Raw genomic sequence first — 141,060 nt, 5'->3', positions numbered from 1 at the left:
GGAGCTGCCACACAGAGAGATGTCGTCAGTTTCTGCGGGCGTCCGTTAAGGACACGCGGCACCTTTCCTAATGCGCCCCGTCGGTTAAGGCAGCCACGCAGGCCGGCCCAGGGGCAATCGGACGGGACGGTGACCCCACCACCTGATGGAGAGTGGTGGCCCCAGGAGTGGCATTGACGGCAGACCTGTGGCAGGCGCCATCTGCCACAGATCGTCACTCTTCTGTTTGTTACCAGTCACTCCTTAGGAACGGGTTGGTGGTTCATCCACCTGCCAAATAGCTTCTCTGGATAGACATTGTCCAGGGAGTCTCTCTCTTTTTCTTTTTTTAAAAGATTTATTATTCATTTATCTGCAAGGCAGAATTAGAGAGAGAGAGAGAGAGAGAGAGAGAGAGAGAGGTCCTCCATCTGCTGGTACTCCCCAAATAGCTGCAGTGGCTGGGCTGATCCAAAGCCAGGAGCCAGGAGCTTCTTCCAGGTCTCCCACGTGGGTGCAGGGGTCCAAGGACTTGGGCCATCTTCTACTGCTTTCCCAGGCCACAGCAGAGAGCTGGATGGGAAGTGGAGCAGCCGGGACTCGAACTGGCACCCATATGGGATGCTGGTACTGCAGGCGGCGGCTTTACCCGCTGCACCACAGCGCCTCTCTCTTCTCCTGTGCTCTCATCCTCATCCACGGTGCAACCACGTTCGTTCCCCATCTGTGGTTTGGTCTTCACTGCAGAGCTACATCTTTCTTACTCACCCCGAGCTCATCTCCTGCCTCAGCACGAGCGCGCAGCAAGTGCTAGGGGAATGCTCACTGCACGAATACGCTAACGAATGGGGAGCCAGTTCCGCCTCCCACCCCAAAACCCAAATAAATCATGCATGCAGAGGGTATTTGGTCAGAAGTCGATCACAAACTCACACATCAAACGGTTTCAAACGGACCGGAATGGCAGCTCAAACTGCAGTTCACGGCTTTGCATAAACAGAGCTGAAAGCTCCCGGGCTTCGACTCTGCTGCTGCTGGGGGTCTCAGCTCCGCGAGCAAGCGCGGACCCTGGCGGCCGTTTCTCCCAGAGCGGCTCCTCCCACACCGCAGGCTGCTGGCCTGAGCTTCCCGGGCACCACGTGCAGGCAGCTGCTGGGACGCCTTCCAGGAGAGGGGAGGCTGGCAGGGTGGCAGAAAGGAGAACGCAATCGGAGACTTCGCACATCGAAAACAAGAAGTATCCATGGTGCGTTCAAACTGAGGATCCAGCAAGGCCGCCTGGGGGGGCGGGCAGGACTGAGCGAGGACATCCTTGCCGGAGCTTCCCAGGCAGTCTCACCTGGGCCCTACCACGGGGCAGGGTGCCTTGCTCACGGGGAAGGGGCAGGAGGTCAAGTGTCTTGCCCAGGGGGACACAGCGCACAAGCAGAAGTGTCAGGACTCCTCTCTCAGAGGTCTGCACGTTTGCTGCTGCACCGAGCACACCAGGTCCATGAGCTTTGACTGCGGGCTCTCAGGGGACACCAAGCACCGGTCACACCCCTCCCTCCCTGTGCTGACCCGGATGTGCCCGTGGGTCTGAGCCCTTCGAATCTTGAAATTATAAGAAACTAGAGTGGCAAAAGCAGAATAAATCAGTGTGAGATTTCTGGGTGTCAATTTTCCAAAATCCAGCAGAAGCTTCAAAAATGCTCTCATCCAAGCATGCTGAAATTCACTAGGGAAGCACGGTGATTAGATGTATGCATGGGATGGCCATCATGTTGTTGTCTACATAAAAGAAAAGGGGTGGCCTTGTGGTGCCCTGGGCAAGCTGCTGCCTGTGACACTGCATCTTTTGTGAGCGCTGGTTCAAGTCCCAGCTGCTCCACTTCCGATCCAGCTCCTTGCTAATGGGCCCTGGAAAGCAGTGGAAGATGGCCCAAGTATTTGGGCATTAGCCACAAGTGTGGAGACCTGGACGGAGCTCCTGGCTCCTGGCTTTGTCCTGGCTCAGTCCCTGCCATTGTGACCATTTGGGGAGTGAACCTGGGGATGAAGATCTCTCTCTCTCTCTCTCTCTCTCTCTCTATCTCTCTCTTCTTTCTCTGTAACTGACTTTCAAATAAATAAATGTTCAAAAGAAAGTGTGCAAAAATAACCTGAAAGAATCAGCATGGCATGGACACGAAATGCTTCCACTTATGGTTTTCCTTTTTTTTTTTTTTTTTTAAGATTTACTTATTTGAAAGTCAGAGTTACAGAGAGAGAAGGAGAGGCAGAGGGAGAGAGAGAGAGAGAGGTCTTTCATCTGCTGGTTCAATCCTCAGTTGGCCACAGTGACCAGAGCTGAGCTGATCTGAAGCCAGGAGCCAGGAGCTTCTTCCAGGTCTCCCACATGGGTGCAGGGGCCCAAGCACTTGGGCCATCTTCTACTGCTTTCCCAGGCCACAGCAGAGAGCTGGATGGGAAGTAGAGCAGCCGGGTCTCGAACTGGTGCCCACATGGGTTGCTGGCACTGCAGGCAGCAGCTTTACTTGCTACGCCCCAGCGCTGGCCCCAAAGTTTTCCTTTTTTCTTTCTTTCTTTCTTTCTTTTTAGACAGGCGGAGTTAGACAGTGAGAGAGAGAGAGACAGAAAGGTCTTCCTTCCGTTGGTTCACCCCCCAAATGGCCGCCATGGCTGGTGCTGCACAGATTCAAAGCCAGGAGCCAGGTGCTTCTCCTGGTCTCCCATGGGGTGCAGGGCCCAAGCACCTGGGCCATCCTCCACTGCACTCCCGGGCCACAGCAGAGAGCTGGCCTGGAAGAGGGGCAACCGGGACAGAATCTGGTGCCCCGACCGGGACTAGAACCCGGTGTGCCGGCGCTGCAGGCGGAGGATTAGCCTAGTGAGCCGCGGTGCTGGCCAGTTTTCCTTTTTCAAAAATTTATTCTTATTGATTTGAAAGATAGAATGGCATAGAGGAACGGGGAGAGAGAGACAAACAGAGAGAGAGAGAGAGAGAGGTCTCCCAACCGCTGGTTCACTCATCAAATGCCCACAGCAGCAGGGCTGGGCCGGGCTGAAGCCAGGGGCCTGGAACTCCATGCGGGTCTCCCACACAGGGGTGCAGGGCCCAAGCACTCGGGCCATCTTCCACTGCCTTCTCAGGCGCACTAGCAGGGAGCCGCATCAGAGGCGGAGCAGCCAGGACTTGAACGGGCGCCCCTATGGGGTGCCGGCCCCAGTTCTGCTTATTTCTGATGTTACAAGGGAGGGGTGTGCGGCAGAGGCGGGCACCGAGGATGGCTGGAGCCACAGCCAGCTTTGTGAGTCAGATCACACGGCACCGTTTTCTCAAGCCTGTGATTAAAATGAAGAGCTCTGGGCTCCACGCGGGACAGCAAAGTAAGACGCACGTTCCCCCGGCTCCTGGATTAAGTCGCCTTTATTGCTCGCACTCTAAGTGAAACATGTCGCAGTTAAAGCCCTGGTGAGCCAGGGTTTTCTGTTTTGGCTTCTGATACGTTCATTGCGAGCATGCAACACCACCCGGAGAAGGGGCAGCCACCGCGATCCTCCCACGATTTGTTTGTTTGTTTCGAATCACGGCGATGGCCTCGCGCGCCAGCAGACACTCACGGAGATGCGCTCAGTAGCAGCATCTCAAGACGAAGATAAAACCGCTTATTTCGGGTACTTTGTGTGAATTAGGTAATGATAGTGGAGTCGCATGACTCTTCCTCAAGTGCAATTCTGAACTGCTTTTGTGTGTCTTGGCATTTGAATGTTTCATTGTCAGCCCCGAGGATTACCGAATGGAAAGACAAAGCGAGTTTCGCTGTTGTGCTCTGTGTGCGCTGTTGAAGATAAAGGCTCGTTAATCTTAGCTTTCCACTTATTTACATAGCTTCCCTTCTGCTGTGAGCCGGTGCAGCCCGGCGTTCAGGAACATTCGGGAAAGGGAGAACAACGCAGCCGTTTGAACTTTCCCGTTTGCCCGTTCCTGTGTTTCCGGCCGGGTTCTGTCTGTCCCCGGGCAGGGCCCACGTGGTGGCACTGGCAGTGTGCACACAGCTTTGAATAGGGGTTTTTGGAGCTGTAGAAGAATTGTCCACGTTTGATCTTGATCACGTTGGAAAAGAGCTGAGGTCGGCGGCCTTGGCAGCCACCTGGGGCACCTGAGGCCACTGTCATCTTGGGCCCCTACAGCCGCCTCTCTGGGCTCCAAAGCAGTGCCAGGCTCCGTGTGATGATCCTTGGAGACATGAGATATCAAGAGCATCCACGGGGTTGGGCGAAGCCCCCAGGAGGGGGTCAGATCTGATGTGGTGGCCGATGTCGTCTCGGGCTGCCCTTGATTAGCATGGCGAGTGTCTCCTGGCGTCTGTGTTGATGAGCGTCCTGGGCCTGACCTGTCTCGGGACAGCCACAACAGGGAGATGGCCTTCACCTTTGCCCTTGGGACTGTCAGGGCTATGGCGTTTCGAGCCTGCGCTGGGTTCACCGCAGACGGGGCCACCGTTTTCCAGCCCTTGTGTGTATCTGCCCTTCATTACATGACTCTGCACTATTGCCATCCATGCTCCTGGGACGAGGCGGCCGTGGCGAGGTGTCAGGGTGAAGCTAGGACTGCAGGGTGGTCACACAGCTGCCCGGGGTCCAGCCAGGGCCAGCCTGCTGGGAACGAGAGGCCGGGGGGCTCCGGCCAACCCAGCTGAGCCCCCGCCAGCCCCCCAGCTGGCCACAGATGCCTGGCAAGCCTGGTTGAGACGTCCTGCCCGGTAGCTGCTAAGGAGTGGGGTGATCCTTGGCACAGCGTCACCCCAAGCCCACCCGGCCTTCGTGCTCACGCCCTGGGAGGGGCTGTCGCTTCTGCTGCAGTTTATTTCCCTTCCACTTGTCGATGGCTTGCGCTGCGTGCATCCTCTCAGAGAAGGGCAGGGTGTGTGTGCCGCAGGCTCCTCCCGTGAACTGAGGGAGCCGCACGGACCTGGGAGTCCCCAGCCAGTGCGAGCAAGACCAGGCTTGGTCCCGGATGTGGCGCGCTGGGCCCTGGCTGCTGATGAGCCAGCTCCGATTGAGGCTGATTACGTTCTCCCAGGACGCGGGGGATGGACTGCAGCTGCACTTCCTCCGTTCTATGCATTCCTCTGTAAACACACACGCACGTAGTTGGTCCTAGAGATGTGCAGAACGCAGAAAAATAGAAGGGAGAAAGCCGTGTTTCTTGTGAGCCTGTCACTCCAAAACGGCCGCGACAATCGGTTGGGAGGGTTTCTTGCTAGAGTTTTAAGTATTTTTTTCTACACACAATTAGAAATGCAAGTAAATAAACAGAAGACACCCGTGGCAAGTGTGAATAAGGACAAGGACAATGTCAGAAACTCAGGCGGACTCAGAACGCACAGTGTCCCTTGTCCAGAGCCACAGACAAGCAGGCTTAGCTCAGGGCCTGGCAGAGGGCAAACCTCACCACCCATCCCGACACACGGGGTCAGCTCCAGTGTAGCCCTGACTCCGCTCCGGGGCCGTTCCAACTGCTTTCTAGACAGCAGCTCATCATATTGTCCCAGCAAACCCGCGAGTATGGCGCTGCTTGAATGCCCTCCAACACGAGAGGGGATGAGGCCCAGAACCACGCCGTGGGTCTGGGTTCAAGTCCATGCAGCAGGTGCACGGCGTGCTCATTCTACTACCTCCTGTATTGTAGTTACAGATCTGCACTGCCCAGGGGACTCGGATGGACGCCGGGCTTTCAGAAGGAGCCCCAGTGGCACAGCTGTGGGGGCTTCCTCCTTACCGTGGCAAGGATTTACTGACTTAGAAGCATGGTTCTTTGAAGCTGAAATCCCAGCATCATCCATCACGATTCATTTGTGTTATCACCGCTCACCGCTTTCCTTTCAGGACACAATAAATTACATTCAGAGGGCAGACCTGGAGGACGCTTCCCTCTCCGTCCTCATCAACAAGGCTGATGGATGAGCGCCACAGCCCCAGGGGAGGCCGCGCCTGCTGCAACTCCAGGATCCCGGCTCGTGCCAGGGACGCAGTGCACGGGCGCAGAGGGCTTCGCAGCTCCACGTTTGTTGAGGTCTGGCACACACACGCGTTGTTAGCAGCTGCACTGGAGTAGGAGGTGAGGGAGGGAGGGGCTGAGAGGACCTGAGGAAGGGGGTATTCAAGAGAGGGAAGTCGGGGCATCAAGGCTTCGTCACTGCAATGAATGAACTAAACAGTACAGCAAAGAGCCAGGCCGTGGGAGCGGCGTCGATGGACAGCCGCGGTCATTTTGCTTCTGCAACTTCCAAGACAAAAGTCATTCCACCCGCCAGATTCACAGAGTGGCTGCCTCTGACATTTCTCTCTGTGAGCTCTGTCCCCTCTTCTCCCGTGGAGCCTCCCAAAGGGCAGGGTTTCTGCTGTTTTGTTCACGGCTGCGACCGTGGTTCCTAGTAGATAAAACATTCATGGAATGACTTAATGAGCACTGGCTCAGTGTTTGCACTGACCCGAGCTAGGAGGTAGATAAGGCCTGAAATGTTGACCAGGAGTCGGAAGCAACGTGGGCGCAGGGGGCATGGCACCAGCGAAGTGCCCGGAGTCGGTGGTGAAGTCTCAGCCGCGTGCCTCCGTGGGCTTCACCACCGTGAGCAGCAGCGGAGTGGTGGCAGAAGCACGGTCAGGTGGGCAGCGACCAAGCGTGTGCCGAGGGTGTGCCACTGGCTGGGTCTGTCCTCAGCTCTCCGCTGGCCAGTTCAGTTCTACAGGAGAGGGAGGTACAAGAGAGAGCTCCCCCGCCTGACTTCGCGGCAACTGGTGCTAGGTACCTTCAGCTCCTGGTGCAGGCCCCTCCAGCGAGTACCGGCAGAGCTGGGATTCCACCTGCCAGGTTCTTTACTGTCAGTCTCTGCGGCCTTGGCCTTCCAGGAACTTGACCTTAACTTGAGGACACACAGGGACACGTGGGATGCCGAGAACAGGGACTTGTTAAACTCCACGGCCCTGCCCACAAACGGGAGAGCAGTGAGGGTAGCCTGGAGTGCCGAGAGAGACCAGGGATTTCCTTGTCAACCCATCTACGCACCTGTGCACCGGTTCACCGTGTCCTCCTCCCACACGATCCCCAACACTGCCTGAGCTGCCGGAGTGTGCCGGGCCCCGGCACTGCAGGGGTGGATCGGGAGCGGAAACCGCCATCCGTGCACCTCGGTCGTCTCGCTTCTCTGCCTGCAGGAGGCTGGCATTAAACTCCATGTGCGTGAGCTCACACGGGGGTCTCCCTTAGGAGGGATGAATCAAAACCAGGATGCAGCGATCCCACAGGGATCCCCCCAGGGCGAAACGCACGGGGTTGTGCTTTGAACAAAAAGGCTTGGACCGGCCCCCATGTTTCCCCACAGCGAGCTGTCGAACTGCCGCCGGACAGGGAGGGTCAGGGTGATGCTGCATCTACACCCTGGCTCTGGAAAGGCCTGGGGACACCGTTGACCTTGGTGGCTTTTGGTGGAGGGGGTGGAGGCTGCCTGGCCCGCAGGGATGGAGCCTCTCCCCCGAGCGTCCCTTAGCTGGTTTGCTGTTTTTTTTTTTTTTTTTTTTTTTGACAGGCAGAGTGGACAGTGAGAGAGAGAGACAGAGAGAAAGGTCTTCCTTTGCCATTGGTTCACCCTCCAATGGCCACCGCGGCCGGTGCGCTGCGGCCGGCGCACCGCGCCGATCCGATGGCAGGAGCCAGGAGCCAGGTGCTTTTCCTGGTCTCCCATGGGGTGCAGGGCCCAAGCACCTGGGCCATCCTCCACTGCACTCCCTGGCCACAGCAGAGAGCTGGCCTGGAAGAGGGGCAACCGGGACAGAATCCGGCGCCCCGACCGGGACTAGAACCCGGTGTGCCGGCGCCGCATGGCGGAGGATTAGCCTAGTGAGCCGTGGCGCCGGCCGGTTTGCTGTTTTGCAGGGATATTAACTGTCCCTGGTCCAGAGAGGCTGCCACACCTGTTTCTTCCTGGACACAGGGCGGCCACACGGCCATGGTGCCTGTGTTGCAGTCCCACCAGGGGCCCGTCGGCTTTCTCAGGCTCTAACCTGCTGCCGTCCGTCCCGGTCTTCATGGGCCTGGCCGATTGCACCCTCGCATCTGTCTGTGTGTCTGAGAACCAGTGTGGGAGCCCGTGCCTACGTGGACTCCGCATGTGGGGGCCCTCGGGGTGCTCCCCTGCCCTGTTGGGGAGCTGACGTGTCTTCTCCCCACACTGCAGGGGCAGTGAAAGCCAAGGCTGTTTTCCAGTGCCCGTCCCTGTGGGTGTCGTGCGCTGGTGAAAGTGCCGTGGCCTGGAAGTCAGCCTCCCGTGAGACAGAGACCTAGCGCCCTCTGTGGGCTTTGAGTTAGAACCTCAGTAAGGTATTGTCTACATCCAGAGAGAGAGAGAGAGAGAGGGAGAGAAAGGATGTTGTTCGGATCCCAAACCTTGCAGGCCATCAGCGGGGAGTGTTGGAGCCGGGATGGGTTGCGCTTTGGGAGCCTCAGCGGCCTGGCTCACACCTGATGGGCTGTGGTGCTTGGATTCTGCCCTTGGCTGCTCCAGGCCCTCTCCCAGGCCCCCTGCTTGATGCAGTTGAGGAACAGGCCCGAGGGCACCCAAGAGAAGGGACTTCCAGAACGAGGGAAAGCGGGGGTCGGGTGGCGTCGGGCCTGGGCAGGCAGCAGGTGCTGCGGGGTGGAGCCACACTCGGAGCGGAGCAGAGCAGAGCAGAGGCGGAGGGGAGGGTGGGGGCCGGCTGTGTGGGGGTGAGGGAGGAGGGTTCGCACAGGACTTCTCCAGGCATTGCACCTGCATACCCTCTGCTCCCCGTCCCCAGCTCCCGAGACCCCAGTCCGCAGCTGGCGCTCTGGGGGCGTGGTCTCGGTGTCCTGCCTCATTCCCCGTCATGGCCATGAGCTCCGTGATGCTGGTCCCGGGGGAGAGAGGGCAGCCCGTCCTGTCCCTGCGGGGCCATGGGCGGAGAGGCAGGAGCAGTAGAGCGTGCACCTCACCCTGGGGCTGCCCAGCCTCTGGGGGCTGCTCCCTCCCTCTCTGCCGGCCCCTCTCGGCACGCTCGCTCCATCCTCTGGCTGAGGCGAGGTGTCCTGACAGAGGCATTCTCTGTAGGGGTGGCCAGTCCCTCCCACAATATGTGTGCGTTGACTGCTTGCCTGTCTCTCCCTCTGGGACACAAGATTGAGGGCAGTGAGGACCCGGGCTAGAACCCCAGTGCTGGGTGGCCGTTCAGTGTCCTGCTCTTGCCTTGGTGACCAAGTCTGGCTCCAGACTTTTGCCCCATCCCACTGGAGAAGCAGGCTCTGCCCAGGATGGGGAGGGAGCGTCCAGGAGCTGGGATGAGGGGCGTGGTCTCAGCGGCTGATGTTGTGGGCGGGGAACACCATGCCCTGACCCTGACCCTGACCCCCAGCCGGAAGTGGAGGTGAGCAGGGCGAGGGGGGTGTATCCCCAGGAAAATGTGTGGGTCCTTCCACTGCTTTGGTGTCATCGGCACTCTGACATGAGTGGGCGGTGCTCCTGCTGCGTGGGCCAGCCCAGTGCTGTTCTCTGGATTTTTCTGCCTTAAGGAGCAGCATGGATACCAGCAGACTTGAGTTCTTTTTTTTTTTTCCTTTTTTAAAGATTGTATTTATTTACTTGAGAGATATAGTTACAGACAGAGAGAGGCAGACAGAGAGAGGTCTTCCATCTGCTGGTTCACTCTCCAAATGGCCACAATGGCCGGAGATCTGAAGCCGGGAGATAGGAGCCCCCTCGGGGTCTCCCACGCAGGTGCAGGGGCCCAAGCACTTGGGCCATCTTCTACTGCTTTCCCAGGCCACAGCAGAGAGCTGGATCGGAAGTGGAGCAGCTGGGACTGCTGGGGTACAGACTGGGGTTCTAATTCTGACCCTCGAACACTCACTCACTTCAGGCAAACCAAGCCTTTTGGAGCCTGTTTCCTGGTTCAGGCTGGGGTGGAGGTACCTTCGCCCTCCCTCCGTTCCAGGATGCAAGGTGCAGAGAGTCAGGCAGTCTGTGCTCGGGCAGTGCCGCCCCCTGCCCTCCTCCACGGCCTGCACAGTGAGAGGCCCTCCCCAGGGACCTGGAGGGCTGAGATTTGTGGAAACAGGCACCTGGTCTTTCAGTCCGTCACTACTCGTGGTGCCCATTGCTGCCCAGTGTCCTGGTCACAGATCTGTAAGAGCCAACGGAAGGGAGACATCTCGGTGTTGGAGTCGCTGTGCGCTTCTGCCGGCATTTGTACCAACAGAGCCCAGGCCCCACGGCCGCACGGAAAACACCCTGAACACACAGTAGCTGAGACACGGTGGTCTTTCATCATGCACTCCTGGAAATAGGTAGGAGGTTTGGGTTTGGGGCTCTGGGCTGAGAGGGCGTCTGGAGACTATGCGCCTTCTGTCTTGTGGCCCTGCTCTCTCACGGTGGCCTTTCTGTCCACGCAGTCAAAGCTACAGCAACAGCACCACACCCACCTCCTAATCCGAGACGGGGTGGGGGGGGTGCCTGGAGCTCAGCCCCGCGTTCTGGGCAAGCCACACCTACAGCAGCCCCTCCACTTCCTGTGCGGGGAGCGGGACTGGAAGTGGAGCAGCCGGGACCTGAACCGGCGCCTACGTGGGATGTCGGCGCCCTAGCCCCTGCGCCACAGCGCCAGCCCCACACAAACCTCTCCTGTGACTTCCTGAGCACTGTGAACACTGTGGCTTCCTGGACGGCTGTAGGCGCACCTGACGCTGACGTACACAGCCGAGAGCGCGCCACGCGGAACGTGGAGACTGGGCTAAAGGCGATTGCTCGGGGCTGCGCTGTGGCGCAGCAGGTCTAAGCTGCAGCCTGCGGCGCTGGCATCCCACATGAGGTTTGAGACCGGCAGCCTCACTTCCTATCCAGCTCCCTGCTAATGCACCTGGGAAGGCAGCCGAGACGGCCCGAGTGCTTGGGCCCTGCTCCCACGTGGGAGACCCAGACGGAGTTCCTGGCTCCTGGCTTTGGCCTGACCCGGGCCCAACCACTGTGGCCATCTGGGGAGTGAACCAAGCAGATGGAAGATCTTGTGAGAAGACGGAAGGCCAGCGTGCCACATTTGCTCTCCTCCTGGGTGCCATGGGCTCTGCACAGTCTTGGTGGCTGGAGGTGCCTGTTACGGAGGTGATATGGGGGATGGTCACCTCCCCGGTGCTCCTGATGGGAGGGGAACCAGACGAGAGAGTGGGCGGCTGGCTTGGGGCAAGCACACAACCCTGGAAGAGCCGCTGCTGCCTGGGCCTGGAGTCTCCTTCCCACCCTCTGCAGGGCCTTAAGTGAACTGAGTTGCCACCTTTCGCCCTTGCATTCAAAAATAGAACTAAACACTGTCCAGTGGAGCCAAGGCTCACCGCTTTCAAGCCAGACTGCACTGCTCACTGCCCCGGCGCTGTGGCCCTGCCGGGTCACTCAGAGGACCAAGGATTGCAGTGACCCGCGACCATCGCTGGGGTGGGAGCAGAGACTCAGGCCCGCGTGGCACTCGTGGCCGTCCTTGGTGGCTGTGGCGGTGCAGAGAGGCCCTGTCGCCGACGGAGCGGCTGCACACGGACAGCTGCCTTAGACTGGGACTCTCCCGCTGCGGCATCCGTGCCTCCGTTTCCATCTCCGTCACAAGGGCGAGGGGAAGCCGAAGGCCATGGCCCTCTGTGGGAAAGAGCTACCCTCACTGTGATTGCCAAGTTCTCCGCAAATGTCAGTTACGGCTGCCTGGGGCCGGGCTGGCCCGCAGGACCCCCAGGCCGAGCCGAAACAGACCCAGCAGAGCAACGCAGAGGTTAAGGAACCGCTCTCTCTTCTGCTCCTCGCTGGCGAGGTCCGGCTGGGGTGTCGCTGGCACCACGGCCCACTCCTCTGTGGGTCATTTCTCACACCGGCTGGCTGTGCTGTCAGCCGGCAGGTGCACAGCTCGAGGGCGGGTCTCACTCTCACTGCTCCTTGGCGGCTGCTTGTCCCTCTACTCGTCCAGGGAACGCATGCTCTTGGGTGGGGCTCAGGACCACTCAGGCAGCTGAGCAGGACAAGCAACACAAGGACAAGTGTCACAGAGGCAGGGACTGTGGCCTCCAGGTTTCCTCCTGCCTGTCTGGTCCCTGTGCTTCTCACACTGGCCCCGGCCGGCTCAGCCCCGCGCCTGCCTTAACTCTGATTCTAAGGCCTCGCTCAGGTGCCCTCCAGAGGCCCGCGGAGGTGGCCTCTTGTCCTGGATGCAGTCCAGGGGACGAGTCAGCACTTGAGATGGTGTTTCTGGCTCTGGCCCCCTTTCGGTCAATGGGGCGGTGCGTCCACTATAACACGTACTTCCTGCCCCCGGAAACACGAGTGCACCCTCTCCCCTGTGAGCAAATGAACAGCACCACAGAGCCTGCGTTCGGCGTGCCCGGCGCCTTCCCCATCCTCTGTCCCCAAAACTGCGGTCTCATTTCTGCCGTTGGACTGGGGCCAGGCTGGTGCGGAGCTCACCGCCGGCTCCCACCCCACGCTTCACCCCTCCAGCCTAGTCTTCTTGCTCTTCATCCTTGCAGTGTCACAGCTGCCGTCAACACAGTGGCCTTGAAACAACACACTGGGGGCCGGTGCTGTGGCACACCAGGCCAAGCCTCTGCCTGGGATGCTGAAATCCCATATGGACGCCGGTTCGAGTCCCGGCTGCTCCACTTCCCATCCAGCTCTCTCCTATGGCCTGGGAAAGCAGTAGAAGATGGCCCAAGTGCTTGGGCCCTTGCACCCACGTGGGAGACCCAGCAGGAGACTGGGGGCAGGGAGAGAGAGAGAGAGAGCCAACACACAACAACAATGAAGGTCTGAGACCTCCGGGGTCTCAGGAGGGCCACACACTTGTCCCTGGGCAGCCTCACACAGCCACTCTGTCCCTTCCTGTAAAGGGTCCCCTGCCATCGCCTGGGCCAGGGCCACGCTGAGTGTCATCCGGGGGCCGGCGTCAAGGTGGCCCCTCGCTCTCGTTTGACGGATTCTTGCGCTGGAGGTGAAGTGGAGAGGAGACCGCGGGACCAGAGACGGCCGAGCACGCGAAGTCCAGGGCAGCCTGAGGCTGAGCAGGGGCCCGGGATGCAGAGCCCCTCGTGTGTTGGCTCAGAGACCCGGAGATGGGAAGGCTACGCTGACCCCACTGTTCAGAATCAAAAGGCAGCTGGAGCGGCCGCTCTGGGCGAGTGTGCAGCCCGCTTCTGTTTAGCTCGGTTTATTAACGTGCCCAGGGAACGGCTCTGAAGGAGACGCCGGTAGCTCATCAGCAGCTTAAAGAGCATCCTTTTTATTTTTTTAAGTTACTTTAAAATGCAACAGTTGGGAGATTTTTTAAAGCCTTTTAAAGTGATGAGTGGCTGTTTCTTGCAACTTGCCTGAGGGTGGCCACATTTGTGGAGAGTCTCCTAATTCCCCAACACCTCCCCAAAGACACCCGAGGACTTTCATGTGCGTGTGGAAGGAACAGCAAGAAATGCAGCGGTCCGAGGAGGCGCTAAGAGGAAGGAATGCCCCCTCTTAGTCGTTAGGAGGGTGGACCGAGAGCCGAGAGCCAGCAGGCAGCGCTCGTGTCTTGGCGTCTGCTGTGGCTGGAGCAACGGCCCTGCCCCCCTGGGACCCCGCGCCCTGGGGCTCAGGACCTGTGATTGTAAAGGAGCTGGTTCATTGTTCTCCTGGGGAAAACTCCAGGTAGGGTGGGGCGCAGACCCGGTCGGGGATTGGGTTTGGGGACCAGGGCTCTGGGAGCCTGGGGGTTGACGTTCCATGGGAGAGACTGCCACCAGCGGGGCGGGGCATGAGCCCAGGCCCTCTGTCCCGCCCTGTCACTTCCAGTGCTGCGGCTCCACACTCTCTGATCTCGGCAGCACACCTTCGGAACTCATGCCATTTCACCCGCATTGTCATCAACATCTTAGGTGCACAGCAGGAGCCTTCGACACCTGACCCAGTATTTCTACCTCGAAGGTGACAATAGAAGGCTGGCATCGCGGTGTAGCACATAAAGCCGCCACCTGTGGCATCGGCATCCCATATAGGAGATGGTTTGAGTCCCGGCTGCTCCACTTCCCATCCAGCTCCCTGCTAGTGCACCTGGGAAAGCATCGGAAGACGCACCAAGTGCTTGGGGCCCTGCCCCCACATGGGAGACCTGGAAGACGCTCCTGGCTCCGGGCTTCAGACCGATCCAGTCCTGACCATTGCAGCCATCAGCGGAGTGAACCAGAGGGTGGAAGACCTCTCTTTGTGTGTCTCTCCTCTCTCCCTGTAACTCTTCCTTTCAAATAAATGAAATAAAGCTTTAAAAAATGGAATTAAAGATAGATTTTTAAAAAGATGGAAATCGGATCTGGGGAACAGTGACGAGCAGGACCCTTAGCTCAACACTGATGGAGAGACGCTCAGGGCCAACCTAGTGACCCATCAGGAGGGGCTGGCAAGCAGGGGCATCGCGGACCCGCTCGCGACGGGGGCTTGTACTTACGCACACGCAGTCATGTTCAGAAACCCCGAGCGCAGGCTGCAGAAGGCACACGCGGAAGCCACCACGCATCAGGCACCTGCTGTGCGCTCCTGCCTCGTCCCGGTAATCTTCACGACACCCCGAGGTGCTGGGAGGTGCATGTCTCATTCCAGAATGAGAAAACGGAGACTGGAGGAAACTAAATCACTCGCCCAAGGTCGTATGTAAATGATAGAATCGGAATTCCAGCTCTGTGAGTTCTGGCTGAAAGCGGCCACATTCTCAAAGAGACAGAGGGGCTGGCAGGAAGACTGACCCGATCTCCAGGGCAGGGGCAGGGGCAGGGGCACAGCAGGGGCAGCGGCGGCTGGGGACACGCACGTCCCATGCTGGGGTGCTGGCTCCAGTCCCAGCCACTCTGCTGCTGACCCAGCTCCCTGCTGATGCGCCTGCCAAGTAGCAGGTGATGGCTCCATGCCCGGTGTCCCTGCCACCTGCCATGGGAGACCCCGATGGAGTTCCCAGCCCCAGCTCTTACAGGCATTTGGGGAGTAAACCAGAAGATGGTCCAACTCTCTCTCTCTCTCCTCTCTCTCTCTCTCTCATCTGCCTTTCTAATAAATAAATCAATAAATCTTTTAAGAAATTGTTCCAAGTAGTTAACTCTGGTGTTGAGATTATTTTATTTTTTTCCTTTTTTCCTCCTCTTTGTATATTCTGATTCATCCATGGTGAACAGATTTTCTGCCCGCACTCATTCATCACTCAGCTGTGCGTGGAGAGCTGTGTGCCTGCGGTGCAGGCGCGGCTCCAGGCCAGCCCAGACTTGGGGTGGGCACAGCACAAAGCCGGGCCTTGTTCACGCTGTAACGGCAGAAGGCAGACTCTGCCCCATGCAAGCAGGAGGAACACAGAGTAAACCCACTTCGGCAAGTGTGATGGAGGCAGTCAGACGGGGAAGGGAGGCAGAGAGCACAGGGTGGGAGAACACGTGGCGGGGGCAGCCTCCCTGGGATGTGCCCCACGGAGAAGGTGGGGAAAGTGTCCCAGGCCCAGGGAACAGCAGCAGAGGCCTTGGGACAAGGAGTTACCCGAGGGATTCCAGGCACAGCCCGGAGTCCAGGGTGGCTGGGGTGGGGGGAGCAGGAGGCGGCCAGGTCAGAGGGGCGTCAGGGTGGTGACTGTGCAAGCACTCGTGGGCCACCGGAAAGACCTGGATTTTCTGAACAAGACAGGAGTTGGCTGAGAGGTGGCGTGAGCTGACTCATCCGAGTGGGAGAACTCAGACTGCCTTGTGGGGAATCGGAGGTGAGAGAAGACAGTGGGGAGGCAGCTGAGAGGATCCACGGGGCAGAGGGAGCTGTCACACCTGGGAGGGGGTGCTGCTGGCGTCTTACGTGGAATACCTCCTCTTGGCAGGGCTGCCCGTCACCGCAGGATGCCCAGCACGGCCCAGCCGTGACTGGCCGGTGTGATGCCCCCGTACCTCTGCCTGGTACCATATGTACACTGCCAGGCAAAATTGGCAAGCGGGGGTGAGAACCGCTGGGCTCCGGGCGAGAGCAGTGGGGCTGTAGGAAGGTCGGAGCCAGGGGTTTTCATGCTTCCTGTGGGGAAAGACTGAGAGAGAGAGACATCGAGGATGACCTCAAGGTTGTGGGGTCCAGTGACCCAAGGGCGGAGCCGACCTTGACTTAGGAGGGGGAAGTGCCAGGGCAAGGTGGTCTGCGCTGGACTGGGTGTCTAACCCGTCACTTACGCCAGTTTATAAAAGGCAGGCAGGAGTTCTAGGGTCACGGATGCATGCAGTGTTCCAACGACCACAGGGGAAGGGGGCAATGCCAAGGGCACGGAGGACCTCGGGTCATGCGCTCTGTCTTGAGCTGTTGGCCTACGCGTATCTTATCCCAGTGAGGTTCCAGCCCGGCACAGGGGATCCCACCGGGAGAGGTCACCAGCGTGTCTCTGGCTCTTTGGAACCAAAGCGATGGGTGCAAGCCAAGTGTCTGATGTTGGCAACCTTGGGTTTACTTGCGTCTGGAGTTATTTACGACAGCACCCCCGCCTCGATCCCCCATTGTTTGGCTTCACCCCACAGAAGAGGAGGGCTGGGTTTGGACAAGAAACCTGCATATCCGAGTTATCAAATGAAAAAGACGTTCTTTCCATTTGCAAAAAGTCCGCTGCACTTTACCTATAATTCTTGGGATAGATCTCGAGCTAAAAAGTGTCTCGATAAAGCGCAGCTATAGATAGAAACTTCTCATCTGTCTGCGGATATAAACAACCGCAGGAAGCTGAGGACACCTGTGGACACGGCTCTCTTGGTTTCTTCGTCACAAACTCTCTGCCACCCTGCAGAGGATTGCTGCTTTCTGTTTGCTGTGTGGTTTCCAGGGCTGGGGTAGGCGCTGAAGCCAGGAGCCAAGGATGCAACCTAGCGCCCCCTTGTGGGAGGCAGGAACCCTAGCACTGGAGCGGTCCCTGCTCCCTCAGGGTTTGCACGGGTGAGAAGCGGGAGACAGGAGTGAAGTCCGGTTTCGAGCAAGAAGTAACCCAACAAAAGTGAGCAGGAGAGAGGCTGGAACATGCCCGAGTAAGTGTAAAACACAGATAGTATCTAGAATGCGTGCACGTGACTGCCAAAGGCCTTTCCAAATGCAAAGCGCATTTCCTACAGCGTGCCTGTATCCTTAACTAAACTGGTGCATTTGGGAAGACACAATTTCACCCGGACTGTGTCAGCGGATTGATCTGTGAAGCAAAACCCTGCTGCCCCCGTGCTGATCGGGGCCTGCTAATTGCCTGTCTGATGTGAGCCCTGTGGCGGGGTCGGGGGAGTTCCAGCACCGATTAGGGCTGCCAGTAATAAAAGTCATTCATCAAGCGGGCTTTTTCAAGTTTGTGTTGTGGAGGTCCATGAAACTGTCAGATTAATTTACCACCTGAAATTCGGACAAACCAAGTATCTCTGTTTTTGCTTTGCTATCTGAGCTCGAAGAAATGTAAGTAGATCCGCCCGCATTATATGCAGGCTCTGAAACTTGGGGTCTTGGTTTTCTCACCACAACCTTAGCAAAGCCACTGCCAAACACCAGCACGCCCCCCCCCCCACCAACCCAGAACATTCACGGGCGTTTGGGAAGCTTCTAGGGACAGCCAATGGGACGTCCTGCCTGCTTTATCGTCTGTGGCTATCGAGCATTGGAAATATGACTAGCGCTGCCGGACTGAGGTCTTCATTTCAATTAATTTTCATTTTAATAGCCACGTATGGAGGAGGGCTGCCACATCGGACGGCTCGGCTTCTACAGGATGTCCTAAAGAGGCAGCATTCAGTGGGAATGTAAGACCATCTCTCTCTCTCTCTCTCTCTCTCTCTCTCTCTTTCTCTCTTTCTTAAATCTTTATTTATTTATTTGAAAGTCAGAGTTACAGAGAGAGAAGAGAGGCAGAGAGAGAGAGAGGTCTTCCTTCCACTAGTTCACTCCCCACTTGGCCACAACGGCTGGAGCTGGGCTGATCTGAAGCCAGGAGCCAGGAGCTTCTTCCAGGTCTCCCACATGGGTGCAGGGGCCCAAGCACTTGGGCCATCCTCTACTGCTTACCCAGGCCAGAGCAGAGAGCTGGATCAGAAGTGGAGCAGCCGGAACTTGAACCTGCGCCCCTATGGGATGCCGGCACTGCAGGCAGTGGCTTTACCCGCTAAGCCACAGTGCTGACCCTAAGACCATCTTTTCTCCCTCTTCAAATCTCCTGCTGCCTCTCTGATCCTTCCGTCCTTCCTGCAAATGCACACTGCCTGCCTGCCCCCGCAGGCTCCATGCCTGGTACTAGGGACTAGGGACTCCAGTCAGTCTCTGTCCCCGTGGCATTAGCCAAGGTTGCAATGACAGTGAGGGGCTGTGGGCAGGTGAGTGCCATCAGGGTGAGTGCCTGCTGCTCTGGGTGTCTTCCTCAGAGGTCTCTCTATGACATGTAGCCATTTTTTTTTTGAAAGGCAGAGTTACAGAGAAGCAGAGTTGAGAGAGAGAGAGAGAGAGAGAGAGGGAGGTCTTCCATCTGCTGGTTCACTTCCCAGATGGCCACAATGGCCAGAGCTGTGCTGATCCGAAGCCAGGAGCCAGCAGCCAGGAGCCAGGAGCTTCCTTCAGGTCTTCCACGCAGGTGCAGGGGCCCAAGGACTCAGTCCATCTTCTACTGCCTTCCCAGGCCATAGTGGAGATCTGGATCAGAAGTGGAGTAGCTGGGGCTGGAACCAGCGCCCATATGGGATGACCACAGGTGGTGACTTTACCCACTATGCCCCAGTGCCAGCCCCGACATGGAGCCATTTTTGCTAACCTAGCCTTTTTTTTTTTTTTTTTTTTTTTTCTGACTATTCATCAAAAGTGGACCAGTGAAGTGTATTGAGACAACTTAACTGAGAGAGGCGGGCGCTGTGGCAGAGTGGGCTAAACCTCTGTCTGTGGTGCCAGCATCCCATATGGGCCCCAGTTTGTGTCCTGGCTGCTCCTCTTCCAATCCAGCTCTCTCCTATGGCCTGGGAAAACAGTAGAAGATGGCCCAAATGCTTGGGCCCCTGCTACCCATGTGGTACCCTGGCTGGAGATCCTGGCTCCTGGCTTTGGCCTGGCCCAGCACCGGTTGTTGTAGTCATTTGGACATGAAGTAATGCCTTGACAGTAGGGACTCCATTTTGGAGCACCTGAGACTCCATCTTGAGAAAGCACCCTGCACCACCCCCCCCCGCCGCTGCCCCCGTGAGACTCTGGTCTGAAACTGTGACCTAAAACACTCAGACAGCAGCAGTCCCCTACATCACACTGGGCAAAGCATAGAAACCCCCCGGCATGATTGCTCAAGCTTAAAAACAGATAGGCTGCACCTGGGTTAATGATAAGATTGTAATTTGTCCATGTCCCACATATGATTTAGGCCAATACCTGGATAAATGTCAAGATTATAACTGAAATTGCTAAGATTGTAATTGACGTTAGTTTTGCATAGACTTTAGGCTAGCTTGACCCTAGTAACCATGTAGTCCCCTCCTGGTTTTGTGGTTTTTGGCTTTATAAACCTGTTGCTTTGGGCTTCGGGGTCAAGAGTTCTTTGGGGCATGAGCCCGCTCTCCACTGCTGGCAATAAAGGACCAGCAAATGTTATCAGCATGTGGCTCTCCTCCGTCCGCAGGTGCTCAGGCACAACATGGCGAAACCAGAGGATGGAAGATTCTCCCTCTCTCTCTCTCTCTCTCCATCTCTCTCTACCTCTCTCTCTCTCCCTCTCTCTCCCTCCCTCCCTCCCCCCCTCTCTCTCCCCTTCCTCCCTCCCTCCCCCACTCTGCATGCCACTCTGCCTTTCAAATAAATAAAATAATTTTTTTAAAAAAGAAAAGATGCTGAGATGCTGCCAGACGCCCGAGAGCACACACCATGCGCCTCCATTTCCGTGGAAGGTCGGAGTGGGCGATCCGTGGACGCAGGAGCCGACGGGTGGAAGGGCAGCCAGGAGGGAGAAAAGGACCTTGTCGGGGAGAGGCCAGGGAGTGGCTGGGCAAGCACGGACGCGCCCCTGGAGGGACGGGTCTGGAGGACTGGCAGGTGCATCTCCAGGACCCTGGCTGAGCGGCTCCCGTGTGGCTCCCGCTGGAGCCCAGGCGTGGGGAGGTCACCTCCATAGCTGCTGTGTGGCTGTTGCAGCCTCAGTCCAGCGAGGGAAGCGGTTCCCAGCTGTCCTGGAAGCACTAAGACAGGCCCTCTCCTCCGCCGTGGCCTTGGGGACCAGCGTGGCCGCCTCCGGATTGACTGAGGAGACTCTGATGTAGCATTTCTTAGCCGGCATGTGGTAGCGATGCCGGGCAGGGGCGCCAGCAGGGGCTGCGCAGAGCCAGCGAGTGGCCAGAGGAAGGGCAGCGGGACGCAGAGGCACGGCCAGGGCCCCTCGTGGGCAGCGGGAACGGCTTCACGGCGCGGCGGACGGCGAGGTTTCCACAGCTTAACTGTCTCGGGGCCAAGGATCAGAGGGCAGCGAGCCGCCTGCCACCGGCCGGCTTCAACGCGGCTGCCTCTCTCCGGGGCAGGTGCACCGTGACTGCCTCTCTCCGGGGCAGGTGCCCGGCGGCTGCCTCTCTCCGGGGGCGGGTGCCTCTCTCCGGGGCAGGTGCGCCGCGGATCCATTGCTCCATCTCCTCTTTGTCCCGAGGCCCTGGGGACTCTGTGATGGGAGAGAAGCCGTCGGGGAGGGGCGGGGGCTCCTGGGGCGGAGCAGCAGCGCAGAAGAGGGTGGGGCGGCCAGCTCCAGGTCGCAGGGGCGGGCGGGGAGTCCTGGGGAGGGAGGCTCTGTGCGGTTGGCCATCGAGGCTCCTGGAGTCGCCTGGCATAGAGGAAGACTGGAAGGCAGGACAGACCCGGGGACCACAGCGGCAGCGGCCTGTCCACTGCAGTCCCGTGTTCTTAAAGATCTCTCAGAAACCCTTGGGTTCAACCTGAGGTCCCCAGAGGTGCCACGCCCCAGGGCAGCTGTGCGGGCATCCTGGGCTGCAGACCCACCTCTGCTGGCCGTCTCTCCTGGGCGGGCCGAGATTGCAGGTGTCCAGTTCAGCCCAGGCCCGGGGACCTGGAGATTCTGTCATGGCCGCGGAGCAGGTGGGGAGCGAGGCTTCAGAAGCGCATGCGCTCTTGGGTGGTTTTGGGCCCAAGGCTCCCAAGTGCCAGGCCCCCCCCACCCCGGGGGGTGTCTAGGGGCGGGGCATGGAGGGAGGGCTGCCTCTGTCCCTGTGCGGCTCGGGTGGTCGGTCCCTGCGTGCTGGGCACTGCCTCTCGGCCTGGACCTGCCCAGGCACGGGCTCGTGGGTGACGCTGCTCGGACGTGGGATGGGCGGAGCAGCACCTGGGACTTCCTGTGCTCCGCAGCTGTGTCTGCAGGCACCGGAACGGAAGGGGACAGGGTCCCGTGTGCTACGGAACACTTCCGCATGAGGTTCCAACCCGGGGCCACGCGTGGCTGAAGACGCCCCCAGGGCCACACGTGGGAGCTGGAGACGGGACCTGGGACGGTCTCTGGCTCCTAACACGCGGCCTCCCGTCGGCCCTGTCAGCTCTGCTCCCAGCTTGAGAGAGTCACCCACACCAGGGGCGGGGTTTGTTGACAGACAACACAAGTCCAGCAAAGGATTCTTATAATCCTTGTATGAACAGAACGTGCCCTCTCCTGGAGGCAGGGTGGAGAACCAGTTTTTTTTTTTTTTTTTTTTTTTTTTTTTTTAGATTTATTTATTTGAAAGTCAGCATTACACAGAGAGAGGAGAGGCAGAGAGAGAGAGAGAGAGAAATCTTCCAGCTGCTGGTTCACTCCCCAGATGCCCACCATGGGCAGAGAGGGGCCAGGCAGAAGCCAGGAACTCCATCCAGGTCTCTCACATAAGTGGCAGGGCCCTAAACACTTGGGTTGTCTCCGCTGCTTTCCCAGGCACGTTAGCAGGCTGCGGGATCCGAAGTGGGGCAGCCAGGACTTGAACCAGCACCCACATGGTATGCCAGTGTCACAGGAGGCAGTTTTACCCACGATGCCACAACGCCAGTACCTGGAGACCCAAATAAACAGCACTATTTGCACTTGCAGCCCAAGAGGACGCACCCCCGGAGCCGACGCCCCGCCCCCCGGAGGGCACACTCCTGGAGCTGGAGCCCACGCCCCGCCTCCCGGAGGGCGCACACCTGGAGCTGGAGCTGATGCCCGTCCCCCAGAGGGAGCACTCCCGGAGCCGACGCCCCGCCCCCCGGAGGGCGCATCCCGGGAGCGCACCCCCAGAGCTGGAGCTGACGCCCCCTCCCCCCCGGAGAGCGCACTCCAGGAGCCGGAGCGACGCTCCGCCCCCGGAAGGCGCACCCCGGGAGCCGATGCCCCCTCCCCCCGGAGGGCGCACACCTGGAGCCCACGCCCCGCCTCCGGGGGGGGGCGCACACCTGGAGCCCACGCCCCGCCTCCCGGGGGGGGCGCACTCCTGGAGCCGACGCCCCGCCCCCGGAAGGCGCACCCCCTGAGCTGGAGCCGACGCCCCGCCTCCCGAAGCGAGACTGCTCTGGATATGAATGAACGAGGCGCTGGCAGGAGGCAGCAGGAGGAAAGTGACGTGGGAGAGCGGGCCACGCGTGGGGGGAGAGGAGAGAGCTCTCCTGGGGAGAGAGGTGGCCTCTTACGAGCCCCGCAGGAAGGGAATCCAGAAACCCGGCCTGGGGACGCGGGGATCGGAGGGGCCTCTGGGTCTGGAGAACCCTGACGGGCGAGGTGGGCAAGGCTGGGACGTTTCGGTGGCTGCACGGTCTGCAAGCAGGGAGGGAGGGACAGAGAAGTGGCCAGAATGGCTTCCCAGGGAGAAGGCTCTTGGGGCTGTTGGTGGGGACATCACACATGGATGGGACATCCACGTATGAGGAACACGAGACATTCACGTGGGAGGGACCAGGGACACCACGTGTGTGGGTACCCACATGCCAGGGCCTGGGACAGCCAGAGGGACCAGGCTCAGGGTGCACACAGTCACGGTGTGTTCCGCCCAGGACCTCCCGCGCTGAGTGTTCCCTGCAAGCCGACATGAAGGCAGTGCACCTGCCAGGAAGCCTCAGCCTGCCTGCAGCGGGCGGCCAGCGAGGTCCCGAAGCCCGGGACGAATGGCTGCGCCCCATCCTGCAAGAACAACGCCCCAGGGCCTGTGGTCTGCTCACAGTGGAGGTGCCGGGGACCCAGTGCCCAACGCGAAGCGCCGATCACAGCTCTGCAGCCTGGAAGGTCTGGGCCCGCACTGCTGTTTGCTGGGCAGGACTCCCCCCCGAGGGCTAAGACAGCTGCCCCCTTGCTGTCTCCATATGGGGAGATGGGAGAGAGAGAGAAGGAGGGAGAGGGAGAGGGAGAGGGGGGCAGCTTTCTGGGTCTCCCCTTATGACAGCACTGAGCCCATCAAAGGGGCTTTGCAGCCATGGCCTCACCTAAACCTGATTGTCTTCCCAAGCCATGCCTCGAATACCGCGTGCTGGGGTAGGGCAACACGCAGATCCAGTCCGTAGCAACCACCGGTGCTGATGGATTCCCTGTGGTTTCTGGGTCCAGGAAAGTCCGCCTCAGAGCAGTACAAAACCAGAATCCAGTAGGGGACAGGGCGCAGGTGACGGAAGGGGCTTGGTTGCACCTGAGTAGTGTGCCCGCTGCTGAGATTCAGGGTTGGGGCGGGACCGGGCAGCACGGGCGAGAATGCACCCTGTGCCCGTCTCCCCGCTGAGGGGCGGACATCTGGAGCCGGCACCTCCGGCGCAGTGTCTGCCTCCCAGACCCCAATCTTCTCAGCTCGCTCGGAATGGAAATCACCCAGGCCGCGGGGAGGCGTGTCCTGCAAGACAGCCCACGCTAGGAAGGAACATTCTTGGAATCAATTGTGCTGGGAGGAGGAGTGGAATTTGGCCTCCAACGCTGGACTTTGTAAGATTAGAAAATGAGGGATTCGGGTTTGTGCATGGGGCGGGGGGGGGGGTTGCATAAAAGTTGGGGGGAGAATGGCATGTGTTGCATCACGTTTTCCTGCAAACTTAGAATTTGGAAAGCCACCTCGAGCGCTCTGACCTCAGGCGGGACTTCCTAGGCAGCAGACGAGAAGGCTGGAGCAATCTTTTCTTTCCAGCGATTGAAGCCGGGAGCTGGCAGAGACGTGGCTGCGGGCCGCCATGTTTCTGCAAGTCTGCAGCTGGATGGAGCCTGGTGCGGAGGCAGGCGTGAGGGTGGAGGCTCAGAGGGGCTGAATCGTGTCCTCCAGGATTAACACGTGGGATCCTAACCCAGTGTGACTGCGTTTGCAGACAGTCTTTAAAGAGGTGATCGGGGCTGGCGCTGTGGCATAGCGGGTGAAGCTGCCGCCTGCAGTGCCAGCATCCCATGTGGGTGTTGGTTCGAGTCCTGGCTGCTCCACTTCCGATCCAGCTCTCTGCTATGGCCTGGGAAAGCAGTGGAAGATGGCCCAAGTCCTTGGGTCCCTGCACCCGCATGGGAGACCTGGAGGAGGCTCCTGGCCATTGCGGCCAACTGGGGAGTGAACCAGAGTATAGAAGAGTGTCTCTCTCTCTCTCTCTCTCTCTCTCTCTCTGTAACTCTTTCAAGTAACTAAATAAATCTTAAAAAAAAATAAAGTGGTTTTCAACATTCAATGAGGTCATTGTGTTTATCCCAGTCCAACATGACGGGTGTCCTCTTAAGAAGAGATTGGGACACAGACACGCACAGAGGGCGCCGCTACAGGTGCACAGGGAGAAGACAGTGTCTGGGAGCCCAGGAAAGAGGCTTCAGATGAGCCCGGCCCTGTTCACACCTTAACCTCAGACTCCTGTTGCCCAGAACTGGAAGAGAACGAACTGTGGTTTCAGCCACACAGGCAGGGCACTTGGCTAGGGCAGCCCTGGTGCACTGGTCCACTTCCTGGTCCAGGGCCTTCTTGAAGGTCATGTGCCTCCCTGGAGTCCATGAGACAGCCCGCTCGCTCTCTGGACCAGCAACTCCTGTTGATCACCAGGCTCCCCCGAGTCGCGTTCTCATCAAACTTGCAACCACAGGAGCCCTGGAGACACGGCACTGGTGACAGGAGTCCCCAGAGCCGGAGAGAGGGTGGTCACCACAGAGCAACGGCTGGACAGACTGGGGTTGTGGCAGGAGCCAGGTCTCCCAGGGCCTCCTAGGCTGCAGACGGGAGCTCTGGTCTGCGCAGGGCAATGAGATGATCATACGGGGTTTTTGCAAAGTAGCTGAGCGCAGCCCTTTCACCAAGATGGCACTGAAGGCATAGAAGGAAGCTCCTGCCCCTCGCCAGGGCAAAGGCTTCGAAGGCCAAGTAGGCGGTGCTCAACGGCGTCCACAGCCACAGAAAGAGGAGGAGCCACAGGGCGCCCACTTGACTGCTACCCAGGACAGCCTCGGGAGAGCGCCCCCAGGAGGAAGCAGCTGGACCTACACCGAGTTCCCCTGACCACGGAGGAAGACTTCAGCACACGCGAGCTCCCTGTGGACGTCCAGCCTGTGAAGCCCGGAGCAGACGGGCCGGGAAGAAAGCCCGGGCCACTCCCGCGGCCGGAGTCAGCCCCCTGGGCAGGCCTGAGCGATGGAAGAAGGCGCCCGACTGTGACGCTCTGATGTCGCCAACAAAATTGGGACCATCTCAGCTGAGTCCAGCTGGCTAATTCTAAGCATGCTGTTTTCCCCATTAAGAAAGAAAGAGAAAAATAACTGACCGCAGGAGGAAGTGAATTGGGAGGAGGGAAATTAGAACATGGGGCACTGTGATCTCTGATAGCATTACCTATCTATCCATCCATCCATCCATCCATCCTTCCATCCACCCACCCACCTATCTATCTTTGGTGTAGCTACATTCCCCTGTTTCCTGAGACCCATCTCCTAAAACCCGCAGAATGATGAGTGTCTTTCGTGTGTCTTCCAGATGGCTGGAAGCTGGCAGCCCTGTGGAGCTCAGGAGGGGGCTGGCCACCAGGACAAAGGCAGGAGCAGGCCAGCACTTGCAGCTCCCTCAGGCAACTTCTGGGGAGCAGAGAGGGACTGACGTTTGGATGGATCACCAGCGGCCAGTGATGGGATAGCCATGCTCGCGCGTCTCCATAGAAACCCAAGAGGACTGGTGTGCGGGCAGCTTCCGGGTGGCCCTGGGAGGTGGAGGGGGAGTCTCTGTCCACCTGCCTGCTCACCTGCCTCCGCTGTAGCCAACCAGCAAATGCAAGTGTTGCCCGGAGCTCCCTGAGCGCTTCCCGAGGGAGGGCTCACGCGCACCCTGATTCACAACTGGTCAGTGAGAAGTGCAGGTGACAAGGCAGGTGTCACTACTGGCAGCCTTGTGGGCGGAGCCTCAGCCCTGAGACCTGCCCTGTCTGTCCCCAGTAGACAGAATCAAGCTGGACTGTTACAGGACACCCAGCTGCTGTCTGCTGGAGAGTCGCTGGCCTGTGTGGGAAGCCCACACACCTGCTCCCAGAGTGCTCTGGGCTCTGGCGGGCGTGTGCACCCGCTCCCAGGGTGCTCTGGGCTCTGGCGGGCATATGCACCTGCTCCCAGGGTGCTCTGAGCTCTGGTCGGTGTGTGTACCTGCTCCCAGGGTGCTCTGGGCTCTGGTGGGCGTGTGCACCTGCTCCCAGGGTGCTCTGGGCTCTGGCGGGCGTGTGCACCCGCTCCCAGGGTGCTCTGGGCTCTGGTGGGCGTGTGCACCCGCTCCCAGGGTGCTCTGGGCTCTGGTGGGCGTGTGCACCTGCTCCCAGGGTGCTCTGGGCTCTGGTGGGCGTGTGCACCCGCTCCCAGGGTGCTCTGGGCTCTGGCGGGCATGTGCACCCGCTCCCAGGGTGCTCTTGGCTCTGGCGGGCGTGTGCACCCGCTCCCAGGGTGCTCTGGGCTCTGGTGGGCGTGTGCACCCGCTCCCAGGGTGCTCTGGGCTCTGGCTGGCGTGTGCACCTGCTCCCAGAGTGCTCTGGGCTCTGGCCAGCATGTGCACCTGCTCCCAGAATGCTCTGGGCTCTGGCGGGCGTGTGCACCTGCTCCCAGAGTGCTCTGGGCTCTGGCTGGCATGTGCACCTGCTCCCAGAGTGCTCTGGGCTCTGGTCAGTGTGTGCACCTGCTCCCAGAGTGCTCTGGGCTCTGGCGGATGTGTGCACCTGCTCCCAGAGTGCTCTGGGCTCTGGTCGGTGTCTGTACCTGCTCCCAGAGTGCTCTGGGCTCTGGCGGGCATGTGCACCTGCTCCCAGAGTGCTCTGGGCTCTGGCGGGCGTGTGCACCTGCTCCCAGAGTGCTCTGGGCTCTGGCGGGCGTGTGCACCTGCTTCCAGAGTGCTCTGGGCTCTGGCGGGCGTGTGCACCCACTCCCAGGGTGCTCTGGGCTCTGGCGGGCGTGTGCACCCACTCCCAGGGTGCTCTGGGCTCTGGCGGGCGTGTGCACCCACTCCCAGGGTGCTCTGGGCTCTGGCGGGCGTGTGCACCTGCTCCCAGAGTGCTCTGGGCTCTGGCCAACGTGTGAAGGCAAATGGTGCTCTGTCTTTTCCTGTATCTCAACCGAACACCAGTGCAGGGGACTCCGCGGGAGCAGCGCTGAAGCCTGGACTCAGATCCTGGCCGCGGGGACGTGGGCAGATTCTCGGGCATTTCTCAGGTGCTCAAAGGAGCGAGGAGGGAGGGATGGAGAGGGAGTCGAGGTGGTGGATGGCTGGCGCTGCCTGCCGCAGGGACGGAAGCTGTGGACAGAGGGAGGGGAGAGAGCTGAATAAGACGAGCCTGGCTTTGCACACGGACAGCCAGGAAGGCTTCGAGTCCATCTTCAAGGGTGTGGCTGCAGCTGTGGAAAGAGGGCGGGGCTGTGCAGAGGAGGAGTGGGGAGAGCAGGAAGGAGGCAGAGAATCTGACAAACAGCAAGGGAGGGGTCTATGGGGAGGGGTTGGGCCATGGCAGGGGGAGCCGGGAGGGGCGCAAGAGGGCGAGAACCTCCGGTGACCTTGGCCACAGATGCCTTCCCGGGAGCTCTGGCAAGTGTGGCGCTGGGGCCCGGCGTGGACGGCAGAAGATATGGGAGCCAAGCAGCGGCTTGGGCGTGGGGCGGGGTCCCCCGGTCACCGAGGCGGAAGGGGAGAAGGGCTTGAGGCCTGGGGTGACGGCAGCTTCATGGTGGCGAGAGTGGGAAGCTGGGGTGGGCCTGCCCGGGCCATCTGTGGAGGGAGGGGGAAGATGGGGTGCACAGAAGGCACCAGGCACCCCTGAGAATTCTTCGTGGGTGTGGGGTCAGAAGCCGCTCACAGAGACACAGCTGATTTCCAGGCAGCATCCGGGCCTGGGCGAGACCAGAGGCCAAGACTTTGAAGCCCCCCACCATGAGGTCATTTGGATCCCCTCCCTGCCCTGCACAGCCCAGGCGCCCAGTTCAGGCTGGGAGGAGACGGCCGCCGAGCTGCCGAGAGGTCGCGATCACTCACTTCCGTCACCACCCGGGATGGCCACCGGCAGCTGTGCAGAACTTGGCCTTGAGGACCTGGGGGTCTGGACTGGGCAGCTGGGGAGGGGCTGCCTCTGGGGGCGCTAGATTCTGAAGTGGAGGCACACTGGTCGTCTGAAGCCGACTCTGAGCCCAGGGCCCCATAGCTCCTCCAGGCTTGGAAAATGACGTCCCATCGTCTATTTATTTGAAAGGCAGACTGACACACAGAGGAGGAAGAGACAGAGGGAAGCTCTCTCACCTGTTGGTTCACTCCCCCAAAATGTCCGCGACAGCCTGGGCTGGGCCAAGCCGAGCCAGGAGTCTGGAACTCCATGCACGTGGGTGGCAGGGGCCCCAGCACTTGGGCCATCTTCTGCTACTTTCCCGCATACATTAGCAGGGAGCTGGACTGGAAGTGGAGCAGCCGGGCCTCGAACCAGCGCTCTGATAGGGATGCTGGCGTTGCGAGCGGCAGGTTCACTCGCGGTGCCCCAACGCTGGGAGGTATGGAGGTTGGAATCTGTGCTTTGGTTTTCTCCCTCGGCAGTGCCATTTTCTTTCTCCTGGACAGGCAGGCGGCAGACCTGCACTGCTCTCTCGCGATGAGCATGCTCCAGTCCAACATCGCCGGCTCCTGTGTAGGTTACCTGGTGTGCATGCCCTTCCTACTTGGGGATTGAGCAGTAAAGGATCAGATGTGGGGGCGGGGCGCCAGTGGGGTCCAAAGGAGAGGGTGCGTTAGGCCCAACTGTGTCCCCGATGTCCATAGGTTGAAGTCCTTCCCCCCCGAGTGGTTGTGTTTGGAGCAGAGAAGCAATCAGGTTAAAAACCAGGTTAAATCCTAAGAGTGAAATGCCGAAGAGGGTGTCCTTACAAGAACAGACACCAGGGGGCGCTCTCTCCCTTTCTCCCTACGAGGCGAGGCTGCAGGAGCAGGTGCCACCGGAGACGCAGAAGGTGGCCCTCACCAGAAACCTGACTGGCCGTGCTCTGATCCGCCCGCGCTCCAGAGCTGTGGGCAGTGAATGTGCACTGGGCCAGCCGCACGGCCGCCTGCAGTAGCTGGAGCAGAGAGGCGCAGACGCTGGGGTCCCTGGCCGTAGCTTCTCCTGGAAGGAGACCGGTCAGCCGCGCCCGTTCGATTTCGCTGCGTCTGGAGCTCTCTGCATTTCTCTTTTGAAAGGAAACCATGCTGCTGTCTCCCACGTGCCCCTGGTAAGCCAATCAGCAGCCCTGAGTGCGTCAGGCCCGGAGGGACACAGACACGGGCCTCGGGTCAGATTGGAGCCCACCGATGGGCGGGGCATCGTGGGTTTGCTGGTGGGGGCAGCTCCGTGGATGCGGGCCCCCGTTTCCTGCACCTCCACCCAGCACCTTGCTCTCTGCCCGAGGGGCGGGCCCAGGCACCCAGGCTGTCCTGGGAGGTTGTCCCATGCCTGGGCCTCGGGCACAGCTGTAGAGGGGCAACTGCCCGCACTCCCCTCTTCCTCTGTCCCCGTCTCTCCCCTCCAGGGCCTGCTGCCCGCAGCGCTGACGCCGCACAGCTGTTGTCTGAGCCCTGGTGGAGTCAGGGGAGCTCCTGCTCCCTCCACAGGGCGCTTGGGCAGAGCAGCAGGAGGCGCCAGTGGAGGGTGGCACGCAGATGGGCTTTCCGTGGTGTGTGAGGGGCGCGTGCTCTCCTCCGCCTGCCCCTGTGTCTCCTGCTTCGGCCCTGGCCCCAGCACACAGGAGCCGCCCTCCCATAGCCTTCCCATCCCAGCCACACGGGGCGGGGACACAGCGCCCCCTGCTGGACACCCTGCGCAGAGAAAGGAAAAGCTGCCCCATCCCGGGGCATGTCCTCAGCCTGCATCGCCTTCTTGGTCCTGCCCCACTCTTCCCAGGCGGGCGTCGTCTTACTCTGCAGCAGGTGCCTGTCCCAGGGAGCCGCCCCCACAGGAGCAGCCTGGGCACAGAGAGATCGCAGGCTAACACGCTGGCAGGTGCATTCTGAAACCACATTTTCAGGACCGGAAATAGAGATACAGCAGGTGACCTAAAAAAGCCCAAATCACCAATACTGTGGTGCAGAAGGCTGAGCTGCTGCCTGCTACCCCGGCATCCCATGTGAGCACCGGCATGAGTCCTGGCTGCTCCACTTCCGACCCAGCTCTCTGCTATGGCCTGGGAAAGCAGTGGAAGATGCCCAAGTGCTTGGGCCCCTGCACCCATGTGGGAGACTTGGAATAAGCTCCTGGCTCCTGGCTTTGGCCTGGCCCAGCTCTGGCCATTGTGTCCATTTAGGGAGTGAACCAGCAGGTGGAAGACCTCTCTCTGCCTCTCCCTCTCTCTTCCTGTAACTCTGCCTTTCAAATAAATACATAAACAAATCTTTTGTAAAGGCCCCAATCAGAGACCCCACTGGGGCCCCCTCTCCATGTGGGTCTTGAACCTCTGGGTGGAGGCCGTGGTGCTCCCATGGGACTTGTGTGTCCCAGACGCATCTGCTCGCCTGGAGTGTGGTTTGGGGCTGTTGTGTCTACAGCATCACCTTCAGCACTTAGAGACTGTGTCTGCCTACGCCTGGGAGCCGCAGTGAAGGCAAACTGTGCCATCCACGTGCGTCCCGCAGAGCGCACTCCAGGCTGCCCACCCCATTAGCAAATGCACCAGCAAGCCCTCGGAGGGAGCTGAAACACCAAGCGATGTCCCCAGAGAAACGCTTCCTGGGCCTAGCACCTGTTGGCGGGACATGTGCACATCCCCAGCCGTAACCGGCTCTCTCTCCCTGGCTACCGCCATCTGCAGTCACCAACATCAGGTGTACAAGTCACATGCAGAAGCACCGGGGGCCGCAGATCTGCCAGAGGACGCGAGGGAGGCCCGAGGGTTGATGAGAGGGAGGCCCACCCTCGGGCCCACGGCGGGCGGGGGTCAGAAAGCAGCCCCGATGGCCTGCGAGACTGGGCAGCTATCAGCGCTGGCCAGAAGGCCTGCACTTCCTCCGCCCGGTCAGCTGACTGTGCTGACCGGGCCCTGGCAGGCTCCCAGGGAGACTACAGGCCAGAGCTCAGTGCTTCACCTTGCTGTTGGAAACCTCCCGCGCACGCACAGGAAGAGGAGCACGCACTCCTTAGCACCCACTCCCTGCATCTCGTCGCCCTCCTTGGGAGCCCCTGACCCTGATGGAGTTCCATTTGGTGACTCGAGGTCTCATGCATTTTATTTTCTTTTTTATTTTATTTTATTTTTTTATTTTTTGACAGGCAGAGTGGACAGTGAGAGAGACAGAGACAGAGAGAAAGGTCTTCCTTTTTGCCATTGGTTCACCCTCCAATGGCCACCGCCGCCGGCACACCACGCTGATCCAAAGCCAGGAGCCAGGTGCTTCTCCTGGTCTCCCATGGGGTTCAGGGCCCAAGCACTTGGGCCATCCTCCACTGCACTCCCTGGCCACAGCAGAGAGCTGGCCTGGAAGAGGGGCAACCGGGACAGGATCCGGCGCCCCGACCGGGACTAGAACCTGGTGTGCCGGCGCCACAAGGCGGAGGATTAGCCTAGTGAGCCGCGGCGCCGGCCTTTATTTTCTTTTAGGTAAATTTATTTACTTAGTTGAAAGGCAGAGTTACAAAGAGAGAGAGAGAGACAGAGGCAGAGAGAGAGAGAGAGAGACAGAGAGAGAGAGAGAGATCTTCCATCTGCTGGTTCACTCCCCACTTGGCTGCAATGGCTGGAGGTGCACTGATCTGAAGCCAGGAGCCAGGAGCTTCTTCTGAGTCTCCCATGTGGGTGCAGGGGCCCAAGCACTTGGGCCACCTTCCACTGCTGTCCCAGGCCATAGCAGAGAGCTGGATTGCAAGTGGAGCAGCCAGGACTCTAACCAGTGCCCATATGGGATGCTGGCACTGCAGGCTGCGGCTTTACCTGCTATGTCACAGCGCGGCACCTTCTCATGCATTTTGATGCCACCTTTGCTTCTGCAGTTCTCCTGCTGGAGGCCGTCCCACACACTGTGCCTGGCCTCCCCCAGCTCAACCCACACAGCCGTCAGGTGACGCCCCTGCAGGACAGTCCCCCGTTCTCATCCGTGTTACCGGCGTCTTTATACGGCTCCTTCTGACAGCTTGGCTGGGCGGCGCTACCGCGTGCTCACGCACGTGCCCCTCGGCGGCAGCCCGAGCTCTGCTTGTGACGTCTGAGCGCACCCCTGAACCCCTGGCATAGAGCGGGGCTCCATCCACGCCACTCGCGGGGCTGAGTGGAAGGGAAGGAATTTCAGCTGAAAGAGGGATTCGTAAGACACTGCTGTGTTCAGAACAAGCTCTGAACTGCAGACCTACCAGATTCTAATAGAATGTTGTATTATTCATTCATTCGACTGTTGCTTATTGAAGCCACGCTACGTTCTAGGAATTGTTCTAGACACTGGGAATTCAGCTGCCGACGAAACATAAAAATTCCTGGCGTCAGGAGGCTTAGGGGCTAGAGCTAGCTCTGGGTTAAACACCTAGTTTCTTTTCTTTCTTGCAAAGATTTATTTATTTGCTTGAAAGGCAGAGTTACAGAGAAGCAGAGAGAGAGAGAGAGAGAGAGAGAGAGAGTCTTCCATCCGCTGGTTCACTCCCCAGTTGGCTGCAACAGCCGGAGCTGCAACAATTTGAAGCCAGGAGCCAGGAGTGTCCTCCAGGTCTCCCACGTGGGTGCAGGGGCCCAAGGACTTGGGCCATCTCCACTGCCTTCCCAGGCCATAGCAGAGAGCTGGATACGAAGTGGAGCGGCCAAGTCTTGAACCTGGGATGCCGGCAAGGCAGGCAGTGACTTTACCCACTACGCCACAGCACTGGCCCTGAACACCTAGTTTCATCCCTTACTGGTGGTGTGATGTTGGGAAAACTACTACCCTGTCTATGTCTCAGTCTTCGCATCTGTGGAATGGACTGTTGTGAGGATAAACAAGTGACTGCACGTGGGGCGTGACTGTGACTATTCCTCCAGGCAGCATACACGAGCAAACACGAGGGCTTCTTGCCTAGGATTCAGAGAGGCCACGCTCGGCTGTCCCGGTCTCTCAGGGGCTCCTGGCCCTCACTCGGACCCCCGTGGGCACCTGTCTCTTTCCCCGGGCCCCTCCCGATGGGAGCTCACCCTCTGTCTTCCTTTGTCCCGCCCTTCCCTGGGTGCTAGTGTGCCTGTCCTTGATGTCCTAGCTTCGCTCTTTCTGTCCGGTGCCAGCAGATGCGGAATCAGGATGGCTCCAGTGGTGCTCACGGCAGGGGCCGCCCCTCATTCGAGCTGATCACCCCGGTGAGTTCTGTCCCTGCCTGGGGTCAGCCCCAGCGCTTGGGAGCTTGGGGAGGAAGAGGGGTCACGTCTCAGACCCCTCGGCCGGGGGCCGGGTCTCTCCCTCCCCGTCGGCCCTTGAGCCGGCTCCCTCGTTCCCTCCCTGTTAGTGGTATCTTCCCTGACACTCGTGGCTCCCCGCACCACCTCAGTAAGCCATGGTGAGAGGTGAGCGGGCTGATCACCCAGGGCCTTCTGCCCCGTGCCTGGGACCTGCACACACTCAATCCACGATCGTTCACGCACGATCCACCTTCGTGTCGCATGAGTGCAGCTGCTGCCTCGTCCACGCGCTCGGCTCCGTGGCATTTTCATGCCAGCATTGCGGCAAACACCCAGTGTGATGGCGGTCCCCTCCTTGCACCTGCTGCCTTGCACTCCCCCAGCTCTTGGTGAGACAGGCCAGGCTACCCCTGTAGGCGCCGGCCACCGCCGCTCCCAGTAGCGAAAGCCGGGTCGTCATTCACATTAGGAGCCCGCACACTGGGCTGGTTCCAGGCCTCAGCGACCCTGGCAGCTGGGGCAGCTGCCACCCGAATCGTTGCTGCTGCCCCTTGCCGGGCAGACGGGACACTGCAAGCTTCCCTCCAGCGGCCGGAGGCTTCCGCCTGCAGGTGCACGGAGCTCCCAGAGTACAGGGGTCACCGTGGGGAAACCCTCAGGGCAATTCCAGGAAAGTGGGGAACTGGCCTTACGTGCCCGGTGACAAACTGGGAGACCCAGGGCGGGCGTAGGAGAAGGGATGGAGGGGAGGCTTTGACCTGGGTGGCGGCTGGCAGGCGAGCGCCAGGTCGGACACGGCAAGTGCTAATTCAGAGCTCCCCCGGAGCCGGGAGGAGGCGCCCAGTGATCCGTTCCTGCTCCTACAGTCCGGCAAGGCCACCCTCGCCCACCCCAGCGCTGATTTAACATCCTACCTGGCTGGGCGGGACTGAGTAGCCCTCCCCACAGCGGACAGAGCAGAGCTGAGCCTGAGAGGAGCTTTGGAAGGGCGCGAACTAGGACTGGTGAGGAGCTGACCCCCGAAGGGCCGGGGGGCCGGGTGGGACGCCTCTCCGAGAAGTGAGGACACCGAGGTTCGGCGGTCACTGGTAACCAGGGGCGGAGCCGGAAGTCAGACCGCGGACTGGCTGGTGCCGGCCTCTGCTTCTTCCCTGGCGCGGTGACGGACCCTCCCTGCTGGCCCTGGAAGCCGAGCCGTCGCAGGACGCATGCACCTGCAGGCTGGACCCCGGACGGCCGAGGGCAGGGAAGGAGACGGGGCGGGGAGCTTGGGAAGGGGGCGGCTTTGACTGTGGACCCCGTGAGATAGGACACAGATACCCAGGTTGTTGCTGGGCAAAATGAGACGAGACCAGAACAGCCAAAGTTCGGGGGTGCACAAGCACCGTGCAACCTTGGGCGAGCCTCCTAACCCCATGAACCTCCGCTGTGAGGAATCGCAAAGCATTGGACACGGGACTCGAGAAAGAGCGAGGGGCTGCCCAGGGGCGGGGGCTGCCCAGGGGCGGGGGTTGACCGGCTGTTGGAGACAGGGCTGGGACTCCCTGCAGGGGTGGCCTGGGGCGCCCTGGGCGTGGCCTGCGGCTCCCATCACGGCTGTCTGATGGTTTGCACCCTGCGCCCCTGCAGCCCTGCTCTGTGGTGCTGGGAGGGGTCTACACGGTGGGGTGGCGGGCAGGTGAGCTGTGGGCTTCCAAAAGAGAAAACAGCCCCGCCTCCTTGTTAGCACCCCGTGCTGTGGTGCTTCAGAGCCTTCTCGTGCACCCCCCAGCGACACGACCTTGACACTCGCACGGATCCGTCTGTGCGAAGCCGGGGTTTGGGAGAGGAGACCCTCCGACCACAACGGCGCTCACCAGGGAGCACGGGCCCGCCCTGCTCTGAGCTTCCCGCGATATTATCTCCTGACCGAGAACTTTATAAACAAGCCAGGCTGAGCGGTAAAAAAAAGTCCCCACGCCAGGCAGGCAATCAAATCCCCACATCTGAAAAGCGACGATGAGTTCCACGCTGAGCAGCCGCGGTTGTCCTTGCAAAAGTCAGGCTGCTGTCCTCACACTTGTCCTGCAAAGATCTATATTAACATCAGCATCGTGGTGGCTCCAGAAGATGGGAGGGGACAAGCCGCAATGAGGAGTGTGACTCCAGCACGCCCCAGGGCAGCCCCGAGCTGACGGTCACGGCTCCCGCCAGCACCAGGGGGGCTGAGGCCAAGGGGAACCCGAACCCACCCGAGCCCAGGCGGGACCAGGCAGCCTCCAAGGTCGTGCAGGTCGCCGTCTTGGCCCCCAACAGCCCTCACGGGGTGGAGGCCTCGTCTTCCCGGCTCCATCCAGGCTGCTGGCCTGGAGCAGCCGGCCCAGGGCTCGGAGGACGGCGGGCAGGGGAGGAAGTGGCGCCCGGGGCCCCTCCCAAGCTCGCCTGCAGGCCTCGGCACCTGCCAGCTCTTGCCTGTCTGCTCTCCCCCAAGAGTGCAATACCCTTCCTCCTGCTCCTCCAAGCAGGGGCCTGGGCCTGGCCAGGCTGAGGGTGCGGTGCCGGGAGTAGGAAGGTTTCACTCCTCCAGTGATGGGCCCGGAGCCCATGGGGAGGTCTTTCCGGCACCAAGTCCAACGTGCCCCAGGTCAAAGCATCTCCTGGCTGACCTCTGACCCCTGGTTCACAGGGTCAGGGCTGACGGGGCCTCCCCCTGCACACTGGCCAGGGGCAAGGAGAAGGCTGCTCCGAGAGGGTCAGTGTGTCCTCGCTGGCCAGGCCTTCCTGCAAGAGGCCCAGAGCCCCTTGATCACCCGGACAATTAGGGTCAACCTGTGTGACACCCACCTCCATTCTGTGAGTTACTCAGACTGGGGTGGTGCCAGCACCCTCAGCGTCCAGCGCCCTCCCAGCTATGGGGCCCCAGAGAGTTTAGAGTCCACCCCAGCTTGGGTGGACAGGGGGTGCCCACTCTGCCCTGTCCACCGTGAGCCATCTGCCTCTGTAGACAGAGGAGTGGTGGAGGGTGACATTTGTCCTCTGTCCAGCTGCCTGGGCCGTGGGCCACTTGATGGCGTTTGAACAGCACGCTGGGTTAGACTGTGAACCCAGGGCCAAATATCCAATTAGAGACCAGCCCATGGCCCGGAGCTGCCAGAACTTTGTCCCGACTCCCTCCTTTGCCGTCGGCCTTTCTGAGGGTTCTCACTTGTCACTTTGGTCCAGACGGACGGGAATGGGGAGAGAAACCAGACAAGGGGAGCAAACTAGTGCTGGTGGTGGGGTCCCTGGGTCCTTGGGGCCTCTCATCGGGCTGTCACCCACTTCTCTTTCCATCCTCTCCGACGTCTGCCTCCCAAGGCATGGTCTAGAGGCAACCAGGAGAGGAGAAGAGGAGAGAACCTTATCCCAACCTCAAAAGAACCTTGATTCTGTGAGCTGAAGGCAGTTTGCCGAGACCCCTGTGCACTGCATTCAGTTTTTTTTTTTTTTTTGACAGGCAGAGTGGACAGTGAGAGAGAGAGAGAGACAGAGAGAAAGGTCTTCCTTTGCCATTGGTCCACCCTCCAATGGCCACTGCGGCTGGCACACCATGCTGATCCGATGGCAGGAGCCAGGTGCTTCTCCTGGTCTCCCATGGGGTGCAGGGCCCAAGCACTTGGGCCATCCTCCACTGCCTTCCCAGGCCACAGCAGTGAGCTGGCCTGGAAGAGGGGCAACTGGGACAGAATCCGGTGCCCCAACTGGGACTAGAACCCGGTGTGCCGGTGCCGCAAGGCGGAGGATTAGCCTAGTGAGCCGCGGCGCCAGCCATGCATTCAGTTTGATTGGATTTATTTGTTTGTCCACTCCCTACAATGTGCATGGCAGCTTCCAAGAATCGATGCAGGTGTGAGAAGCAAGCATGGAGCTACTTGGTCAGATCCAACTGGAACCCTCATCTGTGCAAGGTGCCAGGGCTGGGGAGCTCAGGCTGGCCAGAGAGCAGAGGCTGGCGCTTGGCTCGGGTCTCTGGGAGGCCGGTTCCTCCTCTGTGAAGCTGGGTTGTCACTTGTGGCTCCTGCTCATGTGGTGCGTGTCTGCCACAGGGCCATATGTGATAGGCCTGTTCCCGGGTTGACACTCCCGGGAGCTGGGGGGGACCGTTAAGGAAGCAGGGCTTTATGGGAGACCCTTAGGTGGTTCTCCCAGGAGTACTGCTGTAAAAACCGCTGTTTGGGCCTAACCCCACTCTGCGTGCCAGCTCACCACGTGGTCTAACTCAGCAGTTCTGAGCTGGCCTTGTGCCATTTGGAGGTTCAGCCCCACAAAGCGGGAGCCTATGAAATCGCTCCTGCTTCCAGATCAGCTTGTCTCAGTCACCTCCTTACGGCAATGGAGAGCCGACTGACAAGGTCATAGACCCAGCCACACAGGGCTGTTTTACGGGCTTAAAAAATATACGTTACATGCTTAACCTAGTCTACGGCAATGAAAGGAGCCCTCAGTACACTTAGCATGTAGCAGCTATCATGGTGATTATTATGGCTGGGTAGGCCATGATGGTAAGGACATGGGCCGTGCTCTGTTGGAGCTACCAGGGTGCAGAAGGGCCTGGTGAGCTTGAGGTGGACGCAGGGTGCTGAGCGACTGGGTGCTGAGGCCAGGCTGTCCACAGCTTAGCTTTGGATTTCTACGGAGAGATGAGGAAGACACTGATGCCTTGAGCCCCTGGGGAGCCTAGATCGCCTTGGTTGTCAAGTGGACGAGGGGTTGAGACAGGCGGAGCAGGACTGGGAACGCAAGGGACCCCCCAGGAGGACCTGACCGTGCCAGGGACGCTCGGGCACAGGTGCCAGTGCTCTGGGCTGCTCCACAGGCAGGCACAGCCCCTGCCTACAGAGCGGGGTGCTCACCGATTCCCCGTCCGGCTCCCCAGTCACCCCCGAGTCACCCCAAATCGTGTTAACCGCGAGCAGCCCCGCGTATTCGTGCGGAGCCCAGGAGCGACTTCTTTGCCAGTCTCTGATGTGCTGACTCAGCAGTCATGTCAGCACTGTATAAAAACCGAGTTAAAAATAAAAACGCTCCGGTTCTGGGAACGCGGTTTGCTTTTTCCACCTCGCTGCTGCTCGGTGTTCCAGGTGACTCCGGCAGCTTGTGACAAAGCTGTAATCTGCACCGTTTCGGAGCCAGCTGCCACCGAAGGGGACTCGCAGCATGGCGGCTTTTTGCCTCGATTTCTGTGAAAACCGTGTTACTTAAATGCCACTTTCTGAACTCTAGCAGTGCAACCTTTCAAGAGACACTCCAAAACGCAACGATTTTTTTTTTATAGCCATGATGAGGTTTGTCCAAATCATTGAGTCGGCTCTGACGGTTGTATTAAAATCTTTTAAAAAATGATGGAAACCAGAACAGGGCGATCTAAAATATACATCCTTTCCCGTTGTTTTGGAAAACCGATGGCGCGCAGTCCGCGGGCGAGACCCTCACTCCCGGGGCCCTCACGTGCGGGTAGTGGGGCGCTCACTGGGCGCGCTTTGTTATATAAACTCGTCTTCCACAACTCCCAGGCCGGCCCCCTGGCTCTGCACTGTAGCCCGGCATTTGATTGATGTAGCCCAGAATTCCTGTTCATATAAATATTTTAAGTTGAAAAAACCCTTTGTTATTTTTCTCTCTGCCTAAGAGAGACTTCCACGGCCTCTTCCCATAACAGAGCCCTCCTCTGAGTTTGGTCACTTGGCCCAGGTGACAAGGAAACAGCTTCTTGGCACCACTGGTTTCCCACAAGTATTTTAGAAATGGGGAGAGACTATGCAGAGCCCTGCCACGCTCAGGGGGAGGGAAAAGTCTTGGTCTCCTACAAACTCCTCTCCTTCCCCGGCCCGGATGGGAGAAGTGACCACCAGCATGGGAAGGCCCCCAGGGAAGCACCGTGCACCTGGGCGAGTTCAGCCACCTCGCAAGCGTTCAGTTCCGCCCACGGTGGGCCGGGCACACCCCGCCACCTGCACTTGCATCCGAAACTGGCTTCCTCCGTCACTCACTCCAGCCTCCGAGCCCTCCTTCCTGTAGTGTGCGTGCGTGCGAGTCTGTGTGGGTCTGGGTGCAAGCGTGTGTATGTGCGTGGGTTTGTGTGTCCATGTGTGCATGCATGGGTCTGCGTGCATCTGGGTGCATGTGTGTGTGTGTGTGTGTGTGTGTGAGAGAGAGAGAGAGAGAGAGAGAGAGAGACTTGCCTCGCCCCTCCCCACGCCCTTTATCCTTCCATACTGGCTTCTGTTTGGTTGTTCACTTACAAGGGGACTTCAAAGTTTGCAGAGAGTAGGGCATTGTGGTGCAGCAGGTTAAGCCGCCGCGTGGGCCACCCACAACCTGTACTGGAGTGCCCGGGATGGAGACCTGCCGCTGCCTCCCATCCACTCTTCTGCTAACGTGCATCCTGTGAGGCAGCGATGAGGCACAAGAACTCAAGGCCCTGGGGGCCAGCAACGTGGCATAGTGGGTAAAGCTGCTGCCTGCAGTGCCGGCATCCCACAGGGGCTCCAGTTCGTAATCCCGGCAGCCCCACTTCTGATCCAGCTCCCTGCTAATGGTCTGGGAAAGCAGTGGAAGATGGCCCAGGTCCTAGGGTCCCTGAACCCACATGGGAAACCCGATGAAGCTCCTGACTCCTGGCTTCAGCCTGGCCCAGCCCTGGTGTTGCAGGCATTTGGGGATTGAACCAGTGGGGGTGGAAGATCTCTGTCTCTCTGTCTCTGTCTCTGTCTCTCTGTCTCTGTCTCTCTCTGTCTCTGTCTCTCTCTTTCTCTCTGACTCTGACTTTCAAATAACTAAATAAGTCTTCGTAAGTGGAGGAGCTGGACGAATTGAAGAAGAAAGAGTCAGAAACGAGAGCACAGAGCAGCACAAGGTGGATGTGGCCCCCAAACGCGCATCAGAGGGGGGCGGTTCCACGGAGAGCGCTCCCTGTTGCCTCAAAGGAAACCAGCTCACTAAGCTACAGACAAACACTGATTTCGAAGTGGGTGTGGCCAGGAGATCCCGGTTCATCAGTCCCAACACTGCTAGTGAACCTGGGACCTCGGCTGGGGACCCTGCGGGGCGCAGCGTGGGCGCGGGCGGCGCAAGGGGCCCCTCCCCGCCCGCGTCTCGGGGTAGCAGAGGCACAAGTGGGCCCTTCACCGAGTGGCTGGTGCCTGAGAAATTCGTCCTGTGATTCGCCCGTTGCCGTGGCAACCGCGCACCTGCGCTTGTTCGTTTTGACAAGTATTCTATTATTTATACCCAGGGATCTTTGAGAGGATGATCCAGTTCTGGGGGAGGAACCAGGAAACCCATCCCGGCTTAGATAAAAGAGCCGACGGTCCACCGGCTGCTCCAAATCGGAACGGAGTGTGTGCCAATCACAGGCCGTCTCTTCCCTCCTGCTCTGCGGGGCGCTCTCCAGTGCGCGGGGGACTTCTGGCTGGGTGCAAAGCAGAGGTCTGGGAGGTCTCTCATCACACCCGGTCAGCAGTCTCGGTGTCTCCTGGCATTCCTGCTCGGTTGCCGGAGCCGTATCTGAGCGCCAGCTTTGTTACACCTGATTGCCCAGAATATGTGAACACCTGCAGAAAGATGGCTTTTTTTTTTTTTTAAAAGCTCACCTGAGAAAACTTTCGGTGTGGCCGTGAAAACATCATGTGAAAGCGAGGCTTAAAAATGTAATGAATTTTGAGTCTTCACAAACCTAGAAGAATAAGTAAATAAATAAGCAAACGCAGAGACAAGCAAGTACGAGGGGACTCCACCAGGTTCGTGAAAAGTGCATGTGGTGATGTGCACAGCACGCGTGGGGCGCTGCCTGTCCCAGCCCAGCCACAGGGCTCCCCAGTTCTCAAAGCGACACGCCTCTCCTTGCCAGCACCGTGGTGAGCCTTTACCGCTACACCCCGAGCCCCTGTGCCCCACTTGCATCCTCGTAGGTAAACCCCCAACCTTTAACACGTACTGTGTACAACTGAACGTGCTTCTAACTCTCGCTGGCTTGATCCCAGGGACTCGGAGAAAAAGGTGTAGGCACTGGGCAGAAACAGTGAGAGAAGGTTCCGATCCAATTAGCGGAGACTGATGGGCAAGAATACTTCTCCAAGGGTGTTGATTATTGTGTATTTGCGCATAACCACCGTATACACTGCATACACAATAATACATGTATAACACACATGGCACCTACAGTACGCATATGCTGGATTTAACTTACGGACAAAAATGGGAAATTGGGGTATCATAGCTCATGCAGACAATGAGATACATGCAGCCATGAGCCAGTAAGGATGATGGCGGAGGGAAGATCCGTTGACATGGAATAGTGCCCAGGGTGTGCTGAGGTTTTGGAAAGTAAGGGAAGGCGGTGGGCGTTGGCTCGGCAGTTAAACGCCCGCATCCTGGCGCGACTCCCAGCTCCGGCGTCCTGCTGATGCGCACCTGTGGGGAAGCAGGTGCTGCTGACAGCTGCCAGGCCCCTGGCACCCACGTAGGAGACCCGGCTTGAGGTCTCTGGTCCTGGAGTCAGCGTGGGGAGTGAGCTGGGGGGTGGAGGAGCTCTGGTTGTCTGTCTCTCTGCTTTGCAAATAAAAAAAAAATTTTAAAACACTAAAATAAGAAAGGATGAAAAAAGGAAAAAGCAGATTAACAAAGAATATGTATTTAGACCATCACATTTTGCTTACAAACAGTCCATTTCTCTTTTTTTTAAAGATTTATTTTATTTATTTGAAAGACAGAGTTACAGAGAGAGGTAGAGCCAGAGAGAGAGGTCTCCATCCACTGGTTCACTCCCCAGTTGGCCACAACGGCTGGAGCTGTGCCAACCTGAAGCCAGGAGCCAGGTGCTTCCTCCGGGTCTCCCACGTGGGTGCAGGGGTCCAAGGACTTGGGCCATCTGCTGCTGCTTTCCCAGGCCACAGCAGAGAGCTGGATCGGAAATGGAGTAGCCGGGTCTTGAAGCAGCGCCCATATGGGTTGCCAGCGCTTCATGCCAGGGCTTTAACCTGCTGCGCCACAGCGCCGGCCCCAGTCCATTTCTGTACACACCTACACGCCTGCCTGCATTTGTACTTACAGAGGAAGATGTGCTGACAGGCTCCCTCAGGTTTTAATGGCCTTTATCTCTGGTGATGGAATTGTGCGTGGTTTTTCTCGTGTTTCTCTTTCCTGCGTTGACTGTGGGCAGAAGAGCGAGAGGATCGCTGCTGCTTTTCATCTGTGGTTTCCTGGTCGTCTGCTGCGTGGAGCACCGTGCCCTGGGCTGGGGCAGCACCCGGCATGGGGGCAGTCTCTGCGCTCGCGGTGCTGGGAGCAGCAGCCAGCGCCTTCGCCGCAAGCGGCACAGTCTGCCCGTTTGAGCCGTGACGTCATCTGTTGAAGAGTTGTTCTCCCCAGAATCTCTCGCTAAATTGCTGAAAGAGGTGGAGAAGCAGTTGATTCAAGGCTAAGCTTTTTTTTTTTTAATAGATTTTATTTTTATTTATTTGAGAGGCAGAGAGAGAGAGAGAGAGAGAGAGAGAGAGAGAGGTCTTCCATCCGCTGGTTCACTCCCCAAATGGCTACAATGGCTGGAGCTGTGCCAATATGAAGCCAGGAGCCAGGAGCGTCTTCTGGGTCTCCCACGTGGGTGCAGGGGCCCAAGGACTTGAGCCATCCTCCTCTGCTTTCCCAGGCATATTAATAGGAAGCTGGACCAGAAGTGGAGCAGCCAGGACTTGAACCGGAGGCCATATGGGATTCAGGTGCCAAAGGTGGGGGGCTTAACCTACTGCGCCACAGCGCCGGCCCCAAGGCTGACTGTTAATGAGCACTGGCCCAGTCTCACGGCAGGAGTGCCCTGCCCAGGTAGCTACTTTGCCGCTGATAAAAGAAACCAACTCAAATTAGAATAAGGAACGGTGGGAGTTAACAGGCTTTCAAAACGCCACACCCAGGCTTGCACCAGCCACTGCTGGGGTCAGGTCCAGGGACTCTGACCGGGTCATCAGCTGTCAGTCTCTCTTGCTCTTGTCTCGAGCGCTAAGGTACCTGGGGTTAGGGGAGTGGTGGTGTTGACTCTGTTCCCAAAATGTAGAAAGGGCTCCGACAGACAAAAGGGGCTTCCTGGATCCACCACTTCTGCGTTGCATCACTTTGGGTCTCTTAATTTCTCTTAGCCTCAGTTTTTCCATCTGTAAAATGGGCCTGATGAGAATGTGTGCTTCACAGGACTGTTTCCATGTTAAATACCATTGTATGTAAGGGATTCCTATTGGCAACACCCAGGAAAAATGCCTGTCATGTTAGGGGTGCGTGCTTGTTTGCTGTCATAATTCTGCTCTCTTGATCAGAAGGACGGAGAAGAGACGACGGGGACATGTAGCACACGTCTCTTGCATCCCCAATCAGGCAGCTGAAAGTGAGTGTGGAATTTAGAAAGATGTTGGCTTGGCCGGCGCCGCGGCTCACTAGGCTAATCCTCCACCTGAGGCGCCGGCACACTGGGTTCTAGTCCCGGTCGGGGCGCCGGATTCTGTCCCGGTTGCCCCTCTTCCAGGCCAGCTCTCTGCTGTGGCCCGGGAAGGCAGTGGAGGATGGCCCAAGTACTTGGGCCCTGCACCCCATGGGAGACCAGGAGAAGCACCTGGCTCCTGCCTTCGGATCAGCACAGTGTGCCGGCCGCAGCGGCCGTTGGAGGGTGAACCAATGGCAAAGGAAGACCTTTCTCTCTGTCTCTGTCTCTCTCACTGTCCACTCTGCCTGTCAAAAAAAAAAAAAAAAAAAAAAGACGTTGGCTAGAATGCAGCTCTCTCAGTGGCCCCAAGAAAGGGGGGTACTTGAGCCCTGGGTGGGGAAGCTGAACAGGGGTCACACACAGCTCCCTAAGGGGCTGAAACTCACCACAAGGGAGCGCCTGTCCTCGCGACCCAATCAAGCAAGCTGCAGAACTAGTTAGCAGGTGGATGAGACGGACTGGAAATCAGTGTGGTATCTGAAACAGACGGGGATCAAGCTCCAGGATAGGAAAGATTCCCCAGGTGGAAGGAAAACTCTGGGATGCGATCGGGAAGCTGGGGTGATGGAGCAGGGTGATCCCCAGTCCCAGAGGCTCACGGAGAGACCTGCAATGCTATCCGTGCGGGATCGTTGTAACAGCGGGACAAGGTGAGTGTGAGAAACTGTCGCAGTCAGGAGGACCCAAGGGGGACGTGGCCACTGCTAACTGTGGCTCCCGTCCATGCCCCGTCCACACTAACGTGGCATGCGAATGATCGGGGGACTGCATGGGGGGCAGATGGGAACGTCTCTACTGTCTGATATTTCTAGAAATCCGAGTGTTCTAGTATATTAAGTTTATTTGGAAAAACAGCTCTTAAATTAGTGCACCTCAAATATATTAGTTCCTCTATGTAGGAAAAAAAAGAGAGAGAGAGAGAGATTGGCTTCGGACAGGTGTCACGCTTAGGGGGCGCTTTCGTCTGGCCTTGGCCTGGCACCGCTGAGGGACGCAGACGGAAGGACCTTGTTGTCAGGGAGCAGAGCTGAGCGGCTCCGCGAGGTCGCTCTCAGCTCGAGCCGGAGGACTGACACATTTTACTGTGTGCGGGTTCCCGCGTGGAGCTCCGGCATGCCGCCAGGAGATCCCCGGCCCGTGGTGCACAGGGCAGTGGAGGCTAACCCGTCAGTTCCTGGGAGGCCACGCGTCCAGCAGCAAGGAGTCCGTGCACCTGCAAGCCGACGGGGGGCCCTTGGGACACCCCGAGGAACACTCACCGGCTTCCTCCCGCCCGTGGAGTAGTGTGGGATGCTGGGGTCTGGCTCGCAGCTCTTTTGCAGGGCTGCAAAGGGGCACGGGTTGCTCTTGGCTTTCGACTCCGGGATGGCACCCCCAAGTTCTTCTCCCACCCACCTGCTGTTTTAGATGGTGAGTTCTAGCCGGGTACCCAAGCACCCTCTGTTAAAAGGCAAATGCTTCTTGGTATGAGACAAGAGTGAAAAGGAATAAGCCAGCCCGGTTGCAAGTGGAAAAGGGAGTCAGGGTGCAGGAGACATTGCATAAATTCCAGAAAAAGAAACACTGAGTAGGCAGTGGAAAACTGGCACTCATCATGAAACACGCTGGCAAGATGTGCAGCCGGAGGGCAACACTTCCGAGTGGTGGAACTGGTTTGCTGGGAGATGGCAGAGGACACAGGTGCAGGAAAGATAAGAATCTGGGTCTGTTTTGTAATCAGTCCACCACAGGATACAAGAAATAATTTCTTTTTAAAAGAGATTTATTTATTTGAGAGGCAGAGTTACAGATGGAGAAAGAGAGAGGTCTTCCATCTGCTGGTTCACTCCCCAAATGGCCCCAACGGCTGGAGCTGAGCTGATCCAAAGCCAGGAGCCAGGGGCTTCTTCCAGGTCTCCCACACAGGTGCAGGGGCCAAAGACTTGGGCCATCTTCTACTGCTTTCCCAGGCCATAGTAGAGAGCTGGATCAGAAGTGGAGCAGCAGGGACTTGAACCGGTGCCCATATTGGATGCCAGTACTGCAGGTGGTGGCTTTACCTACTACACCAAAGTGCTGGCCCCTGGATTTATATTTTATGCCCAATTTTCCCAACATGTGTAGTCCCTGTGGGTCTGACACTGTTGGTTTCTCCATGTGTTTGTGAATTACCACTTGTAGTTTTGAAAACTGTATCCATAGGAATTCTTTGGGAATAGGGCTGTCATTTTCCCAGAGACGTGCGACGGCTTCTTCCAGGCACCGGAAGTAGCCGTGCTGGTCCTCATTTTCACTGAACTCTTGGGTGGGCTTCTCAGGCTGCCGGGGTGTGGTGGGCTTCACATCAGACCAGAGCCGTGGCAGCGGCGTGGCTGGTGGTTCTTAGAAGAGCCTTTATTCTGCTCACCCTGAATCAGACCCGGCAGAGGCAAGAGTTTAACCGTCTATGGCAGTGGATTAATTTCACTTTTCCCCTTGCCCTTCACCGAGGGCGGGCTTTATGCAAGGGTCTCCAATTACCAAGGTTTAGCCTCAGTGCGCCCCTGCCTCTCTGGGTCTCCCGTGTGGGCGCTGCCCTGCAGGGGACGCTGCCCACCTACTCGCTCCAATACCGCTAGCCGTCTACAATGACAGGAGCACCCCCCCACCATGCTTCCAGATGTTCTGTGCAGATCCTCGGAACGTGGCCTGGGCGGTTGCAATCCCACAGACACCGACCCAGGTGGCCACGCCTCCAGCCTCACCCCTCCACGCACACAGCTTCCTGCTGGGGGTTAGTCTCCCGTGTGCGTGTCCGTCCGTCTGGGCTGGGTTGATACGACACCAGAAGTCAGCATCAATGTAGTTCTCGGCCTTTGGGGGCTGAGACGTCCACAACTGAAACCCCAGCAGTTCAGCGAGTGCGGACCGCCTGCTCCCTGGTTCACGCGCGGTGGCTTCGAGCCGCGACCTCCCGTGATGGGGAAGGGAGGGGTGCTCCCTGGCGCCCCCTGGCGTCCCCTTGACAAACCTTCAGACCCTGGACGGCCGGGTCCCGATCCTCCGTGCTCCCCCTCCGCCCCAGGCCTCGGCTGTGACCCTCACAGGGGTCTGTCCCCCTGCCTGGCGAGGGTATGTTTTGCTCGTGGCTGTCACCGTCACTGCACACTGTGGCCTTGCTCAGAGCCCCGTTCTTCTTTCTTTCTTCGTCCCCAGCTTTGCTGGGTCCCTGGTCTCAGTTCTCGGACGGACAGAAGGTGCGACAGAGACAGGGACGGTGTCACAGCAGAGAGGAGCTCACGGACACAGCCCCAGGGCGCCCCTCGCCCCCCCTCGGCATCTCCGTCTCGTCGCCGCGTGTCTGTGGCCGGCCTGCTCGCCACCACCCAGGGCCCTGTTCTGGTGGACTGGCTTTGCGCTCCAGGAGAGCATTCGAGACCCTGAGAGAGGGGGCCTCTCACGCTCTTCTCAAACGACCCCGTCCTCCCAGTCTGTTCCCGTCTCCAGCGATGATGGCTCCTGTGGCCATTGGCAGGAAGAGTGTTCTTGTTTTTTCCAGTAAAGCCCAGAGCCGTAGGACCCCACGCCGTGAACCGACCTCAGTACATCTGCTCCAAGTCAGGGCTTCTCGGTGCCGTGCGGACGAGGTTACGAGCCTTCTCAGCGTAGACAGCGCTGATGGAGGCCATTTCTCTTTCTCGCACGCGGTGGATAATGACTTGGACAATAAACACGCAAACTTCCCCGGGAAGCACACAACGCCGAGGAGGCACAGAGCAGCGGCGGGCTGGATTGAGGCGAGTAAGAGCTCCCCCCGGCAGCGACCGCCCGCGGCGGCGCGGCTCTCTTCCCCTCCTACGCCGACGTCCCTGACTAAACAGAATGTGGAATATTTGAGCTCAGGTTAGCTGGGCGCATCTGCGCTCTTCTCGGGAACACTAGGTGATAATAGGCCTTGGATCTGCATAACCAGGAGTCCCCAAAGTGGTCGTTGCCCCAGATAAAAACAAACAAAAACTAATCCTCTGCGATAGGAAACTCAAACCTGGGACCTCCCTCTCCCATCCGATCACGCGTTAAGCAAAAGCTGTGACTTGGCCCACGGCAGCTTTGCTGGCTGCTGCACGCGTGCCGTTTCCAATGAGAGAGCTTGTTTCAATGAGGTCGCAAGGCGCAGCGCCTCACCCTTGGTGAATGTTTATTAAGTGTATGCCAATGTCCCACGTGAGTGTGAATGGTTCTTGGTGTGGATAATCAGACTCATGCCTCCCTCCCCCACTGAGCTGTGGACATCAGGTTTGGACCGCGGATGGGCTGTGGTTGCCCTGGAGTGTGTGGCACTGAGAGCTACAAAGGGAGCCCTTCCTTTAAAAGAGGGCTGATTTAGTGAAATTAATAGAAGCCGCGATGTCAGGAGCCGTAGACTTGTCCAAAACCTGCAGCAAGGTTGTGTTTTGGAGAGATCTGGCCGCTCCCCGTATGAGGCACCGTCATGGAGAAGACCAGAAGAGCTGCCCAGCTGAGCCCTGCCCTAATTGTCCAGCCTACCTACCCGAGACTTAAATAAATGTTTATTTCTGTAGATAGTGGGCTTTGTAGTTGCTCATTATAGAATGTTGCCATGGCAACGGGTAATGGATGCATTAAATAGGAGAGATAGGCACTAATACATGTCTGACAATAGTGATCATTGCCATAAAATATGTGCCCACTTATAAAGACTATCCTTTTTTAAAAAGATTTATTGGCCGGCGCCGCGGCTCACTAGGCTAATCCTCCGCCTAACGGCGCCGGCACACCGGGTTCTAGTCCTGGTCGGGGCGCCGGATTCTGTCCCGGTTGCCCCTCTTCCAGGCCAGCTCTCTGCTGTGGCCAGGGAGTGCAGTGGAGGATGGCCCAGGTGCTTGGGCCCTGCACCCCATGGGAGATCAGGAAAAGCACCTGGCTCCTGGCTCCTGCCATCGGATCAGCGCGGTGCGCCGGCCGCAGCACGCCGGTCGTGGCGGCCATTGGAGGGTGAACCAACGGCAAAGGAAGACCTTTCTCTCTGTCTCTCTCTCTCACTGTCCACTCTGCCTGTCAAAAAAAAAAATAAATAAAAATAAAAAAATAAAAAATAAAAAAATAAAAAATAAAAAGATTTATTTATTTTACCTGAGAGGCAGAGCTACAAAGAGAGGTAGAGACAGAGAGAGAGGTCTTCCATCTGTTGGCTCACTCCCCAAATGGCTGCAACAGCCCGAGCTGGGCCAGTCTGAAGTCAGGACCCAGGAACTTTTTCCAGGTCTCCCACACGGGTGCAGGGGTCCAAGGACTTGGGCCATCTTCTACTGCTTCCCAGGCCACAGCAGAGAGCTGGATCGGAAGTGGAACAGCAGGGACTCAAACTGGTGCCCATATGGGATGCGGGCTCCGCAGGCAGTGGCTTTACACACAGCACCGGCCCCAAGACTATCCATTTGATAATCTTGAAAAACCCTTTTTTAATTTTCATGGTTCACATTGTCCCGAGTGCTACAAAATGAGCTTTTACTTTAAAGACGGCTTCTTTAGTCAAATTCCTAGAAGGGGAGCTGTGGGGAGACCCGGAGCTGCCCAGGACTGCAGCGAGGGCCTGTGTCGGAGGGAGTCCGCTTGTCCACTTCAGCCACTCGAGAATTCCCTCTGGAGCCGCGGCAGGGGCTGGCCTCTCCTGCTTCCTGCTCATTCTTCTGGATCTACCTCGATTTTCATAAGAGTCCCTGTGGGATGTCAGTTTGAATAATGAGAATTGACATTTTGCTTGCAAGCAAAATACAGATCTCTCCTCAGGAAGCCACAGTGACACTAATATCCTCTGAGTGCATACCACCTTCCAAATAACCCGATTTGTTTTCCCTAGATTTGCATTTTCATTCGACATCAAGGATGAGCTTTGCTTCGTAACAGAAAACCTAGGATTCTCTGGGCTTGCTGCATTTGGTCCCTTGATTGTCGCAGCAAGACCCTGGGGCTGTTTGCTCTGTGGATGTTCGGTTTCCAGGGTTATTGGTTTCTTGACAAAGCCTGCACCCTCGAAACGATTGCTCATAATCAATGACGGTGTAGAAAATGACAAAGTGGAGCGGGTATCTCTGAGGCTGTTCCTACAGTGTCCATACCAGCAGGCTAAGGGAACATCCGTTGTCCTCATGGACATGCTGAGTGGAGGACGGAGAACACGGAACATGCTGGAATGTCTTGAAAGTTCTACTTGGCACCAGCTGCCTCCATCACACACACCCGATCATTGTACATCCAAACAACTCCAGCAATCCCTACTGATACCGGGGCTAGCACCTAGCAGCTCCGAGGGTTTCTTAGATGTGTCTAGGTGGCCAGGCCTATGACCTTGAGAGAAGGTAAATTTGGGCCCTGCTGTGCGCTGGTCAGGGTTCTCAGTGCTGGGGCCACACCACAGCCAAACAGGACTCAGTCCCCACCAGCCAGGAGGGCCTGGCCTGCCACCGCGAGGGTTCATCTGTGTGGCCCAGGGCAGGGCCCCATCACAGGGCTCTGTGATGACTCGATTTTAGTAGCCCAACATGACTTCCTCCCCCCTTACAATTTCTCTGATTCCTCGAGAGCCTGGTGTTATTGATGTCTTTGGACACCTTGAGTTGTTCTGGGTTTGTCTTTGGCGCAGGTAGATAGATAGTCAACAAGACATGCTCGTTAAATAGTGTAGAAGCAATGGTGTTTCTCAAGGCCTCAAAATGAACCGGCCGTTGTTTGACAGCTTACAGAAGCGTCTACGTGTGTCTGTACATGTGGGTACCCAAATCTCGCCAGAATTTTATCCAATGCGCAGTTTTAAGAACATGGGCACTTTCCCAGCTGAGGCTCTTGGCTTGACTTGGATCACCATGTTACTTACATTTCCGCTGGTGCTTAGGGCTGGGTTTGAAGCTTAAATGCGTGGGTTCCAAGTACTACGGCTTTTAAGGAAATCCTTCAGATTTCATCAAAATAGTAGATTAAGTCTGCTTACTTCAATCCCCTGTCTCACAGAACAGCGCCGCAAATCGACTTTAATGAATGCTTCCCATAAGTCTTTCCTTGAGAGATGATTAGTAGGACAGTTTAAGATAATCTGTTTTAGTTAGAAAAACAAAACATTTCTGAACGCATTTAAAATACGATTTGTTTTAGTAAGGGTATTTTTCATTAATCTTGAAATCATGTAAATTATAGGGAAGTTGTTAAAAAAAGCATTTCTGCCTTCCTGTAGCACTTAAATATTTATTTCCTGTTACTTGTCTTATGTCTTATATGTGTTATAAATGTATCGTTTTTAATATAATTTTATAATATAAATGTACACAAACAACATCCATCATAAATAATAATATAAATAGATACAGTGGTAGGACAGTACGCGGCTTAGGCTAGAGAGACAAGGCGGGCTCCCAGCCTCAGCTGCACTGCACGGGAACAGTGTGGTTTCTCTGGGAAGGGGAGTCACAGAGCAGGGACCCTCGCTTCGCCCACGGAAGCAGAGCGGTAATGGTGCAATGATTTTCACTGGGTGCCACAAGCCTGGTGAGCCAGGCTTGTGGGTTCCCACAAGCACCCTCCGGCACAGGCACGGCCGACAGGAAGTGCCTTCGGGTTCCGCACTTGACCACGGCCAAGGCCCCCTGGGAAGCAGGTGCGAGGCAACGTCCCAAGTCTGCCCCGCAGTGTCCGCGCTCGCCCCTCTGTCCTCGCCCCTCTGTCCTCGCCCCTCTGCCCGCACCCTCGGATCCGTGGGCGGATCGCACTCCCCAGATGGGTGCTCTTCCCACATCTGCTTAGGCTGACGGGGAATCACGATGAACCAATAAAGATGATTAAAGATCGCGGAACTAGCTCTTTTAGAATGCAGGCAAGAGAGAGAATCGCCAACTCTCTGGATTTTTTATTTTATTTTTTTTGCGGTTGAGACCTGCAGGAACCAAGGCGAAGCGAGCAGGCGTGAGGGAGATGTTTGACTTTTAGCTTAAACAGTGGAATTTTTAGAGCTCTGTGTTTGTTTTAGAGCATACTTTATAGCGGTTGCTGTTAAAATGATGGAAAGATAGAGATCTCCTTGTTCAGAGCCCCCCCCCCCCCTTTTTCATTTTCATCGGAGTCCCAGGGCTACAACTGTCGGCGGAGATGAAGTTTTTAAGACGTTCCTGCTCACTTCCGATGGGAGCTGACTTCCTTCAGCTCCGCTGTAGTAAAATTCGGGTAAACACAATTTTTTTGCACGCCTTCCATTACCAAGGTCGATACAAAGTCAAGTTCGTTTGGCTGCCGCGGAACTTGCACAGGGATTGCTATCTGTGCTCTGGTGCTCTGCGTCTGCAAGGCCGTGCTGACTTCCTGGGGGGAGCTGGCTGGTGACCCACCTGTCTTCTGGTCATTCTGGAAGATTCCACCCTCTGTGCCAGGTCCCTGCAGGCCCTGGGTGCTGCTAAAACTCCAAGAAACAGATTCCGGCAAAAATTCGAGTGTCCTCTCTGTGTTGCTGTGTCTGGACAGAAAAATTACGATCAGAATCCAGCGATAGGGACTCGAGAAGCACATCGCCCTCCCCGAATCTCAGAGACGTGGCAGAGTTTTAGGAAGCGTGCGGCCAGGGCAGGCCCTTGACCTGGTGGTGAGGGTGCCACTCGGGAGGCCGACATCCCGCATCAGAATGTCTGGGTCCCGGTTCCGGTTCTGGTCCCGGCTCTGGCTCCAGATTCTGGCTGATGGGAGGCACGGGTGATGGATCAAGTTGTCCACGTGAGACACTGGGGCTGAGTCCCTGGCTCCGGGCTGCAGCCTGGCCCCGACCTGACTGTGGGAGACTTGCGGGGGTGAACCAGGACCGCGCTTTCTCTGCGCCTCACGTGAGAGAAGGATGCAGTCAACAGGGGCAAACGCGGGCGAGGGGCAGAGGTCAAGGAGAAGAGTCTGGGACGGCAGAGTCTGCTGACGACTCCAGGAACAGGCGGACCCGGTGGGAAGCGAGTCCCCCGTCCCAGCTCAGCTGTAGCTGTCGCCAGTCAGGGCGCAAAATGACAGCACAGTGCAGCCCCGCTTCGCCGGGTTAACTGTTCCATCAGCCGCAGACTGGCTCTGGTCCTTGCTAGTTTGGGCTAAATTGAGATTACGTGAACGAAACCTCTTCTCTCCTGAATATTTCAGCTCTTCTGTCCCCTCCCTGGTTCTCAGTCTGAATGGGAACAGCACAGGACGTCTGAAGCTCTTTATAAAGACATGGAAACCAGCTCAACCGACAAACACATCACGGTAGCATGTATTTACTGTTAGTATTTTGGGTAATGCATGTTTACGGCAAGGTTCTCCAATGGGAAAAGGGGTCAAGCGTAGAAACCAGGACCCCTATCCAAACTTCCCAATTTCTTTTTTTTATTTAACAGCAGGTCAGTGGCAGGACGCAAGCTGATCTCGACACAGACGAACGATGAGGCCTCTTGTTGGGAAAATGGCTACTCCCCACCTTACAATGCGGAGCCGCAGCTGTGGGTGCACGGACGTACTTGGCAGACACCAACACTTCCACCTACATGTGATGTCAACCTCATCAACAGAGAAAGGGCAGCGGAGGGAGACGAGCAAGCCGCAACACCCTCGCTCTGGGGGGGGGGCGCCACCTCCTCCCACCCCGCCCCTCGGCCACCTCCAGTGAGCACGTGACCAGCAGGTGACTTTGGTGAAGTGCAGCGCGCACGCCAAACTCCACCTGCAAGGAACTCCAGGAGTCCTGGCGCCTGTGTCCTCCCATTCAGAATAATTCATAAGGGGCCCTAAGCCCTAAAGTGCAAAACGATCTCAAAGGTTATTTAGAGGGGCCGGCGCCGTGGTGGTGCAGGGAGCTAAGCTCCCACCTGTGTGTTGGCACCCCATACTGGAGCAGCGATTTGAGTCCCGGATGCTCCACTTCTGCTCCGGCTTCTTGCTGAGGCACTAGGAAGGCAGCAGAAGACGCCCGCCCGTGTGCTTGGGCCCCTGCTACCCACGTGGGAGACCTGGCTGGGTGGAGCTCTGGGCTCTCGAATTCATCTTAGACAGTGCATGATCCTTGGGGCCATTTAGGGAGTGAACCAGTAGATGGAAGATCTCTCTCTCTCTCTCTCTCTCTCTCCCACCCCCACTCTTCCTATAAACAAAGAAATACTTTTTTTAAAAAGAAAACATAAAATCTACATGGTCATCTAGAATTTTAAGGAACTGAACATTTCCCTCGGCAGCCTGGCACTCACAAGACTTAAGGCAGGATAGCTTGTTGACCATGCTGACCCTGAGGTCTTTCTTCCAAATATCTATCTCCATTTAAAAAATTAGCCAAAGCACTAAAAACAAACGAGTGACAGCTCTGAAAGTTGTCTCTGTGCCCGCCCCTTCCCTGTGGCTCTCTGTCTTCTTCATGCGCCTGTTTGTTCAGGCCTCCATGGTTGGGCCCAGGGTAAGTCCCAACCGGCTGCGTCCTTGGTCCCTCATTCACCTGTTCAGGGGCTTCTGATGCCAGTTCTGCACCTCTTCCCCGAGGGCAGCGCCGCTTCCATGCTCAAACACTCCACGTTCGGACCGAAGGGTCAGTCCAAACCCAGGGACTGCCAAGCAAGAGGACTTTCTCTGGGGTTCTAGAATGTTCCCAGTGTTCCTGGCGTTCCCAGCAGGAAAAGCGGAAGTTTCTCTGGGCGGTCGGTCGTTGCCGAGAGAAGGAACGGGGGCTCCGTGACCCACAGCGGAGAAAGAAACCGACACCTAGAAAGGAAACGTGCAGAAGGCAGGAGTCTGACGACCTCTTGACCTTCACCTTGGGCCTCGGGACACAGTGTGACCCTCAGGGCTCGGCTGCTCCAGGTGTTTCTGCGGCTGGACGGGGGCCAAAGTTCATGTTCCAGGCAGCGGCTGGACCTGTGCACGAGTCCCGTTTTCTGGCGGCCCCGGGCTCCACTTTTTGAAGTGTGCTGATTTTACTGTGCTGATTTGCAGTGGGGTTTTTTTTTCAGTTGATTTTTTTTGTATTGACTCTCAGTGTTGATTTTATTTTTTTTCTCCTTTTATTTCCTTAAATTTCCTTAAGTTTTCATCCACTCCTGTTCCCTTCACTCTCCCAAAACCCCTCTCCAGCAGAGCTACTAATCCTACACACGAGGGGTGGCTCTAACCCCAGGCCACCGGGATGTGGGGTGGACGCCTTCTTAATGATTTGATTATGCAGCTAATGATTTCTAGTTCAACAACTATCCCGCAGCAGTCGGTGAACAGTGTGGTATGTACTTGCCCGAGCAGCTGGTTTTTCTGATTCTTCTCAACTCTTTAGAACCTGGTATACGTCCCTCTCCCCAATGTAACTTTTTTTTTTTTTTGACAGGCAGAGTGGACAGTGAGAGAGAGAGAGAGACAGAGAGAAAGGACTTCCTTTTTTGCCCTTGGTTCACCCTCCAATGGCCGCCACGGCCAGCGTGCTGCTGGTGCACCGCGCTGATCCGAAGGCAGGAGCCAGGTGCTTCCTCCTGGTCTCCCATGGGGTGCAGGGCCCACACTTGGGCCATCCTCCACTGCACTCCCTGGCCACAGCAGAGAGCTGGCCTGGAAGAGGGGCAACCGGGACAGAATCCGGCACCCTGACCAGGACTAGAACCCGGTGTGCCGGCGCTGCTAGGTGGAGGATTAGCCTATTGAGCCGCAGCGCCGGCCCCCAGTGTAACTTATGAATCTATTTCAAATCATCTACCTCTCAGCTTACACATAAAGACTTATCCTGGGAGAACTGGGGCCTCTAACAATGTGTCATTCCTGACACGCAGATTTCATTTATTTTTAATTTTTTAAAATGATTTATTAAAAGGAATTTTGAGAGGCAGAGCAACAGAGAGAAAGGGAGAGACAGAGATTCTGCATCTACTTGTTCACTCCCCCAAATGGTCACAGTATCCATGGCTGGGCCAGGCTGATACCAGGAGCCAGGAATTCCATCCGGGTCTTCCCAGTGGGTGGCAAGGGCCCAAGTGCCTGGGTCACCCTCCAGTGCCTCCTAGGCACATTAGCAGGAAGCTGGATCGTAAGTGCAGAGTAGCTGAGCCTCAAACCTGCACTGTGGTCCGGGATGCTGGAGTCCAGGTAGCAGCTTAGCCTGCTGCCCTGTCCCCAGATTTCACTGAATGACGAATCCTAAATGTCTTGAGGCCAATGCCTGTGTCTCATTTTTAACATCACATTTGCAGCCCCTGGAGTGCTGTGAACTAATGATGCATGCATTAGTGGGCAGGTGGATGGATGCGTGCGTGGGTGGATGAGAAGGACGCTATGAAATTTGAATTCGATGCTTGTAATAAAAGGCTCCAAAGTGTAGGAAGGTGAAAGGGGGCATGACAGACGTCAAAGGTAATCAGAAAAGATTAGAGTAGCAGCTGACGGATCATGCACGCATTGCTGGGAAAAGCCAGGATCGCCAGGCACCCCCGAATGTTTCCAGGGCTTTGTCTCTGCAGGGCCAAAGCTGTGGACAGCTTCCTTCAGAGTCTCCAGTGAGGGAACTCGGTCTCCTCCCAAACACGTGTGGAATCCGTGAGCTGCCCGTTTGCCTGCTTGCTGTTTGTTGAGAAGAGCTACGCTCAGGTCATTAGAAAAGTAATTCTCTCTTGATTTTCCATGAGCAGCCCAGCTGTGACCTGCACATTGATAACAGAGATTGAGTTTCTCGGCAATAGCTGAATTGGATTTCGGCTGTATTTTTTAAGTCGAGTGGTTATAATTTTTCCCTTTTCAAGGACAAGTTCAAATATGCTTTTTCCTCCTGTCCATTACGGTTACTCTGATGGAAACTCCATCAGAATAGAAATACTTGGGATAGTTAGAAAACCCAGTTGACAAATATTTTTCAAGAACCTGCTTGGGAGATCAAAGTAGCGGATGCACTCTGAAGTCTCGTACCTGGGGAGCTGTATCGATCCTGGAATCTTGCTCTTAAGAATTCTACGGGGCAGGGGCTGGTGCTGTGAATTCAGCCACTTTGTGGAAAAGGACCACTTCTTGGGTGGGATGCAGTCCCTGGCACCTGACATTGCTTAAGCACCGGACAACATGTGCTATAGCTGTCAATCAAGTAGCACACTCTATCCATCAACGTCTCTCAGACGACGCTTTGCTCTGAAGTCACCGTGGCAAATTCCCATTTGTTGAGCGACGTGATGGGCCTGGGGATTAAGGGCATTTGAAAGTGAGAGAAGGAGATTATTATGAAATATATGTTGGCACATAAACTTGCTTTTGACCCAAAACTGGGCTCTGTGCAGTTCTTGGTGCCGGGAGCGGGAGTTCTGAAACAGAGGCTGGGGTCCTGGCACCGTGGGCTAAGCTGCAGCCCAGGTTGGAGCACCAGCCGCTCTGCTTCCACTCCAGCTCCCCGCGACAACCCCTGCAGAAGCAGTGGGTGAAGACTTGGGTGGAGCGCCTGGGTCCGGCTTCTGTGTGGCCCAGGTCTGCCTGCTGTGGCCATCAGGGGAGTGAATCAGCAGAGGGAAGGTGAATCTCTCTCTCTCTCTCTCTCTCTCTCTCTCTCTCTCTCTTTCTCTGCCTTTCAAATAGATGAATCTTTTTTTAAAAAATAAAGTTCTGAAATAATTCCCGGAGTAACTCTAAAATAATCCTCATAGAAATGAGAGGGGGCTGGGACTGGCACTGTGGTGTAGACGGGTAGGCCTCCACCTGCAGTGCTGGCACCCCATATGGGTACCAGTTGGAGTCTCAGCTCCTCTGTTTCTGATCCAGCTCTCTGCTGTGGCCTGGGAAAGCAGTGGAGTACAGCCCAAGTGCTTGGGCCTCTGTACCCGCGTGGGAGACCTGGAAGAAGCTCCTGGCGGCCACTGGGGAGTGAACCAGGGCATGGAAGACCTCTCTCTCTCTGTCTCTACCTCTCTCTGAAACTCTGTCTTTCAAATAAATTAATAAAATGAATTCCTCTTTCCGTTTTCCTTTCACGTTGCACCTTGCGCTGCTTCTCCTGGGCTGTGCTGGTCCCTTCAGACCCTGCACCTGCACTTCTCTGCTCCCGCTGCGACCTGCGCTAGAATGAGACCTGCTCAGACCTCAGCTTCCATCACGGCCTCCCTCCAGGTCTGTGGAGGGAAGAACGGGCGGCTGCTCCCCGCTCCCCCAGGCTCTTCCCGGCTTCCCGGGCCCTGGCGCCTGGAATTGTTCCTGCCAGTGCTGGGTGCGGAGACAAGAGGCAGCGCTGGAGAGAGACCGGCAGCAGATCTCAGGGTGCTGGGGGAGGGGCCTGGCCAGGATGGTTTGCGCTTCCCACGCAGAGTGCACAGGCTGCTGCCCCGCCCTCGCCGCCCGACCCCGCGGAGCCCTGTGCTTTGCCACTTGTGTTCCCCTTGAACCTGGACGACTCCTCGCCCAGGGACATCTGCATTTTGAGATGGATTTCTTCAAAGCCCGCACAGCCTGCAGCACACCCCAGAAATGAGCCACTAATGAGTTCATTGCAAACGAGAGCGGGGACCATTTTACTCCTCTTGCTGCTCCTTGCCAAGCCGGCCCCGGGGAAACCTCGGGAGCTGATCTTAACCGGACCCAGTGGGAGCGGGTGCAGAGCTGAATTCCAAAGTGGGGACTTGGGTTGAGAGGGAGGCGTCTGAGGCCTTGCACGCACGGCTTGCTGCTTGCGTTTGTTAAGCCCCCTCCGGCCCTGTCCTAAAGGTGAATGCGCAACTGCTGCTTCCGTTTTGTAGCGGGGTAAACTGAGGCAAGGGGTCGCTCAATAGTCGCACAAAGTCAGACGCTAACAACAGCACGGGGGGTTTTGGCCTCACCCCACGGCCAGTGCAGGGAGCTTCCGCAACCCGCAGCTGCCTGCCTCGGGTCGGGGCTTGCAAAAGCCGGGAGCACCCCGCATTCCGCCTGCGCATGTCGCCAGCTCCACGTATCACTGCAGGTGGTTCCGCAGCCTCCTTCCTGCAGGTCAGGGAAGGACTCGGAGTGCCTGGGCATCCCTCGACGTGGCGGGAACCTGGCCGGGCACCAGGCTGCTTCGTCCAGGCCCTTGTCCGGCACAGAGGTGAGAATTCGAAGTCGAGGCAGAAGCGCAGGGTGCGAGAGGAGGTGAGAGAGTGAACGGACGTGGGTGTAGGCCACCCCACACCAAGAGGCACCTGTCACGGGCAGGCCAGGGAGCCGCCTATGAGGAGAGACAGGCAGTGGGAGGAGGGTCCCCAGGTATGGTCAGGGCCCCCTTTACCAATCTCTTTGATGAGGTGGTGGCTGTTGTCTTCACTGGGTAAAAAAATGAGGCTGTCTCTTAGCAAGCTTAAGGGCTTCTGGGATTGTTAATGGCAACTCCATGGGGACATCAGGGCGTCTCCTCCTGCCGGGTCCTGGGTGAGACACAGGTGCATCCTGGGAATGTATTAGATTGACAGGTGAAGAAATACGGTTGCAAGGCGGCACTGGTGGAGATTCCAGCTCCCTTGTCTGAGAGCCTGCCCAGCTTCCCACACCAAAGGGACAGGACTGGGGCGCAGATAACTTCCTATCCACAGGTCATTCAAAAAAGTGCTTAGAAAAGTGGAATTCAAAAATGAGTGCATTTTGGTGCAAGGAAAAAACGTTGAAAACCATGCATATGAGGAGTCTTCAAAAAGTTCATGGAAAATGAATGCTATGAAAAACCTGGCATGGATTTCAAAATTCTTTTGCATTAAAATAGACTTACATTTTAATTCCACTTTTCCACAAACTTTTAAAGAAGTTTGAAAGTATTTATTTATTTGAAAGGCACGGTTATGGGGTGATGGGAGAGAGAGAGAGAGAGAGAGAGAGAGAGAGAATATCTTCCATCCTGTGGTTCACTCTGTATGTGGCTGCAATGGCTGAGGCTGGGCCAAGTTGAAGCCAGGCACCTGGAACTCCTTCCGGGTCTCCCACAAATATGGCAGAGGCCCAAGTCCTTGGACCATCATCTGATACTTTCCCCCAGGCGCATTAGTGGGGAGCTGGATGGGAAGTGGAGCAGCCAGGACTCGAACCGGCACTCATATGGGGTGCCGGCGTCACAGGCAGTGGCTTAATCCACTGAGCCACGGCGCCAGCCCCTCGTGAGCCTTTTGCAGGCACGCTCAAAGGTGATTCTTCTAAATTCCAGCGGCTTCCGCCCAAAACACTGAGGTTTCCGGAGGCGAGAGGTGTTTCCCATGCATCTTCGAGTTCTCATTCTCCGTGAGCCAATCTGGCATACAGCTGTTCACGGACTGCCGCGGACCCTTCCCTGCGTGCCACATGTCACAGCGGAGTAGCGGGAACCGTGCCGGCTGGGGGAGCTACCACCATTCTCTGCCTCTGGGTTCCCTTCCCAACATGGGAGGGGACAGTTACTCACTGGGAGATGATATTATTTATTATCTCTTACATAATCTTTAAAGTTCCTTTCACCCTCGCAACTATAATTACCCATGGACAAATCTTTCTCTAATTATTTGGGCAAAATTCCTATGTCTTAGTCAAATAATTGGACTTGTACATTTTAACAAGAATAACTACAAGCAAGTAAACAAACTGAACAATGCCAACACTCCTCTTGAACAGGCCTTTTTGGATTAAAAGGAAATATTTTTGGTAACCGATAATTTCAGAGAGCCTATTATACTCTGCTTATCACATTTTCCCTCTCCTGGAAAAGTATAAAACAATGTTCGTTTTTTATGAGTCAAAATTGCAACATGTATAAATAATTGGTTTTCAGTGATGCATGCAAATAATTCCGGCATGTGTTTTAAATGTGGAAGCAATTGTGGGCATAATTACGGAGTATGCGGCTCAGCATCCCCCCGGCTCGCTCACTCTTTCGGACGCTCGTCAGTCCCTGGGAATCAAATCCAGCAGGTCGGATCCAAAGACCGTTTTCCCGGTTGTCAAAGAGATAATGGCCTCCAAAGCAAGCCAGCAGCCACGTGCGAATCAATTCCAGCACTTAGAATGCCAAGGCCTGCTCAGAACTCTAACCCAGTGTGAGTGGTGCTCACAGAGAAGTGTTCATCAGACGGATATGAAATACGGCGACATAAAGCTTACCTCCCACGGCGTCTCCGGGGGAGGCAGAAGGGGACTTGCGGGCTTTGGGTTCAGTGGCTGGAGAGGCTGCCTGTGTTCATCTAATTCATGGCTGTTGTGTGCACCTGCTTCCACCCATCGCTGGCATCATTGCCAAAGTCACAGAGATGCCCCCGTTCTGCAGGATGTCTCTTTGGCTGAGCTTCGGGAGAAGGGAGGGAAGGAATGCATCTTCTGAGCTCACCGAGCCAGCCAGGCGGCTTCCAGACGACAGCCTTGGACGTCAGGTGCGTCTGTCAAAGCCCGTGGGCATTGCCGGCCACCCTGGCACATCCTCTGGCCCTGCTGTCCCCGCTCCTAAGCTAATGTGACAGGTGCATCTGAAAAGGAGTGTGTGAGACTGAGAAAGACAGGAGGGGACCGTGCAGGAGGGAGTCCGGCCAGCGTGTGCCAGCGTCAGAGACCAAGGCAGAGGGCGCGGGTGAGGACTGAGGGCGGAGGTGATGGGATGGCAGAGGGCGCGGGTGAGGACTGAGGGCGGAGGTGATGGGATGGCAGAGGGCAGGGGTGAGGAGCTGAGGGCAGGGGTGAGGACTGAGGGCAGAGGTGATGGGACGGCAGAGGGCAGAGGTGAGGAGCTGAGGGCAGGGGTGAGGACTGAGGGCGGAGGTGATGGGATGGCAGAGGGCAGGGGTGAGGAGCTGAGGGCAGGGGTGAGGACTGAGGGCGGAGGTGATGGGATGGCAGAGGGCAGGGGTGAGGAGCTGAGGGCAGGGGTGAGGACTGAGGGCAGAGGTGATGGGATGGCAGAGGGCAGAGGTGAGGAGCTGAGGGTGTAGGTGGTGGGATGGCAGAGGGCAGGGGTGAGGACTGAGGGCGGAGGTGATGGGATGGCAGAGGGCAGGGGTGGGGAGCTGAGGGCAGAGGTGATGGGATGGCAGAGGGCAGGGGTGAGGAGCTGAGGGCGTAGGTGAAGGCTTGATGTGAAGACGAGGGTGGAGCAGCCAAGAAGGACAGGTCGGGTGGAGTTGTGCACGACCCGCACAGCCTCGTCCAAGTCACTGGCAGCACCCATGCCAGCAAGGCCCAACCCACTAGAGCCCTACTGGGCTGCCACCCAGAAGCGTCCGCTAGAGGCTACAGGACACACCGTGTGAAGCTTGCCTCTTCTTCAACCTTCCCCTTCTATTTCTGCGGAAGATAAAGCAAAGGGGCGATACAGGCTTTGGTTGAAACTTTATTCTGGGGGCTGGCGCTGTGGTGTAACGGGTAAAGCCGCCGCCTGCAGTGCCAGCATCCCATATGAGTGCTGGTTCGAGTCTCAGCTGCTCCACTTCCAATCCAGCTCTCTGCTATGGCCTGGGAAAGCAGTAGAAGATGGCCCAAGTCCTTGGGCCCCTGCACCCATGTGGGAGACCCGGAAGAAGCTCCTGGCTCCTGGCTTTGAATCGGCACAACTCCAGCCGTTCTGGCCAATTGGGGAGTGAACCAGCAGATGGAAGATCTCTCTCTGTCTCTGTCTTTCTCTCTCTCTCTCTCTCTGCCTCTCCTTCTTTCTGTGTAACTCTGACTTTCAAATAAATAAATAAATATTAAAAAAAATAAAAACAAACTTTATTCTGGAAGTTAGGCTAATGGTTAAAATTATTCTTATGCTTATTTAGATTTGTTTATTTATTTTGAAAGGCAAACTGACCGAGACAGAGAGAAAAAGATCTCCCATTCCGCTGGTTTGTTCCTCAAATGGCCGCCAGAGTCAGGGCTGGGCCAGGCTGAAGCCAGGAGCCTGGGACTCCATCCGGGTCTCCCACATGGGTACAGGAGCCGTCTTCTACTGCTTTGCCAGGCTATAGCAGAGAGCTGGATTGAAAGCGGAGCATCTGGGCCGGCGCTGCGGCTCACTAGGCTAATCCTCCACCTGCGGCGCCGGCACACCGGGTTCTAGTCCCGGTCGGGGCGCCAGATTCTGTCCCGGTCACTCCTCTTCTAGTCCAGCTCTATGCTGTGGCCCAGGAAGGCAGCGGAGGATGGCCCAAGTGCTTGGGCCCTGCACCCCATGGGAGACCAGGAGAAGCACCTGGCTCCTGCTATCGGATCAGCGAGGTGCGCCGGCCACAGCGCGCCGGCCGCAGCGGCCATTGGAGGGTGAACCAACGGTAAAAGGAAGACCTTTCTCTCTGTCTCTCTCTCTCACTGTCCACTCTGCCTGTCAAAAAAAAAAAAAAAAAGAAAAAAAAGAAAAAGAAAAAAGAAAAGAAAATGGAGCATCTGGGACTCAAGCCAGCACTCATGTGGGATCCCAGCATTGCAGGTGGCAGCTTTACCCAATGTGCCATAACACCAGCCCCCGGTTACAATTTTTCCAGAGAAGAAACCAAGACCCACGCTAAAGACAAGGTAGCGGAGAGAGAGAGGCAGGTGGGAGTGGTGGCAGCACTGGGTGAGGGGAGAAGGGGTGAGTTTGGGATGACTTCCAAACTTCCGGGCCAGGTAGCCTGGAGGATGATGGTGCCATGGGTCATGACAGGTATTGTTAGGGGGCAAATGGAGATTTGTAACAAGGATAATGTGGTTCACAGAGACTTCCCTGTGGCGGGGAGCACTCAGTGCACATAGCTGAGGGAAGAGCCACAGGAAGGGGTGCCTGACCCCATTTAATGGGACAGAGCGGGACTGGCCTTGTGGTGCAGAGGGTGTAGTGGCAATGCTGACGTCCCGTATCCCAGCGCCAGTTCAGGTCCCCACTGGGCTGCTCCGTGAGTGATCCTGCTCCCTGCTAATGCACCTGGGAAGGCAACAGGTGATGACCCAAGGACTTGGGCCCCTGTCACCCACGCGGGGGACCTGGATGGAGATCCTGGCTCCTGGCTTCACCCTGGCCCTGACCCTACCCATTGTGGCTCCTTGAGGAGTGAACCAGCAGATAGAAGATCTCTCTCTGTCTCTTTCTCTCTCTGACTTTCAAATAAATCTTTTTTCAAAATTTATTTGAGAGGCAGAATTACAGTTGGAGAGAGGGAAAGACAGAGAGAGAGGTCTTCCATCCACTGGTTCACTCCCCAAATGGCTGCAATGGCTGGAGCTGAGGCCAGGAGCCAGGAGCTTCTTCCAGGTCTCCCACATGGGTGCAGGGGCCCAGGCACTGGGGCCACCTTCTGCTGATTTCCCAGGCCATTAGCAGGGAGCTGGACTGGAGAGGAGCAGCCGGGATTCGAACTGGTGCCCCTATGGGATGCTGGCACAGCAGGTGGAGGATTAGCCCACTACACCACAGCGCAGGTCCCAAAATAAATCTGTAAAAGAAAAACAGAGTAGGGCGGCCAGGCAGTGGTCAGCTGTGCCCTCTCGGCAGATGTGTAAGTGTGCAGTGTCGGACGCTACATGCACGGGTACGATGCACCTGTTGGCAGAGTTCTAGAAGGTTCCATCTCACATGACTGACAGTTTGTACCTGTTGATCAGCAGGCTCCCCTTTGCCCCTCCCCCCAGCCCCAGCGATGCGATTCTCCCTGACCACTTTAGAGAGCTCCCATCCGGGAAACCCTGCAGTCCCTGCCCTGTGGCTGACTCACCGCCCCGGCACCGTCTTCCCCAGGCTCCGCCGTGACGTGTGTGCCAGAATTCTCTTCTTTCCGAGGACTTGGTGGTATTCCACTGTAGGACGCCAGTGCGTGTTCTTTAGCCATTCATCCACGGGTGAACGTTCGAGTGTTTTCTCGTCTTAGTGACTGTGAATGACACTGGGGTGAACACAGCCGTGAAAATAATTCTCTAAGATGGCGATTTCCATTCGTTTGGATAAATACCCGGAAGTGGAGTGGTTGACGCATCTGGTTTTAAATCTTTAAAGTAACATAATCTTTTGAGAGGCAGAGAGAGAGAGAACAGATGGACGTGAGAGAGAGAGAGAGGAGAGAGAGAGAGAAGAGAGAGAGAGAAGAGAGAGAGAGAGAAGAGAGAGAGAGAGAAGAGAGAGAGAGGGAGAGAGTTCTCACTCATTGGTTCAGTCTCCAAATGCCCTCAACAGCCAGAGCTGGGCGGGGTTGAAGCCTGGAGCAAAGAACTCCACCCAGGTCACCGACATGATTGGCAGGCACTCAGTCACTGGCGCTGTCAACCTCTGCCGCCCAGGGTGTGCATTAGCAGGAAGCCGGAGTCAAGGAATGCAGCCCAGGAACTGCGGGTATCTCAGCTGGCAGCTTCCCCGGGAGGCCAGACACCAGCGCCGTCTCTGATGTTTGAAAAACCTCCGCACTGCTTTCCATAGCCGCTGCTCCGGTTTTCACTCCCATCAACGTTGCGCAAGGGATCCGATCCCCTAGACCCCCACGGAGCTTGATGCCTCCTGGTTTGGGATTTTTAGTGTTTTAAAATGACAGGGGTGTCCTCGCAGGGTGAGGCGATTCCTGATTGCATTTCCCTGGTGCTAACGAGGTTCAATGTCTTTCATGCACCTGTTGGCCATTCGTGGGTCGTCTTTGCTGAGATGTCTACTGAAGTCATTTGCACATTTTTAAAATTGATTTTATTTGAGAGGTAGAGTTATAGACAGTGAGAGGGAGAGACAGAGAGGTCTTCCATCTGGTTCACTCCCTAATTGGCTGCAACGGGGAGCTGCACTGATCCAGTCTGGGCCAGGGGCTTCCTCTGGGTCTCCCACACTGGTGCAGGGGCCCAAGGACTTGGCCATCCTCACTGCCTTCCCAGGCCACAGCAGAGAGCTGGACTGGAAGAGGAGCAGCTGGAACTCAAACCAGTGCCCATATGGGATGCAGGCGCCACAGGCGGAGGATTAACCCACGGCACCACAGCACAGGCCATTGTCCATTTTTAAATTGGGTTGTTTATTTTTGACTGGTAAATTATTTGAGTTTCTTATGCATTTTTGATGCTGACCCCTTATCAAATCCATTATTCACAGGTGTTTTCCTACGAACCCTTCCCTCTGCTGTGGACAGGAGGTTTAGTTTGCTGTCACCCATGTGTCTATTTTTGCTTCCATTGTCTGTGCTTTTGGTGTCATAGCCAAGAAGTCCCAGGCTTGTCAGGATCCTGAGATGACAGTGGGGCCCGGGGCTGCTGGCCTGCGTGGCTCCTGGCTGTCACCCGGAGCCGGTGCCCCCGTCTGGACCCCGAAGTCTCTTAGTCACGGAGCTCAGCGCCACCTCGCTTAACTGCCTGCAGGGAGGGGCGCCGAGACTGCGTGGGACGGGAGTGTCGTTCCGAGGCGTCTATTCAATAGCGGCCTGGAATCTCATTTCTGAATAATACGATATTGTTTCATAACTTAACTGAAGAAAGTGAAAGTCTGCACAGTGCTGACTGCAGACATTCCCAGGAATTCTGAGTGAGAGCCGGCTGGTGTGTGTGTGTGCGAGTGTGTGCGTGTGCGTGCATGTGTGTGCATGCTGTGTGTGCATGTGTGTGTGCATGTGCACGTGTATGCTGTGTGCATGTGTGCATGTGTGTGTGTGTGTGTCCGTGTGTGTGTGCTGTGTGAGGGCAGTGTGCACACATGTGTGATGTGTGTATTTGTGTGTATTGGATTCTGCCTGCATTTGTATCATGTGTACGTACTGTGTGTGTACTCCGTGCTGCATGTGCACGTGTGTACGTGTGTGCATGTACCGTGTGTGTTATGTGTGCACTGCGTGTGTGTCTGCACGTGTATGTGCGTGTTGTGTGCATGAGTGCATCCAGGACGTGTCTGTTCATGTTCTAAAGTCTGGGTGACGTGGAAGACAGATGAACGCGATTTCCGCTGGGTGTCCACAGACCGGGAAGCTCAGCACAAGCTCAGCCCGCGGTTCTGACCAAATGTGTTTCCTGGTGGTGCTGGGAGCACTCGGAGAACAGGCAGGAGCCCCGTGTCGGGGAGGCCGTTCCAGCTCCAGCCCCCAACTGAAACCCTGCATCCAACCATCGCTCCACTGCCACACGACAGTCTCTCCCAAACTTATCTGATAAAATGAAAACAAAAAATACTGACTCCTTCCACAGCTCACACGTAAAGGCTACCGAGCCGAAAGCCACAGCACAAAGCCGCGGAACACGCTCGTTGTTTTCCATCGTTTTGCTTGCATCGTTTGAAAGCACTTGGCTGAGGATCTGGAAGGCGCCACAGTGAGTGCCCAGTGCCTCTTCCACTTCCCACACACGAACTTTCCAGTTATCAAAGGGCCTTTTCAGACCTATCCAGGGCGCAGAATCTGATCGCAGCTCCTAATTGGAGGACTGTGTTTGTTGAAAAGAACAGAAGTCTTCAGTCGCTTAGAATAAAGCTGGCCCATCACCCCCTGTGGGAAGAAAAGCACTATTTATTTTATCCGTTAATCCCCAATACAAACACAGTAACGCTGTCTTTTCTGATAGTGACCCATTTCATGTTAAATTGGGATAAAGCTAGCTTTTCTGAATAGGACCATTGTGGGCAAGAAAAAGTCAATCTCGTTAGGACTCCCATTGAATACCTGCCAATAACGTATCTTTGAAAGCGCTGAGCCCAAGTCCCGGTAGAATTCCGTCCTGCCTGACGCAAAAGGCCAATCTGGAAGCGAAATAACCTCAACCACGGAGCCCCATCTAGTGGCAGGGAAGTAAACTGCTGGTCAGATTTTGAGAATGTTTAGCCGACATCTTTAACTTAATTTAAAAAATTCTTTTATTGAATCTCCAACCCTACTGTTTCAGTTTCTCCATTTTTTTTTTTGGCTTACAATTTCCTTTCCAGAAATAGATAGCTTTTGATATCATGAAAGTTTTTTCTGGATTCCTTAAATGTCGGTCTTAAAAAATAACATTGCTTAACATTCCAAATTCCTCATATGGACTTTTCAAACATAGACACCCACATTCCTTAAGCAGCACCACAAAATTAAACTGTATTTGATGTAAATAGTAATGTGCACTTATCAATTTTATTTTATCCCACATCTCCAAAGGTGATCTATTTGTAAGAGCCTGGACAAGCAAGATTGAGTCCTGGAAAGTCCAGAGGCGTCCATGGCCTTGGAAGTGCCCACGACCTGCTTCCCGGTCAGTGTCAACGTCTGACAGGTGCGTGGGTTGGAGGAGGGGCTTCTCGCGCTGCCCGGTGAGAAGCTGGGTGTGGCATTCCTTCCCTTTTACTTTCAGGGTAACAAACGTGTCAAAAACCACAGCGGGGATCAGCCCCAGTCACCCCCAGGAAGTGCTTTGGCTAGCAAGTCTGCTCAAGAGAAACCTCTTTGTTCCAACAAAATCTCCCGTTGGTGGGCACCCAACATTTTCCTGAATTCATCCACATTTCCACTTACTTTCCCAATATCTTCCCGCTGGCCCTGGTGCCCAAACTCCAAGTGCAGGCCAAGGTATACAGAGTTGTCTGGGTAGTGGAAGAAAGAACGAGGGGCTCCAGTTCAGAGCCCAGCCCTGCCTTTCCTGGCTGCATGGCCGTGGAGGGTCTCACCTCCTCACCAGGAGGCAGGTGCAGCAGCTGTGGAGGAGCCAGTCCCCACCCTGCTCTGCCTCCTGGCCTCAGATTTGAGGACAATCACGAGGGTCTTCAAGAAGTGCACATTAGGCCGGCGCTGTGGCTCACTTGGTTAATCCTCCACCTGCGGTGCTGGCTTCCCATACGGGCACCAGGTTCTAGTCCAGGTTGCTCCTCTTCCAGTCCAGCTCCCTGCTGTGGCCCGGGAGGGGAGTGGAGGATGGCCCAAGTGCTTGGGCCCTGCACCCCATGGGAGACCAGGAGGAGGCGCCTGGCTCCTGGCTTCGGATCAGCGTAGTTCTGGCTGTAGCGGCCATTTGGGGGGGTGAACCAACAGAAAAGGAAGACCTTTCTCTCTGTCTTGCTCTCTCGCTAACTCTGCCTGTCCAAGAAAAAAAAAAAAAAAGAAGAAGAAGAAGTGCACATTACAAAAAATGATGTGTGGATTTAAAAAAATTGCACCCAGATACACATTTTTCAAGAGAGTTTTTCAATCTACTTGATAAGCAGCATTACAGAGAGAGGGAGAAATCTCCCATCTGCTGGTTCACTCCCCAGGTGGCCACAATGGCCAGAGCTGTGCCAAGCCAAAGCCAGGGGCCAGGAACTTCCTCTGGGTCTCCCATGTGGTGACAGGGGCCCAAACATGTGAGCCATCTTCTGCTGCTTTCCCGGGTGCATCAGCAGGGAGCTGGATTGGAAGTGGAGCAGCCAGGACTCGAGGCAGTGCCCATATGAGATGCTAGAATCCCAGGTAGTGGCTTAACCCATTGTGCCACACACTGGCCACGAAACGTGTCTTCTGTTCAACGTGCCCGTGGACTTGTGGAAGGACCCTGGTGCTCCTCTGAGCCACGGCGTCGTCTTCCCTGCGTATTCGTGATATCTACTGAGAGGAGTTACAAAGATTGGACGACAGTAGGTGAAGTGTTCCGCCCAGGGCCTGCCCCAGTAAAGAACCAGTGCCCGCCCTCCAAGGCCATCGAGGAGACTTGAGGAGCTGACATGTGGGTCAGCCCCAAAGCATCCTATAAAGTCCCTGCTTAGACGGACCTGGCACAACCCTCAGAGACAGCCTAAAGAAGAAGCAAGGTTTGGGAACTGCATGACACGGGGCTTGCATAGGCAGCTTTTAAGGTTTCCTGGGCTGAACAGGACTTCTGTAGGCTTACGACGTGCCTGTGGGATTACATCCTATCAGGACCGCAAACTTCGGAAAATAAGACACTGCAAGGGGGTCGTAGCGTTTAGTTTCCTGATGTCATGGAGGAAAGAATCAAACCCCACCTTCTTCAGCCCCCAGGAGCTGGGGCCACGCCTGCGGCTCCCGGTGTCCAGCACTTGACTGGCACTGCTCTGCGTGGACGAGAGCAGGCTCTCTGCAAGGAGGGAAGGCCGGGGACAAATCTGAGCGCTCTGGCTTACGTCCTGTGTGACCCCGGTCCACTTAGCATCCGCGCGTCTCAGGTTCAGTATCTGCAGAACAGGGTCGGCCGTGGCCTGGGGCTGTTGTGGCGATAGAAGAACAAATTGACAGGCAAGGTCGGCACCGTGCCAGCTCCAGCTCTGTGCCCAAATGACCCGACAGCACAGCCCATCGTACGCCCTTTTTCTTCCTCCCTGTTCCCTAACCTTCCTGCCCAACCCACTTAGGTCAAGTCAGATAAACATCGCAACATGAACTAATCAGGAGTTGGGTGAGCCCCTGGGAAGGACCACAGCCTCTCCAAGTCTGGCAGAAAGTCCCGGCTCTCTTGTGGAAGGTGTGAGGGGTTTCTCACGGCTGACAGCCTCCCGGTGTTGGAAGCACAGAGCCCCAGAGCACTTGGTATGTGGATCCCACAACTGGTCCTTACGGGGTCGAGTCCCGGCGGCGAGCCAGCTGGATCCTGCACACGGCGTATTTAAAAACGACGACTTCTCAGCAGTGAACTGTTAGCCCCCGCAGGATCAGACGTCGGGATAATTAGTTCTCTGCCCCACGGACTCCACGTCTCAAAGCGCTCTCTCCTTTCTTCCCCGTGCCCCTGGGCTGAGTCCCGGCGCTGGTACTTTATGCCTGAACCCTCTCATTTCCTCTCGCACGACTCATAAAACAGCTCCCTTTCAGGACCTGTCACACCGACCACTCAATCCACACGCCTTACTTTGATGTGGTGTTTGACAATTCAGTGTGCGTCTAAATAGCAGCGGAACCGTTCCACACGTCCTGGTTGCGGCCTCATGCAGCTGGGGAGCCGTGAAAAACTGGTCTGGACCTTGGCCCCCACCAAAGGAACCACACAATTCTAGAACTTTCTGGATGCAGGAACTGCCAACGGCGGACCGCACACCAATCCAGCAGTAGCCATGGCTCTGATCTCCCGAGAGCCCCCGGATGCCCGGCCTGTGCCCCTCTCTGGAACCGGCTCTTCCCTAACACAGCCGGCTGCCCGCTCAGAACCTTCTCTCTCGGGTGTGGCGGGAAGACTAGGGTCCCCCCATGCCACCCAGACACAGAGGGGTCCAGCCCGCAGGAGGGCGCCACACCTCGTCTGTGGCCTGCAGGCTTTGTTCTCCAGCTCCTCTGGGTCTTGCAGAAATGCCAGGGCGTCCCGAGAACACTCTGCAGTGAGCCAGGGGTTGAGAGGCAGGAGAGGGGGTGGGGTCTTCCTTCCCCTCCTCTTTCCTGGGCCAGCAGCACCGAGCCACTCCCTGGGTGCTGCCCTCTCTCGCCCCTCACTCCCCATTCCAGCGTCGCAGCTCAGAACCACGACCTGCTGGGCCTCCCAGCTCGGAGCCAAGCTGCACCCGGACCCACACGTCTCTCGGGATTCCCAGGCAGGGCCTGGGGCCCCAAGGACCAGGGGTGCCCCAGGCCCCGGACTGAAGCAGAAGCGGGTTGCCGTCCCCAAGTCCCGCCTGCAAGCCCCCGCAGATGGTCTTGATTAGCACGCCTGTGTTTTAGTGCCGCGCCTCAGCTGGGTGGCCTGCTGAGCTCTCTCTGACCTGATTTTGGACACCAGCGATCAGCGCCTTGAATTTTCACAGGCGGCCACGTGGTGAGAGAGCTCTGGGGTGGGGGCAGGCTGACCCGGAGCTGCTGCCCCATCTGTCATTCACCGTGGAGTGACTTTTGGCAAGGCGCTTCTCCTCTGGGCTACAGGCAAGGAAGATGACAAAGCCTTGAGGGTGGATAAGAGGATTAAAGGGAGAGAGCCTCGGGGCCAGCATTGTGGCGCAGAGGATTAAGCTGCTGCCTGGGCATCCCATACCAGTGCGCCGGTTCGAGTCCCGGCTGCTCTGCTTACCCATCCAGCTCCTGTGCTGGGGCTCCTGCGACCACGTGGGAGAGCCGGATGGAGCTCCCGGCTCCTGCCTTTGGCTTGGCCCCAGCCTTACTATTGCAGCCGTTTGAGGAGGGAACCGGGGTCTCCAGTGCAGCCCACTCGGTGTCTCGCCTGGAAAGGCAGGAAGACACAGCCCCTCTGCCCAGCGAGCACCCAGCACGCACCACGGATGCTCACGTGGGGCCCCTGGTGACCCCGTAAGCCCAGAGTCCCATCGGGGTTGATTATGATTTCAGAGGACCACAGCACTAGGCAGATTATGGAGCTGCCACCCCCGTGTGTAATTAAAAATAAAACCAGTGCTAAGCCGTAATTAAATGGGAAGAGGTAGAGCCTGCCCTGGCGTTGCTCCCGTGGGGTGACAGGCTCAGAGCCGCTTTGGAAGCCCCAGTTGCCTGCCAAGTTGCTTTATGGGGAGAGGTATTGTTTGGGGGGTCCTCATCCTGCAGCGAAGCCGTCTGCTGTAGGGTAGCCCTGCCAGCCCCACCCGATGCTCAGAAGCCAGCGGGCTGAGACTCACGAGTGACGCGGTAAGTCCCGACAGGAGTGCGACGGTGCTGATAGGAGTCCATCTCCAGGAAGATCAACTCACTTTTTTTAAAAATATTTTTTTATTTGAAAGAGTTACAGAGAGAGAGAGAGAGAGAGAGAGAGATCTTCCATTTGCTTGTTCACTCCCCAAATGGCTGCAACGGCCAGAGCTGGGCTGATCCGAAGCCAGGAGCCAGGAGCTTCTTCCAGGTCTCCCACGTGGGTGCAGGAGCCCAAGCACTCGGGCCATCTTCCACTGCTTTCCCAGGCCACAGCAGAGAGCTGGATGGGAAGTGGAGCAGCCAGGATTTGCACTGGTGCCCATATGGGATGCCAGCGTTGCAGGTGGTGGCTTTACCCGCTAACCCCCAATGCCAGCCCCCAAATCACTTAAAAAAAAAAACAAAACCCATTTCCAAATACATGAGTACTTTGGAAAGTGTATGGAAAACAGAATAAAAAGGCAAGTTTATTTTGGTGCAAAAAAAAAAAAAAAGAAAGAAAGAAAGAAAGAAAGTTCTGAAACCCTTGAGATGCCCTCAGAAAGTTCCTGGGAAATACGTGCTATGGAAAACCTGCACGTGCTTCTCTTTTCTTTTTTTTTTCTGGCACCCAAATAAATTGATCTCCAAAGTCGACTTTTCCAGAATTTTTTGAAGTACCCCTGTGCACCCCATCTCCTGGTGGTTCGTCCCCCTAAAAACCCCAACTGCACAAGGCTACTGAAGGAAGCGCCGGCTGAGAGCGGCTTCCGCAGGCCTGGGAGGGGTCACGGGGGGTGCAGGCAGCCAGGCTCCCCCGCCCGGGCAGAGGGGCAGCGCCCTGACAGCGTGGGAGTGCGGCGATCCGCAGAGCCCAGCTTTTCCCTGGGATGCACCTCGGGCATCCGCCCCACACACGGACGCAGAGAAGAGAAGGCTGGGCCTCGCAGCACCACCCTGCCGCGGGCTCAGGCTAGGGAGAAACTGGACGCGGTGGCCTGCCCCGGGAAGCAGAGGCGCTGGTCCCGGCCCTGCCCCTTCTCTCCTGGAGGCGCCGGCTCCTAGGGCCAGTGCCCGCGGTACTACCTGGCGAGGCGTGCCCGGGCGCCTCGCTGCTGGCACTGCCATCCGGCCGCCCGCTCAGCGTTCCGCTGCGAAGCGCCAAGAGCAGCCCCAGGGGAGACCCAGAAACCCCACAGTGGAGCGTCTCCCGCGCGCTGGGGATCAATTTACAGAGCCGCGATAAATAGTTAATAAAATCCACTTTACAGCCCATCTACTTAGCTTTCCATTACATCCTGTTCTGCGGCAAACACGCATTTTTCTCTTGGATTGTTAGGCAATAGAGAGGCGAGCCATTTATCAAGCCATGTCTTCCGATTCGATTCTTTTCAAATGTTTTACCGTTTTCAGGAAATACCGCGGCTGCTGTAATTAATCTCCCCACTTCAGAGGGAGTCCAGGGGCACGGAGGGAAGGGCCCCCTTCGCGGGAGCTCCTTGATTTCTGGGGGTGGGAGTCGTCCGCGGCGGAAGCCCCTGGTGTCACTGCACATGGCAGATAGCGAGGGAGAAAATGCGCACCATCTCGCCCTTGCAACTCTCCCTCGACAAAGCCAAAGCAGTGGCTCAGCGGGACCCACCGGCAGCTCCACGTGCTGCCAGTTACAGCTGCTCCTCCAGCCCGGGCCAGGGCCCCACCTATCCCACTGCACCCCGCGTGCGAACAAAACCACCTTGTTTGCACCAGGAAACTTCCCAGCTGATCCTCTCCAGCTCTCCTGCGTCAAAGGTCACCTTTGGCCTTTTAATGTTTTCTCACCAGGTGACCCTGAGGGCTCCGGTGGCCCGTGGGGGCCAGCCTGACCCCAGATGATTGCATCTGTACCGAGCACAGGTGGGGTGGGTCTTTCACGATGGACTTGGTGGCGCAGGCGACCGCCTGCCAAGGAGACCTGGAGTCGCCCGTGCACCGCGAGTACCTAGCAGGGTTCAATAAAGGGACCCTTTACAAAGATGGAGGCTGAGGGAAGCCGATGCATGGGACCACAGTGAGCGTCACCGCAGCCTTCAAGACAAAAAAAAAAAAAAAAAAAAAAAAACAAACTAGAAAGAGGGTGATGGGAAGAAAGCCACAGGACAGGAGCCAGGGCTTTGCAGAGCCACGGACACACCCGCAGTGGCCCAGCACACAGGAGGCCAGGGCAGCAGGTACTCAATTCTCCCCCTCCCACTGGCCCAGGAGGGACGCCCCACTCCTCCAGTGCAGGGAGAAGGGGCCGAGGGACCAGGCCAGCAGCCACCTCAGTTCCGGGGTACAGCAGCACCCCCCAATGCTGTGCCCAGAGGAGTGGAATAAAGAAGTAGTTAGGGGAAAAAGCAACAGCACGGAATTAGGTGGCTAATTTTATGCCCACGCGGAAAGCAGAGTTGTAGATGCCTCACTGTGTTTTATGAGTCACCATGGGGTGTGCAGAATACCGGGTGGCAGGGACACCCCGGGGCCTCCACACGGGCCCTGTGACGATCAGAGGACAGAGGGGAGCCAGCGGAATTCAGCTCCCACCAGGACGGGGACACGGCCGTCCTAAGACCAGAACGGGGGTCCCGAGTTGGGGTGGGGGGCTGAAGTTTCTGGAATAAATTCAGCCTGGGCACCGTTGCCTTGGCGGAGTGACCGAGGCTCTCCCGTTGTGTCCTGTGCTGTTTCGAGGGACAGGAGGGGGGCGTGTGTCCAGGGAGGGCTCTGGAGGTGCCCAGCCCCAGCTCCTGTGGCCATCTGGGGAGTGAACCAGCAGGTGGATACTCTCTCTCTCTCTGTCTCTCCTTCTCTCTCTGTAACTCTGCCTTTCAAATAAATAGATACATCTTTTTTTTTTTAATTCTACTTGAGCAATTAATATACTGATTAAGTTTATATTTTTTTCTGGAAGTTGAATCATTGCCAGAGTCTCAGCTGGTCCATCCCTCCCCCATCCGCTCATCTCACAAATGGCTTCATTGTGACAGCTTATTCCAAAGGTCCGGCATGACTTACGAGGACAGAGGTCAGAAGTTTCTGCTTTATTTTATGTTTCACTTTTTAAAAAAAAAAATTATTTATTTGAAGGCAGAGTTACAGAGAGGCAGAGGCAAAGAGAGAGGTTCACTCCCTAGATGGCCACAACAGCTGGAGCTGAGCCAGGAGCTTCTTCCAGGTCTCCCACGTGGGTGCAGGGGCCCAGGCACTTGGGCCATCTTCCATCACCTTCCCAGGCCGTAGTAGAGAGCGGGATCAGAAATGGAGCAGCTGGGACTCAATCCGGCGCCCACAAGGGATGCCGGCACCAAAGGCGACGGCTTTACCTGCTACGCCACAGCGCCAGCCCCCTGTTGCACTTGACTTTGGTCAGAATGGAGCTAAAGATTGCAATTTAGGATCATTTGTTTTACTTGCTACTGCCTGGAGAATGAGCCTCGTGTGCTCATAGCTGCTGGTCTGAAGATGTTACTACACATTTCTCATTTTTTTTTTTTTGACAGGCAGAGTGGACAGTGAGAGAGAGAGACAGAAAGGTCTTCCTTTACCGTTGGTTCACCCTCCAATGGCTGCTGCAGCCAGCGTGCTGCAGCCAGCGCACCGCGCTGATCCAAAGGCAGGAGCCAGGTGCTTCTCCTGGTCTCCCATGGGGTACAGGGCCCAAGCACTTGGGCCATCCTCCACTGCACTCCCGGGCCACAGCAGAGAGCTGGCCTGGAAGAGGAGCAACCGGGACAGAATCCAGTGCCCCGACCGGGACTAGAACCTGGTGTGCCAGCGCCGCAGGTGGAGGATTAGCCTAGTGAGCCGCAGCGCCGGCCATTTCTCATGTTTTTAAAGCAAATTTGTTCCCCTTAGATGATGAAAGAAATGCAAAAAACTTCAACCATTCTGCCAGCTGCTTAGCAGTTTCACTCTTGGGCCCACATCCTTGAAAAGCGCCGACCCCGATAAGCAGCTAATGATGTAGAAGCCGCAGTGTGGCCTCCGGCTGCGTTCAGAGCCTCGCGTACTTGACCTTCTGGAGAGAAGTTGACGAGTCTCTGCCACATTAATTACTCCACACTGCTCAGCCGCGGCCCTCGAGGACGCACGCGGGAGTCTCCTGGCCGCGAGGAGCTGTCGGAGGCAGCGGCCGACGCGGGTTCCCACAGCCCGGCTTGTTCTCTCTCCCCAGGACACTGACAAAGACCTCTGGAGCGATCTGGTATTTGTCATACTCTGTTACTCCTTGCAGAGTTACAGAGAGAGAGAGAGAGAGAGAGAGAGAGAGAGAGATCTTCCACCCTTCAGTTCACTCCCCTAGCGGCAGCAATGGCTGATGCTGGGCCAGGCTGAAGCCAGACGCCTGGAACTCCATCCGGGTCTCCCTCACAGGTGCAGGAGCCCAAGCACTCGGGCCATCTTCCGCTGCTTTCCCAGGCCATTGGCAGGGAGCCGCATCGGAAGCGGAGCAGCTGGGACTGAAACAGGCTCTCCTGATGGGATGCCGGCGTTGCAGGCTGCAGCTTTACCCTGTACACCACAGCGCCAGCCCCTGATCCCTTGCAGATCTCTAACGCGTTCTTGGCAGAGTATCTGGGAAAGCCCCGGGCGTCTGGGGGATACACTCTCGTCCCTTCTGCGACTCCACATCCCATAACCACCATGTTTATTCCTGGCAATGCTGCCTTGGATGCCTGCATCGTCCTGGCCTGGCCTTAAGTTAACTTTGTCTTTGATGATCCCGGAAGTGCAAAGGGCCACCGAATGTTCTTCATGGGCTGGCGCCGTCTCCCTGATGACCTTGCTGCGGACAGGGCTCCCTCCCCCCACCGCTGCCCCTCCCAGCCTCAGCATGGCCCAGCCTCAGCTCACTGGGTGACGCCTCTGTGCTCATCTGCACCCCCCCACCCCTACCCCACACTCCTTTGGAGCCACTGCAGAGCGACCACATCGCCGTGGTCCCTTCTCATGTGCTGCGTCAGGGCCTTGATCAGCAGGGCCGCGTGCAAGGCTGGAGGCCGGCACCTGCCTGTCTCCTGTGCCCCAAGCCTCACTGTGTAACGCAGGCCTTTCAATTCAGCGCAGGTCTCCTCACCCAGGTTCCCCTTTAATGGCAGAGTGGGGTGGGGTCGGAGGCAGAGACTCCAGGTGGGGCCTCAGCTCTCCCCTCTCCACCCCTCGGGAGTGTGGCGGTGAGGGTGTGCTTTGTGCCAGGTGAATTTGCAGGGCAGGTGCAGAGGAATAACCCGGAATTAAAACAGCTTCCCACAGCGGCCCAGGAAAGTCCTCCGGAGCTGGCCAAAGCACGTGGCTTCTTGGAGCCTGTACTGGGTGCACTGGGAGTTAGGAGCTCGGATTCTGAGCTCTGGAGCCAGACTGCGGGAGAGCCGTCTCCTTCATTCACTGGTTGAATGTGTATGGGGGAGGGGGGTGGACGAGATACTTGACATGTCTGGGCTTTATATTCCCCATCTGTGAAATGGGCATAGCATTAACAGGAGGTCTGAGGTGCAGCAGACACTGGGTGATGTTTAAATCACCACCGGTATAGACAGCTCTGGACTGGTTCGCAGGACGGCTGCTCCCACCAGGCTCAGCTCGCTGAGGCTTGTGAGCCCTTGCACCCTGAGGTTCTGTGTGCATCCAAGCCTCTCCCTCCAGTCTCAGCCCGGGACACAATAGCCAGAGAGGGCGGAGGCTCCCTTGGATGTGTTTTCTAAACAGCAGGAGTGACCCCAGGCAGAGGCTTGTGGTTGAAGTGGGTGAAGGCCAGGAGAGGGGATGAAGAAATTTGACTGCTAGCAACCTGCGCTGTGGGCTTGTTATCCGAAAGCGAGCAATTAGCGTACACAAAGCTCAAGCTTATTATCACTTCCGTGAAGCAGGGAGTCCGTATCTCTTCAACCAGGCAGAGAGGGGTTAGGGAGCACAAGCAAAGTTGAACATTAAAAGGACAGTAAAACCTTTCATCATCAAATGGAAGCTCCTAGGCCGGCCAGACAGCTAGGCAGTGGAGAGGGATGAAACACGTCGCCAGCCCTGGAAGGCAACGGCGGGTGCTGGACTCTACGCAAAGCAGCAAAGCCCGGCCTTGAAAGGGGTGCAATGGACTTGGAGAGCGAGACCCTGGGAGATGAGTAGTGTGGAGAGGACTGGGTGGGGGGCACAGGGCGAGCCAGAGAGGGATGACCAAGGCAGATTTCCCGTGATTGGCACCGGCCGCACCATTCGTGGTGAGCAGCTACAAAATATGTAAACATTTATGTAGAAATCTTTAGATTTAACCTGAACTTGTGCTTAAAAATTAATTTTCGGGGCTGGCACTGTGGCATAGTGGGTAAAGCTGCCACCTGCAGCGCTTGCATTCCATGTGGGCGTGGTTCATGTCCCAGCTGCTCCACTTCTGATCCGGCTCTCTGCTATGGCCTGGGAAAGCAGTAGAAGATGGCCCAAGTGCTTGGGCCCTGCACCCACGTGGGAGACCTGGAAGAAGCTCCTGGCTTCTGGTTTCGGGGTCAGTGTGCAGCTCTGACTGTTGCATCCAACTGGAGAGTGAACCAGCGGATGGAAGACCTCTCTCTCTCTCTCTCTCTCTCTCTCTCTCTGTGTGTGTGTGTGTGTGTGTGTGTAACTCTGACTTTCAAATAAATACATAAGTCTTTAAAAAAATAAAAATTATTTTTCACCTCCTAGGGGTCATAAATCCCTCTGAGACCCTTCACCAAGGACTCTGCCCTGGGGTGGACGTTTGGCACAGCGGCTAGGATGCCACTTGGGACCTGGTCCCTGTCCTGGCTGCTCCCCCGCTTCCATTCCGGCTTCCTGCTGATGCACACCTGGGAGGCAGCAGAGGCTGACCCAGATGCCCCAGGCTCTGCCACTCAGGTGAGAGACCTGCAAGGAGCTCTGTGCTCCTGGCTTCAACCTGGCCCACCTGTGGCTATTGTGGGCCTTCGTGGGAGTGAGCTGGTGGGTGGAAGATCTGACTTCTCTCTTTTTTTCTGAGTTTCAAATAAAATAAAGAAAGAAATAAAAAATGTAACAATCTGCACCATCTCCCAGGGACTACATAGAAACTCCAAAGTTTGCATAGACATTTAGGGGACCCAGAGATGCCCTACAGTCCCTCCATGCGCCCCCCCCCCCCACACACACACTGAACGCACCTGCTCCAGGGAGGTGAGAGCAACACTATTACCAGTGAAACTCGGGGAAGAAAGGCGACCTCAGTTCTCGACTCATGTGAGAGAAGCATTTCCACGTGGACGAGGCGGTGAGCAGAGAAAGATTTATTTAACTCACAGACAACGGCTGCAGCAGCCAGGACGGGGCTCCAAGAGAGGCAGCCCCGAGAAACTGTGCCAACTGAGGCTTTCAAATACGAAGTTTGGGGACAGAAACCAGAAGAGCAGCTAACAGAGGGTGGAGACCCAGCCCATCAAAGGGCCGGATCTGTCGTCCTGTCCACCGTGTCTAGCTTGCTCATGACACTGAAGACTGGTAACCTCTCGATAAACCCAGATTCAGAAGGGTAGAATCAGTACTGCCTTCCTGTTCTTCTGATACAACTCGGGAGTGGGGGTTGGCAATTGCGTCTTTGCACCCCATTAAAGAGATGTCCCAGGCCAGTGCTGTGATGCAGTGGGTAAAGCCGCTGCCTGCAGTGCCGGCATCCCACATGGAGGCGCCGGTTCAAGTCCCGGCTGCTCCACTTCTGAGCCGGCTTCCTGCTAATGGCCTAGGAAAGCAGTAGAAGATGGCCCAGGTTCTTGGGCCCCACACCTGCATAGGAGACAGGGAAGAGGCTCCTGGCTTCTGGCTCCAGATCAGATCAGCCCAGCTCCGGCCATTGTGGCCATTTGGGGAGTGAACCAGCGGTTGGAAGACCTCTGTCTGTCTCTACCTCCGTCTGTCTCTACCTCTCTCTCTCTCCCTCTGTAACTCTGCCTTTCAAATAAATAAATAAATCTTTTTAGACAATGATGAAAGAGATTTCCCTTTTCCTTATTCTGACCAGGCTGACCTAACTGTCCATCTGCCTCCCCAGAGCACTGCCTCAGAGATGAATTTGGACATAGCTGACCAGATCTTAGGAGGTCCCGGTGACTGGGTTTTGCGTATCTTCTCATGGAAAGTAGGATTAAAAGGTAAATTTATTTTGGTGCAGAAATGTTAGAAATCCACACGTAGAAGTGTCTTCAAAATGTCCGTGGGAAAGTCTTATGGAAGGGTACCCGTGGGTTCCAACTGTTTTCCCACAAACATACGCGTATCTTGACATGTCACCTTTCCTGAACTTTTTGAATATACTCATGGCTACAGTTTTACGATTCTTGGAACTAAACTCTCTCTTTTTTAACAACAAAACCCAGAGACGCCTTTCGTCCAGGAGTTGGGACTCATCTCCCTGATGCACTTTGTGTTTCCTCCGTAGCCGGCGTGTGGCAGCCCACCTGCTCCCGGGGGACCAGGCCCCAGGGTTACCCAGCGACAGCCGGGGATTCTGCTCGGGACCCCACCTCCGCAGGCAGCGCGGCCACGCGCCTCTCTCCCGGGCCTCTCCCTCCAACGCACGCACGGCGTGCAGCATGGGTGTGATGGCTGCGGCCAGTGCTCAGGCTGCGAGACAGGGAGCCTGTTCCAGGGACCCTGGATCTGAGGCCGAGGGAAGCTGGGTCCTGTGGCAGTAGGAGGAAATCCAGCCACTGCGACAGTGCTGAGTGGTACCTTCTGCTGCGCCATACGAAAGCAGACTGGATGGTCCTTTGTTGCCGCTGCTACCACGTTGTATTGTCTATTACTCCTGGCTGAGCTGAATTCTGGTTTGTCGACTCAGTGGGTGGAACTTTGAAGCCGTTACTTCCTTGCTTCTAGAAGCGACTGCTGCCCATGAGAAGGGTCATCTGTCTTCTGTTTCTTGTGACTTGTGAGTTGACATCCTGGGGTGTAGTTGGTGAAGTCGCTGGCTGCAGCACTGGCATCACATATGGGCATGGGTTCGAGTCCTGGCTGCTCCACTTCCAATCCAGCTCCCTGCTGATATGCCTGGGAAAGCAGTAGAGGATGGCCTATGTGTTTGGGCTCCTGCACCCACGTGGGAGACCTGGATGAAGCTCCTGGCTCCTGGCATCAACCTGGCACAGTCCCAGCCTTTGCAGCCATTTGGGAGTGAACCAGCAGATGGAAGAGTGTACTCTCTCTCTCTCTCACTCTCCCTCCCTCTCTCTCTCTCTGTCACTCTGCCTTTCAAATAAATAAATAACTCTTTTAAACAACTTCATGGAAATTTAAATTAAAAGATAAGTTTATTTTAGTACTAAAAATTTTGAATTCCATGCATATAAGGTGTCTTCAAAATTCCATGGGAAATGCATTATTTAAACTGCATATGTGGATTTCTAGTAGTTTTTCCCATCGTCCCATGACTGTTTTGAGTGTTTGAATCCCTGATCTCCCTGCCCCTTCCTGGAAGGACACCCTCCTGTTGCAGGCCCAACCTTCCGATTCTCCAGCACCTCCTTAAAGGTAGCGTCTCCAAAGCTAATCTACGGACTTGGGGAGGCACGAGGCACACAATTCAGTCCACAGCTGCTCCTGAAGAGAAGTCTACTTCAACCCCAGCCTTGCTCCTCTGGACGTAATGTGTTCTTTTTTTTTTTTTTTTTTTTTTTTTTTTTTTTGGACAGGCAGAGTGCACAGTGAGAGAGAGAGACAGAGAGAAAGGAGAGAGAAAGGTCTTCCTTTTGCCGTTGATTCACTCTCCAATGGCCGCCGCAGCCAGCGCGCTGTGGCCGGCGTACCGCGCTGATCCGATGGCAGGAGCCAGGTGCTTCTCCTGGTCTCCCGTGGGGTGCAGGGCCCAAGCACTTGGGCCATCCTCCACTGCACTCCTGGGCCACAGCAGAGAGCTGGCCTGGAAGAGGGGCAACCGGGACAGAATCCGGCACCCCGACCGGGACTAGAACCCAGTGTGCCGGCGCCGCAAGGCGGAGGATTAGCCTAGTGAGCCATGGCGCCGGCTGTAATGTGTTCTTTCTCCTCTCTTTGCCCTTGGCTTTCTGGGACCTGACTGCAGCCCACGTGCTGACTTCTGGATGGCTTTTCTGCTTTGCGCCTCTGAGCTTCTTAGATCTGTGGTTTGGTATCTGTCGTTCGTTTTAGGAAATGCTTGCCCATTATCACCTTAAGCATTTCTTCCCTTCTTTTCTCTCTTGCTTCTCTTTCTGGTACTCCAATTCTGCGTCTGCTACACCTTTAGTCTCCTGGTGCTTGGATGTTCCATCCCACCCCACCTCTTTCTCCCTCCCCTGAGTCTTTCTGTTGCTGAATTTCAGTTTGGGAGGTTCCTGCTATTTTTCTTTCTTTTTTTAAAAAAAGATTTATTTATTTATTTGAAAGATTACACAGAGAGAGAAGGAGAGGCAGAGGGAGAGGAGAGAGAGAGAGAGAGAGAGAGAGAGAGAGAGAGAGAGTCATCTTCCATCCTCTGGCTCACTCCCCAGATAGCCACAACAGCCAAAGCTGTGCCGATCTGAAGCCAGGAGCTTCTTCCGGGTCTCCCACGTGGGTGCAGGGGCCCAAGCACTTGGGCCATCTTCTACTGCTTTCCCAGGCCACAGCAGAGAGCTGGATCAGAAGTGGAGTGTGGGGAGCAACTCGGACTAGACTAAGTTACTCGAATTAAGACTTATTCTATGCATCTGCTCTCCCACAATATGGTGCTGAGAAGGGAGTAACAACTTCTACACAGCTGCCTCTCGCCAACTTGAGTGATGACCTGCAGGAGCTGATCCTGCTCCTGATTGGAGGAGAGCAGCATACTCGGCGTGTGGGTAGCAGAGTTGGGATTGGTGGAAGAGGACTATAAAGGAGGAGAGAGACAACATGCACCAGGAACATCTATATGAAGGAACACCTGTGCAGCCCCCGAGAGAGCCGGCTGGCAGTGTGCCGCTCCCCCGCGGAAGTGGGGAAAGTGGCAGGGGGAACCGCCCTTCCACGGAGGTGGAAGGGTCGGTAGCCAACCTGGGAAGAACCAGCAGCAAACCCGGGAAGGGACGAGCTGACAAAAGAACAACGCAGGGTCCTGTGTCGTTCCTCCGTGAAGAGGGGGAGCGACATAATGGTGCCGTGACTCGGATATGAAGCCTAGGCAGGGTTTAGTGTCGTTCCTCCACGAAGAGGGGGAGCGACAGTGGAGCAGCCGGGACTTGAAGTGGCGCCCATATGGGATGCCAGCATTGCAGGCAGCGGCTTTACCTGGTATGCCACAGCGCGGCCCCCTCCCACCCCCACTATGTTTCAATTTATCTTCACTTAGTTTCCTCCCTGACCCTGCCCAGTCTGTAACAGCCGTGAGAGGGATTCTTCGCTTCTGTAACAATGCCCTTGACCTCAGCAGCTCCCTTTTGCTTTGCTTTCGTGTCTCCACTTACACCACTCAGAAGCTCTGCACACTCTCCACCTCTCCCCAGGAGAACCTGCCCCAGGTTAGCTGTGGTCATTCTGTGCTGTTAGCCTAGATGTGTCCATCTCTGACCATGCTGCTATCTGTGTTGCTTCTGTACCTAGTTCTGAGGATTGATTTGGTTTCTCCAAGCTGTGTGCTTCCCTTTTAGCGTGTCTTGTAATTTTTGGTTGAAAGTTAGACATTTTTAAAAATTTTTATTTAATGTACAAGTTTCATGTATTTCCTATATACAGAGTCTGGAACGTAGTGATACTTTCCACGCTACCCTCCCGCCCACCCTGCTCCAACCCTTCTTGCTCTTCCCTCTCCCACTGAAACAAGCACTAGGAACTAAGGTAAAGAAGGCGTTGGTGTGACACACTCATCTGACTAAGAATCCCGCTCTCCTTGGTGTTTTCTGTAGCTGTGAAAACTGTGGGGCTCAAAGAGTTCTTTCCATCTTCCCTCTCGGCTTTGGGCTTCACAGAGGCGGAGCGCCTCTCACAACTCTCGCAGCTCTAACCCTCTGTTACTACCCTGATTGCTGCGGATGGAAAGTCTCCAAACCTGATGAGCAAACTTCAGTCCTTCTGTGGGCCTGTGTCCCTGGCTAGAGACCTTCAGAGGAGCTCCTCAGCTTTTACCTGCCTCCTATAGGACATGGAGGGACCGGAGGCAGCTGGGGAGGGAGCAGCACCTATCCCACGCTCTGGGGAAGCAGGCCCTGTTGACAGTGACATCCTGACGCATTTCAGGAGGACCACTCTTCTCTTTCCCTTTGGGAGCTGCTAGGGAATCTCTCAGATCATGACCTGGTGGGGTTCCTGGAGGCAAGGCCCATGTACGTGTGGGGCCCCCAGAGGCTCTGCCCCCTTGCCCATGCACACGTAGTGCACAGCAATCCATCCAACACACCTGCTCAGTGTTCCTACCAGGCTCTGGGCCCTGAGCCTTCTGCTGCCTTCTGCAACCAGGTTCCCGAATTCCCTATCTCTGATGCATGCAGGAAAAACTTGCTGATTTTTTATTTAAATGTTTCTTGCTATAGATACAACCATGGTGGCTTCCAAGCTCATCACATGCCTGAACTGAAACTAAACGTCATTTCTGGGATTTGTAACTGAGTTTTTAAAAATCGTGTCTCCCGCTCCCCACCTCCCCCTTGCTCCTCTTCCTCCCCATTCCCTTGCCTCCTCCTCTTCCCCCTCCCCCTTCCTCCTCCTCCCCCTCCTCCCCTCCCCTCCTTCCTCCTCCTCCCCATTCCCTCTCCTCCTCCTCCCCTCCCCCTTCCTCCTCCTCCCCCTCCTCCCTTCCCCTCCTTTTTCCTCCTCCCCTTCCTCCCCTCCCCCTTCCTCCTCCTCTTCCTTCTCCCCTCCCCCTTCCTCCTCCTCCTCCCCCCTCCTTCCATCCCTCCTCCTCCTCCCCCTCCCTCTCTCCCTCCTCCCCCCTCCCTCTCTCCCTCCTCCTCCTCCCCCTCCCCCCGCCTCCTGTCATCCTGCCTGGCCCAGGTCCACTTGTTTCTTGTTGCAGACTCTGATCCTTGCTCTATTCCACAGAAATCAGCAGACACGGTGACATAGGCACTGGCAGTTGCCCCATTTGAGTAGCAGGTGCCTCTGAAGTAACAGCCAGCAGCTACACACACCTTACCTGCTATCGTGTGTGATATTGAGTGTAAGGAGGTAGCAGCTGTTTTGGGCGGTGAACGGACCTCCTGACTTTGTATGACTGCCTGACTGCCCCAGATTCCGTTTTCCCTCTGTGTTCTTTGAATTCCGAGTCGTAGGTTCAGCAAAAGACTTCTTCATTCATTTTTTCCCTTCTCTGCCCCTTGTTACATGAGGCTCACTGGGCTCTCAACCCAGGGCTCTGCCTGCAGATGGCCACTGTCCCCCAGGGAGGGTGAGGCGGCAGCTCTGTCATGGCCCCTCTGGCCGGCGGCAGCAGGTACAGCCTGTCCTCGCCTCCTGCCCAGGGACGAGGGCCACGTCAGCTCCTTGTGGCCTTGGCAGGAGCACTTTGCACACATCCTGCCTTGGATTTCTGATGCATGCAGTTTATCTCACTTTAGAACAAGGGTTATATCCATTTAATTTCTCTTTCAAAGCTCTACATAGCGCGTGCTTGGGGGGGTAGATTAGGATCATGAATGTACAGTACTGTCCTGCCCAGAAGACACGTTTCACTCATCCCAGCAACCTCTCTAAGAAATCTACAAAGTCGGGCTTTATGTACCCATTTCACAGATGCAAAGAGAGGGAAACAGGTGTTCGGGACAGGGCTAGGATTGGAGAGCAGACCTCCTGATTCTGTTAAGCAGGTGACATACAAGCACATGGAGTCTGTGGTACCCAGAGCTCAGCCGCCAACACTTCTTGTCTTTAGAATCTGGGGTGGGAATGGAGGAAGTTCGTGGGGGGGAGCATGTGCCCCATTTATGACTTCATCACAGGCTTTTCCATTGGCCGTCAGTGGTTTCCAAGCCACTGGCTGGGCTCTGTGGTCGTCAGTGGTTTCTGGGCCACTGGCTGGGCTCTGCGGCGCAGTGTCTCCCAGCGCTGGCCCCCACAGTGTCCCCTGCAGCAGAGCTGGTGGGGGTCTCCTTCCCTGCTCTTGGTGCTTCCGTCTCACCGGTTCTCACCTACCCTGCAGGCTCTCCCAGGTTCTCACCCACCCTGCGGGCTCTCCCTCTGCCTCTGCACCTGAGACCAGAACCCCTGCACACAGGCAAGGGTGTTGATGTTTACACTCGCTTGAATTTTATCACTTCCATCACCCAAACCTGTGTGCAATTGAGGGAAACACAGGCGACCTGAACCCTGGAGCCATCTGGTCAACCTGCGGAAGCTATCCCTATCCGTGGTTGACTGTTTACCAAACAGACTTCCCTGAGTGGCAGCCCAGGGGCTGGGGCTGGGCTTGGGTTAATCATTAGGCATTGAACAAACAGCTGGGGCCTTGCTATCACCACTGTCAGGAGCAACGTTTCTACCTGCCACTCTCTGGTCTCTGGCCCAGCCCCAGCAGCAGAGCGGAACTCAGCCGTTGGTTGACCGCTGGGATTTCCAGCCGCGTGGGTTGCCACGCCCGAGCTGTGGCAGGCATGCCTTTCAGCAGGAGGTGGGACTTGTGTGCTCTTGTTGTTGACTCTGCCAGCACCCGTGGGTGTCTCACTGGGGAGCTGGGCTCGAGGGTGGAGCGCGGCTTTAAGGCTTGGAGGGACGTGTGCTTTGGTGAACTCCTGTCTCCGGAGACAGACTTTGGCCTGTCTGCTAATCCTTTGCATAAACACTGCCTTGGGAATGGCTGATGAACAGTCTGCAAAGGCATGTGGGACCTGGGAAACCGGCGTCGTGTCGGTCACTTGTGGTAGCGTCCCTGAGCCGGGCTCTTTCGGAGGCTGGCCTCTGGGGAGCTGCGGGCACAGCTTGAAGCCCTGCACCTGCTCTCAGGGCAGATCCCAGCCATGCAGTCTTGGGACGCAAATGACCGTTTCCCGCAGGGTCTCAAATAGCGATCTCAGCCAGTCGCAAGTATGAAAATGACCATGGGGTCACAGAATGTTGGGCGGAAGCCAGGGCAGCCGTGTTTTCAGTAAAGGAGAGAAAAGAAAGACCGGGAGGCAGATGTTCCAGGATGCAGGGGTGTGGAGGGGCTGCCTGGCGCAGCTCCGAGGAGGAGCCCGCGTGCGCCTCTTCCTAGCTTCATTTTCTGGGCTAGAAGGGAGGTGGACTCACAGAAAGTATTTATACCAGAAAAATGGGTGCACACTGCCAGCCAGGGCTGCCCCAGAGCTCCCCAAACCAGGGAATCACCCATGCGGCCCAAGAGCACCCAGGTCGGCTGGCACCGTGGCTCAACAGGCTATCCCCTGCCTAGAGGCGCTGGCACACCGGGTTCTAGTCCCGGTCGGGGCGCCGGATTCTGTCTGTCCTGGTTGTCCCTCTTCCAGGCCAGCTCTCTGCTGTGGCCAGGGAGTGCAGTGGAGGATGGCCCAAGTGCTTGGGCCCTGCACCCCATGGGAGACCAGGAGAAGCACCTGGCTCCTGCCTTCGGATCAGCGCGGTCCACAGGCCACAGCGGCCATTGGAGGGTGAACCAGCGGCAAAGGAAGACCTTTCTCTCTCTCTCTCTCTCTCTCTCTCTCTCTCTCTCACTGTCCACTCTGCCTGTCAAAAAATAAATAAAATAAAATAAAGAAGGGGACAGAGAAGACGCGGACAGCTGCTAGAGGCTGTTGTTCCTGAGTCCAGGGGGGAAGAGGCAGGACCCTGGACCAGGTGTGTGGAGAATGAAGAGAAGAGAAGGTGTTTAAGAGATGCTTGGAGGGGCCGGCGCTGTGGCGTAGCAGGTAAAGCCGCCGCTTGCAGTGCCGGCATCCCAAATGGGCACCAGTTCTAGTCCCGGCTGCTCCTCTTCCGATCCAGCTCTCTGCTATGGCCTGGGAAAGCAGTAGAAGATGGCCTGAGTCCTTGGGCCCCTGCACCTCTATTGGAGACCTGGAAGAAGCTCCTGGCTCCTGGCTTTGGATCAGCTCAGCTCTGGCCATTGCAGTCATTTGGGGAGCAAACCAGCAGATGGAAAACCTCTCTCTCTCTGCCTCTCAACTAACTAACTAATTAACTAACTAACTAATCAACTAACTCAATAAATAAATAAATAAAGAGATGCTTGGGTGGGGGAAATACGTGGACAGCGAAGGAGTGGGCTTTCACCCTCACCCCAAGTTCCTGGCTCTGGAGCGGGAGTTGAGGATGGTTCTAGTCCCAGGTTAGAGACCCAGCCCTGGGCTGAGGCCATGAGTTTGGCCTGGGATAGGCTTCTACTCTAACAGAGGTGTCTAGCAGAGTTCTTGGCTCTTGGTGGCTCCCATGGTGTCATAAAGAAAACAAAGGGAGAATGGGGACGAAGGAGCGTGCCCGTGTGCGAGCGATGCTGAGCCGGCAGGAAGTGAGGGAGCACCGGGGGCAGGAGTGAAAGCACAGGGCAGGTGGCGGGCAGGGAGTTCCTGCAGAGGAGCCGCGGGGTCCTGCGGGGGATGTGGGGGTGTTCTCGAGTCGAGGTGTGGTGCTGGTGGTTAACGCCACGTGGTTAGGTCACTACAAAGCGTTGAATTGGACATTTGAAATAAGTGAGCTTTATGATATGGAAAATATGCCTCAATAGCTGTTCAATAAAAAATCAAAGAGAATGTCGAATGAAAGAAAACAAGGGAGGGGAACCTTGCAGGAAGACGGCATCCTCGTGTGTGCTGAATACTGATGGGCAGGACAGGACCTGAAGGCTGCCAGCAGGCTGTGGACTGTCAACAGGCAGCTCACGGAAAAACAGCGGCACACGCGGCTGTTGGGTAAGGTGGTACCGGGAAAGCTCCGGACAGGTTTTTAAAATGATGTGTGCATTGTTGTGAGAATACGCATGTGGTGTGCCCCTCCTTGTTCTCAAACAACGAGCCCAAGTCCAGGCGTGTGCTGTGCCCTCTGCGGGGGACGGCAGCTGGGGAACGGACGCCGACGGGCAATTCTATGGCAGCTGCAGGTCCCACGTATGTGTAAACGAGAATTAGCCCGCTGTGTGATCAAACAGGATATTTACTCTGTAAGCCCAAGGTGCTCAGAGAGTGCTGTACAAGTCTTGCTTTCTTCAAATCACCTGCTGGTTACAAAGGAATTCTGGGTCAAGGTCTCACCGTCTTATGGGCAGAGGGTCAGCATGCCATCCTGGAGGGGCACGTAATACGTGCTCAGGAAGTCTAGGCACAGAGTCGGTGCTTGGTGAATACCTGTGGAAGACACAACCTTAGAAGTTGGAAGAGCTGGAGCGCTCTACAAGGCAAATGACAACAGTAGCAAAACTCAGATGTCAAAGAAAAGACCAGATCTACACGGGTTATTTAAAAGCTTTTTCTTTACAGAAAGAGCCTACTAATTCGTCATTTTTATTTTTATTTTTTGACAGGCAGTGTGGACAATGAGAGAGAGAGAGAGAAAGGTCTTCCTTTTTCCATTGGTTTACCCCCCAATGGCCGCTCCGGCAGCGCGCTGTGGCCGGTGCACCGTGCCGATCCAAAGCCAGGTGCTTCTCCTGGTCTCCCATGGGGTGCAGAGCCCAAGGACCTGGGCCATCCTCCACTGCGCTCCCTGGCCACAGCAGAGAGCTGGCCTGGAAGAGGGGCAACCGGGACAGAATCCGGTGTCCAGACCGGGACTAGAACCCAGTGTGCCAGCGCAGCAGGCAGAGGATTAGCCTAGTGAGCCCCATTTTTCTTATTCATTTGATTACTCAAATCAGTCTAGTCTAGTTACCTAAAAACTCTACATAAAAATAAACCATTCTCATACCTCAATCATCTCTGGGAATTTATTTTTGCTGCACATTTTGTCTTATTTCACTTATTGTCATTTGTTTACGCCATTAGTCTGAAATGATATTTTTCTTCTTTATTCCCAGCCCTAACCAATAGATACCTCTGACTTCCAGATTAGGCTACACTCAAGAAAGCAAGCATGTACCAGGGATTTTTCAATCAGACTTCTTCATCTAAATAGCCAGAAAAGGCTGTTGACTTGTGACTTCCAGTCCAACTTTTTAATGAAGCATTTCCACGGAATATAAATGACTTCCTCAAATTGGTTTTTTTAGGAAATGCTTAACTCAGGCCCTTCGATGTTGACTGAATTTCCCGGCCCCATCTTATACTCAGAATAGCAACCCAGTGTTAGTCTCCGCGCGGGAAATTGGAAGCCTCGAATAGAAATACAGTGGCTGGGGGAGGAAGCTGGTGTGCACAGAGAGGACCTAGAAATGACCCGTTCTTGACAGCCTGGGCAGATGTCGGCAGAGATCGGTCTGTGCGAGGTTAGTGGCGTCCTGTTGGAGTGGGCTGCTGCATCTTCTGGCTGGAAATTAATTCATAAGGTGAATTGTTCAGGGCTGGACAGGTGTTTGGGGCTCTGCAGGGTTCACACACAATCGGTGTCTTATTTTACCCCTGGTGAGCGGAGCTCTCCGTTCTGTCCGGATGCGCACAGCACACGGGGTGCTCGGGAGGGCCGACGGCTCGCTTGGTCCCCGCACTTCCGCTCCCACAAGTCGAAGCCGAATGTTTACCAAGAGTCCCTTGTCTCAGCCATTGCCACTACGCCATTGACTTTATAAATACATGGTATGCAATGATGCAACACATCAGACAGAAAAGAATACTTCCGTGAAAATGAGGTGGAACGCCTTGGGAAGACTGGAGAACATGAGTTGTGCTCACGATGTGACTGGCTCCAAGGGTGAAGAGCTCAGCGCCAGGGTGGGCGCGTGTTCTACAAGAGTAGCTGCTGTTTCAGGCGGCTGGTAAGTGCTTCTAACATCTTGCCTGGCTCAAAAAAGCAAAACTGGAAAGAGTGAACGATGCAATATTTGCATAAAAATTGAAGATGGAGCACCAAATCGGAAGCCACACCTCCAGGGGAGTTCTGGGCCTTAAATCCCGAGGTTGGAGAAGTAACCCCACTTGGGTTTTAATCCCAGCGGGACCTTCGCTGCATGCAGGATAATTTCCTGTCGTCCTCACTGTAGTCAGTGTTGTTCCTAACGGGGAGGAGGGCGCTCACCGTGCTCACGAGGCCCCAAGGCAGCCTTTGGACTCCTTTCCTTAAGGTCCTGATATACCCTCCCCCCCCCCCCCGCCCCGGTGTTTGTCCCCAGAATGTTCTCTCTCTCCCTGTGTGTGTGTGTGTGTGTGTGTGTCTCATTCTGCCTCTGGCCCTCCCTCTCCTCCTCCTTTCCCCTCCCCTCCCCCTCCTTCTCTCCCCTCCCCCTCCCTCTCCCCTCCCCCTCCACTCCTTTTCCCCCTCCCTCTCCCTCCCCTCCTCTCCCTCCCACTTCCTTCCTCTTCCCCTCCCCCCTCACTCTCCCTCTCCCCTCCCCTCCCGTCCTCATCCCTCTCCCCTCCCCTCCCCTCCTCATCCCTCTCCTTCCCCTCCCTCCCCTCCCCCCCCTCATTTAATGAGCTCTTATTTATCCTTCAGGACCTCCCCTGTCTGACCCCAGGTGGACGTTGTTCTATCCTGGGTACTGTCTCTGTCCTAACGACATAGCCAGGGCTGTCCTTAAGGCACAGTGTGTGCTGTGCTCCGACGGCTTATTTACCCAATTTATTGTCTTTGGGTTCCTGCAGGCTCAGTCTCCACTGCTCGCCCATTCTCTTGAGATTGAGTTGCATTTTCTCTTTCTTTATATATTTAATAGTTTTGTTGGAACACATCCTAGATGTGTGGATATTATATTGTGGCAACTCTGCATTTTGTTATATTCTTCCAAAGAGTGTTTGACTTGATTTAGCAGATAATTTACTCATCCAGACTAACATTGAAAACTCTGTCTTTTGGGCAAGAATTCAACTTTCAATTCAGTTTATGCATCCTTATCCCGTCTGCTTACAATTTGCCCCATACATATACTGTTCAAGGATCAAATGGAAATTCGGGTAGAGTTCAGACACAACATGTAAATTATCTTTTTCTACAAATCTTCCGTTTAAGATGCACACCAATTTTTACTTATTTATTTTTATTTGAAAGGCAGAGGCACAAAAACAGAGAGGGGGGAGAGAGGGGGAGGGAGAGAGAGAGAGGAGGGGGAGAGAGCGAGGGAGAGACGGAACTCCCATCTGCTGGTTCACTCTGCAAACGCCCACAATAGCTGACTCTACGCCAGGTGTCAGGAACTCAACTCAGGTTCTTCCGTGTGGCAGGTGGGGCTCCCAGGACTTGAGCCATCACTGCCCCCCAGGGAATCTGCAATCAGGAGCGGGAACAGGACTCAGCCCACACACTTGAATGGTGCAGGCTTCCAGGGTGACGTCTTAACCACTGTGCCCAGCCCCCACCCCTGAGCTGTCTATTGTCTTCCCTTCTTGGATCTCCTCCTCATCTACCATGGAGGTTTTAGAAAAATCAATTTATTTATTTATTTATTTTTAAAGATTTATCTATTTGAAAGGCAGAGTTACAGAGAGCCAGAGGCAGAGAGAGAGAGAGAGAGAGAGAGAGAGAGTCTTCCATCCGCTGGTTCACTCCCCAGATGGCTGCAGTGGCTGGAGCTGAGCTGATCCGAAGCCAGGAGCCAGGAGCTTCCTCCGGGTCTCCCACGCAGGTGCAGGGGCCCAAGCACTTGGGCCATCTTCCACTGCTTTCCCAGGCCACAGCAGAGAGCTGGATCGGAAGTGGAGCAGCCGGGACTCTAAATGGCGTCCACATGGGACGCTGGCACTGCAGGAGGTGGCTTTACCCGCTGTGCCACAGCGCCGGCCCCACCACTGAGTCTTTATGGCTTTAGAGGCTTCACCTCCTCGCGACACCCAAGTCTAAAGTCGCAAATATAGGAGACGTGCCCGGTGCTGTTCCTCGCCACAAGTGTCCCCGCTCTTGTTCACTCTCTGCCTTGGCACAGCTGGCTGCTGTAACAGAACACCATAAAAAAAAAACATAGAAACAGATTTCTGACAATTCTGCAGTCTGAGAAATCCAAGAGCAAGGTATTAGCGGACTTGGGGGCAGGTGAGGGTGCACTTCCTGGGTCGCAGATGGCGCCCCCTAGCGGTGGCCTCCCACAAAGCAAGAGGCCAAGGTCTGGTCTGTAAGGGTCACCAGCTGTATCATGGGCTCTCCGTCTGAGCACCTAGTCATCTCTCGATCGCCCCACCCCCTGACGGCATCACGCTGGTCAGGTCGGGTTTAGGGGCACACAAATATTCTGCATTTTTGTTTTTGTTTCTCAGTCTACCCCCCGCCTCCCGGTCTCCTTGCACGCCTGCGTCCCGACGGCGCCTGGCACTCTGAGAGCACGCTCAGGAGAGCGGCTGTGTTGGATGGAAAGAGACAGAAGGGCCTCCCTGAGACCCCAGATACGTCCAAGGGCGGAGAGGAGGCGAGCCTGGTCTCGCCAGTCAGAGAGGTTTTTTTGTAATAATTGCGGACGTCATAGAAGACAGAAAGATCGAAATTAAGAGAGCCTGAGTGGGAAAGCGGCAAGCTCCCGTGAGGGCCAGAGGTAGACAAAGGCAGGCTCCGGGCAGGGCAGCGGCACCCGGCGGGGAGGGGGGGCAGTGGTCCCTGGCATTCCCGGCGTGGCCAACTGGAAACACCACTGGGTTTCCCGAGGACCAGGGGCCCCTTCTAAGACCCCAGGAAGGAGAGGAGGCCCTGCCCCGCCTGCTCCGCACTCCATGGGGTCCGCACCCTGCAGGGCTGATGGTTGCAGCGCCTTGCACCGGGCAGGGCTGGCCTCTGTGGGTCCAACTCCCCTCACAGCCCTGAGCTCTGCCAAAGATGGCCTTCTTCACCATCCCACAGAAGGACAGGGCCCTCGTGGGTCAGGGTCATCTTGGCCATGTCTATGTCAAGGGCAGCCCCTGCCCCTGGGAATTGGAAATACAGATTGAACCATCTATTGGGGAAACGCATCGTGTCCCACGTGCTGATTTTCCAGGACAGGAAGCCCAGAGCCCCAGTGACCTGCCTGCGCCACACACGGGCGATGGGGCTTGCGCCAGGGCTCAGCTCCTCCCACCCTTCCCCCAAGCCACCCGCCGAGGGCCGAGGATGGGCCTCTCACGTGGAGGTCAAGATGCCCGAACCCCACGGGGAAGTGGCCGGCTTTGAGTCCCAGCTCCGCTTCCACTGCCGGCTTCCTGCTAGTGCACACCGCGGGAGGCAGCAGGGGACGGCTCCAGTCCGTGAGTCCCTGTCGCTCCTGTGAGGGACCCGGATGGAGCTCCCAGCCCCAGCTTCAGCCAGTCCTGGCCGTTAGGGACATGCGGGGAGTGAACCAGTACATGGAGACTCTCTCTCTCTCCCTCTCTCCCTCCTTCTCCCTCTCTCTGTGCCTCTCAAATTTCAAAAACAAAGTCTTTAAGAAGTCAGCTCCTGGTGAGGCCCCCCTTGGCCAAGGAAGGTGTACAAGACGCCACCTCCTCCACGCTGGCCACCATCTCCCCTTCCCTTTCGCAGCTGAGCACTTCCTGTGGCTAATCCCCACCACCCGTGTCTGTCCTGGTCCCCGACTGCCCCGCCCTGCAGAGTACAGGAGCCTCGGCCCACAGATGGCCAGCCACCAGGAAGGCAGAGACCATAGCTCATGCCATGGCCAGGCACGTTCCGGGGACCACCTCCTCTGGAATTCCCGCATCATTGTGTCTGCTGTCCTACCCATGCTCAGTGGCTTGCCCTAATCAGCGAGTGACAGAGCTGGGACAAGGAGCCAGGTGGGTCTGACCACCCCCCAGGCCTCCCACAGGCAGCCGACCTAATGCTGCCCACAGAGGAATCCCAGAGAGGTTGCAAATCCTCGCCGGGGACCAGGCACAGCTGGCGTGGCCAGAGCCGCTCCTCACTGGGGTGCCCCAGCGGCTGCCTCGCCTGGCCAGGAAGACAGAGGGCCTCCCTCCCTCCCTCCCTCCCTCCCTCTAACAGAAGCCTGGGCCCAGTGACCCCAGAGTGCAGCGTGGGCGAGCCCGTGTGTCAGTGCCGCTGCTGCCCCGTGATTAACAGATGGCCGTCTGCCCTCAGGGTCAAGTGTGCTCCACGGGCAGGCGGGCGCTCTCACCGGTCTCCCACCCGCCTCCCGTTTCTCAGCACTGCTAACCTTGTCAGCTGGTGTTTCCTGGGCTTCCCTTCCCGAGTTCTCCTAGGCTTCTCGGAGCCTCATGGAGGCAGAGTCTGAGCAAAGGGGGAAGCACTCTTTGTAGTCACTGCTGTGTGCCAGGCACATGGAAAAGGTCATGGCATTCTCTCCCATTACACAGGCAGGAAGACTGAGACTTGGGCCAGCTGGCTCAAAGCCACACAGATGTCTTTTTATTTATTTATTTGAATGACAGGCAACAGAGGAAGAGAGGGGAGATGCAGAGGGAAAGAGAGACAGCTCTTTCATCCACTGGTTCACTCCCCAAATGCCTGCGGCAGCCGGGGAGGGCTGAGTCAAAGCCGGAGCCTGGAGCTCCATCCAGGTCTCCCCTACGGGTGGGGGGCCCAGGCATTTGAGCCGTCATCCGTTGCCTTCCCAGGTGCATTAACAGGAAACTGGATAGGAAGTGGAGCAGCAGGATTCAAACTGCTGGCGCTCATGGGATGCTGGCTATGCAACTGGCAGCTCAACCCGCTGGGCCACGGTGCTGGCCGCTGTGTTTGTCTTTTGCAGCTCCGTCTCTCCGCACTGCATGCTGGAGTCGCGTCCACCCTGTGCGAACCGAGCCCATGACGGCCAGGGCATAGTCCCGCTCCCGCCTTCCTTGTCAGCAGGAATCATCCTCGCCGTGTGTTGGCTGCCGGGCTAGGAGCTGGTAATGCAGCTGCGACCACTGCAGACGGAACTCCAGGCCTTGGCTCTGCCCCCTCCCCTCCAGGGAGGCACAAACACCCCGCCAGGGACGGGCCACAGAGTGCGTCAGCCACTCTCCGTGCCGGGGGCGAGGAGAAGGGAGTGTGACACGCTGGCCAGGGCGTGGAGGAGAGGGTGGCTGTTGTAGCCTTGGACGAGGACATCGAGGACGGAGCGCACGTCTGGGGGCCTGAGGAGTGGGCACTGGTGCGGGTTCAGCTCCTCCACCTGTGCGAAACAGGAAGTGGCTCTGCGACTCCGTTTCCTTCCCCGCGCCGTGAGCACGCAGAGGAAGATTCACATCTCTGATGGTTTCATGCAGCAAATTTTTCTTTTCCGATTCCCACAAGCTGGTGACATCGATAGCACAAAGGCGACCGTGACAGAGGAAGCCTCGTTCTCATTGGCTGCATATCCTTGTAGGGAAGACGGCAAGAAACAGAGGAACAGGTGAGCGGTGTCGTCCCTGTGGGACCCAGGACCTCTGGGTGACTCCCGCTGGGTGAGTGCCGCACCAACCCACCTGCTTACGAGGTCGCCTGCAGGCAAGCACTGCCCCGTCAGGCCTCACCACAGGACAAAGAAAACACTCAGCGGCTAACCAGTCCAACCCCGCCATGCAGGAGAGGAGGCTCAGCCTTGTGGCTGAGCTGCGGAGGCGGGATGACTGAGACCCGAGGACCCGTGCCAACGGGCAGCCGGCAGGTGCATGTACACACTGGAACCCTGGGAAGGCACTCCTCCCCCGAGAGCAGGCTGGAGCTTGCAGGAGGCATGGCTGTGCACTTGCACCCCTCCCACTTGGGCAAACAAGTTAGTAGTAGTTCTACATGTTCCCTGAGGGCAGTCAGTGTAGTCCGCCTTGACTCCTTTCTGGAACCAAGCCATTTAGTCCTGTTCTTAGCTCCTTAGTGAGAGGAGGGAGGGAAGGGGGGAGGCAGAATTGGGGGAGAGAAAGGGATGCTCCCTTTAAGACTTGCTATAAAACATCTCACCAAGATCACCACCCAGGAGTGGATTCCTGGGATCCCCAAAAGGCACCCAGTACCTTCTCTGTCACTTTTGCTTTTCTAGAGACTGAAGGAAACGTGCTTGGGGCACTACTGTATCGGGGAAGGGGTCTAAGCTTCCCTCACAATTACCTGCACTTTGTTCCCTCTTGTCCCAGGGTTAATGGAAATCCAAGTTCAAGGGCTTCACGTTGGAGGTGCAGAAACTTGAGTCTGTAAAACAGCGTCAGGTCACACGGACTGTAGGCTGCCCTGAACACCACGCTCCCTCGTCTCGACTTAACAGATCGCACTTCTTAGAAACGGCAGTGGCTGCTCACATGCGTGGAGGCGCAGATCCGGGCTCTTGCTGGCTTCATCTCTTTGAACTTGATGGCTGAGATTCTGGAGGGAGGGGCTCACTATCCCAGCGCTGTCTGGGACCATGGAATTGGGATGCCCAACTCCGGAATTCACCATCTAAGGCTGCCGAGACCAGAGTTCTCAATAAAAGGGCTGCTTTGGTTTCCCTGTGGCCTCGGACTTATGTCTTCTTTTTCATTTGGTTCAAAACGTGGTCTGGGAAGAGGAGTGCTGCTGGCTGGGCTCTCAGACCCCAAGGCCCTTGGTTTGCACGGCTGCAGGTTTGTAGCCTCCTCCCCTCCCCCCCACCAGGCCTGCAGGTTTGTAGCATCCGCCTCCCCCCATCTCAGAAAACACTGTATGAGCCTTGATGAGCTCCCAGAGGGTCTTGGCCACCCCAGGCCCACGGAAAGGGAGGGGCAGCCCTCACCAGAGTTCACCAGGGCATGAAGGGCTGCGCTTACGAATCCGCAGGCCCAGAGCCCACACAGCTGATGGAAAACGGACTTGGGAGCCCGGCGTCCTTGCTGAATGCGCCAGGCAGGTGCCTGGCCTGGTCAATGCCAGCGTTAAAGACAGGTGTAACGGGGGTAGGGGTAGGGGTGATAAGGGCACAGGAAGACTTACTAGTCACGGAGTTCAGGGGGAGGGACCTCATCCTGGCTAATGAAACACTAGAGTCCCCGACACAACGCGAACACACACGCCCACAGCGCGTGGCAGCACTCACTCCGTAGAATGCGCTGTTTCTGTCCACCCTCGCTCAGGATGGTGGTTTCTCGAGACGCCTGTCTGCCACCTCCTCGCGCTGTCAATGGAATAAACCCTCTCTCTCCTTTGTCTTCAGACCTCGTCCTTGTTACTCTGATCCAGCACCGTCAACAAGGACATGAGCCACTGTTGACCTCCCCACCGACGACACAGCAGACGATGGACAAAGTGTTCCCTGTCGTGACCTTGTTTGCTGTCACCGACGTATCCACGAGCAGACTGAATCCCAGAGAGATGAAGAGAGCTTGGGGCCGGCGCCGCGGCTCAACAGGCTAATCCTCAGCCTAGCGGCGCCAGCACACTGGGTTCTAGTCCTGGTCGGGGCGCCGGATTCTGTCCCGGTTGCCCCTCTTCCAGTCCAGCTCTCTGCTGTGGCCCAGGAGTGCAGTGGAGGATGGTCCAGGTGCTTGGGCCCTGCACTCCATGGGAGACCAGGAGAAGCACCTGGCTCCTGCCATCGGATCAGCGCGGTGTGCCAGCCGTAGTGCGCCGGCCACGGCGGCCATTGGAGGGTGAACCAACAGAAAAGGAAGACCTTTCTCTCTCTCTCACTGTCCACTCTGCCTGTCAAAAAAAAAAAAAAAAAAAGAAAGAAAGCTTGGTCAAGAAACACACCACATGGGTTGGTGGGGGTAGGGAGAGACAGAGACAGAGACAGAGAGACAGAGAGGCGAGGGGTAATCTAACAGGAGCACACACTGTGCTGGTTAATAGCCTGGACTCGGGCACTAACTAGCCTGGGCTTGAACTTGGCCCACCTGGTTCGATTCTTTTCTGCATCCATAAAATAACGACGCCTATCCATCAATTGCGCCAGTGCTCAGAGATGACAATGCTTGAGCTTAGAACAGGGTCCGGACCTAACATCTACTCAACAAATGCTATTGAGGATACCATTTGCTTTCCTTACCCACAATTCCTTCTGTGCTACGTGCTGGCAAAGTTGTCAAGTAAACCATTTTTCTGGAAGAACCGTGATTGCTCTTGAAATGTGTCGCTGGCCGGTGGGGGAGGACGCTGCCCCTTCCCACGGGCGGAAGCCCTGCACCACACCTCCGCTCCCTGCGTGCTCACGGACTCTGCTCCCCGTTTGTTCATTCGCTCAGTCGACTCCCGCTGAGCATCTCACGTGGGCCCGCAGACTTTCTGAACTTAGCAGTGCACAAACGGAAATGCTTCTAACCTTCACGGAGCCTGTGTTCACGTGAATGACGCGGGGTTTCCTACTTGTCAGGGCCTCTGCAGGGATCTGGGTCTGGGCACTGTGCCCTGGTCGCAGGTTCACAGCCAGCAGGGCTGCACCGGGAAGAGGAGCCAGGAGCGACGTAAGCTGATCCGTGAGGCCGGGACACAGGACCCAGCACAAGGCCTGGGTCTCGATGTTTGTGTCTCAGTGAACTTCATACAATGAGCCCCTCACCCTCCAGGTGGGGGAATGAGGAGGTGGGGGCTTAGGGAAGGGATGCGTGGCCTTGCAAACCCCCACCCCTTCTGGCTTGCGAGGACACTGAGGAGCTGCCATCTGTGAGCCGGAAACAGAGAATGCCTTGACCTTGAATTCCTAGCTGCCCAATCTGTGAGAACTCCGGTTCTGGGTGGTTGATGAGCTACCGGGTTTGTAGTACAGCCCGTCAGGCAGACTGGCCCCACCTCGCCGGCAGGTGTGCACGGTGCTGTGCTCCTCTGTGCGGGCTCAGTCTCAGGGGGGCCGCGGTGGGAGCTGTTCAGCCCTGCCTGGGACTGGGGGGGGGTGGTTTGCCTCATTCTGGAGTCTGGCGTCAGGAAACCCGGCTGCTGTGAGTGAGGTTTTTCAGAAGACCCGTGGGAAAGCGGCATGGAGACTTCTACCAAATCTACGTTGGTGTAACCTGTTTGAGATCCATGTCTACAGCTTTTTCATACTATGCATTTTCCATGAACTTTTTGAAGAGCCCTGCAAACCACCTTCCGCATCGTCAGCTTTGTCAGTGAGGACGGGGAGGGCCTTCCCACCTGCCTCCTCCTGCCATCTGTCTGGTCTCTCCACACTTGACCTTGGGGGGGGGGGTGTTTTGGGCTCTCCTCAATGCTATCAGAAGGCTGTTTTCTTCGGAACCGCGTTCTGTGCACATGGAAAACATCTTTCAAGTCGCTAGTGAGGACGTTCCCATCCCACGTGAGCCCAAGGCTGACTCGCGATAGAACATCTCCCTCCTGCAGAGGAACACAAGCCCCCGGAACCGCTGAGGCCGGCATCAGGCAGAGTCGGCGTAAAAGGTGTGTTCAGCCACTTGCGTGGGCGTCTTCCGTTGCCTGTTTACGCTGCGCGGTGAGCGTTACTCAACTGTTAATGGTAAACATTAAATTGTAATCATCGCTCATTGCACTGAACATGTCTAAGTACACATTTGATTCATATGTGAGCAGCACCCAGCCTCAGACGTTCTCAGTTCAGGCTTGGCAACACCCATGAGGCCTTAGTTCAAAAGGGCATCACCATGGTTTGGTTTTGTTTTGTTTTTAAAGATTTATTTTATTTATTTGAAAGACAGAGTTACAGGGTGAGGCAGAGATAGAGAGAGAGAGGGGTCTTCCATTCGCTGGTTCACTCCCCATTTGGCCGCAATGGCCAGAGCTGCACCGATCCGAAGCCAGGAGCCAAGAGCTTCTTCTAGGTCTCTCATGTGGGTGCAGGGGCCCAAGGACTTGGGCCATCTTCCACTGCTTTCCCAGGCCATAGCAGAGAGCTGGATCGGAAGTGGAGCAGCCGGGACTAGAACTGGTGCCCATATGAGATGGTGGCACTGCAGGCGTGGCTTTATCTGCCATAGCATGGTCAGTGTGTTTGTACCGCGATCTAGGGTTTGCTAGACTCTGGTTCACATCCCACAGGACTTCCCAATGACCTCACTCCTGTTCCCCTCCCCCAGCGGCCTCCTTCCTGTTCTTTTCAGTGGCGTCTTTTCCCTCTGGCCACAGCTCCTCCTGCCTGAGCGACCTGGTCGGACCTGCTGTTCCCGCTTGGAGACCTCTGGGCAGCTCTCATGACCCAACTTCCTCCTAGGGCACAGTCCTTTTCCTCACACCAGTGGAGGGGGCAGTGACCGGCAAGGTGAGACATCTGTTTATGTAACCACGGACCCATGTGACTCCCTGACGCAGTGATAGAACCCTCACTAGGCACTGGTTCTGTAAGGATGATCACGGAACCCTGCGGAGAAACTACAACTCAGACAAGGATCAGTGGTGTCTGAGAGGCCCGCTGCCACTTTCTCCTCCTGTGCTCAGGGCAGACATTGATAATCAATCACAGCATTTTGCCCTGTAGAACGCAGACTCAGCATCGTGTCCATTTCCAGCGACCACTCTAAGCTCCGACATGTGATGAGATGCACCTGCAGCACTCAACGTCAGAGACGCACTTAAGGGTGGGTGTGGAGAGGAGAGAAGTGATGGGTTGCCCTCGATAGACCCTCTGTTGTAAAACCTGCTTAAGGGGCTTCTTGAAGTGCAAGCGTTATTCTAACCACCTTATGTTAATGTCTTCTTCTTCACTCCAAGTTCTTGCCCCCACAGAGAAAAATGGGGGCAAACACACAGGGGACCAGTAAGAGCAGAGACCATTCATTCATGCTTGAGTGTGGGCCACCCCACATGGAGAGAAACCCATCGTGACCCGAAAAGGATTCCCAGTCAAGGTCAAGAGCAAATGAAGCCCCCCCCACACACACACATTATCAGTCACTTTTATGAGATAAGGGGTGGGATGTGGGTGGAGTTTAGGGTGGGGAGTCTCGTGGCGCCACCACATTTAGGTTTATTTCCACATGGCCATCATGGTGTCTTCCGCTTCCTGGTCCCGGGTGAGACATAGGCGCATCTTGGGAAAGTTGATGTACTCGACTGACAGGTAAGGGGGCAGAGTTACAACACAGGGCGGGCAGAAATTCCAGCTCACCTGCCCCATCTACTCACACGCTCCCAGGCACTGTGCTAAGGTGATGTCGTGCAGCGTCTCCCATGGACCTCACCACCACCGAGTTCAAACACAGGAGGCTTAGGATAGCAGTTGCAACGGCTCTCAACCAGCGATGGGTGTGTGAGTTCAAGGTCAAACGAACCCCAGCACAGCGTAAGTTTCTGAGAGCGAGCCACTGGGACATTTCCTGCTTCTCTGTGATCTGTTTGTCATCCAAACCGAGAAAAAACTGTGTCACTGGGTTGTCACTGGCACCTTCAGTCTGAACACCGACGGTCACCTGGCACCCGCGGAACAGGGGCAGCTTGCAGGCAGGTGGAGTTCTCTCGGGCAGAAGGTTGGCAGTGAGACCCTTCAGACGAGGGAGGCCGCGTGTCTGCTCCTGTGGACGTGAGGACCCCGTCATCTGAGACAGGGAAGCCATCGGTCTGCCTGCCAGGAGGAGGGACCATGACCATCTCTCAGCTCAGCTGTGGTTCATCTGGTCGTCTCGTGGGAAAATCCAGAACAGATTTGTCAAACAGAGAGGTGAGTTCCACACTTGGCTTTCACAAGCCAAAGGGGTCTGTGTTCCTAGCCCGCCCTTCACGGTGATGGCAAATGTTGCCACGTGGTTCTTTCTGAACACGCAAGCACACTTCATCCGTCGCCTCAAGGTAAAGGTGACATTTTAACAAGCAGCAAAGCCTTTCCGGAGAAACTTGTATATGAAAAGAGCATTTTGGAAACGGTTTGAGTTTGTCATCTGTTGGTACAAACCTATGAATGTGACACATATCAGCCACTCTTGAAAAAGTTGGAGATAGCGTTTCCCAAAGAATCTCCGCAGTTCTCCAAGCCATTTGCTAAAAATACTGACAGCCTCAGCAGCGGTGCCAGGTTACTTTGTAACAACGACTGATAGGCATCAAGGCAGATCAAAATTTCCTAGGCAAATTTCAATAAAATTTGCATAATTTGCAAATAAGGCTACAAACTAAGCTCTCGTGATTTAACCTTGGCCAATGATAACATTTCTTCTGTTGTTTCCGCTTCCCTCGGTGAGGAAGGTTTTTCACTTCTGACGTCCTGGAAGCCGAGATCTGAACCACTCTGTCTCAGTGTAGAGCCTGCCGCAGCTGGCTTGTCAAACCGTTCTCATCACAACGGATTTAACAAAGATCCACCGAGCCACCGCTCTTGCGAAAACACGTTAACTCCTCTCAATCAAAGCAAAACACGTTCGCAGTGCCGGAAGAGAAAATTCAACTCAGTTTAAGAATCTGATTTCGTCTCTCCCCCTCGTTTCTCAGGTAGGGTACACTGGCAGACTAGTCCACGTGTGTCATTTACAAACAGATATGCATCTATTGCAGCGTGTTTACAAACCCCTTTCATTAAAGAAAAACAGCCAACGAGTGGTGTTTGGAGCCTGCTGCAGCATCCTTGCATCTTCAAGAACAATGGTCAGGGGCGAGCATTTGCTGTCATGGGTGAGAGATGCCTGTGTCCCGCACCAGAGGTCAACTTCCTGCTCCCCTCCTGACTCCAGCTTCCCGCTAGTGCGCACCATGGGGGTAGCAGGCAATGGCTCAAGTAATTGGGTCCTTGCGCCCACGTGGGAGAGCCAAGTTGAGTTCCTGGCTCCTGGCTTTGGCTGTTGTGGGCATCTGGGGAGTGAACCAGGGAATGGAAGGGCTTTCTCTCCTCTTCCATTCAGAGTGCCTGAGTTCAAGTCCTGGCCCCCTCCGGAGTGCGGCTTCCTGCACATGGGAAATCCAGATTGAGTTCCAGACTACTGGCTTCAGTAGGCATTTGGGACATGAGCCGGTGGGTAACAGCTCTGTCTCTCAAATAAAATACATAAATAGAAATTAGGAAATGAAAACAAATGGAAGCTCTTAAAGAATTAACAAACTGGGGCCAGCACTGTGGTGTAGCGGGTAAAGTCGCCGCCTACAGTGCCTGCACCCCATATGGACGCCGATTCAAGTCCCGGCAGCTCCACTTCTGATCCAGCTCTCTGCTATGTCCTGGGAAACCAGTAGAAGATGGCCCAAGTCCTTGGGCCCCTGCACCTGCATGGGAGACCTGGAGGAAGCTCCTGGCTCCTGGCTTCGGATCAGTTCAGCTCCAGCCTTTGCGGCCAAGCGGTGAGTAAACCAGCAGATGGAAGACCTCTCTCTCTCTCTCTCTCTCTCTCTCTCTCTGCCTCTGCCTTTCAAATAAAATAAATAAATCTAAAAAAAAAAAGAACCCAATTGAGTCTCCCACTGGGGGTGGGGGCAAGCACTTGAGCCATCGCTGCACATTAGCAGGAAGCTGGAACTGGAAGTGGAGCTGGGACTCAGACTAAGGCACTTGGATGTGGAATGCAGGCTCCCACCAGGAGCTGTAACCTCTGTGCCAGTTGTGCCAGCACCGGGCCCTCCCACCCCCAGCTCCTTCCTCACCTGAAGACGCTGCTGTGAGGCCAGTATAATCTTTGTGGCAACATGCTGATGCGATTATTATTATTTCAACTCATGCAAAAGAATTGGAAATAAGAGACACAGCCCATGCGCTTGAGAAGTGTATGACCCAGAGGATTGGATGAGGAATCAAACAGAGAGATGACAAACGCCCAGCCAAGTCCAGCACACAGTGGGCTAACACTTCACAGAGATGCGGTCACCTGGCCAGGGGGTGCGGGGGCCTCCAGACCTCAGAGCCAGGGGGCACTGGTCTGAGAGAGCTCCCGGGGGTACCCTGCCTAGGAGGGGTGTGAGTCAAGTGTCTCCCACGGGGTTGTGGCCGGTTCATCCCAGGGGGACCTTGGCCTGGGGCCGAGGCCACGGGCTGCCTGGGCTAAAGGGGACAGCAAGTCCAGGGCACAGCAGAGGGTGAGAGAGGCGCTTGCCAGGGGACAAGAAAGTCTAATTGGATTTGCAACACTGTAATGAGCCACTCCACAGTGGCTGAGACGAGGGACGTGATGTGATTGAAAATGCATCAGAGGAAGACGTCGCAGACAGCCCCAGGGAAGGAAGCAGCTGGCTGCAGGCGGTGCACGGGGAGACAGAGTCTGCCCTGCGGGGCTAGAACAGGGGGTGGCGGAGGGGGCACCGTGGAGAGGAACACGGCCCCCACTGGACCAGGCCCCACTCATGGGGCCGGGGCGGTGTCTGCGGGGGGCGGGGGGGGCGCAGCTCTACCGCCCCAGGGTCACTGAGACTCTGAGTGAGGGCTCTAAGAAAGCCGGGGTCAAGGATGAGATTCCTAACCCACCCATCACCCCCGAGGGGCCAGGACACCAGAGGACCCTTAATGAGGGCGGGAATTGAAGACAGGACAACGGACAGGAAAGAAAGTGCTTTTGTGTGAATTTGGAAACCCTTGGCCAGGAGCAAGTCTTCCACCCACTTCGTGGCGGTGGGCGGGGCTCGTATTTGCAAGCAGGAAGTTTCCTTAGCTGACTCTGCAGGAAGTTGATTGAAAGGACAAAGGACAGTGCCTAACTCACTGGGTCACCGTGGAGCCTCGGCAAAGAGGCTGTGCCATGGACTCCCCTGGTGGACCGCCGGGGTGGGGTGCCGGGAGACATCACTTGGTGGCTGGTCGTGCACCTGTGGGGCACTGGGCACCCCTGGCATCACCGCCCTGGGCACAGGCTGTGGGGCCACCCCTGAGTGTTGGTAATGACCGCAGCTGGACAGCAAGGGTGCCTTGGCAGCAGGAAGCATACACAGGACCCACACCCGGGTGGAGAGGGCTCAGAGCCCGCAGATCCCATCAGAGAGCAGAGAGGCGAGTGCAGAGTGGACAGTGCCGGAAAGCCCCTGGGAGGAAACACTGGGCTTTGTCCTCACTGCTCACCTTTGCCGCCTGCCCTCCAGGGCTGCGGGCAGCCCATGCTGCTGCAGACTGCCTGGCCCAGCTGCCGGGACCGGCTCAAGCTACTTGAGGACTTGCAACGCTCACCTTGCCCGGGGACCCCCGTTTGGGTCCATCCCTGGGCTCTCCGTGGCCCCACACGTTTGGCACAGCTCCGTCCCACCTGGGGGGCAAATGGCGGAACACGGGCAGCGGCTCGCTTGCGCTGCTCCCGCCGTGTGGGCGCCGTGGGTGTGGGGCTCCTAGAACTGTTTCACAGACGCTGGGCTGCCCTGATTGTGCAGGTGCGAAACACCTGTGACGTCTGGGCACAGCCTTTTCTGAAGATCCCTTATGCTCATGCCTTTCAAAAAAAAATGTTTTTGTACCAAAATCAACATGTTTTAATTCTGTTTCCCAGAGGCTTCCTGAAGGGCTCTCTGATTGCAGACTGAGGGTTCTCTCAGCCTCGCCAGAGAGACTCCCACAAAGGATCCCACAGGAAGGGGTGCTGGAGAGGCGGAAGCCCCAGGTACCCACTGGAACCCAAGCCCCGTGAAGATGGGAAGCTGTGGCTTGTTTGGTTTAGATGTTAAAAGAGATTCGCTTAGATTTGTCTTGACTGCTGTCTCCCCAGGGCACAGAGCAGGAGAGCACGTGGGAGACACACCTGTTGCATGAACGCTGGAAGACGAATGCCTGGTTAGCGTGCACTTGGTGCGTGTTGCCGTTGTGGAAAAGGAACTTAATTTGTCATAAGGCATCGCGGCAATGTGGCGTCCCCTCCCCCTCCTCCTCCCCCTCCTTCCAGTTAATTCTGAGTGGAGATAAATCTTGAAAACAGACTCGGAGGGCACAGCAGGCAGCCCGCAAAGTCATTCGGGTTGCAGCTTCCACGGTGCCCCTTTGCTATTTTCTGAGCAATTAAAATCTACGCAGGAGGATGCAGTCACTAAAGGGACTTGCGCCCTCATGTCCTCGGAAGCCTGCACGCATGCCTGGGGTCCTCAGCTTCCAGCAAGGGGTCCCTTGGCTCCTGCTGGGGGGGGCACAAAATCCCCATCGCCCCAGGGAGCACCAGCGCCCAGGGGGTTGTCAGCCCCTTACTTCTTACAACGTTGAGGAGAGACAGGCGAGCGAGCTGCTGGATGTCAGGGCTTAAGCCAGAGACAAAGGCCCCGGGAGGTGAACGCTGTCCTCGGGCGACTCATCGCTCCGGTTGTGTTTGCAAAGACAAAGCCGCAGTGCTGCCCCGCGCTGGCCTCCACCCCCGCCCCTTGGCACCAGGGTTTGATCCTTGGTATTTTCTTCCTCAGTCCAGGCACTCCCAGCTGCTGCCGGTCTGACCTGTGGCTGGCATTTCACTCTCCTTTTGACCTTGGCATCCTCGACACTCCGAACCTCACTGAATCCCAGACACCATCAATCAGAAGAAGAACCACTATTTTAGGCACTGCCAACAAAGAAGAAATGCCGCCAGTTAAACCACAAGACACGGGGCGATTTAAGAGGTGTTAGCAGGTGTGTACGCGGGGACAGACAGGAGCGAGTGTCCGATGATCCGTCTGTCCAGATCGAGAACTTTCTCTTCTTCAAGGAGTATTTCTGTCTCCCCTCCAACTCCGCGGCTCCACGGAGAGCCCCCATCACGGCGTTCCGCTCCTGGACTACAGAAGGGAAGCGTGGAAGCTGAATGCGGCAGAGCTGTGGCCGCCCTGGATGGCTAAGCATGGGGGTCAGAGAAGAGACCATCTCCTGTGCAAATCAGCAGAGACGTGGCTTCCTGGAGCTGCGGCAGCCAGCCCTCCAGCCTCGCCGGGAGACGGGTTGAGAAAGATCTCTGCTCACAAGAGGAGGCTCTGATGTGGAGATGGCCAGGTCTCGGCATGGTTTAGCGCCTCAAATGCACTTGTCTCTGAAACTGGACCCAGCAGCACCCAAAGATTCCTCCCTCACTAGCCCCAGAGTAGCCCCAGGCATTTGTCCCTTGTTGCAAGAATCCTCTCTCAGGGCCAGTGAGCGCTGTGGTGCAGTGGGTTAAGCCACCGCCTGTGACTCCCGCATCTCTCGTCAGTCCCAGCTGCTCCGCCTCTGGTCCAGTGCCCTGCGAATGTGCCTGGGAAGGCAGAGGAGGACAGCTCGAGTGCACGGGCCATGTGGGAGACTAGGATGGAGTTCCTGGCTCCTGGCTTCAGCCCAGCCCAGCACTACTGGCTGTGGCCATGGCCACTGGGGGAGTGAATCAGCAGAGGAAAGAGTTCTCACACATCAATAAATCTTAAAAAAAAAAAAATCTTAAAGACTCTTCCTCCCCACCCCCACAGGTACCAGCAGAGCTGCCACTCCTGCTGTTGCTGTGGATTGGTTCTGAGAGGAGCAGCGTGGTGGGGGCAAGAGGCGCAGAGTCACCACACAGACCCGGGAGTTGGGTGAAAGCGGGCCAGAGGTGAGCAGTCCGCAGACTCGTTTATTTCAGTTGGTACAGCAGCTTATATAGCCAAGGCAGCCAATCCGGTCAAGGGGCGGTCTATGCCCTAACCAATCACAGCCTGTTGCCAGGCAGCCTCTGTTGCCAGGTGGGTTGCGAAGCCATTCCTGAGTAACTGACGCTAGCTTGCCAGCAGCCATCTTGGCACGGCATTCTCATTCTACCACACCCTGCAGCATCCCTGCCTCTCTCTTCTGGGCTGGCTCTCGGGGGCCCCCAGCTCCCCAGGAGTGACAGATACCCCTGTTTTTACCTGGAGAGTGTGGACTTTGTCTTCTACCACCGATGCCTCGGGACACAGTCCTTGGCTCTTCACTGAGGAAATAGAGCGGCACGTTTTTCAACAGCGAATTTCAGCGTTTGGAAGAGAGAAAACTCACATACCTTTGGTAGGAGGGAGAGCAGAGAGATGAAGGAAAACAGCAAATGCGTGGTTTAAAAAGAACAGCCCTCGACCTCCCCCCACCCCCACATTCTTGGGACTTCTTTCAAAAGCCGGCTGGTAGGAAGGGTTGGGGGTGGGGGGTAGGAGCTGAAATCCAGGGTGAACTTGTTGAGAACGGCAGAGAGAAAACGTGAGCACATACTGTCACCTAGCACCTCGGGCTGCCTGCAGTCGGTGCCGGGTCTGGATTTTCGAGGTTCGCTAAGGAATACTTTTCAAAAACTTGTCTGTAGAGAACTCTGGAAGCCATGAGGGACTCACGGGAATTCGCTTACCCTATTCTAACTCCTCAGATGTCCCCACAGCCCCCGGGCTCCTGTCGCAGACAAAGGGACGTGGCAAATCGCTCTGGAGGGTTCTTTGGTTCGAACGATAACCCCGGGCAGTGCCCACCTTGCCTGTCCTCCCGCGCTGCTGCGACATTGATTCCAAAAGGCTCACTGCTTCAAAAACCCCATCTCCTTGGAAACCGGGAAGAAAATGAACCGAGGCAAGAGCCTATTTTACTGGTATCAAGATTAAAATCTTCATTACACAAATTTGTTTGTCCTCGGCTCCTTTTAAGTCAGAGGGTGCATTATGGATTGGTGTTTGTCTCATGTTGTTGCAATATTTTTTCATCTAGCTGGAAAGTTGTCTAACTGAATGACAGGGGGAAAAAACCCTACCGCTTCTTCCGCCTGCACCCAAGAATTTTATTACTTGTGTGTGGTGCGTGTGTGTGTGCAGTGACACTTCTTTATAGGGTTTTGGGAAGGTTATTAATTTTTTTAAGATTTATTTATTTATTTGAAAGTCAAAGCCACACAAAGAGAGAAGGAGAGGCAGAGAGAGAGAGAGAGAGAGAGAGAGAGAGAGGTTTTCCATCCACTGGTTCACTCCCCAATTGGCTGCAATGGCCAGAGCTGCACTGATCCGAAGCCAGGAGCCAGGAGCTTCTTCCAAATCTCCCATGTGGGTGCAGGGGCCCAAGGACTTGAACCATCCTCCACTGCCTTCCCAGGCCACAGCAGAGAGCTGGATCGGAAGAGGAGCAGCCGGGACTCGAACCGGCGCTCATGTGGGATGCGGACACTGCAGGCAGAGGTTTTACCCACTACGTCACAGCACCGGCCCCCGGTTATTTTTACATAGAGAAATGTTGACTAGAGGTTCTGTTCTTCTGGGTTTTTGCTCAGTTTCTCCCCCAGCAAGAATGCCCTCTGTGGGAAAATACTGAAAATGCAGGCAATCACCGGGGCCCTGCGCTGCCGTGAGCCTGGCGGAGAGGCCGCGTGCCGATTTGCTTTCTCGATGGGAAACAGAAGAGAAACTCGAGACCTAATCACTATGTTTACGCAGTACGCGCCACCAGCTCTGGGAGCCGCAGGAACGACACCCGTCCTTAGTGCAGTGTCGCTGGGAGTCTCCCTCGGCCAGGGTGTGAGGGAGAAACCCCCACGTGACTTGCAGGGGGCTCTCCGGCAGGACCAGCCCCTCCCCCGTCTATCTCCAGTCACCAGGGCCCCCCATGGGCCACCCCAACCTCTCCTCGTTTCTGAGTTAATTTCCCTGCCTGCCCCGGCCTGCGGGAGCACGGCCGGCGTGAGGTCCCTCTGTGAACAGGTGCGCTGGCCGGTGCCTACCAAGCTGTGCTTTGGGTGTCAGTGCCTGGCCTGCCTCCAGCTGCGTCTCGTGCTCCAAGTCCCTCCTGGGAAAGTAAGCCCGGTGCTCTTCACTGTGACTCCTACAGGCCCAGCTCCTAACCAATCAAGTCAGTTACTGGTACATTTCACCTTCTGGCTCCGGTGACTGGCTCAGAGTGGAGCACACGGCACAGGGTGGTTCCGTGAGGCTCAGTCGCGGGATCCGGGCTGCCCTTGGGCAGGGAAAGCTCTCTGCACCACGCCACAGCGAGCGCGGTGGGCATTGCAGTGGAGATCACGCTCAGCTGTGCGGCCGTCCTGTCTGCTGCAGGGCGCGGAGCGTCCCCCTGGCTCAGGCACCACAGCTGGTGGCAATGCCTCCCCCAGCCCCCGCTGTGACACGAATGTCTCCAGACACGGCTGAATGTGCTGGGGAGTGAAGGTGGGGTGGGGAGGCGGAACGTGGCCCCAGACTAAAAACCACTGCACCGCAGTGACAACCACGTGCCGGCTGTGTGCCCCGAGCCGTGGGGAGACGGCACATTGGAGGCTTTGACGGCCACACGCGGAAGGGGGGGCCGTGAGGCGGGAGGGCTGAGCCCCAAGGATGCTCTGTATGCTCCCGGGGTGTTCATCCTCCTTTGCACTATGCTGAACGCGTTCCGATGAGGATTGCTACTCCACGCGGAGGTGTGCAGCCCCTCACCAGGGCCGGCAAGCAGACACGGCAAGTAAGAGGCGTAGAGAAAGAGCAAGAAACAAAACCGTCTTTCTTCACGGACAATATGACCATTAGGAAGGAAATTCTGAGTTACAAAAAATGCAAACACCTTACTAGAACTAATAAGTAAATTTAACAAGGTTGTAGAATAAAAATCGATATGCAGCTTTCAATTGTACAAGTAATGAACAATTTAAGTTGTAAGTTGAAAATGCTATTATCTAAAACAGCATAGAAGCGTGAAATTCTTGGAGCCAAGCTTATTAACATATGGATAAGACTTCTATTCTGAAAATTTAAGACATAAGTAAGGGGAGGCCAATGCTGGGGCATGGTGGGTAAAGCCGCCACTTGCAGTGCCGGCATCCCATATGGGCGCCGGTTCAAGCCCCAGCTGCTCCTCTTCCTGTCCAGCTCTCTTCTCTGGCCCGGGAGTGCAGTGGAGGATGGCCCAAGTCCTTGGGCCCTGCACCCACGTGGGAGACCTGGAAGAAGCTCCTGGCTCCTGGCTTTGGATCAGTACAGCTCTGGCTGTTGCGGCCATTTGGGGAGTGAACCACCAATGGAAGATCTCTCTCTCTCTGCCTTTCCTTCTCTCTCTGTGTAATTCTCTGACTTTCAAATAAGTTAATTAAAAGAAAAGACTTTAAGTAAGAGGGAGACTTATCAGATCCACGGTTAGAAGATGTAAAATTATTAAGATGTTCAATCCTCCATATTGAGCTAAAGATTCAATGCAACCCTAATCAATGGCCTTATTACTATTTTATGGTGAGAAACATAGAGTTAGCCAGCTGGGCTGAGTTTCACTGGTCCCCTCCTTGTTGAGTATTACCCGAAGCATCGGTTGGGGGCAGTGGAACACACGCCTCCTTCTCCCCATCAGTCTGATCGCGGGGCTGACTGGCCTCATCCGGGTCCCGGGATCCCCCCAGCCTGCTGATCTGGTGCCTGCTGGTCTTGATGCCCACCATGAACACGCATGTGCTGTTGTCTTCTGTCTTCTTCGGAGCAGACTCAATGATGGGGGGACTTGATGATGCCATAGCGGTCAAGGGTGTCTCTCCTGGGGGGCGGGGGAGGGAGAGTCTCCCACGGATATTTGAGTTGCTACTGCTGGAGGCGTGGAGGCGTGGGCCACAGGGACGTGGGGATGTGCAGCTCGTGTGTGGGTGGCTGTGGACACCTCTCAGCACTGCCTTCTTGGCCTTCCAAGCCCTTGCTTTGGCTTAGCTGTGGGAAGAACAAGGGCTTCCTTCTACCCCTTTGGCACCATCTTGGCGAAAGCTGACACTCTGATTCTGTTACTGATACGGAAACGAAGACCTATAATTGCCAAAACAAGCTTGGACGACTTGCACGGTCTGACTCAGACCCGGCCCAAAGCTGCCGTGTGCAGACAGTGATAAAGGACAGAGTAACGGGGGTCAGCGCGGCGGGTACTGAGTTGAGTTGCCACCTGCGATGCCGGCATCCCATGTGAGTGCTGGTTTGAGTCCCAGCTGTTCCACTTCCCATCCAGGTCCCTGCTGATGAGCCTGGAAAAGTGGAGGAGGATGGCCCGAGTACTGGGCCCTGCACGCACATGGGAGACCCAGATGGAGTTCCGGGCTCCTGACTTGAGCCTGGCCCAGCCCCAGCCATTGCAGCCATCTGGGGAGTGAAGCAACATACAGAAGGTATCTCCCTCCCTCTCCCTTTCAAATAAATAAAATAAACCTTTAAAAAAGCAAATGTTTACTACCTACCACCCACATAAACAAGGTAAACGCCCCTTTGAAAATGAAAATCTACAATAAGACCTTAAAGAAAAAGACAGATTTATAATTCAAAGATAGGTGATGGAGTCCAGAACTATGCCCAGATTTCTACGGCTAATTGATTTTTGACAAAGATGTCAAGACAATTCAAGGGGACAGGATAATCTATTCAACAAATGGTCCCTGAGCAGACAACCATCTGTATGCTGAAAAAGTGAATCTCGTTTTTCTAACATTGTCCCCCAAAATTAACGCAGGATGGATCACAGGCCTGTGTGGGAGAACGAGCGCTGTAACGTTCTGGAAGAACTATGGGAAAAAAGCTTAGTAATCTGAGGTCGGGCAGATAACTTTTACCACAGGAGACTGAAAAAGCACAAAATATTAAAGATAAATGCTAAATTGCACGTCATTACATAAAAAGTGTTTACTCTTTGAAATACACCATGGAGAAAATGAACGGGTAAGAAATAAGTGGAGCAAAAAGATTTACCAAAACCCATCTGCTCAAGGCATCATTTCAGAATCGGTAAAGAATGCGCTCAACGCAGCCGAAAGAGGACAAGAAACCAGGTAAAGAAAATAGCAGGAGTCCGGCGCCGCAGCTCACTAGGCTAATCCTCCACCTGCAGCGCCAGCACCCCGGGTTCTAGTCCTGGTTGGGGCGCCGGTTCTGTCCCGGTTGCCCCTCTTCCAGGCCAGCTCTCTGCTGTGGCCCGGGAGTGCAGTGGAGGATGGCCCAAGTGCTTGGGCCCTGCACCCCATGGGAGACCAGGAGAAGCACCTGGCTCCTGCCATCGGATCAGCGCAGTGTGCTGGCTGTGGCAGCCATTTAGGGGGTGAACCGACAGAAGGAAGACCTTTCTCTCTGTCTCTCTCTCACTGTCTAACTCTGCCTGTCAAAAAGAAAGAAAGAAAGAAAGAAAGAAAGAGAGAGAGAGAGAGAGAGAGAGAGAAAGGGAGAAAGAAAGAAAGAAGAAAAAAGAGCAGGAGATTTGACAGCCGCTTCTCCAGGGACGTGCCACCGAGCCGCATCCTGACAGCATCGTAGGGGAACGTGGTCCACGGAATTGCATGGCTCGGTGACGGGGCAGCAGCTTGCGCTGGCTGAGCTGCAAATGGGCGCAGCCCTCAGGAAGCGGCCCAGTCACTAAGCAGCACCCACTGTCCCAGGCTCCTTCAGGCAGGTCACAGGAGACGTGCTGGTCTCTGCCCCAGACGTCCTATTAACAAAGCCCTCCAGCACCTGCCCCACGGGTCAGGAAGCCACGCCCCTGGCCCCCTTGTCCTGGGTTCCTCCTCTCACGGTCCATGCCGCTGGCTGAGGGGCCCATTTTCTGCCACGCCCCGTTCGGCTGAGTCAGCGTCCCGCGGGCAGAGCGCCTGCATTCGTCAGAGCTGCAGCCCCCAGTGCCTCGCGGAGTGCCTGGCACATAGCAGGTGCTCCTGGAGGACGTGCCGAACGCACAGAGTCTCCAGCCTTCATGGGCGCATCATCCGACCCCCGCCACAGAGTGAGCAGATTGTGCTGAGAGAGCCAGCAGTCGGGGCACCCCGCGTGCGGGGAGAACACCCAGTTCTCGACAGACCCCTGGGGAGCCCCAGCAGCCACATCTCTTCTGTGGGGGACTGCACCCCGCCAGGCTCAGGGCAGCCGTCGCGGGGGAGGACGTGAGAAGTGGCGAGTGTTTCCCTGCCTTTCCCTTAGCGCTTTGTGACTAATCTTTCTAGAGTTTTCTTGCTTACTGCTTGTCAGTAGGAGGGGTGGACCTTTTTGTTTTAAAGATTTATTTATTTATTTGAAGGTCAGAGTTACACAGAGAGAGAGGCAGAGGCAGAGGCAGAGAGAGAGAGAGAGAGAGAGAGGTCTTCCACTTTCTGGTTCACTCTCCATTTGGCCGCAATGGCCAGAGCTGCACCAATCAGAAGTCAGCAGCCAGGAGCTTCTTCCAGGTCTCCCACGTGGGTGCAGGGGCCCAAGGACTTGGGCCATCTTCTACTGTTTTCCCAGGGCATAGCAGAGAGCTGGATGGGAAGTGGAGCAGCCAGGACATGAACCAGTGCCCATATGGGATGCCGGCACTGCAGGCGGAGGCTTTACCTGCTACACCACAGCGTCGGCCCCAGGTGGATGATTTTGTAGCAGGTTATGCCCCAGTTCAGAGCGGAAGCCTGAGCAAAGAACAGAGTGTTGGAGTCTCACAGGGGAACTCAAGCCTTACAAGTTATAGTTGCTCACAGAGCAAAGGTTCTCGAAGATGTGTTTCTTAATAAAGCACATTTGCTGCCTCTGAACTGCAGCATCAAACTGTAGAGCCTTGGACGCTCTTCACACAAGATGCTGACACTTCAGACTCTCAGCCCTATGATGACAGACGAATGATGGAGGTGGAATGACCCACAGAAAGACGCCTTCTGAAGTGGCAGAAGCACTGTTTAACAAATGCATGTAGACTTTTCCTTTCACTTCTTTGTTTTTAAAATTTTTGTTTGAGGGAAAGAAAGACAGAGACAGACAGACACACAGAACTCCCATCTGGTAGTTCATTCTCCAATTTGTTATCGGAAGTCCCGTTTTTGTCAAGGGTACCAAATCAGACAAAGATTGAGCATATGGATAGGATTAAGTGTCTGGTGATAATAATAGCATAATTGAAAAGGAATTAATGCTCCAACATAGGAAGCAGTCCACAAAGCAGACTTACAGAATGACAATTGCTTTAAATAACACTCTGACCTCAGAATCAGCCCTTAAGGCACTCTGGTCTGGCTGAAAAGCCCATGAGGGCATCTCAGCCATGGAAAGCCAAGACACTGTGGCAGAAAGTGTCCTACATGAAGGATCTCTGTCAGTGAGACCCCAGTGGAAAGAAGCGGTCATCAAAGGAGGTAACTTTCTCTGAAGGGAGGAGACAGCTTCCACTTTGCTTATGGCCTTGTCTAAATCATGACGGAGTTTGTGAACTCAAAAGGCTTCCATAGCCTAGGCAGCTCATGTCAAGAGCCTCAGGTGATCACTAATGCCATACATAAGAGTGCTAATTGTTAAATTAACAACAGGAGTCACTTCCCATGCAGGACCTCTGTCCTCAAAGAGTTGTATTATAATTATGTCTAAGTTCTCCCAAAGGATGTATCATTCTTGGGTGCTTCTTTCAAGTTAATTAAGTTTATTAAAAAAAAGTGAAATGAACTTCAAGATGCAAAGACTTTGAACAGCCCTTGTCTCAACTGTTGAGGAACAGTCTTGTTTTTTCTGTGAAAATTGTAGAACTCCTTACTCAGGACGGAGCTGGTCTTCTGTGTATAAAGTTAATCGAAAATGGATCTTAGTGGAGAATGGGACTGGGAATGGGAGAGGGAGGAGGAAAGGGAGTGTGGAAGGGAGGGTGGGTTTGGTGGGAAGAATCACCATGTTCCTAAAGTTGTACTCATGAAATGCGTGAAGGTTGTACTCCTTCAATAAGTTTTCCCTGGGGGAAAAAGAGGGTGAGCATAAAGGAAAGAGAAAGTGTTTTCTATCGATAGAAGATAGATGAGGAGGTGGCAGATGGAAGTCGCAAGAGTAAGGACAGTTCAGAGTTTTTAAGGGACTCAAAGTCAGAAGCTGTGCCTGGGGGATGTCACTAAAAACACATCAGAAATTAGAGGTAGGGGCCCAAGGGCAAAGCCTACCATGGGTGAGACTTACCAGCATCCTGCTTCAAAATGCCGGCAGCACCAGGGACTGCGCCAGGCCCAAGTCAGGAGCTGTGCTACTCTCCAGGAGTCTCCAGCTACCTGAGCCATGGCCTGCTGCCCCCCAGGACACTGGAAGTTAGCTGGAGTCGGGAGCCCAGCCAGAACTGAACCCAGGTGCTCCAATATGGATTAAGGGCAACCCAGGCAAGGATCATTTTTTTAAAAGATTTATTTATTTGAAAGGCAAAGAGAGAAAGAGAGAGAGAGAGAGAGAGAGAGAGAGAGAGAGATCTTACACCTGCTGGTTTACTCCCCAAATGGTGCAACGGCAGAGGCTGGGCCAGATTGAAGCCAGGAGCCAGGAGTTTCATTCGGGTCTCCCACAGGGTTCAGGGGCCCAAGCACTTGGGCCGTCCTCTGCTGCTTTCCCAGGCCATTAGCAGGGAGCTGGATCAGAAGTGGAGCAGCCGGCACTCCGTCCAGTGCCCATACGGATGCCGGTGCTGCAGGTGGCAGCTTAACCTTCCATGCCACAGCCTTGACCCCTGTCCCCAAGCAAGGATCTTAACCATTGCTCCAGATGCCCACCGCAAGAATTATTCTTTTGAAGTAGAAGTTTACCACGAAGGAGGAAGAAAAGAGAAAACAGGTCAAGGAAGCATGCACCGCGCTGGCTTTAGTTTTCTTTTCAAAAATCTTCCAGGAATCAACAAAGAAAGACAAACTTGGAGCAGATTTGTGTTTGAAACCTCGTCCTTTTCTGGGAGACAGTTGAAAATAAAACTGAAAATATTTTCATGGGAAAATGTGTCCATATGAGTGTTTTCCTACTGCACGAGCGCCGTGTCAAAACGCACTTGACGCTGACATGGGGCTGTCAGCTTGTCTGTGTGCGATTTCAGAGACTCTGTCTAGATGCCTGCTATGGCTCTTGGCCTTGAAAAACACTAATGAGTTCTCTCTCTCTCTCCCTCTCCCCCCGCCTCCCCACTCCCTGGCCCCGTGTGAGATCTTTGCTCCCTTATAAGACACCTTTCTCTTACTTTAGCATCCCTGAACTCTGAATGTCACACAGTGGATGGCATTCCCCAATTATGGACTTCTCAGCACTTTTTCTTTCTTTCTGTTGCACAAAATAATACTAATCTCAGGCTGATATCATCCCGGACCCTGTGAAATAAGGAAGGCATACACAACACATAGCTTGTGACTTCTTTCTGTTCCCCTGGCTTCTCCCCCAGGGCCCCACGGGATGATGATAGCAAAATTCATGTGCAGGAACTTCCGGTATCCCAGCAAAGGGTACTGGGACCAACCAAATATCAGGGTGGTGGGGCCCAGGCTTGGAGCACCCCACTTCAGGATCAGACCCCCCAAGACGCACGTCAGACCGCGTGGAAAGGGCATGGGTTATGGGAACAGAGACCCGAGTGTGAATCCTGTCTCTACGGAGTGATGCTGTATGAAAGACTGGAACACAGAGCCTGGCATTGCGGCGTAGCAGGTCAAGTGCCACCGACATCCCACATGGGCACTGGTTCGAGACCCGCTGCTCCACTTCCCATCCAGTTCCTTCCTAATGGCCTGGGAAAGCAGCGGAAGATGCCCAAGTCCTTGGGCCCCTGCATCCATGTGGAGACCTGGAAGAGGCTCCTGGCTTCCACCTGGCCCAGCCCTGGCCATTGCAACTATCTAGGGAGTGAATCAGTGGATGGAAGATATCCCTCTGTCTCTCTCTCTCTCTCTCTCTGGAACTCCAGCTAGCAAGTAAATAAATAAATAAATCTTTTTTAAATGAAAGGGAGAAAATTGCTGCCTTCCCAGGACACAGCTGTGTCTCATGTGGGATGACCACAGGGACACCGCCCCATCTGGAGGTGCCGCAAATGTCCCAGACGGCTTCACGGGTGCTAGGACCCCCTGGCTTGTTTATTGAGTGAAGGCACTGCTCCTACCACGTAAATGGGGCTGGGATCAGGGGAGAGGCCTCTTCTTGGCCCTGACCCTGATTGGAGATGCTATTCAGCTCGCTCTCTCTCTCTCGCTCTCTCTCTCTCTCTCAGTAACCCTCTGGCTCACCCATCATGGGCGTTTCTCCATGCAGGCAGCCCACTCCTGGTGTGAATGCGTGTGTGCCGTCTCTCCCCTTCAAATAAACCCTGGGCTCACCTGTGCATCCCGTATTCGCCTCTGCTTAGAATTCTTCTCTCCATGGAGGGCAAGAAGCTGCGTTGAAAATGCAGGTAGCAGGCCCACACAAGAAGGACTTAAGAAGTGGTGGTCAGTGGCATCCGCCTTCAAGACTGTATAAGGGGGGTGGCGCTGTGCTGCAGTGGTTAAAGCTGCCATCTATGGCGCCGGCATCCCTATGGGTGCTGATTCGAGTCCCAGCTGCACAGATTCCAATCCGGCTCTCTGCTGTGGCCTGGGAAAATAGTGGAAGATGGCCCACGTCCTTGGGCCCCTGCGCCTGCATGGGAGACCTGGAAGAGGCTCCTGGCTCCTGGCTTCGAATCGGCCCAGCTCCAGCCCTTGCAGCCATTTAGGGAGTGAACCAGCGGACGGCAGACCTCTCTCTCTCTGCCTCTGCCTTTCAAATAAAAATAGATAAATCTTTAAAATTAAAAAGACTGCGTACGAGCGAGGGTAACCAGGAGAACTTTGGGAAGCTGCTGCAGCCTGCCGTGTCCCCCCGCGCCCTGGCTTGTTCCTGTGGAGCCCCAGTGAGCTCACGCTTAGACCTTGCGCCTGCCACAGTCCAGAGCCACACAGACCGAGAAGTGCTGTCGTTGGCAACCGTTACTACCACGTGCATCCCAGCAGGGACTGAGAGCGAGCCGACAGGCCTGAGTGGGAATTCTAGCTCTGCTGCTGGCCCTCTGTGCTTCACCCGAGGGTGAGTCGGGATTCTCCGAGCGACAGAGCCGGCCGGCTGTGTAGGGTCAGATATAGAAACAGGTGCACGGAGGGTGCAGGCACAGGTACCGCTGTAGTGTGAGGAATCAGCTCATGATGAGGCAGGCTGGCAAGTCCCAGGGGAAGCTGGGAGAGCCAGAAACTTCAGGGACCCAAGAGAGCTGGGGGCTGCGTTGTGGTCTGAGTTGAAAGACCAGAGAAGCCGAATGCCCAATGGTGTGGCTCCAGGCCAAAGGTCAGCAGGTGCAGAACCCGCGTGAGCCCAAGGCAAAGGCAGGCAGGCAGGAAAAAGGCTCTGTGACATGGCGAGGGGTCAGCCTTGTGGTTCCGACTGTGCCTTCAGCAGGTGGAACGAGGCCCGGGCACGCGGGGAGGGTACCTGTTGCACGGCTGACTGTGCTAAGCGTTCATCTCACCCGGACGCACCCTCGCAGGCACACCTGGAGTAATGCTGGGCCAACATCGGAATGCCCTGTGGCCCACTCAAGGTGACCCTCAAAGGTGAGCCTTGCAGTGGGCCTGGGTCTCACCGTCTTCCACCGTGGGACGGCCGTCGGCAGCACATGAGGCCGCCATCCTGGTCTCGTGTCTTCGCCTTGGTCCCTTTATGCTCATGGTCCCTCCTGGCTCGGGTCTACCCCTAGCTGCAAACATCAGTAGGTGCCCTCCACTGGCAAGCAGTCCTGCCCCTGAGGTCGTCTGTGGCAGCTCCAGTTTCACACTGGGAAGAGCTCTGTGTCGCCATGAGCTCCGGGGGCCCCCGGAATCCATGGGGGATTGGTTCCGGGTCCCTCTGCCAATACTAGGATCCCTGGATGCTTACGTCTCTTTACATAAAATGGCACAGTGCCTGCCTAGGACCCGCACACCTCCTCCAACACACATTATTTACTTTTAAAAATGGATAGGCTCCTTTTATTTAAAATGACTTATTTGTGTATGTGTTTATTTGCAAGGGAGAGTGAGAGAGAGACCCTGTCCACTGGGTCACTCCCCAGATACCCACAATGGCCAACGGGACTAAAGCTGGGAGCTGGGAGGCCAGGCTGGGGGTCTCCTGTGGGTGGCAAGAACCCACCTCCGTGAGCTGTCACTGCTGCCCCCAGAAGCTACGTCGGTGAGAAGCCGGAGTCAGGAGCCAGAGGCAGGACTGAGCCGCACGTGGGACGTGAGCCGGGTGGTGCGCTCACCTTGAGGCCCACAGGCCCACCCACGTCCCCCAGGGCCACAGGAGAGGAGCCGTGGCTAACGAAGGTTTGCTTCCTCCTAGAGGAACTGAGATAATTCGTCTATGCTGTCATCTCAGGGCGAAGGACTTCAGGATCTTGGGTTGGAATCTAAATCATCACCAGATGCGAGCGCACAACTTCTCCCCTTCGGGGCCTGGTTGGGAAATGGTTGGAGCGTTCCCTCCAAAACTCACGCTGAAATGCCATCGCCACTGCCATGGCCACAAGAGGTGGAGCCTCAGGGCCTGCTTAGCCCAGAATGGCCCCGCTTCCTGCGTGGGTTCACGCGAGTGGGCTGGTTACAGGGAGAGCGGTGTTGTTGCAAAGCTCTCTGTACTCGCCCTCTCTCGCACACGCGTGTCCTTTCCCCACTGCCTTCCACGGATGACACAGCCCCCAGCACGGTGACCAAGGCGATCACCCTCTTATCTCCGTGCAGAACCCAGTGACAGCAGCGGCAGCAAACAAACAAGCTGACAGCTAAGGTTAACGACTGTTGTCAGAGAGCAGCTCAGAATGAGGAAGCGTGGACCCGCGGCAGACGGCTGGAGGGTGCCTTCCGCCCTCCTGATATTAAGAAAGAGCCAGGCAGGCTGAGAATAGCTCTGAGTAGACATGAGAGGCGGCCTGTCGCCCGTGAGTCACCCTGCGGCTGAGCGCGCAGCTCCGCCCCTGCCTCCTGTGTGTTCTGCCCTCCTGCAATCCTGGCCCATGTGAACACACTCTGGCCTGGTGCCTGGAGCCAGGCGGGCAACGGCAGGGGTCTGGGGTCTGGGGTCTGCGGCCCCATTTTCTCTCCCCGTCGCGGTCTGAACAGTAAGACTGCGGCCAGCGGACCAGCTCCCTGCAAACAACCCAAAATCCACCTGAGCGCACGGCTTCTGGACTCCTTCGAGTCAAGAAAATGGGGTGGGTGGGGTTTGCATGTCCACTTGGCAGCTGGGCGACTGCAAAGTCCAGGGTTAGAGCTCCGTTAGCAGCTCCTGCGGAATGAAACTGGTGCCCGCGTGGCACAAAGGACCTGGGGCACATGGAGCGGTGGAGGCATGCAGGGAGAACTCTGAGCTCCAAGCACAGACCCTGCCCTTGGCTGTATTCTGGGGGCAGCTTCCCCAGGGCTTGCTCAGTCTGGGTGTGGGGAGCTCCCACCTAGCGTCTCCCAAACAATTCTCTGGCCTCCTATCAGCCTGCACGCACATGCGCACACACGCACACACACACACACACACACACACACACCTCTCGCTCCCCCATCCCTTGGTATCCCAGACACAACCCAGCCCCCACTCCTGAAAATACTGCCCAGCGCAGCCACGGCTTCCTTATTTCACCTGGTCACGCAGAACCCACCATCGCCCGCAGTCTGCCATGTTTTGCTCGATGAAATTCACACCGCAGGTCGCAAAGCCGCGCTCCCCTTTCCAACGGGGGAGAAACCTGGGAATCCCAAAGACGCATCAGGTGCCGATGCCTGCAGGCCCAGAGGGTTCACTCAGATAGCTCATTCACTCATTCATTCATTCACTTATCAAGTCTGTGCTGCCTACCACCTGCTAGACGGAGCGGCCGTGGGGACCCAGTCAGGGCTGGGCACCTGTGACGATCATAGACCTGCGAGCGACTGGCTCTAAAGCCAGGACACGAGGCAGCCGAGGAGTCAGATGTCAGCCTGATTCCTAACACGAAGGAAATCAGACGACTCGATGGGAGCGGGAGTGGCCTTGGGTTGGATGACCGGGAGAAGTCGCCAAGCGGGCAGAGATGCACTGTGGGAAGGATCTGGCAGGTGCAGCGGGCTCTTCACCGAGAAGCCAGCAGACGGCGAAGGGCACAGGCGCACCGCAGCACAGTCGCGCCACGGTTACCGCCTGTCCCCTCGGTGAGGAGATCCTGGCTTCCTGGAGGGTCAGCCACACCGTGGGTGTGACAGGTAGTGAGGTCCTGAGCAAGGCTGCCCGCGGCCCCGGTCACCTGCGTGTCCCCACCGGTCAGCGTCCACCGTTCAGCTGTGGGAGCCGGCAGAGGCTTGGGTGGACAGCCGGCCAGAGGGAGAGGAGCCGGAATTTGCAGGGCCCGAGGAAGGCCGGGCCCAGGATGGCTTGCCCCTGCGGGTAGGGGTCCTTGTCCCACAGGGGGCAGGCAGAGACCTTGAGAAGAGCCACGCGTCGTCACGACGAGTGTGCAGGCAGGCTGTCCACTCAGGGCAGGTGCTTACGTCGCCCCCACCCCCAGAGGCCACTCTGCCTTCCAGGTGCAGAGGACGACGAGGCCCTTCTGGGGGGCCCTCGGCGAGCTTTGTTCGCTGGACACAGCCTCTGCCTGACCACCAACCAGCGGCGGAGCCCAGGAGGTGATAGGTCTTCTGGCTCCACAGGAGTGGACAAAAAGTGCGGGATGCGGGTGTCACAAGTGGTGGCTTAGCCCATTGCACCTCAACACTGGCCCCCGGAGTCGGGGGTTGAACCCAGGGATTCAGCCGGCCGAGGCCAGCTCCGGGCAGGTCGGCAGAGCGGGGGAGGCGCCCTCTCTTGCCTCCTGCGCTTCTGCACTGTGGCTGGGTTTCATCAAGATGCACGCCCTTTCTCCTACTTTTGTTTTGCCTTCTCCCTCTCCCTCCTAAACTGCTTTAATCTCTAAATCCCTGCTATTCCCTTCTTCCTCCTCCAACCCGGGCTTTTCTAAATATGCTTAACATCATGTCGTGATTAAGGTCCTAACCCTAGCCGGATGCTTCAGAGCCCAGAGGCCTCAAAGCAAAGTTGCCTGAGGCAGAGAATCAAAACACACACACAAAACCAAAGCCAAGGCAACATTAGCATATCGGGGGCCGTGGCTGGGAGCCCCCTCACCCACCCCATGCCTGCCTAGCGTGCAAAGGCCCTGCTCTCTCTGCGGGGTCTGCGAGGAACCTACAGGGTCATCAGTGCACGCCAAGGACCGCTGGGGCAGGTGGCTGTGCCTGGGAGCGCGCCGGCATCTCTCAGCTCAGGGGCGCAGGCAGGTTCTGCATCATGCTAGGGCCTTGTCCTGGTGACAGCTCGGAGAGTGTCCTTAGGAAAAGGCCACTGGTTATCTTGTCTTCTGCCACCAGGCTGAAGGAAGAAGCCTTCTCAAAGGTCACCGGCTCTGGCCTGGGTGACTGTCTTCCCGGCTGCAGGCCTTGGGCAGGCATCTGCAAAGCCCTCCCCCCACCCCTCCGTGGGGAAATGGCCTTGGGTGCAGCAGGAGGGAGTCTGGGGCTGGGGAGACCGTGTGCACCCCCGCGGGCTGCGCCCCCTGTGTCAGCCACCTTGAACGCGAGCCCCTCCTTGGAGCACAGTCGTTTCTGGGACCCGAGGCGCCACAGTCATCCATTCTTCCCTTCTGATTTGCAGCCATTAATTTCCCTTAACAAATATTTATCGGCTGCCTATACAGACAAGCACAGCGCCACCATGAGCGGGATACATGGGACGCATACAATATGTGGCTTCAGCCATCACTGTGGGAGACAGACATAAACAAGTCAACACTTGAGGAATTCGTGGTAATTAGAAGCGCGTTTACGGCAGAGCTAATGAAACATAAGCTTTGAGGTCCCTGGCTTGCGCAGCTCGGTCCCAAAGCCGGAGGGGCTGTGCTGTGCGTATGGGAGAGGCAGGCTAGCAATGCATGCGTAAGCTCCCGTGTTCGGGGAGCGTTTGTGAAACGCAATATGTTTCCTGCGATCTCTTAAAGAAAGCTCCCCAGATGGCTAACCTTCCTCCCGAATGCAATGTCAGGCGCTCGCATAGATTACCACCCGCAGACAGCAGCAAAGACTTCCCTCGGCCTTTTGGGGGAGAGATGTTGCCAGGTGTTGTAAACAAAGCGGTTCTCGTCCGCCTGCCTCCTTCCACGGCCAGGTTTTCTCCTCCGTAGAGAAAGGCGGATGGCGGAGGAGCCACCCCACCCTCCAGCCGCAGAATGGAGAAGCAGCCTCCCTGGCACCTGGGGGCAGGGGGGAAGGCAGGGAGCAGACCTGGTGTGCAGCCCAGTGCACCTGGACCTGAGTGAGGCCGTAGCTGGGAAGGCAGCTGCGAGGTGACAAGAAGGAAGCCACCACCTAGGGTTCAAGGCCGGCAGAGCCACCAGGGGTAATTGTGGGAGGTGACAGCAGAGCCACCAGCCTGGGCGGGCAGCCACGGTGGCAAACGCGGAGCCACTCGCCTGGCCTCCACGGCGAAGAGACCTGCCGGGCCTGGGAAGCTGGGGACTGTGAGCCGTTCTCGGTAAAGACCGCTGAGGGAGCTGGGGTGGGGGGAGTGTCCCTTCTGGGGAGCCATGTGGACCTGTGGCCCCATGGGCAGCGCTCGGGCTGGACTGTGACCCTCGCGCTCCTGTGCCGGAGTCCTGGCCCCCAGGGCTGCAGAAGGTGGCTACGTTTGGCAACAAGGTCTTTAAAGAGCTCCTTAAGGGACCATGCCGGCGATAGGGTGGCCCTGATCCAGTGCAGCAAGAGGACACGGCCACGCCCAGAGGGACACGGGAGCAGACAGCGTCTCCAAGCGCATCTGTGGTTGCAGCTGGCGGGCCGCAGAATTCGTGATGGCGGCCGGCGGCGACCCAGACAAGCAGCAGCCGCCCCAGTGTCTAGCCCGGGCACGCGGTAATCCTGGGAGCTCAAGGCGGGAGCCCGGCTCCAGGAGTGAAAGCCTGGCTGGGCCTCTTCCCAAACCTGTGCTCTGTGTGCACACTGGACACCACAGGTCAGCCGAGCGCGGCGACACGCCACCGCCACCGCCACCAGCGCTGCCCCGGGCGCCCCTACCAGCGAGCAGGGTCATTTAACAGACAGCCGTGTGCCATGCAGCACACATACAGCTCGCTTTCCCATCGTGTTAGCAAAATGACTTCTTATGGAGAACAGAAAGAGAAGGAGAGAGAGCCAGTCCCACGGAGTTTCACAGCCACGGCTAATCGTGGTTAACAGGCTGGCTGCGGCTCCTTCAAGGAGCGGGAGGGAGAGGGGAGGAGGGGGAGGGGAGCAGGCCAGGAAGCAGGAAAAGCGGTCCTCAAAGCTCCCAAGGCAGCGGGCGCTCCCTCTGCACAGCTGTGATCAGACAGAATTCGCGCATCTGCAGGCAGAGGGAAGACTCCGAACACTGAGAGAGTCAAGGATTTCCACCGCCTTCCGCTGTCCGAGCCGCACTTGAAGGCAAACAAACAGCAGAGGGAGGGACGTTCTTTTTCATGAAAGCAAGCAGCTCGGGGGAGCTGGAGTCACCCTCGCCGGGCTGTGGGTAAAGGGCTCTCTTTCTGTGGGATCGTCATCTTTAATTGCGGTGAAAGGTTTCTCGTAGAAGAGACAGAAGGGACAAAATCTAAATGGAAAAAAAATGAGAAGAATGTTTGCTGTTCAGAAAAGCACATTGCAGGGGACGCGCAGACTGCAGACGGAGAGAGGGGTTCGTACAGCGAGGGACGAGGGTGCGGGACGCAGCAGGCGCCCTTGGGCCCCGGTGACCGGAAGACAGTGAAGATGAGCCGACCCTGTACAGCGGCTCGCGGGGGGTGACGCACGGCAGCGGGCGTGCGGCACAGCACTCAGGACGCTGCTGCTTGGGCTGCGGTCCCAGCTCCACTGCCCTCTCCGCTTCCTGCTCTGCATGTCCCGAGAGACAGCATGTGGGCCCCTGCCATCCGTGTGGGACAGGGGACCGGAAGGAGTTCCTGGCTCCTGACTTTGGCCTTGGCATAACCCTGGCTGCTGTGGGCATTGGGGTGGGGGTGAACCAGCAGGTGGAAGATCACTGTCTGCCTCTCCATCTCCGTCTCTCTGCTCTTCCAATAATAATAATAATAATTGACAATAATAATAACAGGGGCCAGGACTGGCATAGCGGGCAAAGCCGCCGCCTGCAATGCCCACATCCCATACGGGCGCAGGTTCAAGTCCTGGCTGCTCCACTTCCCATCCAGCTCTCTGCTATGACCTGGGAAAGCAGTAGAAGGTGGCCCAAGTCCTTGGGCCCCTGCACCCATGTGGGTGACCTGGAAGAAGCTCCTGGCTCCTGGCTTCAGATCGGCGCAGCTCTGGCTCTTGCGGCTAACTGGGGAGTGAAACAGTGGATGGAAGACCTCTCTCTCTCTCTCTGCCTCTCCTTCTCTCTGTGTAATTCTGACTTTCAAATAAATAAATAAATCTTAAAAATAAACAATAATAACATGAACAATCATCATTCTAATAAACAACTATTTGAGGGTGCATCAAAAAGTTCATGGCCAATGGAATTAAAGGAATTACTTCCATGTAAAAATTTTGAAACCCGTGCATGGTTTTTGGGTAGTGCACATTTTCTGTAAATTTCTCAAGACCCCTTGTGTGCATGGGTTTCAGAAATGTTGCACCGAAAGCCGGCGCCACGGCTCACTAGGCTAATCCTCCGCCTTGCGGCGCCGGCACACCGGGTTCTAGTCCCGGTCGGGGCGCCGGATTCTGTCCCGGTTGCCCCTCTTCCAGGCCAGCTCTCTGCTGTGGCCTGGGAGCGCAGTGGAGGATGGCCCAAGTACTTGGGCCCTGCACCCCATGGGAGACCAGGAGAAGCACCTGGCTCCTGCCTTTGGATCAGCGCGGTGCGCCGGCCGCAGCGGCCATTGGAGGGTGAACCAACTGCAAAGGAAGACCGTTCTCTCTATCTCTCTCACTGTCCACTCTGCCTGTCAAAAAAAAAAAAAAAAAGAAAAAAAGAAATGTTGCACCGAATGATATCTCTTATTTCCACTTGCCATGAACTTTGGAGGTTGCCTCACGCGTGCGTGTGCGTATACGTGTGTGTGCGTGCACATGCATGTATATGACACGGGCAGGTAACTTCATCATCAGAGAAGTGAACCTCAGAGTGACACTGGGCCACCACTGCAGGCTGCTGGGACGGCTGTGAGTGGGGAGGGGGAGCTGCAGGACCGCTCAACACCTCTGCTCAGAATGCAAAGTAGCGCGGCCCCTTAGGAAGCACCGCGTCGCTTTGTTATAAAGCGAGCCCTGCGCTTGCCAAATGACCGGGCAGATCCTTGCCCAGGTGCTCAGCGGAGGGAGGGAGGGAGGTGCGCAAACACGGGGCAGAGGGATTGGCATGCAAATGATCGCAGCAGCTTTCTCTCTGATAGTTCAAACGGAAAGGAAGCTAGATGCCAATCATCAGATCAGATGAGCAGAAAATGAACTGTGATACAGCCATCCGACAAAAGACGGCTGCATGATGAGAGTGCAGCTGATACTCAGGATAAGGAGAGACTGTGGAAGCATTACCTGAGAGGAAGAAGCTGCAACAGGCGTGATATCTGCATGAAAACCTCCAAGAGGAAAACAGCCAGAAATCAGATCAGGACTGGCAGAGCCCAGGGTGGGTGCAGGGGGTGGGGCCAGCAGTCTACACCTTGGCTGTGCTGTCACCTGTCTGTGGATGCGACTGTGGTACGGGATGCCCCCAGGGGGCCTATGGCCACGGGTGCTGCTGCATTTGGCGTACGTTCACCGCATCTCACTGCGCTGTACGCCGCCGACGGGGCAGCGTTTTGTGTGCGCTGTATCTGGGTAAGCTGTTCTGACAGATCATGAGAAATGGGGAGAAAATGCCGACAGCAGGCCAGTGCCGCGGCTCAATAGGCTAATCCTCCGCCTAGCGGCGCCAGCACACCAGGTTCTAGTCCCGGTCAGGACGCCGGATTCTGTCCCGGTTGCCCCTCTTCCAGGCCAGCTCTCTGCTGTGGCCAGGGAGTGCAGTGGAGGATGGCCCAGGTGCTTGGGTCCTGCACCCGCATGGGAGACCAGGGGAAGCACCTGGCTCCTGCCTTTGGATCAGCGCGGTGCGCCGGCCGCGGCGGCCATTGGAGGATGAACCAACGGCAAAGGAAGACCTTTCTCTCTGTCTCTCTCTCTCACTGTCCACTCTGCCTGTAAAAAAAAAAAGAAAAAAAAAAGAAAAGAAAATGCAGACAGCAGACGCAAAAACGTTTACCTGCTCTCAGGCCTCAGCTGTTCGCACTGCCACCGGCGGCAGTCCGTGTGCAATGGGGGCTGAAACCCACGGGGAGCTCCGGGGGTGCTTACTCTAACACCCCTGGGTCCCTAAGAACATCGTCTCCGGGGTGATTTCCCTTAGTGTAGCTGTGGAAGCCCTGGGCTACGTCACCCGGCTCCCACTTTCCAGGGTCTTTCTACCGACACAAAACGCCTGGGCCAGTGACTTCCTTGGGACCGGCTGAGTGGTGCATTTCTGGTTCTGTCCTTTGCTTTCGTGTATTAGCTGGAAGGACTTCCTACGGGGACTCTGCCTCGTCTGCCTTCCGGTTGCCACAAAAAGTTCAAATAGAAAAGGCCAGACGCACGCTCACTCCCCTTCGCCGTCAGCCTTCGAGGTAATGAATTAGCTCTCCACCATCTTCCCATGGCCATCTTCTCCCTAATTTAAATATTGCTATCAACACCAGCCTTGAAACGTGCGTGTCAGTTTTCAATCCATTTTAATCCTCACCCTTCTCAAAGCTGAGGTTCCTAAGCCAACGGAAGCCTCATTCCTTGGGTTCCTGGATCCTGCTGACGGTAGTGTTGACAGCTCCGGGTTGTCTTTGACAGCTTCTTCGTCACCGTCAGCCCGGAAGAGATGCTCCAGGCGCTAGGGGCATCTTGTCCCACCCCAGACCTAGGACCGACATCTCCCCGCCAAGTCCTAGCTCCTCTGGGCGGGAAGTGGAATTTCAGGGCAAGGGATTGGGTTCCAGGGCGTTCACAGTTGTTGTTTCCATAGACGCTTGGTTGACAAAGTTCTGCGCCTGTTCCTGTCTGTGTTAACTTAGCACTTGGGTCTCGCTCCACCTCTCTGTGTCTCAGCTGTATCTCCCCTCCCCTTGTCACAGTCTGTATCCGTACTCAAGGACACAGAAGGGATTCTGCGACATTTCAAGTTCAGAAACATGGGGCAGACCAGACTCCGGGGTCCTGGCGGACGAAGCCAGGAAGAAACACAAGGGAGGGGTTGCCATGGTGATGGCCATGTCTGGAGGAGCTTGTGCCGTGTTGTGGGTCCCCGGATTCACGTGGGGAAGCCCGATGCCCCGGGACTTCAGAATGGGACTCTCCTTGGAGACAGAGTCTTTAAAGAGGTCATAAAATCCAAAGGAGGGCATCAGAGGACGCCCAATCCAACAAGACCCGGCATCCTCCTAAGAGGAGAAGACTGGGACACAGCCAGGAAGCAGCTACCCACAGCCAAGCAGAAGGCTTCGGCAGAAACCAAGCTGCTAACACCTTGTCTCGGACTCTGAGGAACCCATCTACTGCTCAGTCACCCTGGTGCTCCACTCCGGCAGCCGCAGCTGACGGGAATCCAGAGGGGCACAGGTGGGGGCGCACGGGGGTGGCCGGCAAAGCAAAGCCCCACTTCTCGTCCCACTTTCCTGATGTTCACTCCGAATCTCTTGTACTATTGTGCGTGGTTGTCTGTGTCTGGGAGTTCTTTTGTAGGAATTGAAAACAAAATGGGAAACGAAGATTAGTTGGAGACAGAATTATGCAGGCAGCCAAGGAGGGCAGCTTGGGCTTGGGTGGGGTAGGGTTTGGAGAGAGATGGGCCGATTCCTGGTGTTTTCTAGATGGGGGGGGGTACAGGGGAGGAGCTAAAGTGGCTGCCATGGAGGGTGGGGGTGGGGAGGGCAAGTTGGAATGTGGGCCTTCACTTCACTCCTACTTGTATGCGAGCCGACAAGTCCTGGTGCCGGCACGAAACGAATCCAAGGCCATGGCAGTGGGAAGCCTCATTGTCCATGGCCCGGGCCTGCCGCGTCTTTCCGCTGTCACCTCCCTCCCAGTCCTGCTCCCCACGCCCCATGCGTCACCCCTGTCTCCCAGAACTCCTCTGCATCCTTTGAGGCTGCACACGGGCTTCTAGAATGTTCCTCTGAGTCACGCCGGAAACAACAGCTGAAGCCTTTGAGATTCCTCTGGCTCCTCAGGCTGGTAGTAAAGATGTCTTTGCCAGTGACCTCCGTCCCAGGGCCTTGGCTGGCTTTCTCCCCTCTAAGGGCTCACCTCCCAGACCCAGGGTTTGCCAAAGAACAGCAGGCGCGTGTGGCCGTGGTCTCCATCCTCGGCCGGTCTGGAGCTCCCGGTCAAGGTCACCTTCCCCCAATTCCTTCCCAGGCCTTCTGTTATCTCAACCTTATGTCGCGTGCGGCAGCCAGACCGGTGCCCGGCTGACACACCTGAGTGCCCACGGGCTGGCTGGGGCTTGTCGCTGCCTCTCCGACAACACGCACCAACGCTCCTCCACCCCGACCAGGAGCCGCTGGGCAGGGCGCTCTCTCCTTTACACTGTCCGAGCATCGGCCCGCGACTGGGAACTGGGCCATAGGACAGGGCGTGGACCTGGACAGCCTGGTAGGGGCTGCCCCACTTCATTCCATATGCGCGTGGCCCATAAAACGGGTGTGGGGCTCACTAGCCAGCCCCTCCCCCACCCCGTCCACCCACCCTCAATAGACACTTTGAAACCTGCCTGTAGGCACCTGTCTCCTGGGGGTGCCGTTTGCCCAGCAGTCAGAGCCCAAAATAAATAAAGAAATTGGCCCAGGCTGCTGGAAACAGCTGCAGTAATGGCTCTGCCTGTAGGCTGATCAGAACCCGGGTCTGATAGCACTCCGTCCCCACCGGGACACACAACAGAAGAAGGACAAGCAGGAGGCCAGTGTTGGTGAGCACGTGAGGCCGGAACCCTGCTGCGTTGCCAGTGGGAGCGTGGAACAGCGCCGCCGCCGTGGAAAACATCGAGAGACGCATCAGACAGGTAGACCTGAAATCCCACTTCAGGCACACGGGCAGGGGTGCTGGGAGGCAGGGCCTTGGGCCGAGCGCGCACCTGCTGTGTTAGAACTGCCGAGAAGCGGGGGGGGGGGGGGGGGGGACGCGAGGATGTATCGAGAGATGAATGGGTACCAAACAAAAGGCCCAGAATGGAGCACGATTCAGCCACACACAGAGACAGGATGCTGCTGGATGCCACCGTGTGGGTGGACCGTTTGCTCGGTGCAACCAGACACAGGAGGGCCGACACCGTTGGTGTGGGAAGGCTGTGGTTCATGGCGGGGATGCTGACCGAGCCACGTGTGCAGACAGCAACAATGGCAAAGCAACGCAATGCGTGTCTGTAACAGCACTGAATTTTATATGCCCAGGAGTTACGATGCAAAAATATATATTTTTGCTGCAGTAAAAAAGCTTCCTTTTAAGACAAACTCCGGGCCCTTACCCAGACCATTGTACAATGCCAAAGACACAATTCTCTAACAGAGAAGACGTCTCATCTCTGACATCACCGTGCCCGTGCGCTGCACACGGCCCGCTGTTTTGCACACGGCACACTGTTTTGCACACAACTGTCATGATGTTCATCCTTCCTGCCTAAAAGTGGTGACAAAGCATAGCTTCCTCGGGTGTGATTTTTTAAATTGTTTTGGGGTCAATTTCTCAGTAAAACGACATAGCCTGTCCTAAAGTGGAATAAGGTATCTTTGGAGAAGCAGGAAAAGTTGAACTGTTACAACCCCCAAAGGGGTGTCTAACGTAGTGCAAAATCTAAACAAAAGTCCCCCTCTCTGCAAGGCCAAGGTGGAAAAAGACTTAGTGAGCCACGCCAGAAATAGAGACCCCACCATGACCGTGAGCAGGGTCTGCATGAGTCCGGGGCCCCTTCCGTGTCAGCCTGGGTGCCCGGCAGGCTGGCCCAGGCCCCAAATGCAGCAGCCACGTTGTGGAAGGGCAAGCGAGGAATACCAACCCCGTCTTTAGCTCTGTTACCTCCAGTTCAGACATAGGCCACGTCCTCAGACACAGGCCACGTCCTCAGCAGGGAATGAGACAGCTGCCCCCCCTACTGTATGCTCCTTTAAATAAAGAGAGAGATGATGGATTGATTGATCTCAAAGGCAGAGCTGCACAGAGAGACAGAGACAGAGAGAGAGGTCTTCCATCCGCTGGTTCACTCCCCAAATGGTCACGATGGCCAAGCCAGGAGCCAGGAGCTCCGTCTGGGTCTCCCACGTGGGTGCAGAGGCCCAAGCACGTGGGCCATCTTCCGTTGCTCTCTCAGCTGGATCGGAAGTGGGGCAGCCAGGGTTGGCGCCTGTAGGGGACGCCGGCGCTGCAGGCAGCAGGCCCACCTGCCACGCCCCTCTATGCTGCTTTTCTGAGAGGCAGCCAGACCACGCCTTGTGAATTCACTAAAGGAATCTACCCAGAAGCAGAGCCTGAAGGAGGGCGGAGGGGACGCAGACTGGCCATCGGTGTCCCTGGACAAAGGATCGGAATGCAAGTTCCAGGAGAACCGTGTTGAGAGGGAGGAAGAAGCTGCCTGCGAGATACTACGTTTCCTAGTGTTCACCGCTGCACCTCCCAGGGCCCCAGGCCAGTGAGCTGCGAGCCGAGCCGGGCGATGAGTAATAAAAACACCCCAGCCACTGTGTGGCCTGGGCATGGATCTTGCAAAAGAGGCGCTGGGCAGCCCGGGATACCCTCACCTCGGTGCCCCCTGGATGCCAGCCGCTCGGTGCACCTGAGCTGGCCCAGGGCTCCCTCCTGGTTGAAGTTCAAGTGCCCTGATGGATGGGAGCTCAACCCCAGTTTCTGGAGTGGCCACATGGTGGACCCTGTCCCGGCTGCACCTGAGCCTGCGACTTGTCCCGTGACGCCCTTAATGTGGCAGAGATGGGGCTCGTTCACCCACGTCTCCTGTGGCCGTCGGGGGTCTGAGGCCGGAGCAGAAGGCGTAACTGGACAGCAGGCCGTGGCGGTGCTGGGCGCCCAGCATCAGGGAGGGCCGCTGTCTTCGCCAACATCCGCCCCCTGCCCTGGGGCCCCGCCATGCCTCCCCGCCTCACTCCCTCTCCCTGCTCCTCAGTGGACGCAGCAGCCGACACACGTTATTTCACAAGGGCTTTCGAACTGACTGACGCCTCCCACTGGAAGTGTAGTGTGTGTTTGTTGAGTGACTGCATGATAGGCAAGGGAAACAGCGAGCAGAGAAGCCGGGGCTCTGCAGAGACGGGGAGCAGAGCAGGGTGCAGAGACACCTGCTGCATAGACAGGTCCACCAGCACAGGGGCTCGGAACCCCCAGCGAGACCAGGACCAGATCCAAAACCTCCCGCTTTTCTCCTCCACCCCCCCAACTCCATTCATGGGAATCACGCACGGCCGCAAGGCTGTGGGGCAGGCACTAGTATCCCCGATGGCCAGATGAAAATACTGATGCAGCTGTGTGTCCAAGAGGCAGGGTCTCAGTTGAATTCTTTTTTTTTTTTTTTATTTTTTGACAGGCAGAGTGGACAGTGAGAGAGAGAGACAGAGAGAAAGGTCTTCCTTTGCTGTTGGTTCACCCTCCAATGGCCGCCGTGGCCGGCGCGCCGTGCTGATCTGAAGGCAGGAGCCAGGTGCTTTTCCTGGTCTCCCATGGGGTCCAGGGCCCAAGCACTTGGGCCATCCTCCACTGCACTCCTGGGCCACAGCAGAGAGCTGGCCTGGAAGAGGAGCAACCGGGACAGAATCCAGCGCCCCGACGGGGACTAGAACCCGGGGTGCCGGCGCCGCAAGGTGGAGGATTAGCCTAGTGAGCCGCGGCACCGGCCTAAGTTAAATTCTATTCAGTTCCAAAAGCGCTGGGCCTTGGTGGCTTATTTATTTATTTAAAAGAGTGAAAGAGAGCAGGCCCATCCTCTGGTTCACCCCCCAAGTGCCTGCCGCGGCTGGGACTGGGCAGAGGCTGAAGCCAGGAGCCAGGAAGGCCATCGAGGCCTCTCCCATGGGTGGCACGAGCCCCAGCACCGCCGCCTCCCAGGGTGTATCAGCAGGAAGCTGGGGTCAGGCGCCAGAGTGGGCAGCCACGTCCAGGCACTCCCGTGTGAGAGGCGGGCATCTCAGCCTTGGGCTAAGTGCCTGCTGGGACCGGAGGGTGGCGCGGGATCTGCACACGGCGCTCACCGAGCCCCAGGCTCAGGAAGGAGGGGAAGAGGCGGGGGACCCGTGTGGGTCTTCCTGGAGTCCCCCCTGCTAGGGGGCCAGGGGCTGCGGCTCCTCTCTGCTCAGACAGCAAAGACGCGGATGCTGGGAACTCTCGCACCCGTCTCCATTGCCGCCCCAACTGGCGCAGGTGCCAGCGCACAGGGGGCACGGGCGAGGCACTGCCCTGCTCTTGGGAGGGCACTGGGCCCTGAAAACAAAGTGCACGCCCCTGCTGTTGCCCTGCGCCCGAGGCCTGCAGCGTGCGCTCCCTGCGTGCCTGTTCAAAACCCCAGCCCCCGCGAGTGGTCCGTGGGACGGACGTGGGACCCTGGGGAGGGTTTCTGGCTTCTGGCGGGCTCCAGCTCGCCCAGGGCCTCACACAGCATCCTGCACCTGCCACCCGCGCCCCTGCCTCCATGACTCGAGCCTCTGCAGTTCCAGTGCCGTCCGGGGAGCGCCTGGGAGATGCCCCTCTCCCCAAGGCGACAGTCGCTCCGGGGTTTGGAGCACCTCTCTCAGGGCCCACGGCCTGCCAGCCAGAAGCTCATTCATTCCCTCTCCCAGAGAACAGAGCGGGTGGGTGTCTGGCTCCAGCCTCTTGCTAAGACACCCCTGGAAGGCAGCTGTGACAGCCCAAGGACTTGGTCCCTGTCCCTGACCCAGACTGAGTGACCACGTCCTGGCTCCAGCCTGGCCCAGCCTCGGATGTTGCCGGCATTGGGGGAGTGAACCAGAAGACGGAAGATCCTTCTCTGTGTGTGTCTTGGTCTTTCTACCTTTCAAGTAAAATGAAAATAAATTACAAAAAGTGTTTAACATAGCCAGTATGAGAGGGAGAGAGAGAGAGAGAGAGAGAGACACCCAGGTTGGTCCCATGACCCCGGTCCCGCAAGCCGGCTGTTCCCTCCCTCCCTGGCAGTGGCCGGAGCACATGGGGTGGCCACGTCGCCCCACACCACGCCGGGAACACAGCGTCTTTGCACAGCAGCACAGGCGAGCCAGCCCCCACGAAAAGGGAGCGAATCCAGGGCTTAAAATGAATGAGAAGCCCAGAGCAGGTTGACAGCAGGCAGGGAAGAGGGAGGCGGGGCTCCCCAAAGGGCGCAGCTCTGTGTTGCGCTGCGGGCGTGAAACGCCAGGACCACGGTGTGGCGACTCACACACATGAGCGTCATCCCTCCCCTCACCAGCATCCGGGGTCCTGTCCTACTTTTCAGGGAGGCACCTGCAGCCACTCCCCCGGCGGCCTGCCGGGAGGCGAGCGCCCACCCGGGGCAGGCACTCAGCTTTGCTCGCTCTGCACCTGCCTGGCATCATCCAACAGACAGCTGCTGGGGCTGTCCCGAGGTGAGAGCTGGCCCTGACCGGGAGACGTCTCAGCAGCTGGGGAGGGGAGCAGCGGGAGCCCCAGCCTGGCCCTGACCCCCCCGGGAGGTGCCAGTGTAACCAGAGGCACAGGAGACCAGCACCTGGGCCTTAGCAGCCTGGGTCTCACCTGGCCCATGAACCCCACCCACCTGGCAGAATGAACGCATGGGTGCCAGGTGCCGTCTTGGCTCCGCTCACAGCATCCCAGGAGCCCACACACATGGCTGGGGGTGGGCCTCGCCCATGTGCCAGCTGACTGTAGAAGGAGCTGCTGGGGGCTGACGACCCAGGCTGGGGGCACCCCGCTCTGCTTCTTCCTTCACCGGCCCCACGTCTGTTCGTGGGCAGGAGACCCAGGGTCAGAGAGAGACGCTAAAGCCTGCTGCGAGCCGCCCTGGTAATCATATTACAACCACTGAAGGGGGCGCTGGGGTGCGTGAATGCTCCTGCTGACACCCCAGCGGGTCACCGGTTCTGATGGGTTGAAGTCCTTAGAGCGTTCCAGGCCCGCGCTGCTCAATCTTCCAAGCGCACTCAAAGCACCTGGGTGTCTTCCACACGCAGCTGCTGACTCGGGGCGTTTGGAGCAAAGCCCAGGATTCTGTCTGCAGCCCAGGCTGGGGTCCGGCCCCCCGCTGTGAGCCGCTGAGGCTGTGACTCTGTGTGAAAAGCCCCGCCCACCCGCTGCGGGCCTGGCACAGAGCTCGGAACAGTCCTACAAAAAGCTGCCGGCGCTCCCGCACCCCCAGGAGCAGGCGCGTGGGCATCCCGCCCTCCCCCCCGGCCCTCCTCCAAGGGCACGACCCGGCTCCCGGGCGGGACAAACCCGGGAGCCTGCACGGAAGTGGAGGCGGCCGGGGTCGCGCGTGCGTGGCCGGGGCAGCGCCCTGGGCCGGAGCAGGGCCGGCGCGCGGTTCCCGGCGGGCTCCTGGCCTTGAGCCGGGCCAGGGCGCGGCGTCCCGGGGCCCTGCGTCCAGGGCGGCCCGCCCGCAGCTCCGCTGCGTGATGGCTCTGCTCTCTGCTGGGCCCGGACTCCTGGCTGAACGCGCCCCCTGGGCCTGCAGGCACTGGCACCAGATGCTCTCCCCGCCCCACAGCTCGGGTAATGGCCGGTGACAGCCGGGGAGGCTGCAGCTCCTGGCGGGGCTGCGAGGGGCTGGGCCACGGGGGAGGGCGAGGGGCGGAGCCTGCGCTCTGTTCCAGGCCCTGGTGCCCCCCTGCCGGCAGACTTGAGGGCTCCTTGCTGGGAGGTCGCAGCCTCACCCTGACCCCACTGTGCAAACCCTGACAAAGCTGAAAGCAAATAAAAGTCCTGCTGGGGACCAAACTCTGCACATAAATTAAAGTTATACCCATTTCCCATTCAGTCCCTACCCTGCCCCCGCCCAGAGGTCCTTCTGTGAGAATCAGAGAAGCCTACGAGGGGACACAGCCGGGCACAGGGTGTCCTTGTGCAGTCAACAACAGACACAACCATACCAGGTGACTGCCTCCCTTCCCCACCGTGAGAGAAAGGAAAATCCAGAGAGAAATGAGTCTAACTGTGGGGGAAGGAGCGGATAAGCCACCAGGGTTGGTGACCCCAGAAGTGCTGCTGATGTCCCCAGGAATGAAGGAGCCAGGGAGCACCGAGGGCCATGGCAGAAGGTTTTGGGAGGGACCGGCAGGCCACCCGCTGTCACAAACGCCCACTTCCCTGCAAGGGGCAGAGGCAGCCGTAATGGGGGGGGGGTGCCCCCTCTGTGCCAGACTCTGAATTGAGGCAGTGGAGGAGGGGAGGTGACCAGTGATGGGGGCAGGGAAGCTCAGCCCCCACCCCACCCCCATCTGCTCTCCATCTTGAACTGCCCGGGGTGAGGGGTGGAGCCCTAGGAAGGTTCCGGGTCCTTTCAAGTTGTCATGGGTCAAAACCGCGGTCGCTGGAGGCAACGGAGACCACGAGAAGATACATGCACGGGCACTCACGTGTCTACCCAGAAGTGTTTGGATTTCCAGGCCATGGAGCTGGGGGTTCCAGGCCGTTTCAGGGCAGATGGATGCCCTAGTGGGTGTTGAGGGTACAGCAATGATGTCTAGAAGATTGTCAGTTATGTTTCCAACTCGGGGTCTTGCTCAGAGACTCGCCCGGCAGCCAGGCAGGTAAAGCAGGCCGGGGTGTGAGACAGCAGGGAGCGGTGGGGTCTGGGGTCACCTGCAGAGAGAGTTCGGGGTCCAACCGGGGGACACAGGCCACCCAGCTCCCGCTGAGGGCTGCCCAGCGCCACCAGATCACCTGCGGGTTAGGAGAAGCGGGAAGTAGAGGTGTTTCAGAAAACCGCCTGTCGTTAGAATACTTTCAAACATCTGGGGTCAGGCCGCAGAAGTCGCACGCTGTGTGCGGGCTCTGACTTAGGAGACAGAACCAGCACAGGGCGAGATGCATTTTCGAAGCAAGCAAGGAAGCAAATGCCACGGCTGGGGAAGCTCCGAGCCCGGGCTGCACGTGCTGGGTGCAGGCTCTGCTTGGCTGCGAGCGGTCTGTGCGGCTCCTGTGCAGTGACCAACGACCTCTGGGCCTCTCCTCATCCTTAAACACGAGCATTGGACAGGACGCTGCGGGGGCCGGCATGGTACAGCGGGCTAAGCCGCCACCATCCTGGCGAGGAGCACTGGGGAGAGTCCCCACTCCTCCGCGTGCAATGCAGCTCCCTGCTGATGGCCGGGGGCGGGGGTGGGGGGAGCAGTGGAGGACGGGCCAAGTGCTGGGGCCCCTGCACCTGCATGGGAGACCCGGATGGAGCTCCAGGCTCCTGGCTTCAGCCAGGGCCACATGGGGAGTGAAGCAGCAGAGGGAAGCTCGCTCGCTCGCTCTCTCTCTCTCTCCCTCTCTCTCTCTAATAGATCTTTTTTAAAAACCCGTCGCTGTTTTAGAGTTGGAGTTCCTGATGGGGGTGGTGGGGAGGGACGGAATAAAGTCTGAGCAGTGGGAGCATTGAACGCTGGGGCGTGTTTTGGAGAGTATCGAATTCCTTGATGTCTAATGCGCGTGTGTGGCTGCCGGGACCTGGCTGGCTTGCTCTCGGATTCCCGCTGACTCTGACAAAGCGAACGTCAGCTCCACAGCACCTCGATGATTCAATGCCTTCAAAGGCGGGCGAGGAGCGAGCTGGCGGGCGGCTGACACTGTCAGCAGGTGACTCACCGGCCTGGCGGGGCGGCGATAAGAGCCTGGCACGCGTCCTCTGCCCCAGCCAGCTGGCTGACTGCTGCTCGGCCCGGGGTCCCCAGACGTGTCACCCAGCCTGGGGGGCACCCGCTGCCTCCTGTCAGCGCGGAGTCAGGCCCTGGGGAGAACACGGTGCAGATGTGCTGACATGAAATGATGATTTCCCGACCACCACCGGGGCGTGGGCTGCCGGTGTCCTGTCGGCAAACCACGCTTCCCCGCCTGCGCACCCCCAGAATGTGCCGGGGGAGCAGGGCACCTCCCGGCCTCTGAGCTTGACCCTGAGCCCTGCGGGGGTTGGAGGGGGGCCTGGTTGGTGCTGGTGGGCTCTAAGACCCCCCCCAGGGGCCAGGGCGGGGTTGGTGGGTGGGAGGAAGCCCGTGGGAGCACGCAGACTGCATGGTGGTGTTTAGGGGGCGTCTCCACCCTGCTCGCTGCCCACAAGGGGCTGCAGAAATGACTCCCCGTGGGAAACGAGAGCCCACATTTTCAAAGGCTGCTTTGTTTTCTGGGAGACGACAGCAGAACATATGACAGGGCAGCAACCGCAGCCTCTGTGCCCTGCGGAGTCGGAGCTGGTGCCAGATCAGGGCGCGGCACAATCTTGCGGCTGCCAGAGACCGTGGCAGCCCCAGTGACGGTGACAACCATGACAAAAAGCTGCCACTTCCTGGGCGTCTTGTCTATGCCCATCCCTGAGCTGAACACTTAAAAAAGATAAATTTATTTATTTGAAAGGCACAGTGAGAGAGAAACAGAGAGATCTTCCATCCGATGGTTCATTCCCCAAATGGTCACAACGGCTGGGGTTGGGCCAGGCTGAAGCCAGGAGCCTGGAGCTCCATCTGGGCTTCCTGTGCATCTGCTTTCCCAGGTGCATTAGCGGGGAGCTGGACTGAAGTGGAGCAGCCGGGACTCGAACCAGCACACCCATGTGGGATGCCGGCGTTGTAGGCAGCGACTTAACCCAGGACACCACAATGCTAGCCCCAAGCTGAACACTGATAGATGTGTTTCAGCTGATCCCTACAGATCCATTTTGCAGACGAGGGAACTGAGGCTGAGAGAGAACCAATATACTTGCTCGAAATAACACAGCTAGGGGCTCAAATCTGACCTGTACTGCGTTTGGAGGAGAAGTCCTTTGTCATTTCGGGTATGAAATCTCCCCCGGCCAGCCCTGCAGGCGTAAGGAGCCGAGCAGAACAAACAGGAAGGCACAGGCAAAGGAGTGTTTGTGAGAGCTGCGTGGATTCGCCTCTAATCTCTCGCATCCATCAGGCGGCGGCCA

The sequence above is a fragment of the Oryctolagus cuniculus genome, chromosome 8 (genome assembly GCF_964237555.1).
Source record: "Oryctolagus cuniculus chromosome 8, mOryCun1.1, whole genome shotgun sequence".
Taxonomy (NCBI): Eukaryota; Metazoa; Chordata; class Mammalia; order Lagomorpha; family Leporidae; genus Oryctolagus; species Oryctolagus cuniculus.
The sequence above is the reverse complement of the archived record's forward strand: the minus strand, read 5'-3'. Positions refer to the sequence as shown.